This window comes from Agelaius tricolor, unplaced genomic scaffold, assembly GCF_023055355.1.
Source record: "Agelaius tricolor isolate 1412-34295 unplaced genomic scaffold, bAgeTri1.0.p SCAF_33, whole genome shotgun sequence".
NCBI lineage: Eukaryota > Metazoa > Chordata > Aves > Passeriformes > Icteridae > Agelaius > Agelaius tricolor.
The window spans coordinates 3,693,505-3,809,522 of record NW_027269293.1 but is presented as its reverse complement, the minus strand read 5'-3'; the positions used below and the strand labels follow the sequence as shown (position 1 = coordinate 3,809,522).

Here is a 116,018-nt window from a genome sequence, read left to right as displayed (position 1 = left end):
CCTGGAATTGTTGGGTACAGGGACAAGGCTGTGGCACCACGGGATCATGGAATGCTTTGGGTTGGAAAGGAACCTTAAATCCCATCTTTCCAACCCCCCCATGGGCAGGGAAACCTCCCTCTGGATCGGCCCCATCCATGACTGATTCCTGCTGAATGCAAAGAGGTGTCCCAAGGAGATGGGCGGACAATCCCAAAGTTTCTTAACTTTTGCTGGCAGAAAATTGTACTGTAGAAGTCAGGACTAAGGCCCTGATTAAACAGGATGAGTTTAATGATGTTCAGGACTGATTGGAATTAAAAAAAATTGGGAATAGGTTGGATTGGCAGAGTACAAGGTGCCCCTGAGCATCCCTCAGCCCCTTGAATGTTCCCCCAGGAGCCCTTTGTTTTAAATTTCGCATGGAATTCTTCATGGTGTTTACCCAAAAATCCACAGCAAAGTTGTTCCAAGGACAAGGTGAGATCCTGAGGTGAAAATGCAGCACCCCACTGCAGTGCCCTCAACAAAACCCACCTGAATATTTATCCTTTGCCCCAAAATCCCCCCAGAATTCTGGGATCAAGCACAAGGATCTCAATAATCCCTTCTGATGGCTCTGCTCTCAAAGCCTGCGCCTCCTTCAAGCCAGAGTTACACTTTTGGGAAACACCAACCCTATTTTATTTAACACCTGGGACTAATTAAGCCTGGCTTTACTGTTGGGCAATTAGTTTACATGTCTGTGCCCCGGTGGAAAAACAAACCCATTTGTTTCCAGCTTGTTTCACTTGCAGGTTCTCAACCTGCAGCCTCTGGGCTGCAAACAAAGCCCAGCACTTTGTTTATTGCTGCAGTAGCTGAAGGGCTGAATGGAGCTTTGTTGTGTTGGGTGCTGAACAGCCATAAAAAGGGTGAGTCTGTGGCCAAGGAGCTTGTCCCAGCACGGACTTGGGGCCAGGCTGTGATGTAGAGCCAGAGCTGGGAACTCTGCCCAGGCCCTGCAGTTCAGACATAGCAAGGCAGGGAGAATATTTCATTTTATGTACAAAATGCTTACACAGAATTACCCCGTCAGGCCTCAGCAGCATTCCATGTGTGTCCTAATGGCAACCAGGACAGAGTCTGCAGCCTTTTCAAGCCTTCAGACGAGCCCTGGCCTTGGTGTGGTGCAGGTTGGACACGTTGGGCACCATCCAGCACTGCCAGGAAGTGCCAAATCAGCCAGGAAGTGTCGGCTTTTGTGCTTCTCTGGGGTTCAGGCCACCATCCTGGGGCATTTCCAGCATCCTGGGGGGGTTCCATCATCCTGAGGGGTTCAGTCCATCATTCCAGTGGGGTTTCCATGATCCTGAGGGCGTTTCCATCATCCTGGAAATGTTTCCATCACCCTGGAAGTGTTTCCATCATTCTCCCGGGGTTTCCATCATCCCAGTAGGGTCTGCAGCATCCCACCGGGGTTTCCATCATCCTGAGGTGTTCAATCCATCATTCCAGTAGGGTATCCACGATCCTGAGGGGGTTTCCATCACCCTGGAAGTGTTTCCATCATCCTCCTGGGGTTTCCATTATCCCGTCAGGGTTTGCAGCATCCCAATGGAGTTTCCATCATCCTGGGAGGGTTCAGTCCCTCATCCTGAGGGAGCTTTCATCACCCCAGAAGTGTTTCCAGCATCACACTGGGATTTCCATCACCCCAAGGAGTTCCATCATCCCATGGGTTTTCAGGATCCTGGCAGGGTTTCCATCATCCCAGCAGGGTTTGCAGCATCCTGGAAGTGTTCCCATCACCCCACTGTTGTTTCCATCATCCCAACGGGTTTCAGGATCCTGTGGGGATGATGGAGCTGTGGGGCTTCCATCATCCTGGGTGGTTTTCATCATCTCGAGGTGTTTCCATCATCCTGGGGTGTTTCCAATCATCTTGAGGTGTTTCTATCATCCGGAGGGGTTTCCATCATCCCAAGGTGTTTCCATCATCCTGGAAGTGTTTCCATCATCCCAAGAGGTTTCCATCATCCCAAGGTGTTTCCATCACCCCAAGGGGTTTCAGGATCCTGGCCAGGTTTCCATCATCCTGGAAGTGTTCCCATCACCCCACTGTTGTTTCCATCAATCCAAGGGGTTTCAGGATCCTGTAGGGATGATGGAGCTGCGAGGCTTCCATCATCCCGGGTGGTTTCCATCATCCCAAGGCATTTCCATCATCCTGGAAGTGTTTCCATCATCCCACCAAGGTTTCATCATCCCAAGGAGTTTCAGGATCCTGTGGGGCTTCCATCTTTCCCTGGGGTTTCCATCATCCTGAGGTGTTTCCATCATCCTGAGGGGTTTCCATCATCCCGAGGGGTTTTCCATCACCCCAAGGGGTTCCAGGATCCTGGCCGGGTTTCCATCATCCTGGAAGTGTTTCCATCATCCCGAGGTGTTTCTGTCATCCTGAGTGGTTTCCATCACCCCAAGGGGTTTCAGGATCCTGGCAGGGTTTCCATCATCCTGGAAGTGTTTCCATCATCCTGAGGTGTTTCCGTCATCCTGAGGGGTTTCGGTTTCCATCACCCCAAGGGGTTTCAGGATCCTAGCAGGGTTCCCATCATCCTGGAAGTGTTTCCATCATCCTGGAAGTGTTTCTATCATCCTGAGGGGTTTCCATCACCCCAAGTGGTTTCAGGATCCTAGCAGGGTTTCCATCATCCTGGAAGTGTTTCCATCACCCTGGAAGTGTTTCTATCATCCCGAGGGGTTTCGGTTTCCATCACCCCAAGGGGTTCCAGGATCCTACTGTTGTTTCCATCATCCCGTGGTGTTCCCATCCTCCCGCCGCTGTTTCATCCTCCGGGCGGCCCCGGCCGCTCCGTGCAGCCACAGGAGGGTGCAGTGGCACCGGGCTGCTCCCGGCTCCTCTCCATCTCTCCATCCCCTGCACGGCGAGGATTTCCGACCTCTGCTGCAAATTCAGCCTCGTCTCCTCTTCCTAGGGAGAGGAAGCAACCGGCTGATTTTGGAGATTTAATGGGGGGGTTGTTGGTTGCCCCATGAAACCATTTTTTCAGGCAGATTTTCAGATTTTTCAGGTATCAGATATTTCTACCCAACTAATCTGAAAAATAAACTTTCTAGCAACATCAGGGACTGAAAGTTTCTTTAGAATAGAAATATTCTTTTAGAATAGAAACTTTTAGGAGGTTTATCACCCCCTCCTCTTTGCTGTGAGCCTCTGGTTGTTTTAGCATTCCCTGTTTTCCAGGATTTGTGCAGGGGATGGAGGTCTTGGCTTGACAGGGTTTTGCTGCTCCATCCCCTCCTCAGAGACAGGTCAGAACTGGAGTGAAGCCCATTTGTGGAGCTGGTCTGGTAAAAATCTGAGGGTGCTCAGAGCACTGCTGCCTTGGGGTATAGAGCTGGGGGAATTTGCCTTGTAAATCAGGAGTGTCTGACTCTGTATTTACCACCCAGGAGGGACTGGAAACTCTGTGAATCAGGGAAAAACAAGTTTTCCAAAGGGTCTGGCAGAACAGAGCCACTCTCTGGGGAAGGAAATCTGCCCCTCCATCCCTGTTTATTCCACACTGAGTGTGTTTGAGACAAGCCCCAGCAGACAGAACACCCCTGGAATGGCACCAGGCCACACTTGCAGCAATTAATTTTTCCTTGGCCAGCAGCAGCACCATTCAATTAAACCCCAAATATTTTGTTCAGTTGCTCTTTTCTGGGTGTGCTCTGGGGGCTCAGACAATGGCCAGCGTGGCCTGGGGAGGAAGGAAACCACTCTGTCCACCCAGCCAGGGAACTGGCCCAAAATCCAGCCCAGCAATCAATCCCAGTCCCTTTTGAACTCTTTTTTTTTCCAGTGCAGAGCCAGCCCTTTCCAGTCTGCACAGGGAGAGTGGCTGGAGTGGAGCTGGGGGCTGTGATCTCCAGCCTCAGCCAGCTCCTCCTGGGAGCAAAGGATGTTTTCCCTGGTTTTTCTGGGCTATTTGGATCAGCAAACCTTCCAGGCAGCTCAGGGGGACTCAGGAGGTCCCTCCTGGGCATCTCCTGCTGCTGCTCCATCCCTGGAGGGGAGATCAGAGGGCTCCAAAAAACAAATTTATGGCAGAACATGAATTAGGGCTGGTCCAGCTCCAGGTCAGGTTCATCCTGCTTTGCTTACAGCAGAGGATTTAGGGGCATCCACCACAAAAATACCACAGCTTCTTGCTTTTTCTTTTATCCCTTTTGGTTTTTTTGGGCCAGCATCCCATCAGGACACGGGGCTGGCCAGGCCTTTGGGGCTTTTTTCTTTCTCCATGCCCATCTCACGGTCTGGTGGCAGCTGGGGCAGCCTGGGTGGCACCAGGGACCGTGGCCAGGAGCTCTGGCTGCCCAGGGCTGTGTCCCGTGGCTTTGGCACCGGCTGTGCCCGCAAGGGTCAGGGCAGGACACGAGGCTGCCGGGGCTGTCCTGCACTTGGCATCCACACCAACTGCCCAGGGATGCAAATCCTGTCCTGCTATCCCAGAGCTTCCCTTTGATCCCCTCCTGGAGCCTCAGGTTCAGGGAGTTTGCTTTAATACATATATAATATTTTATTCTATATTTAATATAATATTTAATACATTTATTTACTATAGATTTAATGTTTAATTTAATTTATTTCATATTTAATCTACAAATTTAATTTCTATGTTAGTATATTTTAATATAATCGTTAATATATATTTACTATATGTTTAAATTTTTATTTTATTTTATATTCAATATATATTTGATTTATATTTTGGTATATATTTTAATATATGTGTGTGTACATATGGGTATATATATAATATTTAGTATCTATGTGATTCATTTTTAATATATATTTTAATATATATGTATATATAATTTTTTTTAAATATATATCTTTTAAGATATATGTGTGTGTGTGTGTGTGTATATATATATATATATATATATATATATATATGTATATATGTGTGTGTATATATATATTATATTTTTTTATATGTTACGTGTTCCCCTGCCAACTTTTCACCTCTTTACTCTTCATTCAAATCCTCCTGGAGGAAAAGGCACTGCCAGGGTGGTTTTGGGGTTGCTCTGTCCCCACCAAGGGCTCAGGCTGGGGGTCCATCCTCACCCTGGTGCTTCCATCCTTCCCCTGTGCCCTTCCCCAGGGCCCCTCTCTCTTCCCAGGGAAGGGCAGCTCGGAAAAGGCTCATTTTTCCAGCGTTTGCAGCACTGCCAGGTAATTCTCTCTCCACCAAGGCTCACGAATTCAGCTTTGAAATCCCAGAGCCGCCTTCAGAAGGAAGGAGGAAATGAGCTCCTGCCTTTTATTGTTGAGGTGTCCTGCCAGGGGCTTGTTTGGAAACGAGCAGAGTTTGGTTGTTTTGGTTATTCCCAGGGGCTCTTCTTTGCTCTGGAGGGGGATTTGTCCCTCAGTGGGACCCTCCACGGTGGCAGAGGGCAGGAGAGCAGCGCAATCCCCGCAGCCAGCGGGGCAGGAATGATGTAACTGCAGAGGGAAGGGACTTCTGAAAACACTGGCGAGTTCTTGAGGGCTTTCTGTCGATTCCCAGCCAGTCCCTGCCATTGCTGTGGAGCCTTTCAGGCCCTTTCCTCACGCTCTCCCTGAGTTTTTAACAGCACTGGGAAAGCTCTGGTTAAAATGCACGATGGGGGTGTTGTTTGTTGTTTGGGGGGGGAAAAATACCAAACCAAAACCAAGGCAGGCTTTGCTTTGTCTGCTCTGTGTGGCACTGCCAGCACGGCCTCTGTCCTTTCTGGCTGTTCCTGGGGTGTTTTATCCACAGGGGAGCCCCAGCATCGCCTCCAGGGCTGCCCCAAGCTCCCTCCCTGCTCCTCCACAGAAAGGCTGAGAAGTTTTATACCGCTTCAGCCAAGACCTGCCTTCTGCACTGATGTCAGCAGCCAGGGCGGGACTTTTCCAGCCTTGTGGGTTTGGGGATTTTCTTTTTTTTTTATTTTCTTTTTTTTTTTTTTTTTCTCTTTTGGATAATCCTGGCAAAATTCCTGAGCAAAGTTGTTTTTTTTTTTCTTCTTCTCCTTTCTTCTTCTTTTTTTTTTTTTTTTTTTCTCTCGAGCAGCTCCTATCCATGTGCTGCCTCCGAGCTGCTCTCTTATTACTCCTCACTTCCTGAAAGGAGACTTTTTAGCAAAGCCTCCAACTCCAGCTCTGCCTGGGTCTGACAGAAGAAGTTTCTTAAGGAAGGCGACACAAACCCTCAGCCTGGAAACTTTCTGACACACGCAGGGCTGAGGGGGAGAGAGGAGCTTTTGGCTGCTGCTGGGAAAAAGAAGAGGAAAAAAAAAAAAAAGAGAGAGAAGCTGAAGGAATTAAAAGGGGGGAAAAAAAAAGAAGAAAGAAGGGAAAGCACTCGAAAAGGTAAAACACTCTTTAAAATAATTTTTCCAGAGGAGGCTCTTTGAGGTTGGAGTGGGGTGGTCTGGGGTGGAGGGAATGCGAATGTTCTTTGAAATCAGAACCATCTCCCTGGAGAAGGAATGAGCCCAGAGAGCCTTGCACGCTGGAAAAACATTTATGAGAATGAAAACCATGTTCACCCTTCTCCAACATTCAGAGTTTCCATAAAAACGCAGGCTTGTGTTTCAAAGTGGCTGCAGGCAGCGGGAGCTGGGCTCTGCTGCTGCCTCCCTCGCCTCCCCCAGCCCTTCTTTTTAATTGAATTAACCCCAGGATCGAATGTTTGCCTCTCTAAACCCCAAATCTGCTCTGCTGAGCTGCCCGGGGCCAAGCTCTCAATTACAGAGAGCAGCAGCTCCAAGCCCTGCTGCAGAATGAAACGTTCCTTGCTGCCTTCATTCCTGAGAATAAACACAGCCCGCGCTCCCTCTCCCTCCTTCCCTGTCTCTCTCTCCATCTTCAGGAGCTGCCAATGCCTCTCTCCCTCCTGATGTGCTCAGAGGATTATAAAGAGTCTGCCCTGAAAAAGTTGCAGTGTCACAGACTCCATGTGCATCCCCAGGAGCTCGGCCCCACTGCTCTTCTCAGTTCTTTCTTTGCTTTGATTATGTTTTAAAGGTGGTTTTTTATTGGTTTTTTTTTTTTTAAATCAATCCCTCAGAAGATGTTATTTTAAACATCAAAGTAAATATTAGTGGTGGTGAGATGCCAGAAGATTATCTCATTAGAGCTGAAGGAGCTGGGCTATAAATAGAAAGGAGTTTATAAAATAACCTTGGCAAATATCTTCCAGAGGGGAAGAACCAACCAAGAGGGAAGTGTGGAGCTGTGCTGGGGGCAGGTAAATTTACAATTTCACAGCGAGGCCCATTTCTGGGGACTTCTTTTGTGGCAGAGATGCAAACCTCAGGGGACATTTGTGTTCCTGCTGCGATCCCTGCCAACATCCCCAGTGCTGGAGACCAGCAGAGCTCTGGTTCTGGTCGTGCTCGGTTTTATCCTCCCTAGCAGCACCCAGTGGTGCCAGGGTGGGATGCTGGGCATGGCAGGGAGGCTTTGGGGAGTTCCCTAAGGTGGAAGGGGAATCGTTCTGTGGGACATCCAGGTGATTCCCAGCTCTGGGATGTTCCCTGAGCTGGGACCAGCCTTGCAGGGACTGCTCCAAAATGCCTCCATCAGTGAGGCTCCCCGCAGTCCTGGGGAGGTTGTTCCCGAAGTTTCTCCATATATGGAACGTGCTGAGTGCTCCAGTTGCTCCATCCTCAGCCTCCCACCGCTCCTGCTTCGCCCCAGGGCAGCACCCTCTGCTCCTCTCCTCCTCCTCCTCCTCCTCCTCCTCCTCCTCCTCCTCCTCCTCCCGACATCCCAAAAACCTCCCGGCGCCTCTCTGGGGCGGCTCCAGCTGCATTCCCCACGCGGGGAATGGGAAAGGTGCTGTCATCTCCTGCAAATCAGCTCTGCCCGGATGAGGCTGGGGGGGCCGAGCTGTTTCCTTTGGCACCGGGAGGCCCCGATAAGCCGGGCCTGAGCAGCCGCCGAGAGGCTGAAGAGGAGCCCCCGAGGGGAGGAAGGTGGTGCTGCTCAACATAAACAGTGTCTGTTCCTCCAACCTGAAACATGAGAGGCTCTCTTATCACCCATGGCTCCAGGCCACCCAGGGATGAGTGGGGAGGAGCTGCTGTTCTCACCCTTCCATGGAATCCTGGTGCAGGGACAGCCCGGGCTCTTCTTCCCCAAGGAGCAGCTCCATGGAGGGTCCTCAGCCCAGGATCGTTCCATGATTCCCTTATCTCCAGCTTATCTGAAACCCCCGACTCCAAACCCCACTTTTCTTGCCAAGTTTCCAGCAATGAGTTCCTCCTGAGCTGGGAGCAGTGCAGGATGTGTTTGTCACGTCCTGCCCTGCCTCGATCTTGGGTTAACACAAGATGAGCTTAGAACAAACAGGATTGGGACAAAACCCATCACGTTTTCAGAAGCAGCTGGCTGGGGGATGTCAGCTCAGATGTGCTGAAGGCACCCAAGGCAGAGAGGTCTTTGCCTGACCCCACCACTGTAGGAAATGTTTGCAGGGCGAGGAGTTACAAACATTTCCCAGGAATCTGTGAGCAGGTCGGACCCCATGGAGGACACAGGCACATGGAAAACCACCAGCCTGGATGCAGCCCTGCTTTCCAGCACTGAGGGAGGTTTAAAGGGACACCATCCAAGCCAACTTTCCCATCTTGGTTACTGTGAGGACCTTCAGTGAAGTCTGCAGGCAGCTGAAGGGTTGGGAGAGTCTCCACTGGGAAACTGCTGGAATGTTTTAGCTCCGTCTGACCTCAGTGGAGCAACATCAGTGCAGGGTGTCCATCCAGCTGCTCCATTGCTCCTCCTCTCTCACCTTCTGCATCCTCCCAGGCTGGGAAATGCTTGGGATATTCCATGTCTGACTACTCAGAGTCTTTCATGGAATCATGGAATGGTTTGGGTTGGAAGGAACCTTAAAGCTCATCCAGTCCCACCCCTGCCTTGGGCAGGGACACCTTCCACTGCACCAGATTCCTCCAAGCCCTGTCCAACCTGGCCTTGGACACTTCCAGGGATGGGACACCCTCAGCTTTACACTTCTGTTTATCACAATTATCAATATTGTGTTTCCTACTCTTATATTATTGCTTAATTTAAAAGGAAAAATTACTTACAATTAATCTATTCCTGTGCTGTCCTGCAAATCTTTCTGAACTCAAACACTCCTAAATGTTGGTCCCAAATGAGCTAAACTGGCAGGTGAAGTCCTGGCCTCCTCCTGTGGGATTTGTGACCTCACTGGGAAGTGGCTTTGACCAAAATGTAAATGCAGAGGATGAGCTCAGTCCTGTCAGGGTTAGGAACTCTTCATTCCCTGGTCGTGGAGGAAGGAACTGCATCTGGGCCACATTTCCCTCAGTAAAGAACCTGCAGGGAGGGGAAAAGGGCCCAAAATCTCTACCCAGCAGATCTCCTGGAGCTCCCAAGGGGCCAGGACAAAATCTGCAGGTCTGCAAGGGCTGGAGGGATCCCAAAGCTGAAGAGTTCTGCAAGGCTTCATCCCACAGGAGGCATCCCTGCTCCTGCAGGGCTCCCCTTGCATGGGGGTGATGCCTTGAGGAGCTGGAACAGAGACTAGAGGGAGTTCAGAGGGATAAAATGGATATTTTATTGAAAGCCTTCCAAGGCCACACCCTGGCAGTGCCACAGCCACAGTCGTGGCTCTGCCCAGATGGCTCCAAAATGGAAACAAAAAGGGCTTGGCCACAAGATCTCACATTTTTATAAGTTTTAGTCCATTTGCATATAGGAGTTAACTATTGTTCAATTGTTCATTGTCCAGTTAACAACAATTGTATTGTTAATTGTCCAATTAACAGCTTCAAATTATGAAGTTTCATCCTCCTTGCTTGCTTGCCCACCCTCCTCTTTTCACGTTGTTTGTCCTTTGGGCCTGAGTTTGAAGGGATTGTCCTTGAGTCTCCTGCTGGAATAGGATTGTTTTGTCTTCACTCAGCCTGTGAAGAGATCCTAGTATAAATCCTATATCCTACATATATCCTATATATATCCTATATATATATATATATATAGGATATATATAGGATATAAGACATATACGTATATATTTATAGGACATATATAGGATATAGGACATATATATATATTTATAGGATATTTATAGGATATAGGACATATATATATTTATGGGATATATATAGGATATATATATATGGTGATAAATATAGGATATAGGACATATATGTATATAGTTATAGGATATATATAGGATATAGGATTATATATAGGATTATATATATATAGGATTATATATATATAGGATATATATAGGATATAGGACATAGAGATATTTATAGGATATATATAGAGGATGTGGGATATATATAGGATATAGGATATATATAGGTTATAGGATATAGAGATATATATATATATATATATATATATAGCCTTAATATAAAGCTAAAAGCTGCAGACCAAAACAGAACAGAAAAGCCTAAACCCCAGGGTATCAGGGTGAGCTGTCCTGGGGGCTGTGGGTGTCTCTGCCATGGTCACTGCCCTGCACTGAGGGGACCCTGGGGGTGATCCCATGGCCTTGTTACCTTGGCTGTCACCAAATCCCTCCTTGGTTTTTCCTGCTCTTGAAGGACACTTTCTCTGTGCCATCCCTTCTCTGACTGGTTCTGCTTTCCTGGGAGGACAGGCAGGTCCAAATTGGCTTTGCTGCTTTAGGGTCCCACTCCACAGCCCCCTGCATTTCCTCCTGTGCCCCTCTGGGACAGGCTGGGCTCTGAGGTCCTGATGTGACACAAAGGGAACTCAGTTCTGTGAGTGGGATGGGACCAGACACCTCCTCATGACCCTTCCAACATCTCTTATTCTTTAATTCAGCCTGGCAGGATCAGCTCAGCCCCAGGGGAGCTGGAGCTGGGCCATGCTGTGGATCCACCCCCCTGGGCAGGGCTGGGCCATTGCTGGGGCAGTGCTGGATGAGGCTGTGCTGTGACAGTGACAGAAAAAGCTGCTGACCCCTTCAGGTCCCTCAGTGCTTCTCCCAGCTCTGCTGGGCAGCAGGAGTCACCTCAGAGGCTTTTCTTGGGAAGCTCAGCAGAGTTCTCCTGTCTCTCCAGCTCCAGCCTGAGCTGTGGGTGCACAAGATGTGGCACCTGGTGACAGGGGCTCTAGGGGACTGTGCCCTCCCCTGAGGCACGTCCAGCCTGATAACCAGACATGTCTTTGTTCCCTGGCAGGGTGGGCAGGCCCTGGCACAGGGTGCCCAGAGCAGCTGGGGCTGCCCCTGCATCCCTGGCAGTGCCCAAGGCCAGGCTGGACAGGGCTGGGAGCAGCCTGGGACAGTGGGAGGTGTCCCTGCCATGGCAGGGGAATGGAACTAAATGAGCTTTAGGATCCCTTTTAACCCAAACCATTCTGTGACTGGGGTATGGATGGCCCTGTCCTACAGCCTGGCTGACAAAGAGCCAAATTTTGGGTGTGACACTCAGTGTGAGAGCTGCAACAGCTGCTTGGGAGCTGGAGCTGCACCAACCACATAACTCTGCCTCAGCTGGGGCTCACAGCATGAGCAGCTCCCTCCTGGAGTGGGCCGGGCTGGTTGTGCAGGTGAGCCCAGCTCGCTGCTGGCACACGAGGCTGTTTGTCTTTATGCAAGCCCAGGGCTCGGTGCCCCGCGGGGATGGGTTGTGTAAGCACGGCACGGCTGGAGGGGAGCTGCGGGAGCCAGCGCTGCCGGGATGGGGATGAGAACCAGCCCTGCCAGGATGGAGAGGAGCCAGCAGTGCCGGGATGGGGATGAGCCAGCAGTGCCGGGATGGAGATGAGAGCAGAGCCAGCAGTGCCGGGATGGAGAGGAGCCAGCAGTGCCGGGATGGGGATGAGAACCAGCCCTGCCAGGATGGAGATGAGAGCAGAGCCAGTAGTGCCGGGATGGGGATGAGCCAGCCCTGTCGGGATGGGGATGAGAGCAGAGCCAGCAGTGCCAGGGTGGAAAGAGAAACCAGCAGTGCCGGCATGGAGAGAGGAGCCAGCCCTGCTGGGATGGAGAGAGGAGCCAGCAGTACCAGGATGGAGACAGGAACCATCCCTGACGAGAAGGGGATGAACCAGCCCTGCCAGGATGGAGAGAGAAGCCAGCAGTCCCTGCGTGGGGATGTACCAGCAGGGCCGGGATAGAGATAAGAACCAGCCATGCCGGGATGGGGATGAGCCAGCCATACTGGGATGGAGAGATGAGAACCAGCCCTGCTGGGATGGAGGGAGGAGCCAGGTCTGCAGGGATGGAGAGGAACCAGCCATGCCAGGATGGAGGGAGGAGCCAGCAGTGCCAGGATGGAGACAGGAACCAGCCCTGCCAGGATGGAGAGAGAAGCCAGCAGTGCCAGGATGGAGAGAGGAACCAGCAGTCCCGGGATGGGGATGAACCAGCCCTGCCGGGATGGAGATGAGAGCCAGCCCTGCCAGGATGGGGATGAGCCAGCAGGGCCAGGATAGAGATAAGAACCAGCCCTGCCAGGATGGGATGAGCCAGCCATACTGGGATGGAGAGATGAGAACCAGCCCTGCTGGGATGGAGGGAGGAGCCAGCAGTGCCAGGATGGAGAGAGGAACCAGCAGTCCCGGGATGGGGATGAACCAGCCCTGCTGGGATGGAGGGAGGAGCCAGCAGTCCCGGGATGGGGATGAACCAGCCCTGCTGGGATGGAGGGAGGAGCCAGCAGTCCCGGGATGGGGATGAACCAGCCCTGCCAGGGCGGAGGTGGCCGGGTCTGCCTCTCTTCCCTGCCCGCTCCGAGGTGTGAGCGCTCCCGGCCTTTCCCGGACCCCCTTCCTGGCAGAGCCCTGGTGCTGCTCCGTGCCGGGAGGAGCAGCAGGAGCACGGGGAGAGCTGCCTCTGCACAGGCCCAGGAGGTCTGGATTCTCTCCTGGCTGCGCTGAACCCCGCACAGAAGGAGTATTTCATGGGGGCAGAGGTGACCACAGAGATGCAGGGTAGAAAAATGGCATTTGTGCATGGAATATCTGTATTCCATGGATGGCAGGGCACAGGGGGGTGGGCACCAGACCTGTCTGCAGGTAGTGTGTGCAGACAAAGAGTTATCAACGTGTATCCATGTGCAGATAACATCTATCCCCATGCAGATAATGTGTATTCCCATGCAGATAGCCTGTATCTTCATGCTGATAACACATTATCACATGCAGATAACGTGTATCCATGCACAGATAATGTCTGTGCCCCTGCAGATAAGATCTATTCCATGCAGACAGCATGTATCCTCATGCTGATAACAAGTTATCACATGAAGATAATGAGTATCCATGCCCAGATAATGTCTGTGCACATGCAGATAAGATCTGTTCAATGATCTATGCCATAAGATCTATTCCATTATCTATTCCATAAGATCTATTCCATGATCTATTCCATAAGATCTATTCCATCATCATGCAGGTGATGTGCTATCCATGTGCAGATAACATCTATGCCTATGTAGATAACATGTATTCCCATGCAGATAATGTGTATCCTCATGCTGATAATGTCAGCATCACATGCGGATAATGTGTATCCATGCCCAGATAATATCTATCCCCATGTAGATAACATGTATTCCCATGCAGATAGCATGTATCCTCATGCAGATAACATGTTATCACATGTAGATAACATGTATCCATGTGCAAATAGCCTTTAATCCACATTAAAACTCCATCTACCCCCATCCCCTTGCACCCAAGCAGCTGCAGCTGTGCCCTGGGTGCATGTGGGTGGCACGAGTGTCCCTTCACTCATGGGACATTTGTGTCCCTGTGTGGTGGGGGATGCACCGTTAATGACTGGCACTCCGTTAATGACTGGCACTCGGTTAATGACTGGCACTCCGTTAATGACTAACGTGCCGTTGCTAATGCCTGGCAGTGGGTTAATGCCGTTGTTAATGACTGGCACCGGGTTAATGCCGTTAATGACTGCCCAGCCCGGCCTCTCTCTAATCCCGCCGCTCTGTGCCTGGCTGCAGCCAGCGAGGAGAGCGGTGGCAGAGCGCCAGCAAGTCTGGGTCACATGGAGAGGCTCCAAACTATTGCATAAGTCCCGTCTGAGAGTGGACCTGCCTGGTGGAGTCCTCTCCCGAGAGCAGGAGCAGTCCCAGGATGGGAGTGCTGGGACTCTCATGCCCGGCTTCCCCCAGGCTGCAGTTGTGGCACTGCCCTGGCAGCTCCAGCCCTGTCCCGGGCCCAGCTCCCGTCCCAAGGATCAGAGCTGGCACTTCCCTCCCGCTTTCCTGCTGAGGACCTCCGAGCATTTTACCACACTTGGAGAAGTGCAGTGACCCCGGCGTTCCAGATAGGGCCAGGTCCTTATGTAACACAGGGATAGGATTTCCAGAGAGCCAAGCAGGCGGTGTCAGAGCGAGGTCGCTGCTCCCAGCTCTCCTCCCCCTGCCCTGGCTTTGCCACAAGCTCCTTTTGCCCCTTTGCTGGCAAAACTAAAGATTTTGGAGAGGAGCAAGGCGGGGGGTTCAGCTCTTTCCTCACCAGGATTGCACTGAATAGATTTGACTGTAAAATAATTATTGTGTTTTTTGGAAAAAAAAAAAAATCAAAAACCAACCCTCCTCCCACACAGTGCTGGAGTGAGCCCAAAGCCCCGTGAAGCTGCTGTACAAAGGGATGCAGGGTGTGCCCGGCCAGGGCCGGCTGTGGAGCACCACAGAGAGCCTGGAAGAGGGAGCTGGTGCTCCAAAGGCAGGGAGAGCGTGCCCCTGGCACCCAGGCTGGCACTGGGGTGCTGGCAGGGGGACAGAGATATTGGAATATTACCAATACTGCAGACAGGATGTGCCTGAGCTTGTCTGGCTCTTGCTGCTGAACCAAATAGTGGCACCTGTGGTGTTTCACCCCACGGACACTTTTGGCTGGCTGGGTGTGTGGTGTTTCACCCCAGAGACACTTTTGGCTGGCTGGGTGTGGTGTTTCACCCCACAGACACTTTTGCCTGCCTGGGTGTGTGGTGTTTCACCCACAGACACTTTGGAATGCCTGGGTGCTGCAGCTGGGCACTGGGGACAAGTCCAGGCCTGCAGGAGCTCTGGTGGTGCTGGGATGGAGCTTCCCCCCATAACAGGGGCTGCTCCTCAGGTTTCCCTCTGGCAGAGAAGCTTTAAGGTGATGGTGAAGGAAAGGAGTCGGTTCTGCTGGAGGCTTTGGATCCAGAGCTTTATTCTGGCCTCTGAATGCAGCACCAGCTCCAACAGAACTCCCTGAGCCCGTGGCTGCTGCTCCTTTAACCCTGGGGAGAGGGGCAGGGAAGGGGCAGGGAGGCACCAAGCAGGGACAGGAGGGGAGGGACAAAGGGACAAAGGACACCTGGATGGCCCAATGCCCCCCAGGGGTAGAGGGCATCCTTTGGATCTGCCAATCCCTTCTGGAATGCCAGGAGTGACAGACAGTGCTGGGAGGGGAAAGGAGAGGTGACTGACACACCTGGCAGGGATTATCAGGGGAGGGACCCGAGGTTCTGAGGTAAACCCTGAAATCACAACACAACACAGAGACCCCAGAGCCCTCAGCTCTCAGGGTCACACTGGCAGTGCCGGTCTGCATTTCCCTCATTGCTGGGGAGCACCTTTGGATGGGGCTGGATCTGATTTTAACGGTGTGAAAATGGCACTTCCCTTCCTGGGAAGCTGAAATGGGAGCCACAGTCACTGGGGTGTGCAAAGAAAGCTATCGAGGGGAGGTGAATCAGCCCTCAAAAGGAGAGGGGGGCTGCACTGAGCATCCTGGGGGTCAGCAGGGAAGGGACAGCAGAGGTGGCATTGCCCCAGCTGGGATTGGTGGCAGGGGCCAGCAGAGGGGGTGCAGGGCAGCCCAAGGGTGGCTGTGCAGGCAGGAGCCACCCCGGGGCTGGAGGCTGCAGTGTTCTGGGAACAGGGATAACTCCATGTTTGTAATTCCTCACTCGCCCTGGCCTCAGAGAGGCCACACTTGGAGCAGCAAAGCAGATTATGGCTCAAGTTCTTATTTTGTGTCCTGCAGACCTGTAACTTTAACCCTTTTCTCGCAGCTTGCAGATGCTCCTGGCAGCAAAAAAAATACTGATTTCTGTGGGTTTAACCCCTGGTGCTGCCCTAGAGCTGAGAAATGACTTCCCAGTGGAAGTCCTGTTGTGCTGGCAAGATGACTGCAGGGAAGACTTCTGCTATCTGCAGCTCAGCATGTTTTCCACTTGGCAGCCCGGCCAAATATTTTGTCGGGACTATCAGGACGTTCTCCTGCTGGAAGCCGGGGAGGTCTCTGGGACAGTTTTGCATCCCCCACGTGCTCTGCCCTGCAGGGGGAGCGGGGCTGTGTGCTCCATCCCCGGGAACATGCAGGGACCTGCCCGGAGCTGCCAGCTGGGAGCTGGGAGGTGCCTGAGCATGCAGGGAACACCCAGAGCCCCGGGGATGCAGAGGCTGAGACCGCCCCGGAAAACACAGAAATGCAGCAGGACCTGCCCCTGCCAGGCTCTGGGGTGTGCAGAGAGAGGGGTGAGGAGGAGAGGGATGGAGAGATGATGAGAAGGGTTTGAACATCACTGGTTGGGCCAGGGAGGGATTGTCCCACTCTGCTCTGCCTGGGGCAGCCTCACCTCCAGTGCTGGGGGCACTTTGGGCACCACGAGATCAGAAGGAGCCAAAGCTGTTGGAGAGTGGCCAAAGGAGGGACACGGAGCTGGGGAAGGGCTGAGGAGCAGCTGAGGGCACTTGGCTGGTTCAGCTGGAGCCCAGGAGACTGAGGGGAGGCTCCTGGGGGCTGCAGCTCCTGCCCAGGGCAGGCACAGGGGCAGGGGCTGAGCTCTGCTCTGGGACAGGGACAGGAGCCCAGCAAGGGCTGGAGCTGGGCCAGGCCTTGGCATGGAGCTCAGGGCAAGGTTCTGCCCCCCGAGGCTGCTGGGCACTGCCCAGGCTCCCCAGGGAATGGTGCCAAGGCTGCCAGAGCTCCAGGAGCTCCCAGGGCTGCTCAGGGTGGGGTTCTTGGGGTGCCTGTGCAGGGATGGGGCTGCACTGATCATCCTTGAGGGTCCCTCCCAGCTCAGGATGTTCCATAATCTTTGATTTGATAATTCTAGAGCACCAGGAGCAGCTGAGGGAGCTGGAAAGGGGCTCAGCTTGGAGAAAAGGAGGTTCAGACAGGACCTTCTGGCTCTGCACAGCTCTCTGACAGGAGGGGACAGCTGGGGGGTTGGGCTCTGCTCCCAGGGAACAAGCAATGGGACACAGCCTCAAATTGCCCCAGGAGATGTTCAGATTGGATATGAGGAAAAATGTCTTCACTGGAAGGGTGAAAGTTGATTCCAGCTGAGGTTTTACAGCCAAAACCTGTGGCCTTCTGATGCCTTGGGAAGGCTGACCTAGAACAGAGACTAGATGGAGTTGAAGAATAAAGCAGGGATTTATTAGGAGGCCTCAATGGATCCACCCTGGGCAGCACAAGAGCCCAGCCAGGGCTGCACCCAAGATGAACCAAAATGGTCCCAAAATGCACAACAGGTCACAGGGTCTCTCCCTTTGATCAGTTCTGCTCCATTTGCATATTGGAGTTCATTGTCCAATTCCAGCCCCAGCCCATCCAGTCCCATCCTTGTTTTTCTCTCTTCAGCCCATGTTGTTTGTGCTCTTGGGCTGAGATTTGGATCATTTGTCCTTGGTCCCCAGCTGGAGCAGGAATTGTTTTGTCTCCCTGTTCTGTGCACAGAGCTCACCATCCCCTCATATGAACCCAGACCCACACACTAAAGCAGCACAGAACCTGAAAAATAGAAAAGCTCCAACCTGAGGCATCACCTGCACAGAGCAGTGATGGCAGGTGACAGGGGCACTGTTCTTCTGGTGACTTTAAGAGCAGCACCCAGGAGCTACAGGCACTCAGGGGCTGCTGTGTGTCCTGGAGGGCAGCAGGAGTGAGCCCACCATGGGTAGCAGGGGACCCATGTGGGTCCTTTTTTCAGGAAAGCCTGAAAACCCTGCTGCTGCTGCTGCTGCCAAGTGCCCTGGCTGCCCTGGCACAGCCCCTGAGCCCAAATGCCAATCCCCTGCAATCCCTGCTGTGTTTAAGTTGGATTCCATAGAAAATGAGGCCCGTGGGGCCAGCCTGGGGCTCAGAGCTCTTCCCCCAGAGATAAACTTTGACCTGGTGGAACAACTCCCAGGCTGGAGCAGCTGGAGGAGCAGAAACCCCTGTGGTGCTGTTTGTAGGGGCTGCCAGGGCTGCTGTGGGGCTGAGCAGCCCCTTGGGAGGGTCAGGGGGCACCTGGGGCCAAAAAGGGACCAAGCTGTGAGATGTGGCACTAAGATAATCCCAATATGGTTATAGGGTGGTATCAATTCCCCGTTTTACACAAGAATAAAAGAACCTTGAGGCTTTCATTCCTTAAAATAACACAGCCCAGAAATGCTGTTGGGGTGGTGCAGCTGTGGGGTCCTGCTCCCACTGTTTTCCCACTGCTTTCTCACTCTTCCCACTGTTCCCAGTGCTCCCACTGGGGTGCTGCTCTCATTTCTCCCATCTGCTCCCAGAGCTCTCAATTCTCCCACGTCTGAAAGATGTCAGTGGAAGGCCTGGCAGGGGGTGCACTAAAAGTATTTCCTCCCCCCGGGGCAAGCTGGAAGCAGAAATCTGTGTTTGTATTTATTTCTCCCTCAGAAAAAAAAAAAAAGGGAAAAAAAAATAAGGGAAAGGGACACCTGAGCTCATAATTTGCAAAAGTTGGATGAGAAACCTGGAAGCCGCCGGGTCCTGCATCTTTAAAAGCAGTTAAATTCCTCTTCCCTGCACTAGGAGGCACCTTGAACCTTCCTCTTGGCCCCGAGCATCGCCCATCTGCTTCCTATTACCTTCCCCTGCGCTGCTGGAGCCGGCCCAGCAGCCGGGGAGTTCTGTCTGCAGCTGGGAGCAGCTCTCATCTGCCCGGCTCCTTCTCCTCTCTTCTCTCTCTCCTTGCTCCATCCCAGCTGGAATTTCACCCCTTTCCCAGCCCCTTCCTTGCCGGCGGTGTTTGGGGTGGCAGGAGCTGAGCTGCCCGCTGTGGTGGCCTTGTCCCCCGCTGTGGTGGCGTTGTCCCCTTGGTGTCATTCGGGTTCACTGGGCCAAAGCCACCCTTGGCACCGGGAGCCGGGAGCGTCAGCCCGAGCCGAGGCTGCCAAGGACAGCGAATTCCTTGGGAAGGAGCAGATCGGAAGCGGCCCAAGCGAGGGAGGCACGAGACTGGAGAGGTCACGCCGTGTCCCCAAGCTGTCCCCAAGTGTAGGAGTGTCAGGGGTAGGACGGTTGGGACAGACAGAGATGAGAGATCTCTGCAGCCAGGTCATGGAACTCGGGGTTTATTGCAAAGGGCCTGGGTGCAGGGCCCTGCTGGGAGCTGCCAGGCACAGCTCAGAGCAGGCCCCAAAGAGGGAGAGAGAGATAAAGAGAGTGGTAAAGAGAGAATGAGAGAGTAAAAGAGAGTAAAAGAGGACAAGATTCCTGTTACAATACAATAAATCTTCTTCTGGTCTTGGAACTTGGGTTCATTGCAAAGGGCCTGGGTGCAGGGCCCTGCTGGGAGCTGCCAGGCACAGCTCAGAGCAGGACTGAGAGAAGAGAGGGGGAGAGAGGATGAGAGGGTGAGAGAGTAAAAGGGTAAGAGAGTAAAAGGGGTAAGAGAGCGAGGTTCCCGTTCCAATACAATAAATCTTCTTCTGTGTTGAATATTCTGATTCTCACTAACCAATCTAGTACAAGATACAAATCCTACAGCATTTACATACAGCCTATAAGAATCACTACATTACCATACTGTGTTACATTTTAAACCCTAAAAACTCCTCTTTGGGCCCCTTCTGCCAGGCTAGCAGGGTCTGCTCTGACCCTTGGACCTGCCTGCAAGCAGAGGGTGTTGCTCCATCAAAAGGGGATCACCTTCAGCTGGCCATGCCATTGTTTTCCTGTTGTTCAGTAACTGAGGGATCTCAAAGCTTGCTTTCATTTCAATCTCGTTTATAGTTTCTATATTCTCAAAATCTTTTGCCAGACAATCATATTTATAAGGCTTTCCTGTTTCATCTTCCCCAACACCCAAGCTGTCCCCAAGCTGTCCAGCCCGGCCCATGGCACCCCCATGTCCCACCGGGGCTCCGCGATCCTCGGGATCGTCCTGCGAGCTGCACAGTGAGGTTATGGAAATCTTGGTAGGGATGGAAGCACCAGAGTTCCTCAGGCTCCTGGGCCTTCCTTTGGGTGCTCCTCCTGCTCCTGCGAGCTGGATCCGCTCGTGGGGAGAGGAGCAGGATTCACCCGTGAGGAGAACACCTTCCTTCTGATGCTCCTCAGAGCCTGATCCACCTGTGGGGAAAGGGGCAGGAATCATCTGTGAGGAGAACACCATCCCCTGGGTGCTCCTTGGAGCCTGATCTGCCCATGGGGAGAGGAGCAGGATCCCCCCGTGGGGAGAACATGTTCCTTCTGCTCCTCAGAACTGGATCCACCCATGGGGAGAGGAGCAAGGATTCGCCTGTCTGGAGAACACCTTCCTCCAGGTGCTCCTCCTGCTCCTTAGAGCCTGATCCACCCATAGGAGCAGGACTCACCTGGGAGGAGAACACCTTCCTCCAGGTGCTCCTCAGAGCTGGATCTACCCATGGGGAGAGGAACAAGGATTCACCTATGGGAAGAACACCTTCCTCCAGGTGCTCCTCAGAGCTGGATCTTCCCATGGGGAGAGGTACAAGGATCCACCTGTGAGGAGAATACCTTCCCTCAGGTGCTCCTCCTGCTCCTCGGGCTCTGGGAATGAAGCCCCGCTGGGCAGGGGCCGTGTTTTCCCCACTGGGAGGGATTGCAGCTGGCCCTTCCCCCAGCCCATCCTGCAGGAATTTTTTGCAGTTGTAATTCCTGCCTTGCGCTGCTCCCAACGCGTCTCCTTCCCCCAGGGTCAAGGCTGCGGGCTCCTGGCGCCGGGGCTCCTTCCCGGCCACGGTTCCGGGAGATGCTGAGCGGCCGGGAAGGGCAGGGGGGACATGGGGAGGGTCATGGAGAGGAGGGGGGAGGACGGGAAGCCTGGAGGAAAAGGGTTTGACAGCTGGAAAACAGGGGAAATCAGTCGTGTGAAGCCCAGGAGAAAATACACTTGTCTTGGTTTGGAAAGACAGGAGTCTGCTAAGGAAGGCAAGAGCTTCCCCTGAAATGGGGAATGGAAATCCTCCCCACTTCTCCAAATTGCTATGAATTTTAAATTAAGGGGGCTCTCAGGCAAAAATATGGGAGCAGGAAATAACAGTTCTTTAATAGGAAAAGGGAAAAAAAAAAGGATAAAATAAACAATGCAGTAAACCAAAACAACACTGACAGAGTCAGAACCCAACCTGACACCCTGTGGGTCAGGCTGTTGGCAGCAGAACCATTGGAATTGTGGCTCAGCCCTCCTGCAGTGTCAGGGCTGGTTCTGCTGGAGCAGGGATCCTGTAGAGAAGGATGGATTCTGCCTCTGAAGATCCAGTGGAAGAAGAGGCAGCTGCTGCTCCTCTGGGGAATCCCGTGGAGAAGCCGTGCTGGTGTCTCAAAACCTCTGGATTATATCCAGGCAGGAATGCTTGGCTCCTCCCTCTGGGCTCACATCTTCCAGTGGGATGCTGTAGTTCTTATCAGCCATGCAGGGACATTCAATGGCTGTTATCAGCAGGTGTCCCCTCCCCAGGGAGGAGTGAATGTGGTCACTCAAAGAGAGAGATCAGGCAAACTGCCCACTTGACAAAGGTAATCTGCCATACTGATGGCAATGGAAAACATCTTGCCTTGCAATCTTTGACAACACTTTAGCTGGGCTCCATGGGTTTTGGAGCCATGACAGGATTGAAAAGCTGGAATCTCGAGCTTTGGGAGATTTTTCATGTTGAAAAATGCCTTAGGAGAGAGCTTTGCTTGCAACTTCTCCCTTTTCCAGCCCAATTCCCACAGCCCCCATGTGCTTTGCCTGGCCCTGGCTCTGCCCTCACTGTGGCACCACAGGGGATGCTGTCACCGGATCTCAGCATCCTCTTTTTGGGGTGGAACAGGGCAGAATTCCTGCCCCAACCCTCTTCCCGCCATCTCAGGTTGCTGTTGATATTTGCTGCCCCGAGGTGTGCAGGATGTCTCTGCTTTGGCCTGCGCAACTGAAGAACGAGTCTGGACTCTTCACTCTTTGGTCCTGAGGTTGTTTATTAATTCTTATCTATAAAATTTTCTTTCTGGACTGGGGAGTCCAGGCCGAGGACTCACTGAGGATCTTTGGCCATTCTTAACTGTAAATAAGCAGTGAAAAATCTTAATCTATTCTAATCTTTAAATTGTGCAACTCTGAATTGTGTTTAAAGCTGCGTGTTTCATCTCCCACTCTTTCTGACTAGTAGGGAAAAAAACCCATTAATTTAGGTTAATGGCTTTAAGCTGAAGGAGGGGAGATTCAGATGAGATTTTAGGAAGAAATCCTTCCCTGTGAGGTTGCCTAGAGCACCTGTGGCTGCCCCTGGATCCCTGGAAGTGTCCCAGGCCAGGCTGGATGGGGCTTGGAGCACCCTGGGACAGTGGAAGGTGTCCCTGCCTCTGTGGAATGAGTTGAGCTGTAAGGTCCTTCCCAACCCAAACCAGTCTGCAATTTCCATGGTAAATTTGGGGCAGGAATCATCTCCTGGACTTCCCCTTGTACTTCCCGTACACCACCTCTGGGCTGTGCTGGGTGTCATTCCTGCTGCACAAATACCATTCATGGCACAGTAAAGATGGGAAAACAGGAGCAGAAATTCACTTTCAGGGATTCAGATTCCCATAAGGACACGGAGAGGAGCAGGGCAGATCCCAGGAGGACCCAGCTTCCCTGCCCTGGGCTGTTTAAACCAGCCCAGAGCACAGCAAGGCAGGGGTTAAGCGTTTCCCTACTGGATGAGGACCACACACAGGCCCTGGCTGTGCTGACACCTTTGCAAAGGGCACCCTCCTCCCATCTCCAGCCTCTTCCCATGCTCGGGAGCTCATCCCACATTCCTAGGGAGCTCGTCCTGCCTTTCATGGGGAGCTCATCCTGCCATCCCTGGGAAATCATCCTGCCATTGCTGGGGAGCTCATTCTGCCTTTCCCAAGGAGATCATCCTGGGGAGTTCATCCTGCTTTTCCTGGGAGCTCATCCCACCTTTCACGGGAAGCTCATCCCACTTTTCCAGGAGCTCTTCCTGCCTTTCCTGGGAATCTCATAATCTCATCCTGCCTTTCCCGGGGAGCTCATCTGGCTGTTCCTGGGGAGCTCATCCCACCTTTCCCGAGGTGCTCATCCCACCTTTCCCGGGGTGCTCATCCCTCCTTTCATGGGGAGCTCATCCCATCTTTTCCAGGGATCTTGTCCTGCCTTTCCAGGGAGCTCATCCCGCCATTCCCAAGGATCTCATCCTGCCGTTCCCGGGAGCTCATCCCGGGGAGCTCATCCTGCCTTTCCCAGCCCTACTCCAGCCCGTGGGATCTGCCACCCCTGCAGGGAGGTTTGGGTTTGGCTGCTGGGTCATGCCCTGCAGCGTCACCGCTGGGATATTCGGGATTCTCTGGGTTGTGCTGCACTCATCCCGTACTCATGGAGTGGGTGGGCAAGAAGAAAACCCCACAGGCTTTGTGCAAGTCCCCAGCACGATTCGAGTTTGTTGTAATCGCCTCAGACTCAGTGGAAATTCTCTGCGAGCCAGGAATCTTTCACCGGAGCAATTAGCAGAGCGTTTTAAAGAACAAATGTGATTGGAATCTCGGGATCCATTTGTGGATGGGGTTGAGGGTGAGTTTCCTGAATGGGTTCTTTGTTTTCCATCACTTTTTTAGGTTCAGCCAGTACACTTTGAGAGCGAGTGCTCTTCCTTCAGTGCGGTGATAGTCCTTAAAGTGTGTTTGAAATCGAAGGAAGCCCCAGAGAGGATTTCTGGGTGGCTGCTCACCACGCCCCTGCCAGTGCTGTTATTTCCTGCTCTCTTTAAGGGATCAGGTGACCCAGGGCACTCTTTGGGCTGCTTTTCCCAGAGGGTGCTGCCACAGGATAAAGGATTCCCATTGATCCTGAGCTCCTTTCCGCAGGTACCAACTGGGAGAATTCTGGGAGTGCAGTACAGAGCTGATGGGGATAATCCATCCTCAAACCCTTCCCATCCTTTTCTCCTCTTTTCCTCTCCTTCCATCCCACTCCTGCCTTCTCCAGGATCCTGCTTTCCTCATTCCCCTGCCTGCCTTGAGTCCTTCTCCTCCATCCCTTCACTCATGCCCCTCTTCCCTGTGACAGCGTTCACAGGGGTCTGAGGATGAGGGAAGAGACAAGGAGCTGACTCCATGTTTCAGAAGGCTTGATTTATTATTTTATGATATATATTATATTAAAACTATACTAAAAGAATAGAAGAAAGGATTTCATCAGAAGGCTGGCTAAGAATAGAATAGGAAGGAATGATAACAAAGGCTTGTGTCTGGGACAGAGAGTCTGAGCCAGCTGGGCTGTGATTGGCCATTAATTAGAAACAATCACATGAGACCAATCCCAGATGCACCTGTTGCATTCCACAGCAGCAGATAACAGTTGTTTACATTTTGTTCCTGAGGCCTCTCAGCTTCTCAGGAGAAAAAATCTTAAGGAAAGGATTTTCCATAAAAGATGCCTGTGACACTCTCCCACAGGGGCGATGCCGGGGCTGGGGACGAGCCCGTGCTGACCCCGCGGTGCTGGCCTGGCACTGCCACCCCCCGCCAGCCTCAGGAGAGCACGGAGCAGCCAAGGATGCCTGCGGAGGGACCCGGGACTCCTCTCTGGACATAAGGGGTGGCCGAGGGAGAGACATGTGGGGACAGCGCCCTCCCAGCCGGCACAGATCTCCCTGCTCCGACACGAGCGGCGCTGACCATGGCCACAGCTTGGAGGCTCCTCACCTGGACCCTCACCCTCGGCCTGGCTGGGGGCACCTTCCCCGGCTTCCCCTTCCAGTCACAAGGTAGGGATGGGGTGGGATGGGATGGGATCCATGGGATGGGATCCATGGGATGGGATGGGATGGGATCCATGGGATGGGATCCATGAGATGGGATGGGATGGGATGGGATGGGATGGGATGGGATGGGATGGGATGGGATCCATGGGATGGGATCCATGAGATGGGATGGGATGGGATCCATGGGATGGGATCCGTGGAATGGGATCCATGGGATGGGATCCATGGAATGGGATGGGATGGGACAGGATGGTGTCGTTATAGAGCACGACACAACACAAAGTACCACGACTCCATCAGAAGGGTGCAAGAGAGTTTTATTACAGCAACATGTTGCTTTTATACGTTTTCAAGATATTTACATTCACTTAACATACACATTGTGCATTGGTTATAGGAAAGAAACAAAGTTCTCAGTAGGTGATCAGGGAGCCACGTCATCCTGTGAGCCACTTCTTCCTCCTGGAAGTGCTTTTCAGGTTAGGATCAGAGCCTCCAGCCCCCAGTCCCAGGTGCTTTGTAGCCACAGTGAGCACAAAACACCCTCTGATTCACTCTTTTTCAAGCCCACGTGGATTGCAAAGAGGCAAAAAGGAAAACAAAACACTTCCAACAGCAAATTTTTCCAAGCCTGAAGTAATTTCTGAGTGCAAAAAGTCACCCTTGTTTGCCCAGCCCCATCACAGGGAGGTGCTGGGATGGAGGAAAAGCTGGAGCATGGGAATTTAGAACCCTAATAATTAATTCTGGCAACTCAGAGGTGCCAGGAGTATTTATGGTTGGGAAGGATGGGAGCTCAGCCCTAATCCCAGAGGGTGGAAAGGCTGTCCCATTCCTGGTGGCCAAGGAAACCACTCTGTCAGGCTCCCACACTGGAAAACAGAGGAAAAGGAAACTTTCCAGTGCTGCCCTGTGGTGAGAGTGCAGTTTGGAGCTGGCTGAGTTTCTGATGGCTGGGAAAACTCTGAAGGTGGGGGCTGGCAAAATTCAGCCACCCTGGAGCAGCCAGGCCCCTCCTGCTTGCTTAGGAAACAACAACAAGTGGGATGCAAAAAGCACAGAAAGACTTTTCCAGAGGGAGCAGAGGGAAAATCTCCTCCCATGAAAGCTCAGGAGGCTCAAACCCTCCAGGCACGAGGGGTTCAAGAGGACACTCAGTGAGGAGGAGCTGTCCTGGTCCAGCACATGGATATTTCCCATTTTCAGCCCCAGCCTCTGGGGCTGAGGGCTGTCAAACAGAGCCAGATTGTCAGTTCCTTTGCTTCTTTTCTGCCTCTGTCAGAGTCAAGATTGAAAGCACTCAAGACAGTGTTTCTTGTTCAGACTCAGATGTTTATCAGTTTTTATCTCTGTCACAGTCTCACAAACCCTGAGTTCTACAGCACTTCACTCTAACAAACTAAAAATGGAGCCTCATCTCTCTCTCTACAAGGCCTTTTAAGGATAAACTGTCCAATTAAGAAATGACACCTAAATTATTTTTACTTTTAACCCAATAACCAACCACCCATGGCTCATAATGTGGACTTTTTTATCCAATTACACAAAACCACCCAAACCCATGGAGGAGAAGGTGAAGGAGGAGTAGGAGAAGAAGCTGAAGAAGAAGAAGAAGAAAGAAGAAGGAGGAGGAGGAAGAAGACGAGGAGGAGGTGAAGAAGAAGGTGAAGAAGAGGGAGAAGGAGGAGTAGCCTTCACCCCAAAAACTCCATCTTGCTTTATCTATATTACTACATTCTAAAAGCTTCCACTCTAAGTTTCCCACCCTGTGATATCACACACTTCTATTCAAACTCCACACCCACAATCCCAGTTCTGTCATTCCATTTTGGAAGCTTCTCCACGGCCTCAGGTCAATGCAGTGTTCTCTTGGGGGTCAGTGCCTGGCAGCACAGAAAGTCTGAAATTCTCAGCAGCCAGGGCTCCAAATCAGATCTCTTCTCAGATCCAATCTCGCGGTCCCTGGGACATTTTCCTTTGAAAAGGAGGAGTTTCTGCTGAAGTTGCAGGGTGCCAGTTTGTTTGGCAGCCTGCAGAGCTGTGCCAGCACAGGTGGAGGGGCTGGGGACAGTGACCTTGTCACAGCACAGCCTGGGTGCCACCACACAGGCTCAGCTCAAGGGCCCCAAGAGGAGCTGCTAAGCCAGGCTGAGGTGATAAAAACCAATCCAGGGAGCTGGGAAGGCAGGCTGGGGTCACAGGCAGAGACCTGGCTGGGGAATTGGGACGTCTGACTTCTCCTCCTGCTCATTTTCAGCACCACTGGAGGACACTGGAGGAATTCTGGTTTCCCTCTCTCTTATTTTTTTTTTTTTTATGTCAAGATTGGCATTTCAAGGACTCCGTGCCCCTGCAGCTCTGCCTGCAGGGGTGGCTGGGGCAGTGCTGTTGTTTTGTGTTCTCAGAGCCAGCAGCTCCCTGTGGCAGCTGCAGATGTCCTGAGGAATCCACAGGGAGAAAATTAAATAAAATTTTCCCCTGAGTCATTGTCACCCCAAGGCTCCTTCGGCCGCCTTTTGAAGAGACCTCATTGCTGAGTCTGTCCCTGGAAAGATCCAGGTTAAAATAACCCTCCAAAGCTCAGAGCTGGACTCTGCAAAACTGGGATTCCCTCTGCCCAGTGGAGATGAAAGGATTTGGGATACTCCAGGTCCAGAGCCACTACTGGGGTGTCCTGAAGAGCCCTTTGGGTCAGGCTCTTCCTCTCCATCACCTGCAGAGGAAAAAGTTACATTCCAAAAACTGCTATCCCAAGGCTCTGCAAGCTGAAGCATTTGGGGAATTTCCCAGGATCCTGCAGGCTGGGCAGAGCCTTGGGATCCCAGTTCTTGGAATGCTGTGGCAGGACCATGACCCTCCACCTGCACTGCACTCAGGCTGGCATTGCTGGGTGGCCAACTCCCTTTGGAGGGTGTGTCTTGGTTTGGAAAGCCAGGTGTATGCTAAGGAAGGCAGGAGCCTCCCCTGAAATGGGAAATGTAAACTCCCTCCCTCCAAATTCCTATAAATTTTAAATTAAGGTGTTCTCAGGCAAAGATATGGGAACAGGAAATAACAGTTCTTTAATAGGGAAGAAAATAAAAGGATAAAATAAACAATGCAGTAAACCAAACAACACTGCCAGAGTCAGAACCCAACCTGACACCCTGTGGGTCAGGCTGTTGGCAGCAGTGCCATTGGAATTGTGGCTCAGCCCTCCTGCAGTGTCAGGGCTGGTTCTGCTGGAGCAGGGATCCTGGAGAAGGGTGGAATCTTCCTCTGAAGATCCAGTGGCAGAGGCAGCTGCTGTTCCTCTGGGGAATCCAGTGCAGAAGCTGTGCTGGTGTTCCAGAAGCTCCAGATTATATCCAGGCAGGAATGCTTGGCTGGTGTTCCAGAATCTCCAGATTATATCCAGGCAGGAATGCTTGGCTGGTGTTCCAGAATCTCCAGATTATATCCAGGCAGGAATGCTTGGCTCCTCCCTCTGGGCTCACATCTCCCAATGGGATGCTGTAGTTCTTATCAGCCATGCAGGGACATTCAATAGCTGTTATCAGCAGGTGTCTGCCCTGAGGGAGGAGTGGGTGTGGAAGAGATAAGGGAAACTGCCCACTGAACAGAGACAACTGCCATCCAGATGGCAAATAGAAGACAATTTCCTTGACAATCCAGGACACCCAGGATCCTGCAGGCTTGGCAGAGCCTTGGGATCCCAATTTTCGGAATGCCGTGGCAGGACCACGACCCTCCACCTGCACTGCACTCGGGCTGGCATTGCTGGGTGTCCAACTCCCTTTGCAGGCTGCCATTCCCATGCGTGTCCTTCCCTCCCCAGAGGAATTCCTCTCCAGCTTGGATCACTATGAGATCGCCTTCCCCATCCAAGTGGACCAGAACGGCGATTTCCTCACCTTCGACATGCGCCGCCAGCTGAAGCCGCGGCCGCGGCGCTCGCTGCCCTACGAGCCCTCAGAGCAGCAGGTCTTCTACAAAGTCTCTGCCCACCACACCCAGTTCCTGCTCAACCTCACCCTGCACTCCAACCTGCTGGCCGAGCACTTCACCGTGGAGTACTGGAAGCGGGATGGAATGGACTGGCAGCACGATTTCCACGAGGACTGCCACTACGCCGGGCACCTGCAGGACCAGTACCTCAGCTCCAAGGTGGCCATCAGCAACTGCAACGGGCTGGTGAGTCTGCCTTGGCTTGGCTTGATGGGGGCACTGCCAGCTGCTTTGGTCCTCCAGCAGGTGGATCCATGCGGTGGGAAAAGCTTGGGGTTGGTGGCAAGCTTTATATTTAATATATTTTTTAAAAATCCACTTATTTCTATATTTCTATATTTCTATATTTCTATATTTCTGTATTTCTATGTTTCTATATTTCTATGTTTCTATATTTCTATATGTCTATGTTTCTATATTTCTGTATTATATTTTATTAGTATATATTATATATTTATATATATTTATATATATATACATTACATTTGTATGTTATTTAAATTGTATATTATATATTATATACTTTATATATGATATATAATATCCAAATTTTATATTATATATTTATTATATATTATTTATTATATTATACTATATTTATATATTTATCATATATTATATTATACTTTATTTTATATATTTATATATATAAATATATTTTATATTATTTTTATATATATTTTATATTATTTTATATATTATATATAATATAAGTTTAAAATATTATATATAATATTCTAGATGTATAAAGTATACCAAACATATGTATAAATTTTATAAATAGTATAATAGTAATATGTCAATATAAATAGATTTTTATATAAATTATATATTAATACAATATATTATATAAAATATAATATATTTTATATATAGAATACATATAAACATTTATATTATATATATTATATGTTTTATACATATTTATTTTATATTTAATATAATTTATATTTAATATTTATCTTTTATATTTAATATTCCACATTGGCATTGTGATCAGCAGAGGTGCAGACATCCCTCAAACATCCATGGGGGTTCCTGATCTCTGCTGATCTCTGTGTCACTTCCAGTCCAGTTTCTGAGCATTTTCCCATTGATTTTGGTTGGAATGGGACAATCCTTGCTCTCTGGGGATACCCAAACCTGGCTCTCACCAGGTTTTTCCAACAGCAGCAACAAAGAATGTTTTGCTGTGCTGGTGAGGAAGAAGTGAGGGAGGGCAGGGATTTCACAGGGCTACAAGTGCATCCAGATCTTTCCAGCTAGAGATGCACTCCTGGGGATCCCAGGTGTTCTGTCCATGTTTCAGGAGCTAAAAAATGCTGCTTCTGAGGGAGAAAAAACTCTGAAAAAATCAGTTTTTCAATAGGAAAAATGGAACATCAAGAAGGGGGCATGGTGGCATTTCCTCAAAACCAGTAAGGCTGCAGGAAGGAGGGTGGGAATGTTGATTTTCCAATTCCTGACAGCTCAAATTGAACATCCCAGTCCTAAATTTCAGCAAGGAATCTTAGTGGTGGACATCAGTGCAAGAACAGCTGAGCTCTGGACTAGATTGCTTGGAGAGAGCGAGACCTTGGAAGATCTTTAGGAACAGGCCAGACAAATGCCTCTCAAAAACCCTTCAGGTATGATTCATTAGCTCTCCCAGCCCTGGGAATAGACTGAGGGCTTCCATCCCTATTTTGCTGTGATTTTCTGATATTTCTGGCTCACACAGCACATTCCCTGAGCTGCCAGATGGAGGGATGGAGCAAACATACCCCGTGAGTGGATCCCAAGCCTGATGGCTCCCTTGGAGGGGTAGAAAAAGCCTCTTTGGGCCAGGTTCATATTTCTGGTTCATATTCCAGGTTCATATTCCAGCCCCACCTCCTTGCAGCATTCTGGCAGGGTGGAAGAGCTTCCAAAGGGGAATGAATTCCGATTTGATTTATTGCTGGGTGACCCTGCCAGAACAGTGCTGTGGGTTATTAACAGAAAATGAGAATCTGACTCATTATATCACAGAGTCTAAAGTTTCCAGCTCACAGCCAACAACCCGAGCTGCACAAAACTCCTGAGCTGCACAAACTCCTGAGCTGCACAAAAGCTTCCAGAGCCCTTTGTTTGGACATGGGAGCTCTGCTCCAGTCCCAGGGAATTTTGTGGTGCTCACAAAGGCTGAACTGGCCCAGCAGCCCTTGGAACTGGGAGAATTCCATCCCCAGGCCATGTTTAGCTCTGGAGAGGCACCAAGGGCTGTCAGGAGGAGAATGCAGCCAGGCACAGAGAGGGACAGAGGGTCATCCAACAATTTCTCCTCTGCCTGAACTCTGTCCTTCTGCCCTCCAGAGTGATGGACACAGTGAGGATGGGGGAGGAAGGCTTCAGGGTCAGTGAGGACAGTGGGGCTGCGGATAGGAGCAAGAGGAGTCAGGAATGTTTTCAGCTGGATTTGGGCAGGAGGAGTCTGGAATGTTTTTAGCTAGAGGTAGAGGTTTTTAGGAAGAGAGGAATGTTTTTAGCTAGGGCTGGAATGTTTATAGCTGGAGGTTTTTAGGTGGAGAGGGGGCTGGATTTGCCATGAGAGATGTTTTGCAGTGCCCTGGGTGACCAGGAGCTGCTGATGCACTCGTGCTATCCCTCATCCCCAGCAGGTTCTGCTCCAGGAGGGCATCACCCATCCTGGAAGGGACAGGAGAGGGCCCCAGGTGCAGGTTCCTGCTGGGGGGGCACTGCACTGCCCCACCTTTGCACAGGTGATGCTGCACGGGCACCTGGGAGCTGTGGTGGTGACTGGGCACAAACTGGGACCTGAGCTGGGCACAAACTGGGACCTGAGCTGAGCACGAGGAGGAGGGAAAGGGGTGACTGTGAACACAGTAATGAGCTCCAGGCCATCCTCCGGCTCTCCAACTCCCACATCCTCAGGAATTCCCACGCCTGCAAGGTTTGGTTTTGAACCACTTTGTGTCAGAGGAACAGCCAAAAGGCCAAATCTTCATCAGATAATCCCAGAATGGTTTGGGTTGGGAAGGACCCTAAAATTCATCTCATTACACCCCCTGCCATGGGCAGGGACACCTCCCACTGTCCCAGAGTGCTCCAAGCTCTGTCCAGCCTGGCCTTGGACACTCCCAGGGATTCAGGGGCAGCTTTCCTGGGGAGCCCCCTGAGCCCAGCATGAGCAGGAGTGCCTGGAGGGACCCAGGCACCACATTCCTTGGAGAAACTCAGTGCCAGGAGCTGGTGCTGGGCTCCCAGAAACTTCTGGTGTTGCTCAGACCTTTCAGACAGAGGGAATGTTGCTGTGAGGGTAGAGAGGAGGGACCCTGCAAGAACCTGGTGGGTTTGGTGATCGCCCCACGGGGATCTGCTCCTCCTGGCTGTCACTGCCTCACAGGGCAGGTGAGGAGGCGAGGAGGAGGAGGATGGACCCAGATGGGGAGGATGGACTCAGGTGAGGAGGATGGACACAGGTGAGGAGGATGGACCCAGATGGGGAGGATGGATCCAGATGAGGAGAAACAGATCCAGATGGGGAGGAACAGATCCAGATGGGAAGGAACAGATCCAGATGGCAAGGAATGGACCCAGATGGGGAGAATGGATCCAGATGAGGGGGATGGACCCAGATGGGGAGGAACAGATCCAGATGAGGAGAAACAGATCCAGATGAGGAGGAATGGGCCCAGATAGGAAGGAATGGACCCAGATGAAGAGGATAGACCCAGATGAGGATGACGGACACAAATGAGGAGGATGGACCTCATTTGGGGAGAATGGAACCAGATGAGGAGGATGGACCTAGATGGAGAGGAACAGACCCAGGTGAGGAGGGATGGACCCAGATGAGGAGGATAGACCCAGATGGAGAGGAACAGACCCAGATGAGGAGGAATGGACCCAGATGACCCCTCAGTCACACAGCTCTGGCCCAGATCCAGATGAGGAGGAATGGGCCCAGATAGGAAGGAATGGACCCAGATGAAGAGGATAGACCCAGATGAGGATGACGGACACAAATGAGGAGGATGGACCTCATATGGGGAGAATGGAACCAGATGAGGAGGATGGACCTAGATGGAGAGGAACAGACCCAGGTGAGGAGGGATGGACCCAGATGAGGAGGATAGACCCAGATGGAGAGGAACAGACCCAGATGAGGAGGAATGGACCCAGATGACCCCTCAGTCACACAGCTCTGGCCCCAGGCTGTGGCTATGCCTCTGCCAAGTGTGGTATGAGCTGACAGTGCAGACCCTCGTCGCTCTGCAGCTGACCTGTGTGAATCACACACAGGATATCCAGCTCCCCCACAAACCACAGAGCTCTCTCAGGACCTCTCACCACCCCCTTCACCAGCCCTGAGTCATGTCCATGTCCAGCCCTCACAGCTCAATCCTTGGGGTCAGAGGTGGGACAATTCCCAGGCTCCTGTGACATCCAAGCCTCGCTGCTGGAAGGTGAGACAGAGTAGAAATTCTCTAAAGTAGAAATCCATTTTGATTTAGGTGAAATGTACATCTTTGAGTCTGTGGCTAGAAAACATAGCTATGTAGCCTGACTGCAAAGCCTGGGCTCAGAGAAACTGCTTCAGTGAAGGACAGAGATAAGGGGGGAGAGACAAAGGGTGATAGAGAGAGGCAGAGACTGCTGTGAGAGCAGCTCAACCTGACCTAGGAATTCTTTCTGATAAAGAAGAACTAGCAGCAAATATCACATGAAATTCATAAAAATGAATATGTATGAACCTATTGTGAAATTGTATGCATATGTATTTGAGAGGGGCATAAAAAGAGACCTGAATTTCCAGAAGTACGCATGTCTTTTAAGGAGAGTGATCTCCACATGCGTCCAGCACTGTAATAAACATACCGGCTTCACAACTTTCACAAAGTTGTAGAGTTTTTGGTTATCTCTGCAAAACAAAGGTGCCAGGCAGGCATGGAGCCTCTGTAGAGGCTGGAGTGAGGGCATCCCTTTGGCAGCAGGATGGATTTGGCAGCAGGATGGATTTGGGGCAGGACTCGCTCTGCCCCCGGGCTGGGGGTGACCTCCTTCCCCAAATCCCACAAAGCTTTTCCAGCTGGCTCTGCCGGGCTCCCCTGGCCTCGGGAACATCACAGTACCTCACTTGTGCTTGGAAAGGTGGAGCCGAGCCAAGAGCAGCAGAGCCTGGGGCAGGAGGAAATCCCCCGGCACTCGGGGACTGCTGACACAGTGAGCCATTGAGCTCGGACAGAGAGGGGACAGGGACAGCCTGGCAGGGGAGGGGACAGGGACAGCCTGGCAGGGACAGTCCCAGGAGAGGGGACAGGGACAATCGAGGGAGTGACAGTCCCTGGGAAGGGGACAGGGACAGCCTGGCAGGGAGTGACATGTGACCGTGTTCACAGGGGTCTCAGGATGAGGGAAGAGATGAGGATCTGACTCCATGTTTCAGAAGGCTTGATTTATTATTTTATGATATATATTACATTAAAACTATACTAAAAGAATAGAAGAAAGGATTTCATCAGAAGGCTAGCTAAGAATAGAATAAGAAAGAATGATAACAAAAGTTTTTGGCTCAGACTCTCTGTCTGAGCCAGCTGGGCTGTGATTAGCTATTAATTAGAAACAACTAACATAAGTCAATCCCAGATGCACCTGTTGCATTCCACAGCAGCAGATAATCATTGTTTACATTTTGTTCCTGAGGCCTCTCAGCTTCTCAGGAGGAAAAATCCTAAGGAAAGGATTTTCCATAAAAGATGTCTGTGACAGTGACAGTCCCCAGGGAGGGGACAGTGACAGCCTGGCAGGGAGTGACATTCCCCCAGAGAGGTTCTTGCACCCACAGCCAGCACAGAAGCTGTTCCAGGGGGTACCTCCATGGGGACAGAATTCCCTGCTGCCCACCCTGGCAGGGCAGGACTCCTGTCCCTGGGGCACAGAGGGAGCTGGATGAGTGTGGGATTTTCTGGGACCCCCATCATAGGGAGGAAATGATGAATCTGACTCCATGTCCTTGAAGGTTAATTTATTATTTTATGATCTATATTATATAAAAGAGTATTAAAGTAAACTATGTATATATATACTATAAATATATGAATATAGTTTATATATATAAACTATATATTTATAAATATATATATTGTTTATATACATATAAACTAAACTATACTAAAGAATAGAGAAAGGATACTTACAGAAGGCTAAAAGATAATAATGAAAAACTCGTGTTCTCTCCAGAGCCCTGACACAGTTGGATGGTGATTGGCCATTAAGTAAAAACAATTCTCATGAAACCAATGAAACAATCACCTGTTGGTAAACAATGTCCAAACCACATTCCAAAGCAGCAAAACACAGGAGAAGCAAATCAGATGATATTGTTTTCATTTTTCTCTGAGACTTCTCAGCTTCCCAGGAGCAAAATCCTGGGCAAAGAAATTTTTCAGAAAATGTGACGGTGACAGACAAGCCCTGTCACATCCAAAGGACACCACTGGTGGCAGGGCAGGGGTGTGTCTGCACCCAGAGCTGTGTTGGACTTTTGGGGTCATGTTTGAGCCATGCCAGGCACATTTCTGCTTGCTGGTGGAGTTCAGCTGATGGGACACCACATTCCTTGATGTGGCCACCACATTCCTTGGAAAAACTCAGTGCCAGGAGCTGGGATGGAGCTGGTGCTGGGCTCCCAGAAACTTCTGGTGCTGCTCAGACCTTTCAGGCAGAGGGAATGTTGCTGTGAGGGTGGAGAGGGGGCACCCTGCAAGAACCTGGTGGGTTTGGTGATGACCAGCAAAGCCTGGGCTCACAGCTGAGACTCAATCAATCAAAGAATAAAAAACTAAAGCAAATCAGGGAGCAAACCCGAGATGATCTCACTCGAGTGGCCAATCTGAGGTGTACAAGGGGCTGGGATGCCCCATCCAGGCTCCAGAGAAGGGGTTTGGCTCTGCTGGTGGCCTCTGCTTAAGCAGCCTTTGGATTTTAAATATTTGGGGTGTTTCCCAAAGCCTCTGGGGATTTACCCCTCTCTGCAGCTCCGAGTTCCCAGCTGCTGGGGATGGTCCTGAGCTGCTTTTTGTTTTTTTGGGGGAGGCTGAGCTCAGAGCTGAGTGCTGCTGTGTTTGAAGGGGGTTTTGGGATCCCACAGGGATCCCACTGAGACCAAGTGGGTGGAATAGGAAACAGCTCATTCATAACTCAGCAAGGCAAGGCTGTGATTTCCAGAGGACTTTAGTGAACACAGATGTCCCAAGGCATCCACCACCATCTGGCTGGGTTTTCCTCTGCTCTGTGGCTTCCTGTAGTTCAGTGTTTGTGCAGGATTCCTCCTCAGCTTCTGCCAGTCCCCAGAAATTTGGGGTTAATCAGCAAAAACCTCACCGTGAGAAGCCACCAGGTTCTCTGTGCACCTCTGGTACTGCCTCCCCTCTTGTCATAACTGAGATGGAGACAATACAAAGCAACACATTCCATTTTCAGAGGGCTTCAAACCTCTTTTTATTATAGCATGCATGCTTTTTATACATTCTTACAAAGCTCATTCGGGGTTAAACAGCAAAAACCTCACTGTGAGAAGCCACCAGGTTCTTTGTGCACCTCTGCTATTGCCTCCCCTCTTGTCGTAGTTGAGACAGAAACAATACAAAGCAGCACATTCCATTTTCAGAAGGCTTCAAACATGTTTTTATTAAGGCATGAATGCTTTTTATACATTTTTACAAAGCTCATCCGGGGTCAATCAGCAAAAACCTCACCATGAGAAGCCACCAGGTTTTCTGTGCACCTCTGGTATTGCCTCCCCTCTTGTCACAGTTGAGACAGAGGCAATACAATGCAGCACTGCATTTTCAGAAGGCTTCAAACCTGTTTTTATTCTAGAATTTATGCTTTTTATACATTCTTACAAAGCTCATAACTTTACACTTATTAGTGATAAGAGACAAAGCGTTTCTTGGAATAATTGCAGGTTTCTCCTATTTATCCTTCTTTCTTTCTTGGTTTCTATGTCAGCAACCTTGGTAGGAAATTCTTTCAGTGGTAAACATGGACCCTCTGATCAAACTCCTCTCTGGCTCCCAGAAGTGGCTGTAGTAAAACCTCTTGCACACGCTCTGTTCCCTCCTGCAGCACGGGGTGATCGTGGCAGATGAGGAGGAATATTTCATCGAGCCCCTGAGCCCTGGAGCCAACGTCAGCACGGGGGCAGAGGGCAAGGGCAGCCCCCACGTGGTGTACAAGCGCTCGTCCCTGCAGTACCCTCACATGGATGCAGCCTGTGGAGTGATGGGTAGGTGCCCCCACCTCCTCCTCCTCCTCCAATCCAGCCCAAAACCCCCTGGGAAAATCCTGGCAGAATAGACCCACTCTGCTCCAGCTGGCAAAGAACCAAATTTACCTCCTGAATTTGAGATTTTCTTGGGTTTGCTTTCACCCTTTTTCTGGTGGCCTGGGCTTTGGGAAGCTCCAGTCCTCTTCTTGCAGCAGGGCTTGACAATTTGTAAATAGAGCATGGAATAGGAGAGGAAAAAAAAACAAAACCTCTTGTTTTTCTTCAGAAGAATCCTCCCAGATTTGGCCAATTTGCAGAGGATTGGGAAATCACAGCTCACGTGTGCTCAGCACAGCCTTGGCTTTGGGGTTTGTGTCCATGTTGGGATAACTCTGCTGCTGATGGGGACCAGGTGGAAAAGGCCCTTGGAGGGGGGGATGTGGGGCCTGGCTCATCACAGGGGGCTCTGGGGGATGTTTAGGGGCAATGGTGACAGCACATCAGCCCCATTGCTGCACCTACAGGGCTTTGACCTCCAAAAGGACCCACAAATACCAGCCCATGAGATCTCCAGGTCCTTGCCCTTCCCACCAGTCTGGCCCAGAGCCTGGCTGGAATTCCTTGTGAGCAGGCAGAGTTTCACCATCTCCCCAAAATGCTGCAGGATGGCCCTCCCTCAGTTCAGAGAGGCTCTGTAGGGCTGAGGGGAGATGCCATCCCTGCACTTTTCATGGATCAGTTTGTGGGAGCGGAGCAGAGCTGGCCCTGACTGCTCCTGGCTTCTCTCCAGGCTCAGAGCAAGGTTTTGGGGTCAAAAATCCTGCCAGGGACTGGGAGGGACTGTGGGGGACTGGGAGGGACTGACACCCTGTTTGAGTGTCACTTCAGGGTGTCCATCCCTCACTGCCCCAGCAGTGACACTTGGCCAGATGAGGAGGCACTATCACCTTCTGTGCGTGTCCCCAGAGCCACCAACACCTCTGGAGCCACCCTGTGCTTCCCTGCCCCTGCCCACCCATCTCCCAAAGCCACTCTGGATGCAGACTCCCCTCCTGCTGACTCTTTGCCACATTCCCCAGCTTCCAGAAATAATTCAGCCCTCTCCTAATTGCTTCTTGGAAAGCAGAGATGTGCAGGGGGAGCCAAAGTTTAGAACAACCACAGCACAACAGCTCCAGCAAGGCCACCCTGTGGCTGGACATGTCCTGTCCTGCCCTGCCCAGCATTCCTGGCACTGAACACCCCCAGGAGCTGCCCTGGATCCCTGCAGGAGCTGGAGCTGGGAGGTTTTGGGGCTGCCTGAGGTCTGCCCCGTGACTGGATGTGATGAACCTCAGAGCAGGGGAAAGGATCCAGCTGGATCTGCTGGATCTGCAGGCAGGATCCAAAGGATCTCCCAGGACCTCCCCTGTCCTCTGGTGGTCTCCAGGTGGGGAATTTGGAGCTGATGGCTCTGCTGGGGACACCCCCAGGCTCAGCTCAGCAGCACTTGAAGCAAAATCCTACAAAGCTGCTGCTGCTGCTGCTGCAGAGATTGCAGCTCTTTCTGTGGTGGAAAAGCCAAATCCTAAATCCAGGTCCTGGCAGGGAAAAGGAAAGAGGAATTTCCAGGAAAAGGAAGGAGGAAAGGGTCTGCAAGGGCTTCATTTTCAGGTTATGGCTAAAACCTAAAAAAAAAAAAAAAAAAAAAAGGGCAGGGCTGTGCAGCCCAGAGGGGTTTGGGGCTGGAGTGGGCTGGGCACCCAGTTATTCTGTTTTCATAGAAATGTTCATTACAGAAACTACCCACCTGGTTGAATAATTGTAATTAAAAATTGGTAATCTCCTTTACATTTTTAACTTGATCTTCAGGATGTGTGTGCATAGCTAAAGGAGCCTTGTTTGGTCATCTTGCTTCTTTTGGGTTTTGATTTAAATTGTCAAGCGGATTTAAAATACGCGTTTTGGAACTGTGCACCCTATAGAATGATTTATGGAAAGATAGGTTATTTAAAAAAAAAAAAGGGGGGTAGGAGGGGACAGGAGGGGACAGGAGGGCAGGGGAGAGGCCAGCAGGAGCCTGGGGACAGTCCAGGACTGCATTTGGCTCCACCCAGAAATCACAGAGTGAATGAGGTTGGAGAAGCCCTTTAGGGTCACCCAGTCCAAGCTGAGCCCTGGCACTGGGTGCCACCTCCAGGCTGGGGACAGGAGGGCAGGGGAGAGGCCAGCAGGGCCTGGGGACAGCCCTGTTCTGCCTTTGGGGCATTTTCTGGCTCCACGAGGTTGGAGAAGCCCTTTAGGGTCACCCAGTCCAAGCTGAGCCCTGGCACTGGGTGCCACCTCCAGGCCTCTCCAAACCCCTCCAGGGTGGGTGACCCCACCCCTCCCTGGGCACACAGCTCCACTGCCCAGTGACTCCTCCAGTGAAGAATCTTCTCTGGCCTCCTGCCTGAACTGCCCCTGGGGCAGCTTGAGAGCTCCTCCATGGCCTCCCCCTCTGGGACGGACTGGGACAGACTGGGAGGGACTGGGACAGAGGGGCTTTGTACTGGGAGGGACTGGGAATGACTGAGGGGGACTGAGGGGGACTGGGAGGGACTGGGACAGAATGGCTTTGTACTGGGAGGAACTGGGAGCGTCTGGGGGGGACTGGGAGCGACTGGGAGGACTGGTAGTGACTGGAGGAGACTGGGAGGGACTGGGAGCGACTGGGGGGCACTAGGAGGGACTGGGACAGAGCAGCTTTGTACTGGGAACCAGCAGCTGTGCCCGAGGTCATCCCAACCATCCCAAGGGCATCCCAACCATCCCGAGGGCATCCCCACCATCCTGGTGTCATCCCAATCATCCCGAGGGCATCACAACCATCCCAAGGGCATCCCAACCATCCCGAGGGCATCACAACCATCCTGGGGTCATCACAACCATCCTGGGGTCATCACAACCATCCCGAGGTCATCCCAGCCATCCCGAGGGCATCCCAACCATCCTGGGGTCATCCCAACCATCCTGGGGTCATCACAACCATCCCGAGGTCATCCCAACCATCCCAGGGGCATCCCAACCATCCTGGGGTCATCCCAACCATCCTGGGATCATCACAACCATCCCGAGATCATCCCAACCATCCCAAGGGCATCACAACCATCCCAAGGGCATCCCAGCCATCCTGAGGGCATCACAACCATCCCAAGGGCATCACAACCATCCCGAGGTCATCCCAGCCATCCTGAGGGCATCCCAGCCATCCCAAGGTCATCCCAGCCATCCCAAGGGCATCCCAACCATCCTGGGGTCACCACAACCATCCCATTCCCTCCCCAGACGAGAAGCCCTGGAAGGGGAGGCACTGGTGGCTCCGGACACTGAAACCCTCCCCGCTGAAGCCCTCGGGCAACCACAGCCAGCGGGGCCAGCTGCCCCTGAAGAGGTCGGTGAGCACCGAGCGCTACGTGGAGACCCTGGTGGTGGCTGACAAGATGATGGTGGGCTACCACGGCCGCAGGGACATCGAGCAGTACATCCTGGCCATCATGAATATTGTAAGTGTTACACCCACACCAGGAGCCTCGAGGGCTGGGGGAGAATTCCTGTTCATCACCCTGTCAGGAAAATGATCCCACAAATGGAAAATTAATCCACAAACGTCAGGTTTGTGTCCAAAAAGGAGACAGAAGAGTCCTTTTTGCTTTATTTGATTAAAGGGAGAGGCCATGGGGCCTCTCAAAGCTTTAGAGGATGCAACCACCTTTTTATCCCAATTTCCCTTCTCTCTTTCCCCATTTCTGAGGTATTTGAGAGGTTCAGACTTCCCAGAACACCTTATACCAAACATTCCCCTCTAATGTATAACCTTCCTTTTAAATTCTAAATTCTTATGGAATTTAGGGGTTTTTCCCAATTGGCTGAGGTACATGAGAGGTTCAGACTTCCCAATACACCTGATACCAAAGATTCCCCTCTAATCTATAACCCTCCTTTTAATTCTTAATTCTTATGGAATTTAGGGGGTTTTCCCCATTTCTGAGGTACTTGAGAGGTTCAGACTTCCCAGAACACCTTATACTAAACATTCCCCTCTAATGTATAACCTTCCTTTTAAATTTTAAATTCTTATGGAATTTAGGGGTTTTTCCCAATTGGCTGAGGTACATGAGAGGTTCAGACTTCCCAATACACCTGATACCAAAGATTCCCCTCTAATCTATAACCCTCCTTTTAATTCTTAATTCTTATGGAATTTAGGGGGTTTTCCCCATTTCTGAGGTACTTGAGAGGTTCAGACTTCCCAGAACACCTTATACTAAACATTCCCCTCTAATGTATAACCTTCCTTTTAAATTTTAAATTCTTATGGAATTTAGGGGTTTTTCCCCATTGGCTGAGGTACTTGAGAGGTTCAGACTCCCCAATATACCCGATACCAAAGATTCCCCCATAATGTATAACCTTCCTTTTAAATTTTTAATTCTTGTGGAATTTAGGGGTTTTTCCCCATTTCTGAGGTACTTGAGAGGTTCAGACTTCCCAGAGCACCTGATACCAAACATTCCCCTCTAATGTATAGCCCTCCCTTTTATTTTTTTAATTCTTGTGGAATTTAGGTGTTTTCCCCATTGTTTCTTTCATCTTTCAATATCCAATTTCATTTATCAGCAAATCTACAGTTTGTTTGTGAAGGTAAGTATTTTTTTCCATTCATCAATCAGTGGAATCCTTCCCATTGTTTCTTTTACCTCTCAGTGCTGGTTTCATCTACCAGCAGCACCACAGTTTGTTTGTAAAGACAAATCTGTCATTCCTCTCAACCTCAAAATCCATGCTGGGAAAAGGAGATTTTCCTGCATGAAGCAGGATGGGGAAATGGGATCTGTTCCAGGCTGGCAGTGACTTCTCCCCTGGCTCAGAGCAAGGTGTGAAAAATGCCAATCACTTGTTTTTAAAATTTTAATAGTAATACAATGGTTATAAAAAAATAGTAATACAATTAGAGTAATAACAATTTGGACAAATTGAATTTGGACAATATGAGACAATAAACACAAAGAGTTACGGACGTCCAGGTACCTTCTTCTGGGCAGCATGAGCCTGAAAAAGGACACAGTTAACAGAGGATTAACCCTTAAAAACAACAGCCTGTTGCATATTCCTACACCTCACACATGATGCATAAATTCCATTCAAACACAGGATTCTCTCTGGTCATCATCAACTTCTTCCTCCAAATCCTAACAGTGCCTTCAAGGTGGGAAGAAGTTCATTTCTTCTGATAATGGGGCAATAAATTCTCTTTGTCTTAAAGATTCAGGTGTCCTGGGGCTGCTATCTCGCTGCAAGTCCTTTCTTTTAAAAAAGTATCCTACATAGCATCGTTTCTATTTTAACATTTTGTTATAACCTACAACTATATTTACCACACTACTTAAGAGAATTAATACAGCATCATTTTCTAACACAACACATATAATATTCATTTGAATATTTGCGAAAAGCCAATCATAAAATACATGCATTTTTCACAAAGGCTTTGGGGTCCAAAATCCTGACAGGCTGCTGGCAGTGGATTCTGCTTAAGCTCAGAGCAAGGTTTTGGGGTCCAAAATCCTGCCAGGCTGCTGCTGCTGAGCAGAGGGACCCCGGTGGGACCCCGGACCTGCAGAGGTAAACCCTGGCCTGTCTGACCCCGGGCTGGGAGAACAAAAGCCTTTCTTAGAGCAGCATCTCTCCGCTGAAATTAGCATTGCAAATGCGGCCGGGCAAGCTGAGAACCACATGGGAAAGCAGAAGGACGGGCAGCTCTCACGCTTGGGGGCTGAGCAGAGAGAGGGGCTCAGCAATCCCCCCTGAGCTCTGGTTGTGGTGTGGGGCTCTGCTGGCAGCAGGGTACCGGGCTGGATGCATTAACAGCCTGAATTGGCCGTGCTGGATCCTCCTGTGAGGTGAGATGGGTTTGGAAGTCATCCATCAACCCTCTGAAAGCCCCTCTGTGACGGCTCTTTGTCCCGTCCTCCGCAGGATCGCTTTCCACGCTTTGCATTTCTAAAGCCCCGACGCCAGATTTTCCAAACAATCCCGGTTTCATCTGCTCCGAACCTTTCCTGGGGGATGCTGCGGCCTTCCCGATCCCCCCCGAGGGATGCTGTGCCCTGCCCTCAGCAAAGCTCCAGCCCCGGGTCTGCGGTGGTGATTTTTGGGGATTTTGGAAACGCCAGCAGTGGGGGCTGCCCTGATACAAACAGAGCAGGAGACTTTTTCTCCTTTTTCATGCCTTTATGAAAGGTGATCTGCGCAAGGTTGGGAGGCCCGACGGATGCTCAGTCTCTGTCGTTGCTCCAAGAGGGACTCAGACGAGGAGGAATGTGCAGCTTTGCCCGCTAAAGGACAGAGCTGGGGATCCCGTCCTCATCAGAGCAATGCATTTCTATCCCATATTTTTCACCTTGATGAGTTTTCCAGGCTCGGGTCTTGGGTCCAGGTGAGGTCTTAGCTCAGGGTGAGGGGCAACAAAGGTTTTCAGCATCTCTGCACACTCAGTACTTTGTTCCTCACGTCCAGACATCACTCTGATCTCTTAATTCTGTACTGGCTCGTTGTTTTTGGGGTCTTTTCGGTAAGTTTGGTGGGTATCTTCCCATGGCATGCTGGTCTCGAGGCTGTTTTGCATTCTCTCGGATGCCCCCATGTCCCCTCCTCTCACCATCGGGGAGAAGGACAACTTAGCCCCAGGCAGGGCTATACCGATACAAAAGGAGCAATTAACAAGAACGACCCGTGATTACAATAGCAAACAGGTAGAACTTCACTTTGGCAGCACCTTGGTTTAACTGGTTCTGCAACCCTTTTTTTTCCCCCAAAAAAATTGGCAGATTTTTTTATTTATAACAGCGATTTTGGAAATGCCAGCAATGGGGGCTGCCCCACCTGAGCTGAGGGATTTTGGCTTCCCTGCTCTGGGACAGAGAGCCCTGATTGTGGTCTAGGGGATTCTGATACTCAGGTGGTGGTGTGGGGTCCCATTCCCATCCCTGCTTCCCAAAAATATTGGGTTCAGACCCCCCCACAGCAGTGCCCAGCCCTCCCCAGCTCGCCTGGCCACAGAGCTCATTTTTAAGACTCCTCTTTTCTTGTTTCTTGGAGGTCAGGTTGCCAAACTTTTCCAGGACTCGAGTCTGGGCAATATTGTCAATATCCTGGTCACCAGGCTGATCCTGCTCACCGAGGATCAGGTAAGCTGGGCTTTGCTGAGCCTGTCCTGGCTCTGCACTTCCCTTCAGGAGCTCTGTGTCCCCACTGGATGTCAGTCCCAGGAATTGCCCCCAGTGCACATCCTCCCAATGCCTCCTGAGGACTGGGCTGAGCAGACCTCTGGGAATCTGAATTTTTCCATTATAAAGTCACTTTAGGGAGGTTTAAGCAGCTTTGGTTCTCCTAAAGTGATGTTGGACCCCTGGCTGCTGAGAATTTCAGACTTTCTGTGCTGCCAGGCATTGACCCCCAAGAGAACACTGCATTGACCTGAGGCCGTGGAGAAGCTTCCAAAATGGAATGACAGAGCTGGGATTGTGGGTGTGGAGTTTGAATAGAAGTGTGTGATATCACAGGGTGGGAAACTTAGAGTGGAAGGTTTTAGAATGTAGTAATATAGATAAAGCAAGATGGAGGTTTTAGGGTGAAGGCTGCTCCTCCTTCTTCTTCACCTTCTCCTTCTCCACCTTTTTCTCCACCTTCTTCTTCTCCTTCTCCTTCTCCTTCTCCTTCTTCTTCTTCTCCTTCTTCTTCTTCTTCTTCTTCTTCTTCTTCTTCTTCTTCACCTTCTCCTTCTTCATCTACACCTTCTTCTCCTTCTTCTTCTTCACCTTCTCCTCCATGGGTTTGGGTGGTTTTGTGTAATTGGATAAAAAAGTCCACATTATGAGCCATGGGTGGTTGGTTATTGGGTGAAAAGTAAAAATATTTTAAGTGTCATTTCTTAATCGGGCAGTTTATCCTTAAAAGGCCTTGTACAGAGAGAGATGGGGCTCCATTTTTAGTTTGTTAGAGTGAAGTGCTGTAGAGCTCAGGGTTTGTGAGACTGTGACATAGTCTAATACACTAAACTAATAAACATCTGAATCTAAACAAGAAATACCATCCCATGATTTAATCCCAACCCTGGCAAAAAGAAGTTAAGACTGACAAAGTCCCACTTTTCCTGCTTTCCCATGGCTTCCATGAGGAATTGGGGCTCTCTGCAGTGGTGTCAGTGCTCTGCTGGCACGGAATGGGCAGTGCCTTCCCCCCAGAGCTTCCCTGGGAACAAACTCTGCCATTGCTTCCATTCCAGCCCACGCTGGAGATCAACCACCATGCCGGGAAATCCCTGGACAGCTTCTGCAAGTGGCAGAAATCCATCGTGAACAGGAACGGCAACGGGAACGCCATCCCAGAGAACGGCATCGCCAACCACGACACCGCCGTGCTGATCACCCGGTGAGCCCTGTGCCCTGGGGTGGCACTGTCCCCTGGGGGTGGCAGCTGTCCTGGGCTCCAAGGTCATCCAAGGCTTCCTGAGTCTCCATGGGTGCAGTTTATTGCAGTTCAGATTGTTATCGCCCTCCAGTTCAGCTTATCAATCTCCACTCCAGTTTGTTATCAATTTCCACTCCAGTTTATCACCCTGCATTCCAGTTTGTTATCAATCTCCAGCCCAGTTTGTTGTCACCCTCCAGTCTTCCCTTGGTCTTTGCTCGCATGGATGGATGGATGGATGGATGGATGGATGGATGGATGGATAGATGGATGGATGATGGATGAATGGATGGATGGATGAGGGATGGATGAATGGATGAATGGATGGATGGATGATGGATGGATGGATGGATGATGGATGGATGGATGGATGGATGGATGGATGGATGGGTGGATGGATGGATGATGGATGGATGGATGGATGGATGGATGGATGATGGATGGATGGATGGATGGATGGATGATGGATGGATGATGGATGGATGGATGGATGGATGGATGGATGGATGGAAGGAAGGAGGACACAGAGGATGACAGGGACAGTGGAAGGAATGGCAGAGCAGCTGGAAGGCCACAGGATTCTGCAGGGATGAAGGGCACAGGGAGTGCTGAGCTCCCCAAGTGCTGCCAGCTATGTCCAGGATTGTCCCTCCAGTCCCCACAAATCCCTCCTTGGACAAAGACAAAACACCCTGGGAGAGGCCAAAGGCAAATCCAACATTATTTTGTGCTTTTCCCCCTCTCCTTCAGAGAAAGAAATTCAGGAAATGAAAGTGCTGGAGAGGGGAGCCTCCAGGTGGGAGCTGCTTCCTTTATCCATGTGCTGCTCTCCTGCTCCAGCGTGAGCCTGGAATCCCCCACTGATGAGACCCCACAGAGGAGCGACAAAAGGGCCCCTCAGCCCCAGATTTTCCCCCTCCCGAGGGGGCTGCAGCTTTTTCCTGCCCTCCCTCCACACATTTGGGATGCAAACGCCGGCTCCGGGCTCTCCGTCCTCCCTCCAGATGTTCGAGCCAGCCCGGAGCCGCTGCTGAGCCTGGACAGCGCCCGGCCCGGCGCATCCGGCCCCGGCCCCAATAAATTCCCGGTGTCCCGATAAGATCTTGCTGAGCTCGGGGCTTTTTTTCCTCCTGCAGGGACGTGTCAAAGCAGAGCCTCAAAAGGGTTTAAAGGCATTCGCTCAAAACAAAGCAACAAATGTTTTGCACTCTGCTCGGTTTCCTGCCGAGAGGAGGGGAGAGGTTTGGGCACTTCCAGGGGCCAAAGGGACAGGAGCCATCCCCGGGAATGTGTCGCACTTAACCCTTTGTGTGCTGCCGCTCCTCACCGCCGACCCTCATCCCTGAGGGGTCAGTGGGGGGAGCGGTGCCGGGGGATCCTGCCCGGTGTCCCCAAACCCGCTCTGGGGTCACAATCCTCAACCTTCACCCCATGGGTGTCCCTAAACCTTCTCTGGGGTCACAATCCTCAACCTTCACCCCATGGGTGTCCCTAAACCTGCTCTGGGGTCACAATCCTCAGTCCTACCCACCCTGTTGGTGTCCCCAGACCCACTCTGGGGTCACAATCCTCAGCCTTCACCCCGTGGGTGTCCCCAAATCTGCTCTGGGCTCACAATCCTCGGTCCTGCCCACACCATGGATGTCCCCAAACCCACACTGGGGTCACAATCCTCGGTGCCACCCCAACCTGCCTCCAGGGTGGCACAGCCCAGCCCAGTTGCCCCCTGGTCCCCCAGCTGACCCCACCCTACCCCGCTCTCAGCCTGGCCCCTTTCAGCCAAGACTGACAAACCCCAAATGTTGACCTTTGCAAGGAAATGAGAATATTCCCTCTCTAACCCAAACTGGTCTCATTTGGAGCTGCCACCTCCTCCCATTTTGAGGTTGCTGTGTTTCCATCTGGAGGAGGTTTTTTGCTCTTCTTGTTTTACCTTTCCTGGTACAAACAGAGGATTCCTTCATGCAATGGCTGGAAGTTGAGGTCAGGAGCAGAGGAAAGAGTTACCTTGAATCAACCCAGATTGGATTTGTTTGGAAAATTCTCAGTAAAGAACTGAACTAGAGAAAAAATAGATATAAAAAAAATCACTTCAGCATTTTCATGAAATCGCAGTGAGATTTGAAATGGAACATGTTTTCAAACTGAAATGTTTTCTTTATTTTTATTTTGTTTTTAATCAGAATTTCATATGCCCCATCCCTGGCAGTGCCCAAGGCCAGCCTGGACAGGGCTTGGAGCACCCTGGGGTAGTGGAAGGTGTCCCTGCCATGGCAGAGGGTGGAGTGAAATTATTTTTAAAGTCTTTTCCTACTCAAACCATGCTGGGATTCTGTGTTTCTCTGGTTGATTGATGCAATTTCCTGCAATAGACCCGAGCTGACAGAGCAGAGGTTGGCCCTGTCCTCTTCCCCCTGTGCCCAGGAGTTCTGGGGAGCAGAGCTGGACCCACCCAAACCCAAAGAGCTCCAGGTCTGGAATAACCTTGTCCCTGCTGATTTATGGAATCATTAAGGTTGGAAAAGGCCTCCAAGATCATCAAGTCCAACCATTGACCAAATCCTCTTGCCCACTAACCACATCCTGAAGTGCCACATCTGCTCATGTTTTTAACTCCTCCAGGAGTGGAGACTCCACCACTGCCCTGAGCAGCCCATTCCAATGCCTGATAATCCTTTCCATGAAGAAATTTTCCCTAAAATCTGATCTAAACCTCCCCTGGCACAGCTTGATGCTGTTTTCTCTCTTGTCCCTGTTCCCTGGAGCAGAGCCCGACTGTCCCCTCCTGGCAGGAGCTGTGCAGAGCCACAGGGTCCCCCTGAGCCTCCTTTGCTCCAGGCTGAGCCCCTTCCCAGCTCTCTCAGCCCCTCCTGGAGCTCCAGACCCTTTTCCAGCTCCGTTCTCTTCCCTGCTCATGCTCTACCACCACATTTCATCAAAACCCAACCTCTGACCTGGCTCAGCTCTGTCATTAAAACCCTCAGTGAATCTCAGCCTGGGCAAAGTGAGGTTTGTCCTATCTGTCACCATTGGTATTTCCATCCCAGAAATGTTCCAGGGGCTGGTTTGGAGTGCTTTGGATGTGAGCACATGGGCAAAATGACAACCCCCAAAATCAGAAGTGTCCTTAACAGCTTCCTTCTCTCCTTCACAGCTACGACATTTGCATCTACAAGAACAAGCCCTGTGGCACCCTGGGTGAGTGGAAATCTGGCACCCCCTCAGCAGCCCCCAGCAGCACACAGAACTTTGGGAATGTGATGAGGGTGGGCTGTGCCAGTGCCATCCCCATCCCAGCTCTTCCATTCTCCTTTCTCACCTGTTCCATTCCCTTTCCACCTGTGCCATCCCCATCCCACCTGTGCCAGCCCTTTCCACCTCTTCCATTTACCTTTCCCACCTGTTCCATTCCCCTTTCCCACCTGTTCCATCCATTCCTACCTGTTCCATTCCCCTTTCCAGCTGTGCCATTCCCTTTCCCACCTGTGCTATCCCCTTTCCAGCTGTGCCATCCCCATCCCAGCTGTTCCATCCCCATGCCACCTGTGTCACCCCCTTTCCCACCTGTGCCACCCCCTTTCCCAACTGTTTCATTCCCTTTCCCACCTGTGCCATCCCTTTCCACCTGTTCCATTCCCCTTTCCAGCTGTGCCATCCTCATCCCACCAGTGCCATCCCTTTCCCACCTGTCCCATCCTTTCCCACCTGTTCCATCCCTTCCCAGTGAAGGTGCAGCTCCTGCCCCAGCACCAGACCAGTTCTTTCCAGCCCCCTGTCCCTTCTGTGAGCACTAAACCAGCAGCCCTGAGCTCTGCTGGGCCCTGGAACTCCTCCAGCTCCAGCTCCAGCTCCAGCCTGCTGATTAAGAATCACTCACATTTTTAGGCTTATCCGTGGCCTGCTGGAGTTCCTGGCTGAGCAGGGAGAAATCCAACAGTTTTGTGATGACTGCAAAGGGAGTTTTTATTGTCACAGCCAGACCCTGCAGCCCTGTCTGGCTGCAGCTCCTCCCTTGTCTCATCCTGGTCTAGATTGGGCAGGCAGGGAGGGATTTCTGCTCTGCATCACCATGGGGAGAGCTGGTGGATCTCTGACCTGAGGCTGGAGGTGCTGGGGTGGCTCAAATCATTCCCCTGGCACAGCCAGGCCCTCCCCTGGCCCGGGGCACAGTTTGTGCTGAGGGAATTTGCTGTCACAATTCAGGGGGAATTTCAGCATCACCCAGTCCTCCAAATGAGCCATGCTGGATTCCTGGTGGGTGCCAGGCAGAACCAAGGTTGGATCCTGGCTGGCTCAGCTATCCCTGGCCAGGTTTGGATGCCCCAGAGCTGGTTCAGCCCATCTGAGATTCCCCCACCAGGGCTGTGCCAAGGACTGCTCCCCTTTGCACCATTTGGATACCAAATTCAGAGGATTTTTAGCATTTCTGAGCCTGTCACTGTTAATTCACCATCAGTGCTGAGTGACCATGTCCTGCAAGAGCCACGAGTTCATCCCAAAGTGCAATGGTGAGAAGGAACATCTGCTTTTAGTAGAAATAGGTGATCCCCCAGCTGGGAAATAATGTCCATTTACTTCAATGATTTGAAGTAAATGGACATTATTTTATTTATTACTAAATGGACGTATTCACAGAAAGCTGAACATTGCCTTACTAAGCTATAGTGTATTACACCAATACTATACTGAATTACATACTAAAGAGATGTACACTGATAATATACTAAATTACACACTAAAGAGATACTATACCAAAGAATACTAAAGAAAAACCTGTGACTGTCTCCAGGCAGTGGATCCAATTGGTCAAGGAATAAAACAACCTTCACTGGTGTCCAATTAACAAATCACTTTGGGTGAACAATCTCCATAACACATTCCACATGTGCCAAACAACAGGAGCAGCAAGTAGAGATAAGAATTGTTTTCTTTTCTTTCTCTGAGCTTCTCACTGCCTTCCCCAGGGGAAAATCCTTGGGAAAGTTGTGCCTGCTGCAGTGAAGAGAGAGCTGTGGCCACAACTGCTCAGTGCTACAGAGCATGAAGCACATCAGGCAGCCCCCAAACACCCCCAGGTCCCCTCAGCCACCCTGAGGTGGCCCTGTGTGACAGCTCTGTCCCCTCCCCAGGCCTGGCCCCCGTGGGGGGGATGTGTGAGCGGGAGAGGAGCTGCAGCATCAACGAGGACATCGGGCTGGCCACGGCCTTCACCATCGCCCACGAGATCGGCCACACGTGAGTGCAGCACCCAGCAGCTCCTGCTGCTCTGGCCCTGCCACCAGGGCCTTGTTATAAATACATATAATCTATAATCTATTATGGATTATATTATATAGACATACAATATTATATATCTAATATTATATAATACATTGTATGATCATTAATTATATATGATATATTATATAATATTTCCATATTATACATTGTATTATATATATCTTATACATTATTATATTATATTATATTATATTATATTATATTATGTTATATTATTATATCTAATATGTAAATTAAATATATAATTATATATTTAATTATAATGTATTATAGATTATATTATATATTACTATATTACGTAATATATTATTATATATGTATTATGTAATGTGTTATATAATATATTCAATATTATATAATATATAATTATTAATTATTATATATTATATAACATATCCATATAATATATGTAATATGTTATGTAATATTTCCAATAATATATTATATATTATATATTATATATTATATATTATATATTATATATTATATATTATATATTATATATTACTGGCTTTTCACAAATATTAAAATGGCTTCTATATGTGTGATGTTAAAGTAACTTTGTTATAAAGATGTAGTTTTGATTTCTGTTGTTAATTAAGCTCAGTGAAATAGCTGATGTAAGCGTGCTTGTGTTAAAATGCCTGCTTGGATGGGACAACATCCAATAAAAATATAATGAAGACACCTGTACAGATCTGCCAACCATCAGCACTCACTGACTGAAGGCAGTGAGGGCCAAAAACTGGAGGTGATAACAAAGGACTAAAATCACAACCAAGGAATCTTCATGCTCTAAAAGGTGGACCCAAGGAGGAGCCATGCTAATCAGTTCTTGGACCATGTAAACTCGTTTGGGGAAAAGTTTACTATGCATAAAGGTCTATGAATATGCAAAGGGCTGATATAATGGAAAAGGTATTTAAGGGGTGTCCCCAAAGTTGACAGGGTGCTCTTGGCTGAGTAATAACTTTATAATAACTCAAGTAATAACCATTGCTCTATGGTCCTTGTCTCCTATTGTCCTTTATTAAACTTAACTTTTCACAGCTAGGTGAACACATTTTTCACAGGCTGAAAACCCTTCCTTTATTAAACTTTTTAGATTTTCACAGGAGAGTGAAGGTGTTTTTCACAGGCTGAAAACCCTTCCTGTGGACCATCCAGATGTGTCCAACCCCAGCTGGATGAATTTTCCCAATAACTGGGGCTTAGGGGAAAAAAATTCTGCAAACTTTATTTCCTTATTGAGAAACACCTATTTCATAAAGGAAGTTGAGTTTGTCACTAGACTATCAGTCATAAGATACATAAAAGATCCAACACGAGGAATTTAAACAATTGAAAAAAATCACTTTTTTTACTCGAAACAGTTTGAGTGTCCTTGAGAGCTGTCATTAAATTGTATAGAACATTAGTTTGAGTAGCTTTTTTAATAAATGGAGGAAGTAATTTTGCCCCGGTGTGTGCTGTGGTGCTCTCCAGGTTTGGCATGAACCACGACGGGGTCGGCAACAGCTGCGGCTCGCGGGGGCAGGAGACGGCCAAGCTGATGGCTGCCCACATCACCATGAAGACCAACCCCTTCGTGTGGTCCACCTGCAGCAGGGATTACATCACCAGCTTCCTGGAGTAAGGAATCCACCCCTCCCTGCCCTCCCTCCAGCCTCCCCCAGTCTCTTGTGAGGAGGGGGTAAAGCCAAAGCCAAGCCCCAAACCCCTCCCAGAACCTTCTGTCTTTTCTCCCACAGTCACATTCTTTCCTTCCTTTAGACTTCCCCATGTTTTTCCTGCCTGTTGAACATCTAAGCACATTTATGATGTGGCTGGGAGAGCTTTGTTTATTTATTCTATTATTTATTATGTATTGTATATATATATATAATATATTATTATTTATTTATTTATTATTCCCACGTCCAGAAACTTCACCAATAGATCAGTCCCCCCCCCCCCGGAGGCATTTGGCTGGTTCTGAAATCCAGCAGGAATTGTTGTGGTGGGGACAGGATTGGGTCTGTGTGGTGCAGGTGATTTCTCCAGGCAGTGAGGAGGAGTTTTCAGTGTGAATGAGCAAAGCAGGGCAAAGATTTTGGTTTTCTTTTTCTGACAAAGCACTTTTAGGATTCAGGAGAAGGGACAGGGAAAAGGGGATGGATGGAAACTGCAAGAGAGCAGTTTAGATTGGATATTAGGAGGAATTTCTTTGTTGGGAGGGTGGGCAGGCTTTGGCTTTTAAGGTTGTTTATTTTTTTTTATCTTATACATTCTTTTTTGGACTTGCAGAGATCTGTTCAGCAGGTTGGGTTGAGGCACCCTGACTGCCCTTGGAGCAGTGTTATGTTTTTATACTAAAACTTAATTGTACTTTATTTACAATAATTTTCTAATATTTATCACTTATGTAAGACAGTTTGCTTCTACTCTAAACTAATTTAAAAGTGTTATTAATTCAGCAGAAGATGGAGGACAAGAAGAAGAAGGAGAAAGACAGGACACACTTAGATTCTTAGATTCTTCTATTTTGCCTTTTGAACTTTTTACTTTACAAACTTTAAAATTTTACTTTTTCACTTTGTGATAAACTCACTATCATTTTATTCAAACTTTTGTGGCTTGTAACTTTTTGTACAAAGTTGGTAATTGTTTTTTATGAGTTAAAATCAAAGGCACGGGTGTCTTTAACTTTGTGCTAAAGTTTTTGAGCTTTTTCCTAGAGTCTCGAGTCCTCCAGGGTAGTTAGAGGAATATTTGGGGTTTTGACACCCTCTGTCCAGCAAAATTCACGGCTCAGCAGCAAATCCCAGATTGGGAAGGTCTGTCCCCCACTCTGGTGCCCACTGGCCATGCAGGGCACAGCCCCATCCTCTGCTGACCCCAATCTCCTGCAGGAGAATGGAGAGCTCATCCCTAAGGTGACTTTTGCTGGGTTTTGGGTTGTCCCCAGCTGGTTGCAGAGTCCTGGAGAGCACAGTGCTGTTCAGGACAGAGCTCCCAAGCAGTTCTCAGCTGTAGGCAACCTTAGCAAGCTTAAGTGAGATCAGCTTTTCAGTGATTATCAGCTCTTTAGTGATTATCAGCTCACTGCGATTTCAGCCCTTTGCAAGGTGCCACAGGCAGGCAGACATGGAGAGAGGGGAGAAGGCTGTGTGGGGTTCCACAGCGATGTCTTTATTGATTCTTCTGTGAAGGGTCCTAGTGACAGCTCTTCTGTCAGAGCTGGGCTAAACCAGCTCTTTATATAGGGTACAGGGGGATCAGAAATTGTCCAATGGCAAGGGTTAAAGGAAAGTGACCTATAGGGTTAGGGAGAGATAAGTAAGGGTTAAAGGAAAGTGATCCATGGGGTTACAGAGAGATAAAGAAGGGTCTGAAGGTGGGAGAGGGGCTTCTAGCCCAGTCACCATGGCCTGGCATCTCCTCTCTTAGGCTGCTGAATGCCAGGGGCCTTTGCCTGCTCCACATCCCCACTCCTCGTGCTCCCCCAGCTCCAGGAGCCTCCAGTGGGACCTGGTGTGAGCAGGATTTGGGGCTGGGGGTGGTGACAGCGGCTTTGATTTAGGGGCAGCTCAGAGAGCAGTGAGGAAAGGGGAGGGAAAGGCATTTCTGGACAAATTTGGATGTTCCTACAAAGCTCTGGCAAGCAGGAGCTCAGGCTTGGAGAAGGGGGCTGGGGCTTCACAGCTGGGTGGGGGAGCAGCCCCTCTGCCCACCCAGTGCCCACCTGAGGGTGCTGGGCACACCTGCCTGGGCACACCTGCCTGGGCACACCTGCCTGCACTCACCACAGGGACAACCAGGGACTGGCAACAGCCTGCAGAATGGCTGGAGCTGGGCCAGGCCTTGGCATGGAGCTCAGGGCAAGGTTCTGCCCCCCGAGGCTGCTGGGCACTGCCCAGGCTCCCCAGGGAATGGTGCCAAGGCTGCCAGAGCTCCAGGAGCTCCCAGGGCTGCTCAGGGTGGGGTTCTTGGGGTGGCTGGGCAGGGATGGGGCTGCACTGATCATCCCTGAGGGCCCCTCCCAGCTCAGGATATTCAGTTGGGCTCCTCTGTCCACCTCTGCCCAGTGATGATGCCATCTGGGAATTTTAAGAGCTCTGATCATTTTCTGTAAGTGGAGATGATCCCTGCAGGTGCCTTCCAGCTCAGGATATTCCAGGTTTCTATGAACCCTCAGATCAACACTTCCAGAGTTACCTCAGAACCAGGATGTGCTTCCCAGCCTGGGAAGGATTTCAGAGCACTTTCCCCACCCAGAACAGACCCAGATTTATCCCCTCAAGCAGCCAAGCCCTGTGACCGTGTTTACAGGGGTCTTAGGATGAGGGAAGAGATGAGGATCTGACTCCATGTTTCTGCTTGATTTATTATTTTATGATATATATTACATTAAAACTATACTAAAAGAGTAGAAGAAAAGGTTTCATCAGAAGGCTGGCTAAGAATAGAATAGCAAGGAATGATAACAAAGTTTTGTGGCTCTGCTCTCTGTCTGAGCCAGCTGGGCTGTGATTGGCCATTAATTAGAAACAACTGAATGAGACCAATCCCAGATGCACCTGTTGCATTCCACAGCAGCAGATAATCAATGTTTACATTTTGTTCCTGAGGCCTCTCAGCTTAAAATCCTAAGGAAAGGATTTTCCATAGAAGATGTCTGCGACAAAGCTCAGCCTAGCAAAGCCGGGAGTAACACCTGCTGATCCCCCACCTCAGCTTCTCTCTCTCCCCTCACCCTTTCTCAGCTCTGATTGTCCCTCTGTGTTTCCAGCTCGGGGATGGGATTGTGCCTGAACAACGCTCCTCCCAAGCAGGATTTCATCTACCCCACGGTGGCCCCGGGCCAGGCCTACGATGCCGACGAGCAGTGCCGCTTCCAGTACGGAGTCAAATCCCGCCAGTGTAAATACGGGGTAGAGAGCCTTCCTGCTTTACTATCGGTTCCAGGGCTGGAGGAGGGGGCATGGGGCAAGGAGAGCTCTGTGGGGCTGTCCCTACTGCCCACATCTGTCATTGGCACCCTTAGAAATGAAGGGATGAGGATATTTTCAAGCCAAGAATGATTTATTGCTCAGATGAACATCAGGCTCAGAGGCTGTGAGATTTTAGAGCAGCAAGCAGTCTGCCACAGCTCTAAGTAGTTTCATTACAGGACAATATATAACTTTTTAAACCAATAGACAGTTGCCACAGAACTTATTTTGCTTTTCTAACCTATCACCTTTCTTCTACTGCACTGTGGATACTTTTGTCCAATGGCTTCTATCTCATTTGCACACATTTGCTTCTATTATCACTTCTGAACTCTTAACATATTCTATACAACCACACCCCTATAAACCCTTCACCATTTTATCAATACAGTTTCCTACATTATAAACCCTTCACCACTTTATCAATACAGTTTCCTACATTATAAACCCTTCACCATCTTACCAATAGTTTCTCACTTACTTGAAGCATATTCTTACTTGCAACTATAGGAACATAAGTTTATGATTTTTCTGCTTAATATCTGTGTATTGTATTTTTACATCAATGCAAGTTTCTTCCAAGGCTGCAGATCAAATCCTTCCATGTCTGTGGAAGTTTCATTATAAACCCTTCACCATATTATGAATACAATTTTCTACATTATAAATCCTTCACCATATAATCAATACATTTTCCTACATTATAAACCCTTCACCATCTTACCAATAGTTTCTCACTTACTTAAAGCTAATTCTTACTTGCGACTCTTATTTATTTCTGCTTAATGTCTGTGTATTGTATTTTTACATCAATGCAGTCTTTTTCCAAGGCTGCAGATCAAATCCTCCTGTGTTTGTGGAAATTTCATTATAAACCCTTCACCCTATTATCAATACAGTTTCCTACATTATAAACCCTTCACCATATTATCAATACAATTTCTCACTTAAAGCATATTCTTACTTACAACTATAAGAACATAAGTTTATGATTTTTCTCCTTAATGCCTGTGTATTGTATTTTTATATCAATCCAAGCTTCTTCCAAGGCTGCAGATCAAACCCTCCTGTGTCTGTGGAAGTTTCATTATAAACCCTTCACCATCTCATCTTACACCACAATAAAACTCCAGGAAATTTTATTTATTTATTTTATCCCAGCAGTCCCATCCTGTTTGTGAAAAACCCCAGCACAGACAAGGACAGTGGGATTGGCTCAGGTGACACCAAGGTGACACCAAGGAGAGGTGGCATGGGCTGGCTGGAGTCAGCTCTGCCACCTGAGCCCAGGGAACCTCCACTGCCAGGAGGGTTTTTTGAGTTTTAAATGTTAAAGTTTTAGGAGATTTGATGTTACAGCCCCCTCTTAATCAGTTAAAAAGTGGAGTAAGTTCATTATTTGTAATTTTTAGAACAGATGTGATTTAATTGATTTCTCTTAAAAGCTGTTGTAAATCTTGTAAGGTGTTGATATTGGTTTGAAGCTGTGTTTTCTGTGGTTTGATTGTTCTGTTGGATTAGGGGGTTTTTTTGACTTAGAGATGGGATAAGTTACTGGCATTTAAAAAACTTTTATTCTATTTTTAGTCTCGTGAAGGGTGAGATGATATAGATAATTTATATTTAATATAAATATATTAATAATATAAAAATAAATATTATATTATAGTATAGTATAATATATCATGGTATATTATAGTATATTAATAATCTGTTATATTTAATATATAACATATAAATTAATATATATTCTAGATAAATAAATCATATATAAACTATATAATCTATATTATATTATATATAATATATAACTTAATATAGCATGTTATATTATAATTTATTATATTATAATTTATATATTATATTATAATTTATATTATATTATAATTTATGCTATTACTATCAGAAGCTAACTATTTCTTAATTACAATATATTATAATCATTTCTTGGCTTATCAGTTTTTGCTACACTATATTGTAAATACTTTAAAGCTAATTATTTTAAATTACTCTCTGTGGGTCTTACTACAATGTATTTTTTTAGTTCTATTTTTCTGAAGTATTTAGTCTTTTCTGTAAGCTCATCCTTTGAAATTCGTTTCTAGCTTAATTTTTTCCTCCACATTGTTTGCTTAGGTGCTTGTGCTTAGTTTGCAAGTGCAGAGCAGGGGACAGGGGACAGCTCTCAGTGGCCCTGGGGTGGCTGCAGCTGGCAGGGTTTGATCTCATGCTGTCCCCACCATGCTGAAGACACTCAGTGTCCCCATGTCCCACCCAGCTGGTGCCTCCCTGGCACGAGCCAATCCTAATCTGGGTTTTGTTTCTCTGTCTCTCCCCTTCTCCCTGTGTGCCCTCCAATCTCCCCCTCTGCAGGAAGTCTGCAGCGAGCTGTGGTGCCTGAGCAAAAGCAACCGCTGCATCACCAACAGCATCCCCGCAGCTGAGGGCACCATCTGCCAAACCAACACCATCGACAAGGGGGTAAGGCAGCCCTGGGCACTGCAGCAGCTGGCAGGGAAGGGATGGGGTCCTTTTCCAGCAAAAACGGGATTATTGTTCATGCTGGGGGCGTGGGGTTGGTTTAGGAGCGCCCAGCAGCCCACCCAGCCCTGACCCCAGAGGGCAGAGCTGCCCTGGAGGGAGGCTGGGATGGGCCAAGGAGCCCAGAAATCGCCCCAGGGTCCAGCTCAGAGCTCAGCTTGTGCAGGGCTGGAATGTGGAAAGTGGAATGTGGAATGTGATATGTGGAATATAGAAAGTGGAATGTGGAATGTGATATGTGGAAAGTGGAATATGGAAAGTGGAATATGGAATGTGGAAGTGGAATGTGGAATATGGAATAGGGAAAGTGGAATGTGGAGTATGAAATATGGAATGTGGAAAGTGGAATGTGGAATGTGATATATGGAATGTGGGAAGTGGAATGTGGAAATTGGAAAGTGGAACATGGAAAGTGGAATATGGAATATAGAAAGTGGAATGTGGAATGTGATATGTGAAGTATGGAATATGGAATATGGAATATGGAAAGTGATATATGGAATGTGGAATGTGAAAAGTGGAATGTGGAACATGGAAAGTGGAATATGGAATGTGATATATGGAACGTGGAATGTGGGAAGTGGAATGTGGAAATTGGAAAGTGGAACATGGAAAGTGGAATATGGAATATGGAATATAGAAAGTGGAATGTGGAATGTGATATGTGAAGTATGGAATATGGAATATGGAAAGTGATATATGGAATGTGGAATGTGAAAAGTGGAATGTGGAACATGGAAAGTGGAATATGGAATGTGATATATGGAACGTGGAATGTGGGAAGTGGAATGTGGAAATTGGAAAGTGGAACATGGAAAGTGGAATATGGAATGTGATACATGGAATGTGGAATGTGGGAAGCGGAATGTGGAACATGGAAAGTGGAATATGGAATGTGATATATGGAATATGGAATATAGAAAGTGGAATGTGGAATGTGATATGTGAAGTATGGAATATGGAAAGTGATATATGGAATGTGGAATGTGAAAAGTGAAATGTGGAATATGGAATGGGAAATCCCTGCTCCAGCAAAGTCCTCCTTGGTGCCACCCCTGAGGCACAGCAAGGTGACCTCAAGCAGCTGTGGCAGCTCAGGCCCTGCTGCCCATCCCAGGACAGTTTCTGTCACTGACACTGTGAACCTGTTTAACATTTCCTGGAAAACCTCTGACAGGGCACGCTGCCCCTGAAAAGCAGCAAGTTTTCCATGGATTGTTTCAGGAGGAGTAGGATCTCATGGAATGCCATGTCCTTAAATGAACACCTTGTCCTCAGGTCTCCTGGGATCTCCTGGCTGGTCTGAGAAAAGGGATTTTTTGGTTTTTTCCCCCAGTTTCCCCAGATTTTTTTCTTTCAGAGGAACTTGGGAAAAACTGGCTATGATGAAACCTTGGATTTTTACCCTCAGCTGGGAGGGGAGGGCAGGATTTTCCCTGACCATGAATTTTGCCTTGATTGCTTCACTCCCTGCTCCTCCTACACCCATTTTCCCCAGTACAAAGTGAATGCACGCTCAGACAAAGAGCCTTTGCACACTGGGACAATGGAGAATCAGGGCTGGGACATCCCCCATTCCACCAGAAGAAAAGTAATTCCCAAGAAACATTTCAAATCCTTAGGAAGCTGGAGGAGCTGGGGTGCAGGGGAGACCATGGCTCTGACAAATCCACGATTATTTTCATTTTAGTTCTGCAGGGAACTGGGGCAGAGAGCAGCAGACAGCTCCTGGGGCTGCTTATCCCTCCTGCTGCACACTCACAGGGACTATGGCATTTTTTTCCCTCTTAGTCATGGCTTTTTCACAGCTTTTCCCATTTTTCAATATCTCTTTTCCCCCACTTTGTGGCTGCTTTTTCATGAGGCTTTTTCAAAAGCCTTGAGGGAAGGGAAATGAAGCAGTCACAGCCCCCAGGATTTGTGGGAGCTGCTCCCTGTGAGGATTCTGGCTCCCTGTGAGGATTCTGGCTCCCTTTGAACCCCCAGTTACCTCCCTGTGCTTATCCTTTTGGATCCATTCATTATTTGGAAGTGATTTGATGACCTTGGGTGGAAGAATACATTTTTATATTAAGAAGAATACGCTTTTATATTAAGTTTCTGTATTGTTCCCAGCTGGAGCTGCTGGGGTGAGCCCCAGACCTCAGCCCTTGGCTGGAGCAGCTCTCCAAGGTCTTCCCTGGCTTCTCCCTTTGCCCTGGGGAGAGCAGACAGAAAGATCAGGGAATTTAAAGCATGAAATATTAAAGGAGAGAGAAAATTCCTGTGCTCTGCCAGCCAGTGTGGGGGAAGGCTGAGCCAAACTCTGCTGTGCCCACATCCCAAACCTCTGGGTATTTCCTCCTGCCAGATCCTTCTTTTTTAAATTAATCCATCTCCTGTGGTTGTTATGGCTTCACCTGTCTTACCCCAAGGACCCACAGTGGCATTTTTTCCTCCTTTTTCCCAGTTTTTCCCACTTTTAATCATCCCTTTCCCCCAGCTTCGTAACTGCTTTTTAACCAGGGCTCTTCAGAGGGAAGGGAAGGGAAGGGAAGGGAAGGGAAGGGAAGGGAAGGGAAGGGAAGGGAAGGGAAGGGAAGGGAAGGGAAGGGAAGGGAAGGGAAGGGAAGGGAAGGGAAGGGAAGGGAAGGGAAGGGAAGGGAAGGGAAGGGAAGGGAAGGGAAGGGAAGGGCCCCCAGGGTTTATTAGAGCTATTCCCAGGCTGTGGGAATATTGTGGAGTATCTCCTCCACATGGGATCCCCCTTTGGAGAGGCTCTGGTGCTCCCAGGGATCGTGAGTTGGGATTCCTGGGAAGCCTCCGTGCATTTTTCCCAGCTGCCCATGCAGAGCTGGCTCGGGAGGAGCAGGGAGAGGCTGTGCCAGCAGCTCCAGGGTGGGTTCCCAGCCCCTGGAAGGAGCACTCAGAGCTTTCTTCCTTCCTGGGATTATCTCAGCCCCCAGGGCTCCGTGTCCGGCACCGCGCCCGGGCGGCTCTGGCACCGTCCCACCCTCCCGTGGCTGGGGACTCCAGGGGCTGTGGGACACGTGCCAGGCCTGAGGGAAATATTTCATAGGCAAATTTCCATGAGCATCTGTCTCCCAGTAGGACAGGGACGGGATTCTTTAAGGATCTTCAGCAGAATGATGACACAACAATGCTGATATTACAATTTAAACTTTATTTGAACTCAAGTTCTTTGCTGATCTGGACATTTTGGACGCACAAACCACAACCTGAGCTCTCAGTACAAACAAAACTCACTCTGTCCTGGCAGTGGTTGTGGCCATGTCCCCCAGGGATCCTGGCCCTGCCCAGCAGCAGCAGCTCCAGTCCAAGATCACCTGGAACTCTGCCGAGGGCTTTTATAAGATGTGAGATGGGAACCCAGGACCTCTTTAGAGGAGAATCCCAGACTGGTTTGGGTTGGGAGGGACCTTAAACCTCACCCATGGGCAGAGACACCTTCCATAGCCCAGGGTGCTCCAAGCCCCAGTGTCCAACCTGGCCTTGGGCACTTCCAGGGATCCAGGGGCAGCCACAGCTGCTCTGGGCAACGTTTGGGATGTGACCCCTTGCCAGTGCCTGCCTGGATGGTGCCACAGGGGCTGATCCCACTGACCCCAAGGAGAGGCGAGCACCCTTTGCCTTGGAGAATTTGGCTCTGAGGCTGCTGCAGCTCCCAGCTCAGATTCCTCAGGGCCAAAGCAGATCCCAGCCCTGTGCTGGCTCCATGGAGGCTCTGGCAGGAGGATTCCCCCCAAGATGTGCAGGATGTCTCTGTTTCAGCCCCATGTCTGAAGAACGAGTCAGAGCTCTTCAGTTTTTGGTCTTGAAGTTGTTTATTAATTCTTATCTATAAAATTTTCTTTCTGCCCAGCTGAGATCTGCTCAGCAGGGCAGCCACAGGCACTCTGACCACCCCTGAGGGGGTGTTGTCTTTTTATACCACAAACTACGTATAACATATTTACACTTAATTCCCAATACCTATCACCTATGTTAGACAGTGCACTTCTACTCTAAACCAATCCCAAAGTGCCAACATCACTGCAGAAAATGGAGAACAAGAAGAAGAAGAAGAAAGGCTGGACACACCCAAGTTCCTCCATCTTGTCCCCATAACCCCCATACCAAAAATCCTAAAATCTACATTTTCACCCTGTGATCATTTTATTATTATACTATTTAAACTTCTGTGGCTTTCATGTCCTCATACAAAGCTGGCAACTTGCTCCAGGGGTCACAATCAAATCCCCAGGTGCTCTGGGCTGTGCCAGGGTCTCCAAGGCCCCCGTCAGGGTTCTCGGCAGCTCTGGACACCCGGAGGGATGTGCTGAGTTCTGACAGCCCCCATTGCCGAGGTGTCCCAAGCTCTGTGTCCCCACAGTGGTGCTACAAGAGGGAGTGTGTGCCCTTCGGGACGCGGCCGGAGGGCGTGGACGGAGCCTGGGGCTCGTGGTCATCGTGGGGCGAGTGCAGCCGGACGTGCGGCGGCGGCGTCTCCTCGTCCGTGCGCCACTGCGACAGCCCCAGGTACGTGGGGGTCACTCGTGCGCCAGGGTTGGGGCAGGAACAGGAGAGAGGCAGGATGGTAGAAAGGGCAAAGAAGGGTTTATTCAAAAGAACCACGTGGTTTTTATAGAGTGGTACGATAGATTCTACTCTATTGGATAACTTACAGAAACATCTTTTTCTCGCGCTGTCCTTGAGTGTTGGGGAAGATGAAACAGGAAAGCCTTATAAATATGATTGCCTGGCAAAAGATTTTGAGAATATAGAAACTATAAGCGAGATTGAAATGAAAGCAAGCTTTGAGATCCCTCAGTCACTGAACAACTGGAAAACAATGGCATGGCCAGCTGAAGGTGATCCCCTTTTGATGGAACAACACCCTCTGCTTGCAGGCAGCTCCAGGGGTCAGAGCAGACCCTGCCAGCTTGGCAGAACGGGCCCAAAGAGGAGTTTTTAGGGTTTAAAATGTAACACAGTATGGTAATGTAGTGATTCTTATAGGCTGTATGTAAATGCTGTAGGATTTGTACATTGTACTAGATTAGTGAGAATTAGAATATTCAACACAGAAGAAGATTTATTGTATTGTAACGGGAACCTCACTCTCTTACTCTCTTACCCTTTTACTCTCTTACCCTCTCATCCTCACTACCCCTCTCTTCTCTCAGTCCTGCTCTGAGCTGTGCCTGGCAGCTCCCAGCAGGGCCCTGCACCCAGGCCCTTTGCAATAAACCCCAAATTCCACGACCTGGCTGCAGAGATCTCTGGTCTCCGTCTGTCCTGACCGTGCTACCCCCCAATGCTCCTACACTTGAGAGGAACAGAAAAATAAAGTAGAAAAACAGCACCTGCAAATTGTCTAGAGTCAACAGGTTATCACATCTTTCCAGCTCCCTAAAACTTCTCCCAAGCCACTGTGAGAAACGCTCGCCATTTCTCTCTCTCTGTCCCATGGCATCCACACGTGGGGGTGGCCCTGTCACTGCAGCCCTGCCGTGTCCCCAACCCTTGGTGTCCATGGGGAGGCACATCCAGGTGCCTGTGATGCCTTGGGAAGGCTGAGCTAGAGCAGAGGCTGCATGGATGGAGAGTTGTAACTTCTTTTTGCCAAGGTCGGGATTAAATCATGGGATGGTATTTCTTCTTGGGACTCAGATGTTTGTTAGTTCTTATCTGTGTCACAGTCTCACAAACCATGTGAGAGTCTTCTTATCTATCTATGTCACAGTCTCACAAACCTCCTTCCTCTTTGGCAGGCCCACCATCGGAGGGAAGTACTGCCTGGGAGAGAGGAAACGCTACCGCTCCTGCAACACTGATGTGAGTGGGGGCAGAGGGGCTGGGAGGGATGGAGGAGGGGGATCAGCCCTGTCCAGGGTGGGATCAGCCCTGTCTGGGGGGATCTGCCCTCTCCAAATGGGATGAGCCCTGTCTGATTGGGATGAGCCCTGTCCAGGTTGAATGAGCCCTGTCGGGATTGGGTTGAGCCCTCTCCAAATGGGATCAGCCCTGTCCAGTTGGGATGAGCCCTGTCGGGGTTGAATGAGCCCTCTCCAGTTGGGATGAGCTCTGTCCAGGGTGGATGAGCCCTCTCTGATTGGGATCAGCCCTTTCCAAGTTGAATGAGCCCTGTCTGGGTTGGGATGAACCATGTCCACATGGAATCAGCCCTGTCCAGACTGGCTTGAGCCCTCTCTGGGTTGAATGAGCCCTGTCGGGATTGGGTTGAGCCCTCTCCAAATGGGATCAGCCCTGTGCAGGTGGGATGAGCCCTTTCCAGTTAGGATGAACCCTGTTGGGATTCAATGTGCCCTGTCTCAGTGGGATGAGCCCTGTCTGGGTTGAATGAGCCCTGTCCAGATGGGATGAACCTTCTCCAACTGGGATCAGCCCTCTCTGGCTGGGATGAGCCCTCTGTAGTTGGGATCAGCCCTCTCTGGGTCGGATGAGCCCTGTCCAGGTGAAATGAACCCTCTCCAGTTGGGATGAGCTGTGTCTCAGTGGGATGAGCCTTCTCCCAGTAGGATGAGCCCTGTCCGGATTGGGTTGAGCCCTCTCCAAATGGGATGAGCCCTGTCCAGATTGGGATGAGCTCTGTCCAGGTGGGATGAGCCCTGTCCGGATTGGGTTGAGCCCTCTCCAAATGGGATGAGCCCTGTCCAGATTGGGATGAGCTCTGTCCAGGTGGGATGAGCCTTCTCCAACTGGGAATAGCCCTCCCCGGGTGGGATCAGCCCTCTCCAAATGGGATGAGCCCTGTCCAGACTGGGAGAGCTCTGTCCAGGTGGGATGAGCCCTGCCGGGATTGGGTTGAGCCCTCTCCAAATGGGATGAGCCCTCTCTAGTTTGGGTTGAGCCCTCTCCGGGTTGAATGAGCTCTATCCAGGTGGGATGAGGCCTCTCCTCCCAGGTGCGGGGTGCTCTGTGCAGCCGTGGGAGGAAGAGGAGGAGGAGGCAGGGCAGGGGCAGGGCGGGGTGAGCCGGCAGCGATCCCGCAATGGGGAATTCCAGGCAGGACCAGGCAGGTGTGGGAGCCGGCTCCGGGGGCGGGGGGGCTGCACGGACCTGCGGGGCTCCGGCATCCAGAGGGGCCCAAAGATAAGGAGGGAATGGGGGGGAGAGAGAGAATTCCAGCTCTGCTTCTCCCAGGCTGCTCCTGCACAGCTGCTCAGGTGAGGCTGGGTCAGACTCTGCTTCCCGGGGCTGGGGGTTAAACCTCAAAGATTTACAGGGAAAACTGTGCCGAGGGGATGCTCAGAGGAGCTTGGGACCTGGGGATTGCAGCTTTAACACCCACGGGCTGCTGGAGAGGGAAGCAGACGGGTCCTGTTGCTTCCCCGGGTTTGGGGGATTGCTCCCCAGGGTCACAAATCAGGCAGAGCTCCTGGGGCCCCTCCTCGTGCTCTTGGTCTTCAAATCGTGCCTGGCTTTGCAGGAGGGACTGTCCTGCCACCAGTGTCAGGGCTGATGTCCCTGTCCCCGTCCCCAAGGGGCTGGTGGCAGTGCCCTGTTGTCAGAGCTGGTGGCAGTGCCCCATTGTCAGGACTGATGTCCCTGTCCCTGAGGGCTGGTGGCAGTGCCCAGTTGCCAGAGCTGATGTCCCTGTCTCTGGGGAGCTGATGGCAGTGCCCTGTATCAGAGCTGGTCTCCCTGTCCCCAGGGGGCTGATATCCCTGTCCCCAAGGTGGCAGTGCCCCATTTTTAGGGCTGATGTCCCTGTCACCAAGGGGCTGGTGTCCCTGAGGAGCTGGTGGCCATGCCCCATTGTCTAGAACTGGTGGCAGTGCCCCATTTTTAGAGCTGATGTCCCTGTCCAAGGGGCTGGTGGCAGTGCCCTGATGTCAGTGCTGATGTCCCTGTCCAAGGGGCTGGTGGCAGTGCCCTGATGTCAGAGCTGATGTCCCTGTCCCCAGGGGCTGGTGGCAGTGCCCCAGTGTCAGAGCTGGTGTCCCTGAGGAGCTGGTGGCAGTGCTCCATTGCCTAGAACTGGTGGCAGTGCCCCATTTTTAGGGCTGATGTTCCTGTCCCTGAGGGCTGGTGGCAGTGCCCCAGCGTCAGAGCTGATGTCCCTGTCCCTGAGGGCTGGTGGCAGTGCCCCATTGCCTAGAACTGGTGGCAGTGCCCTGATGTCAGAGTTGGTGTCCCTGTCCAAGGGGCTGGTGGCAGTGCCCCAGTGTCAGAGCTGGTGTCCCTGTCCAAGGGGCTGGTGGCCATGCCCCAGTGTCAGAACTGATGTCCCTGTCCCTGAGGGCTGGTGGCCATGCCCAGCTGTGCCCCCCAGCCCCACGCTGACCGTGGCTGTGTGCCCACAGGACTGCCCGCCGGGCTCGCAGGATTTCCGAGAGCTGCAGTGCGCCGAGTTCGACGGCGTGCCCTTCCGAGGGAAGTACTACACCTGGAAAACCTACCGGGGAGGTGAGCTGGGGCTGCTGGGGCTGACATCCTCTGCTGCCACCGGGCAGGGCGGCAGAAATGCTGAAACCCCCTCAAAGGGGCTCCTTCAGAAACCTGAAGGCTTCCAAAGCTCCGTACTGGGAGTCAGGCAGGGTGTGGTGGTGTTTGCAGGGAGGTGAGGGAAGAGAGGAGAATCTTGACTCCATGATTCAGAGGGCTGATTGATTGTTTTATGATATATGTTATATTAAAAGAAAATTATATATTAAAATGATACTAAAGAATAGAAGAAAAGGATTTCATAGGAAATTCCAGGAAAGGAAATTCCAGGAAAGGAAATTTCAAGGAAAGGAAAGGAAGTTTATAGGAAATTTCAGAGAAGGAAAGGAAATTTCAAGGAAAGGAAATTTCAGGAAAGGAAATTTCAAGGAAAGGAAAGGAAATTTAAAGGAAATTTCAGGAAAGGAAATTTCAGGAAAGGAAAGGAAATTCCAGGAAAGGAAATTCCAGGAAAGGAAAGGAAATTCCAGGAAAGGAAATTCCAGGAAAGGAAATTCCAGGAAAGGAAAGGAAATTCCAGGAAAGGAAAGGAAATTCCAGGAAAGGAAAGGAAATTCCAGGAAAGGAAAGGAAATTCCAGGAAAGGAAAGGAAAGGAAAGGAAAGGAAAGGAAAGGAAAGGAAAGGAAAGGAAAGGAAAGGAAAGGAAATCTTGTGACTGCTCACAGCCTCGACACAGGTGGCTGTCATTGGTCATCAAGTAAAAACAATTCACATGCTGGGTAAACAATTCTCCAAATCACATTCCAAACCAGCAAAACGTGGAGAAGCTGAAACTTCCCAGCTTCTCAGGAGAAAAGATCCTAATGAAAGGATTTTTCAGAAGATGTGTCTGTGACAGCAGTGCTGTAGGCTGGGGATGGTGTGGCTGGACAGTGCCCTGGCTAAAACATCCAGTGCCCTGGCAGCACTGGTCAACAACATGAGCCAGCAGAGTGCCCTGGTGGCCAAGAAGGCCAATGGCTCCTGGCCTGGGTCAGGAATGGTGTGGCCAGCAGGAGCAGGGAGGTCACTGTGCCCCTGTACCAGGCACTGGCGAGGGCACACCTGGAGTGCTGTGTCCAGTTCTGGCCCCTCAGTTTAGGAAGGACCTTGAGATTCTTAAATGTGTCCAAAGGAGGGCTACAAGGCTGGAGAGGGGCTGGGAACACAAACCCTGTGAGGAACAACTGAGGGAGCTGGGGGTGCTCAGCCTGGAGAAAAGGAGACTCAGGGGTGCCCTCATCACTCTCTGCAGCTCCTGAAAGGTGCCTGTGCTCAGCTGGGGCTGGGCTCTTTCTCCAGGCACTGACAGAACCAGAGCACACAGCCTCAACTGTGCCAAGGGAAATACAGGTTGGATATCAGGAAAAAAATATAGGTTGGATATTAGGAAAAGGTTTTTTACAGAAAGGGTGATAAAGTTCTGCAATGGCTGCCCAGGAGGTGGTGGAGTCCCCATCCCTGGGTGTGTTTAACAAAGCCTGGATGTGGCACTGGGTGCCAGGGTTCAGTTGAGGTGCTGGGGCTGGGTTGGACTCGATGATCTTGGAGGTCTCTTCCAACCCAGTGATTCCAAAATTCTGTGATTCTGTCAGAGCAGCCATTTCAGGTCCATGCACACACACAACACAAAGAGCTCAGCAGAGGAAGAGCAGGAAGGGTTTTTATGATGTATTCCAGCAAAGGTTTATGGCACCCACCATGCCAAAGGAATCAGGGACAAAGACCTGGCCAGGTGCTCTGCACAAGGTTAAGTAGGGATCAGTGCCCAATGGTCTGAGGGCACAGGGATGGCACAAAGGGCAGGAAAAGGGCATTGGCCTACAGGGAAGATGGGGCTGGACACCAGGGATAGCACAACCAATGAGGAAACGGGGAAGGGAGAAACCACAAGAATTTGGGATATATGGGGAAAGTGTCTGGGTTTGAACAGACAGGAGTCTGTTAAGGAAGGCAGGAGCCTCCACTGAAATGGAAAATGCAAACCCCCTCCCTCTGAATTATTATAATTTTGAAATTAAGGGGCTCTCAGGCAAAGATATGGGAATAGGAATAACAGTTCTTTACTAGGAAAATTAAAAATACAAATGCAATAGCACAAAAAAGCAAACAAACCCTGCCAGAGTCAGCCCATGCCCTGTCCCCTGTGTGTCAGGGGGTGGCACAGCCCCATCCCATGGGGGCTCAGCCCTCCTGCAGTGCCAGCTGTGGCTCTGCTGGAGCAGGGATCCTGCACAAGGGGGGAGTTTTCCTCTGCAGCTCCAGTGGAAAAGGCAGCTGCTCCTCTGGCAATGCAGAGGAAAGGCTGTTCTGGTGTCCCAAACCTCAGATTGGATCCAGGTAGGAATGTTTGAAACCTCAGATTGGATCCAGGTAGGAATGCTTGGCTCCTGCCCTGGGCAATGCAGCATCTCCCCATGGGATGCTGGAATTGGATCAGCCCTGCAGGGACACTCAGTGGCCATGGACAGCAGAGATCTCCTGCAGGGAGGGTTGGTGTGGGAGAGATAAAGAAAAAACTGCCCCAAGAACAGCAGAGAACTGCCCCAGCTCTGACAGGTGGAAATAGAACACACATCCCCATTTCCAACCTAAAATAGGTACTCAATGGGGAGGAGACAGAGCAGGCAGGGAAAGCTTCCTGAGCAGGAGAAGGGATGGGATCTGGTGGATCCTCCAAAAAGCAGCACTTCCCTTTCCTGAGGTCAGCCCTGGGTCCTGCAGAAGGCTCTGGAGGAGGCTCTGTGGCACAAATCTCTCAATAATGAGGAGGAACAGCTCATCTCCTCGGTGGAGGTAATGAACTGGGCTGGGGAAATCCTTCCCAGCTGTGCAAACAAGCCCAGCTCCTGCAGCTGGAGCAGCTGTGCTGAGGCTGCAGGGCATGGATCAATAAAAATGTAATAAAATTGGGAGGCTGTGAAGTCACCCCGAGACCCCAGTGGGTGCCAAGGTGGAAAACAACCCTGGCTCAGGCCTCTCTCCTCCCCAGGCATGGCCCAGGGCTGGGCTGGCCAGCTGAACATCACCCTTGAGGTGTCCTCTGACCCTGACAGGGATTTCTGGCTTTCATAAAGAGCCCCTTCCTCTCTCTGTGCTGCAGCTTCCTCTGCCACAAAATGAGTGGTGAGACCTCTGCCCTGGGGGGAGGCTGGCAGGGCTGACCTTGATTTGAAGGGATTTGGGAGCTTCATCTCCTCTTCCCACAGTGGCTGTGGGTCATGAGGGGCATTTTCATTTTGTTTATTCAGAGTCAAAGAGTGGGAGAGGAAAGGAGAGGAGAGGAGAGGAGAGGAGAGGAGAGGAAAGGAAAGGAAAGGAAAGGAAAGGAAAAAAGAAAAGATGAAAGAGAAAAGAAAAGAAAAGAAAAGAAAAGAAAAGAAAAGAAAAGAAAAGAAAAGAAAAGGAGAAAAGAAAGTGGCCCAGGGAGGAACCATGGAGGGGGGAAAGTCAAGGAACAACTTTGGACAAGTTTGGGCTCTCTCTCAGAATTGGGGAGACCTGGTTTGTGTCCAGTGCCTAAAGGGGGCTGGAAATAAAGAGAATTTTAGCAAGGCCTTGAAGGACAGGACACAGGGAATGGCTTCCTCTTACAGAAGGCAGGGATAGATGGGATTTTGGGAAGGAATTGTTCCCTCTGAGGGAACTTCCTCTGGATATTTGGGTCCATTTGCATATTGGGAGTTAATCTCCCAATTACAGCTTCAGGTAATGGAGTCATTTACCCCAAGTTTGCTATCCCCAGCTCATTTTTGTTTCCATTTCTGGGCCCTGAGGCAGTGAGGTGTCCTTGATTGCCAGGCCTGGAGAGGAATTGTTGTGTCTGCCCAAAATGGGAAAGCAGCAGCTCACACTGTACATGGAGTTTGGGGTTACACACTAAAGAACTGCAGGGTTACAAATAGATGAAAAATAGAAAAGCCAACATCCTAAGATGAGGTTGAGCAAAGCTTTACATGTCTTTCTTTAATGGCTCATTTGCAGACCCTAACCCTCCAATTTTTAGGCACTTTCCAAACAGCACACAGGCAAAATTGAACAAAAATGCTCCAGTTTTAATGAGAAACCCCGAGACAGGACAAACTGCAGGGCCATTTTCACTCATCCCAGTGGAGCAGCTTGGCACAGCAGTTTTGCTGAGCTCCCCCCGCTCAGCAGCTGCTTCTCCAGGGGCTTGCCCAGGCATCCTGCTCCAGAAAATGCCTCCAAGCTGCTGAATTCCCCTCTCGTGTCTCCTCCTGCTCCTCCCTCTCCCAGCTTTGCTCTTCCTTCCCTCCAGCTGCTCTGGCACAGCTGGGCCCCCTCCCCTCCCCTCCTCTCACCCCTCTGATGTTCTGTATTGAGTTTCCCTTTTGCACATTCCCATTCCTGCCATCCAAGGTGCTTCCCCAGCTCTGGCACAGGGATCAGGAGCTGGGTGCTGCCTCCAGGAGGGAGCTGGCACAGCTCAGGCACCTCTGCCAGGCTCCTGGGATGCTCAATAAAGGCAGCAAACGCCACAAGCCACACCAGGGGCTGAGAAAATCCCGTGGCAGCAGGCAGGGAATGCTCTGCTGGAGCCACATCCTGCTCCAGGCACTTCATCTGGATATCTGGGTGAAAATATAGGAAAATACAGAAATTTCAGCTCTAACTTGAAGATCCTTCTCCTTCATCCTCAAGCCACAACAGGGGCTGAGAAAATCCAGTGGCAGCAGGCAGGGAATGCTCGGCTGGAGCCACATCCTGCTCCAGGCACTTCATATTCATATAACCCTAATATCACTGGATATCTGGGTGAAAATATAGGGAAATACAGAAATTTCAGCTGTGGCTTCTCCTTCATCCACAAGTCACACCAGGGGTTGAGAAAATACAGTGGCAGTAGCCAGGAAATGCTCTGCTGGAGGCACATCCTGCTCCAGGTACTTCATATAACCCAAATATCACTGGATATTTGGGTGAAAATATAGGAAAATACAGAAATTTCAGCTCTAACTTGAAGATCCTTCTCTTTCATCCTCAAGCCACACCAGGGTTTGAGAAAATCCCATGGCAGCAGGCAGGGAATGCCCTGCTGGAGCCACATCCTGCTCCAGGCACTTCATCCACAGATATTTGGGTGCTGTTCCTGAGGTGATACTTTGGAAAACGTTGTTGGGAAATACAGAAAATACAGAAATTTCAGCTGTAACTTGAAGATTCTTCTCATCCATCCTCAAGCCACACCAGTGGCAGCAGGCAAGGAATGCTTGGCTGGAGCCACATCCTGCTCCAGGCACTTCATCCACAGATATCTGGGTGAAAATATAGGAAAATACAGAAATTTTAGCTGTAACTTTAAGATCCTTCTCCTTCATCCTCAAGCCACACCCAGAGCTGAGAAAATCCCATGGCAGCAGGCAGGGAATGCCCTGCTGGAGCCACATCCTGCTCCAGGCACTTCATCCACAGATATTTGGGTGAAAATATAGGGAAATACAGAAATTTCAGCTGTGGCTTGAAGATCCTTCTAACCAGGGGTTGAGAAAATCCCATGGCAGCAGGCAGGGAATGCCCTGCTGGAGGCACATCCTGCTCCAGGCACTTCATATTCATATAACCCTAATATCACTGGATATCTGGGTGAAAATATAGGGAAATACAGAAATTTCAGCTGTAACTTTAAGATCCTTCTCCTTCACCCTCAAGCCACACCAGGGCTTAGAAAATCCCATGGCAGCAGGCAGGGAATGCCCTGCTGGAGCCACATCCTGCTCCAGGCACTTCATATTCATATAACCGTAATATCACTGGATATTTGGGTGAAAATATAGGGAAATACAGAAATTTCAGCTGTAACTTTAAGATCCTTCTCCTTCATCCTCATCACCTTTGCTGGGAAGGATTCCCCTAGGGCAGGAAGGAAGGGTTTCTCTGCCTCAGTAACTTTGTTCTTCTGCTCTGGCAGCTGAAAAGAAAACCTTGGAAAGGTTCCTCAGGAGCTGCTGCCTCAGTTTCCCTGTTGGTAAAGCAGGCAGAAGGGTTTTACAGCCTGTAAGTGCCAGGAGTGACCCAGATAAGAACAAATCACTTTGTTCCCTTCCCTGTCACATCCAGGGCCTGTGTCCAGCTCAAGGGCCTGGCTCCCTCCTCCAGGGGCATCCCCCTGGTTTTCCAAATCCTCTTATGGGAATAAACCCCACAGAGCCCATTTTCTTCAGGGTGGAAAAAACCCCATTCTTTATTCACAAAAGGATAAATTCTTTATTCTCCTTTTTATACCATTTTACAGACCTCCTGTGTGACCCCAATTAGTCAGTAGCTTTCTTGCCAATTTATTGATTAGTAATAAGTTATTTTACATTGATTGGTCACTCAAACCCTGGTGTGTACCTGCAGGAAAAGTTGTTTGTGAGGGATAGTTTTCATTTTTCTGTCTAAAAACAGTTTATACAGGTTCTGGTTGTTTGTCACCCAGGAATAGATTTTTATATTAACAAAATGCTCACACCAGGATTGCTTTCACATGGGAACTTGCAAAGTGCTGGCTTTGCCACTGATTCCAGGAGAGCAGGTTTGGTTTGATGATTTTATGAAGATTTTATATTTCTACGGATCCCAGGAGAGCAGGCTTGATTTGATGAACATTTTATGAAGCTTTTTTGCTATTTCTACTGATTCCAGGAGAGCAGGCTTGATTTGATGAAGATTTTGTGAAGATTTTGTGATATTTCTACTGATTTCAGGAGAGCAGGTTTCATTTTATGAACATTTTATGATATTTCTGCTGATTCCAGGAGAGCAGATTTAATTTTATGAAGATTTTAGGATGCCTTTATGCTCTTTCTACTGATTCCAGGAGAGCAGGCTTGATTTGATGAAGATTTTTTGAAGCCTTTATGCTATTTCTACTGATTCTGGGAGAGCAGGTTTGATTTGATAAAGATTTTATGGTATTTCTACTGATTCCAGTAGAGTAGGCTTGATTTGATGAACATTTTATGATATTTCTACTGATTCCAGGAGAGCAGGTTTGGTTTGATGATTTTATGAAGCCTTTATGATATTTCTACTGATTCCAGGAGAGCAGGTTTGATTTTGTAAAGATTTTATGAGCATTTTATTATATTTCTACTGATTCCAGGAGTGTAGGTTTCATTTTATGAAGCCTTTATGCTCTTTCTACTGATTCCAGGAGAGCAGGTTTGATTTGATGAACATTTTATGATATTTCTGCTGATTCCAGGAGAGCAGCTTGATTTTATGATGATTTTAGGAAGCCTCTGTGATTTTTCTCCCTGACTGCAACACTTTTGGACCCGTTTGAAGCTGTGCTCCTTCCCCAGGGGGTGTCAAGGCGTGCTCCCTCAACTGCCTGGCCGAGGGCTTCAACTTCTACACGGAGAGAGCGGCGGCCGTGGTGGATGGAACCCCCTGCAGGCAGGACTCCAATGACATCTGCGTCAATGGGGAGTGCAAGGTGGGACAGGGACAGGGCCCGGGGATGGGGGGACAGGGGCAGACTCGGGAATGGGGGACAGGGACAGACCCAAAACAGGGGGGACAGGGGCAGACTCGGGAATGGGGGACAGGGACAGAGCCCTGGGATGGGGGGACAGGGACAGACTCGGGAATGGGGGACAGGGACAGAGCCCTGGGATGGGGGGACAGGGACAGACTCGGGAATGGGGGACAAGGACAGACCCAAAACAGGGGGGACAGGGGCAGACCCCCAAGCAGAGGGGACAAGGACAGAGCCTGGGGCAGGGGGGACAAGGACAGACTCGGGAATGGGGGACAGGGACAGAGCCCTGGGATGGGGGGATAGGGACAGACTCGGGAATGGGGGACAAGGACAGACCCAAAACAGGGGGGACAGGGACAGACTCGGGAATGGGGGACAGGGACAGAGGCAAAACAGGGGGGACAGGGGCAGAGCCCCAAGCAGAGGGGATAAGAACAGATCTCTGGGCAGGGGGGACAAGGACAGACCTGAAGCAGGGGGGACAAGGACAGACCCCAGGATGGGGGACAGGGACAGAGCCCTGGGATGGGGGGGACAGGGACAGACTCGGGAAATGGGGACAAGGACAGACCCAAAACAGGGGGGACAGGGGCAGACCCCCAAGCAGAGGGGACAAGGACAGAGACTGGGGCAGGGGGGACAAGGACAGAGCCCTGGGACGGGGGACATGGACAGAGCCCTGGGATGGGGGGACAGGAACAGACCCCCAGGCAGAGGGGACAAGGACAGAGCTCTGGAAATGGGGGACAGGGACAAAACCCCAGGCAGGGTGACAAGGACAGAACTCTGGGCAGAGGGGACAGGGACAGACCCCAGGATGGGGGACATGGACAGAGCCCGGGGCAGGGGGGACATGGACAGACCTGAAGCAGGGGGGACAAGGACAGACCCCGGGATGGGGGACATGGACAGAGCCTGGGGCAGATGGAACAGGGACAGAGCCCTGGGAATGAGGGACAAGGACAGAGCTCTGGAAATGGGGGACAAGGACAAAACCCCAGGCAGGGTGACAAGGACAGAGCCCTGGGATGGGGGGACAGGAACAGACCCCCAGGCAGAGGGGACAAGGACAGAACTCTGGGCAGAGGGGACAGAAACAGACCCCAAGAAAGGGAAGCAAACACAGACCCAAAGCAGAGGGGACAAGGGCAGACTCCTGGGATAGGGGACAGGGACAGAGCCCTGGGAATGGGGGGATAAGGACAGACCCCCAGAGCACAGGGGACCGGGACAGAGCCCCTAGGGTAGGGGGGACAAGGACAGACCCCTGGAACGGGGGACAATGACAGAACCCCTGGGCAGAGGGGACAAGGACAGACACCCAGGAATGGGGGACAGGGACAGAGACCCCTGGGCAGGGGGGTAAGGACAGATCTCTGGGCAGAGGGGACAGGGACAGACCCCAGGGCAGGCAAGCGCTGCCCTCAAACTGCTCACACAGACCTGGGATGGGTGGAGGGTTAAGAGAGCTGGGGGTGCTCACCTGGACAAGAGAAGGCTCCAGGGACACCTCAGGGCCCCTGGCAGGGCCTGAAGGGGCTCCAGGAGAGCTGCAGAGGGACTGGGGACAAGGCCTGCAGGGACAGGAGCCAGGCAATGGCTCCCAGTGCCAGAGGGCAGGGCTGGATGGGATCTTGGCAATCAGGAATTGTTCCCTGGCAGGGTGGGCAGGCCCTGGCACAGGGTGCCCAGAGCAGCTGGGGCTGCCCCTGCATCCCTGGCAGTGCCCAAGGCCAGGCTGGACAGGGCTGGGAGCACCTGGGACGGTGGGAGGTGTCCCTGCCATGGTTCTGGATGAGCTTTGAGGTCCCTTCCAGCCCAAACCATCCCCTAATTCCATGGTTTCTCTGCCTGGAGACTCAGTGGGAGCAGGAACATTCCCATCCTCTCTGCACTCCCTGCCTCACAGATGGATCCCTGCACTCCCAGCCCCTGCCCCTTTGATGTTTCCCTTGCAATGGGGTCTGGGGGGAGCTGTAAAAGTTCATTATAAGAAAGCTCTGTGGGAGTGGCCAACATCCCCCAGCAGGCAGACAGACAGACAGACAGGCTGTATGTCTGTCTGCCTCCCTTCCTGCATCTCTGGGATCTGTTTTTCTCCACGGGGCAGTGGAACAAAGGGGAATTGTGTGACCGTGTTCACAGGGGTTTCTGGATTGGGGAAGAGACGAGGATCTGACTCCATGTTTCAGAAGGCTGATTTATTATTTTATGATATATATTATATTACAACTATACTAGAAGAATAGAAGAAAGGATTTCATCAGAAGGCTGGCTAAGAATAGAATAGCAAAGAATGAATAACAAAGGCTTGTGGCTCGGACTCTCTGTCTGAGCCAGCTGGGCTGTGATTGGCCATTAATTAGACACAACCACATGAGACCAATCCCAGATGCACCTGTTGCATTCCACAGCAGCAGATAACCATTGTTTGCATTGTGTTCCTGAGGCCTCTCAGCTTCTCAGGAGGAAAAATCCTAAGGAAAGGCTTTTCCATAAAAGCTGTCTGTGACACTGAGGGGACAGCAGGGTCCCTCATTGCTGCTGCTCCTCCCCACAGCACGTGGGCTGTGACCGGGTGCTGGGCTCCGACTCCAAGGAGGACAAGTGCCGCGTGTGCGGGGGCGACGGCAGCTCCTGCGAGACCATCGAGGGCGTCTTCAACCACTCCCTGCCCGAGGGAGGTAGGGAACAAACAGCCTGCTCACCCTCCAGCCCCTCCTCCTCCTCACCTGCCCCTGGGGACAGGCAGGGACAAACCCCAGAGCTCAGTCCCAAGGGGTGGCACCAGGCAGCAAATCCCTCCCGTCCACCAGCCAAGCTGTGCTGGGAAACAGGAGACACTTTGAGCCAGGTCTCATCAGCTTTTGGAGATCTATTTCACACCCAGGATAGCTCAGCTACCTTAGAAGGTGTAAAGTCAGTAGGATGGCTTCTGTGGTAGTGTTGGAAACAAAAAGTGTTGCTTTAGAGAGTGGTTGCTGTTCCCTGTTCCCTGAAATAGGGGTCTCCTCGAGTCTCATAAGCTCTTGGAGATCTATATCACACCCAAGATAGCTCAGCTACTTTAGAAGGCATAAAATCAACAGGATTTGTGGTAGTGTTGGAAACAAAAAGTGTTTAGAGGGTGGTGGCTGTTACCTGTTCCCTGAAATATGGGATATCCCTGAAATATCTCCTTGAGCCAGGTCTCATCAGCTCTTGGAGATCTATATCACACCCAAGATAGCTCAGCTACCTTAGAAGGCATAAAATCAACAGGTTTCTGTGGTAGGGTTGGAAACTAAAAGTGTTTAGAGGGTGGTTGCTGTTCCCTGTTCCTTGAAATGTGGGATATCCCTGAAAAATAGCTCAGCTACCTTAGAAGGCATAAAATCAGTAGGATGGCTTCTGTGGTAGTGTTGGAAACAGAAAAGTTTTAATAAAAGGCAAAATAACAAAACTCTTTACAGAGAAAAGCCCAGCCAGGTGCAAGAGGCCCTTTGCCCTTGGTAAAACACCTCACAAAAGCCATTGGTTTATTTGTTCTCTTCTTTTTCTAGTAAGTTACTCAGGTGAGACTTTTTGGCTTCTGTCCAATTGGCTGTCCTTAAATTTGAAGTGAAGTCCCCCAAATCCTATGAGATGGCTTTTCACCTTATCCAGGAGAGAAACTTCTGGGCTTTTTTCCTTTTTAAGGGGACAAAGAATAGTTCTGTCACTCCCTCAACAAGGGGCACATCCCTACAGTGCCCCAGCCTCCAGTGGTGCCCAAATCTCTGACACAGAGCTCCAAGCCCCTTCCCTGCTCCCCAGGGTTGATCCCAGTCCCACCACAAGAGCCCCCAGTGCAAACCCGCTCCATTCTGGTGCCCCAAATGCTTTTTCCATCATTTCCCCATGGGTAAGGGGTTGGCTCACACTCCCATCCAGCCCAGGGCAGCTCTGGCTCTGGGATTGGAGGCTGAAAATGCTGCTCACCTGCTTGTCCCACAGGTTATGAGGAGGTGATCCAGATCCCCAAGGGTTCTGTGCACATCGACATCCGGGAGCTGAACCTCTCCATCAACTACCTGGGTGAGCTGGGGCTGGGGCTGGGTCCCCAGCCTGGGATTAACAGGGAAATGCAGGGAGAACTTCCCACTGCAGCTGGGAATGGGGATTTGGGGTTCCCAGGCTGGGATTTGGGGCAGGAGAAGGCAGCAGGGCTGTGTGTGTCCCCCAGTGTCCCTGTCCTGTGTTAGCACCACAACCCTGAGCAAACCCCGCCTCCCTCAGCTCCTGCCATCTCCCCTCTGCCATCCTGGGCATTAAAAACACTCACATTTTCCTCGAGCTTGGTTTCCCAGCCTTGCTCAGCCCTGCTTTCACCACGAGGATTTTCTTTCCCCTTTTTTCCTCCCTGTCCCCCGAGCGGTGTGGGGCAGGGCAGGCTGCTCTCCCTGGATGCTGCCGGGTGCCAGCAGGATTCTCCTGGCTCCATCCCTCCCTGCCCGGTGTGTGGGGGCTCCTTTCTGCATTCCTGCGCTCTCAGGACAGTGTTTGACACTCTGGCATCCCTCCGAGCATCCCCGATGGAGGGAGCATCCTCCAGCCCCCGCAGCGCGCAGCGTCCCCCGCGTCCCGGGCAGGGCAGCGGTGCCCGGAGCTCGGGGGAGCGGAGGGAAGGCAGGAGCAGGAGTGAACGCTCCTATCCCCCTCTAGCGACTCTGCCGGGCAACCACAGCCCTGCTCCGGGCCCCAGCAGCTCCAGCAGCCCCGACCATCGCCGGCCAGGATCCATGAACAAATCACCAACGGGATGGGACTGCTGGGGAACTGCCCTGAGCTGTTTTATTTTTCAGCATCAGTCTCATTACGTGGTTATGACAATGGAAGATGCCACCAGCAGACCAAAAACTTAATGTTACAACTTACTTTATAAGTTTTTTGACCAATCTCATAAAGCAAAAGCACATTGACAGTAGTTCTATCCAAGCACTATAAGCACACGTACCTTTGGTCAAACAATGCTTGCTTATTTTGAATACAACACCTGCTTGTGAGCCTTAAAACACAGAGCTCCATTATTAAGCTTCAAACTTCCTAATATCTCACTACATAAACTTTTCTGTAGCTTAGGGAGTTATACCAGACAAGTGTTAATACACAGACCATTGTTCTATTTGTCCTTACTTTTGTATTTTTACATAATTTTTCTGCCGATCTATCTCATGGCTACTCCGTGACCATGTTCTCAGGGATTCTTGGATGAGGGAAGAGACGAGGATCTGACTCCGTGTTTTAGAAAGCTTGATTTAATATTTTATGATATATATTACATTAAAACTTTACTAAAAGAATAGAAGAAAAGGTTTCACCAGAAAGCTGGCTAAGAATAGAATAGAAAGGAATGATAACAAAGGCAGCTGTCCTGGACTCTCTCTCTGAGCCAGCTGGGCTGTGATTGGCCATTAATTAGAAACATCTAAGATGGGCCAATCCCAGATGCACCTGTTGCATTCCACAGCAGCAGATAATCATTGTTTACATTTTGTTCCTGAGGCCTCTCAGCTTCTCAGGAGGAAAAATCCTAAGGAAAGGATTTTCATGAAAAGATGTCTGTGACAGTACTGCTTGGCTCTAATCACAAAGGCTGCCTCTGAGGCCTGCCTTTTGCAGCTTTCCCAAAACCCTCTGATTTTGTGGATTCCCACACTGACCCAGCGTGCACAGCTGGGTTTGAGCCTGGCTGCGTGGGCCAGGGAGGTGCTGGGGAGGCACCGCGGGCCCATCGGTGCCCCTGTGCCCTCCCTGGTGCCCTTTAGCGATGCTCTGAGCCCTGCAGGTGAGCAGCACCTGGCTGAGGCTGGCCCAGGTGCCCTGAGCTCTGTGCTGAGCCCCCTCCCCTGTGCTGGCAGCGCTGCGAGGGGACAGTGGGGAATATTTCATCAACGGGAAGCTCTCCATCGATCCCCCCCGGCGCTTCGACATCGCCGGCACCACCTTCCACTACAGGAGGTCCCCTGAGGAGCCCGAGTCGCTGGAGGCTTTGGGACCCACCAACATCACCCTCTTTGTCATGGTTGGTACCTTCATACCCCTCCTGGTGTGGGCCTATGTTGGGCTGGAAGGATCAGTGTGACGGTGTTCACAGGGGTCTGAGGATGAGGGAACATGGATCTGACTCCATGTTTCAGAAGGCTGATTTATTATTTTATGATATATATTATATTAAAACTATACTAAAAGTATAGAGGAAAGGATTTCATCAGAAGGCTGGCTAAAAATAGAAAAAGAAAGAATGAATAACAAAGGCTTGTATCTCAGACAGAGTCTGAGCCAGCTGGGCTGTGATTGGCCATTAATTAGAAACAACCACATGAGACCAATCCCAGATGCACCTGTTGCATTCCACAGCAGCAGATAACCATTGGTTACATTTTATTCCTGAGGCCTCTCAGCTTCTCAGGAGGAAAAATCCTAAGGAAAGGATTTTCCATAAAAGATGTCTGTGACAGATCTTGCTGTGGCTGCCTGGGGGTTGGAGCTGATCAGCCCCTGGTGTGGCTGTTGGGGGTAAAGGGACACAGGGGGCAGAGGTAAATTGGGCTGAATTCACACAGTACATCACAGAATTAGCTTGGAAAAGCCCCTTGAGACCAAGCTGTGACCTGACACCACCTTGTCAGCCAGACTGTGTCACTGAGTGCCACATCCAGCCTTGAAAGAGTCACCCCAGGTGGGACAGGAGCCCACAGTCCCTGCCTTGGGGGGCCAGTCCTTTATCCACTGGGCACTCCCAGACCTCCCTCCCTAATTCTCAGGTCTGCTGCCCTAATCTGTCAGGTTTTGGGATGATTCCACCCTTGAGTGCCTGGGAGCTCATTCTCTGATCGAGCGTCACTGTCAGCACTGGAGGCTGCCCTGCCAGCACTGGGAGGGGCTGAAGGGGACAGGGGAATATTCCAGCCTGCTGGAGAGGCTGTGGGATGCCAGCTGGGTGGTCACTGTGGTGGCACTGATGTCCTGGGGGTGCCTTTCCTGCAGGTGCTGGTGAGGACAGAGCTGCAGGGGATCCGCTACAAGTTCAACGCTCCCGTGGGCAGGGACGGCTCCAGCCTCTACTCCTGGCACTACACCCCATGGACCAAGTGCTCTGTGCTGTGTGCAGGGGGTGAGCTCTGGTGCTGGGCACCTTTGGGGGGACATGTGGGACCCCCCCTGTGCTGTGTCTGGACCTCTGAGGCCTTTACACAGCCCCACCTCAGACACAGGCATGTGGGAGTTGTGCCAGGGCAAAGAACCTGGGTGCCATCTTCAGCTGGGCCACAGGTATGGGTGGAAGGACCTTAAATATTGAATTTTCCCACCCCCTGCCATGGCAGGGACACCTCCCACTGTCCCAGGCTGCTCCCAGCCCTGTCCAGCCTGGCCTTGGGCACTGCCAGGGATGCAGGGGCAGCCCCAGCTCCTCTGGGCACCCTGTGCCAGGGCCTGCCCACCCTGCCAGGGAACAATTCCTGATGGCCAAGATCCCACTCTCACTTTTATAAATGTTGGTCTATTAGCATATTGGAGTTCATTGTCCAGTTCCAGCCCCAGCCCATCCAGTCCCATCCTTGTTTTTTTCTCTTTAGCCCATGTTGTTTGTGCTCTTGGGGCCTGAGACTTAGACCATTTGTCCTTGGTGCCCAGCTGGAGCAGGAATTGTTTTGTCTCCCTGCTCTGTGCACAGAGCTCACCATCCCCTGATATAAGGCTCAGACCCACCCACTAAAGCAGCACAGAACCTGAAAAATAGAAAAGCTCAAAGCTGAGGCATCACAGCCTCAGCCTCCCTTTCCCCCTTCCCTCTTCTCCCTGGGCAGGCAGCCAGATCCAGTCTGTGGTGTGCAGGAAGCTCTCTGATGGCTCAACTGTCCCCAACCACTTCTGCAGCGCTGACACCAAAGTGCCCGAGCGACAGAGGAGCTGCAACACCGAGCCCTGTCCCCCTGCGTGAGTAACAACGTGGGAAATGAGGAATTGTTATTATTGTTGTTGTTGTTATGTTGTTGTTATTTATTTTTTTCTGTTGAACTTTAACGGAAAGTTAATATAGTACGGATTTGTACGTAAACTTTGAGATAAGAAATGTTGATTTAGGAGATCAACATTTCTTTGGAGAAATAGAACTATGAAAGATAGACCCACGGAGAGTAATGTTAGATCATAATTGCTCTAGATAATTTTAGATAATAATATTAGTATTATTAAATATTTTTATAATAGTATTAGTATTATTATTAGAAAATAATATTTCTATTTTTTAATTATCTAATATTATTAGATAATAATAATATACTATGATACTAATAGTATACTAATTATACTAATATACTAATATAATACTAATTATACTAATATTATTATCTAATATTATTAGTATAATAATAGTATATTTATTATTATTAATGATATTAAATACATTTTAGATAATAGCTTTAAAGCATTTACAACATAGTCTAGAAAAACTGATAAGCCAAGAAACACTTATAACATATTATAATTAAGAAATAGTTCACTTCTAATTATAATAGCATAAATTATAGCATCTATATTGTCTCACCCTTCACATGACACTAAAAATAGAAAAAAAAATTACAATTAAATTAATTTAAAATTAGATTTTTAAATTTAAAATTTATATTAAATATATAGCATTTAGTTTTTTAAATTAAATTTTAAAATTAAAATTTTAATATTAAAAATTTAAATATAAATTTTAAAATTAATTTTTTAAATTTAAAATTTAAAATGAAAATTTTAAATTTAAATTTTTAAATTTAATTTTTAAGTTTAATTTTTTAAAACACCTCTCAGTTACCCCATCTCTAAGTAAAAAAAAAAATACTTAATCCAAAATACCTGGAGCACAGGGAGGAAGACATGGGTAGCAGAGAGTGAAATTCCCCCCTGGCTGCCATCCCCAAGTCACAGTCCCCACTGGTGACACTGCAGCTCTGCTGAGGAATGGGGTGGGGGTTTCTCCTCTGTGCCCCAGATATTCAGTGAGGAATTGTGCCAGCCCTTCCCTGGCTCCTGTCCTGAAGGGGAAGATGTGCAGGGACTCAGTGCTTCAGCCAGAGCTGCCTGGGAGGCTGTGGCTGCAGAAGGGCCAGGGCCAAGTGCAGGGCTCCGGGGACCAGCCCAGCCCAGCCCAGCTCTGCTGTTCCCCATCCCCAGCTGGGCCATTGGGAACTGGTCCGAGTGCAGCCGCAGCTGCAACGAGGGCGTCCGGACCCGCAGCGTCTTCTGCAAGAGGAAGATCTCTGCCAGCGAGGAGAAAACCCTGGATGATGCCTCCTGCAGCCAGCCACGGCCCAAGATGCTGGAGCCCTGCAACAACCAAACGTGTCCTCCCGAGTGGGTGGCCCTGGACTGGTCGGAGGTGAGTGCCCAAAGGAGAGACACGGAGCTGGGGAAGGGCTGAGGAGCAGCTGGGGGCACTTGGCTCATCCAGCTGAGGGCACTTGGCATTCCTGTAGTTAAATTTTGTAACAATGGTTTTTCAGGCCATAGATCTTGGAGAGAGGCCGAGTAGGAATTTATGATAGAATTTGTTTTATTTTTAGGGTTGTGCTTTGTTTTAGGGGGGTTGGCAGTTGCATCTAAGCCCTCCCCTTATTACGGGGTGCTGGGGCTGGTTGTAGCAGCAGTTGCAGGGGGCTCCTCAGAGGCTGCAGCTCCTGCCCAGGGCAGGCACAGGGGCAGGGGCTGAGCTCTGCTCTGGGACAGGGACAGGAGCCCAGCAAGGGCTGGAGCTGGGCCAGGCCTTGGCATGGAGCTCAGGGCAAGGTTCTTCCCCCTGAGGCTGCTGGGCACTGCCCAGGCTCCCCAGGGAATGGTGCCAAGGCTGCCAGAGCTCCAGGAGCTCCCAGGGCTGCTCAGGGTGGGGTTCTTGGGGTGCCTGTGCAGGGACAGGGGCTGGATTTGATGATCCCTGTGGGATCCAGCTCAGGATGTTCTGATTCTGTGATTGACACAGTCTCTCCCCTCCCTGAGGGCGCTGCTCCAGGAGCACAGTGCCAATCACTGTGACACTATGGAGTGTGACAATGTGGTATCTCAGGAGCCAGGAGAGGTGGGAGCAGCAGGGGGAGGAACCAGAGCTGCCTCTGTCCCCTCCCTGACCGTGTCCCCTGTCCCTGCAGTGCACCCCGAGCTGCGGGCCCGGCTTCCGCCACCGCATCGTGCTGTGCAAGAGCGGCGACCACAGCGTCACCCTGCCCACCTCCCAGTGCCACGAGGCCACCAAGCCCCCCACCAGCATGAGGTGCAACCTGCGGCGCTGCCCCCCACCCCGCTGGGTCACCGGCGAGTGGGGAGAGGTAGGGACAGCCCTCCCCACGGGGGGATGGCAGGAGGAGCCTCCCCAGCCCTTCAGATCCTGACCTTCATGGGCCAGCAGGAGCCTGGGTGGCCACCACAATTATCCAGGGACCCATGGCAGTGTTTTTTCCCCCTTTTTGGCTCGTTTGTGGTGACCCTGGGGGTGTCCCAGGCCTGGCAGGACCCCACAGAAGTCATTGAAGGGTCCCCATGGGTGGCTGGGGGTCAGCAGGGGTGGGCTGGTCCTATTGCCAAGCAGGGCCACTGCTGGTCCCCCCATAGCCCAGTGGGGTGACCCTGGCAGTTCTCCCAGTATCAAATTCAGGGAGCCCCTGATGCAGAGAATGATTGGCATCTGACTCTATGATTCAGAAAAAATTGTATTATTAAAACTATACTATATTACAGTAATACTATATTAAAACTATACAATTGTTTTATTAAAACTATATATATACTATATATACTATATATATACTTACTTGTATATATATACGTATATATATTCTTACTTGTATATTAAAACTATACAATTGTTTTATTAAAACTATACTATATTGCAGTAATACTATATTAAAACTATACTAAACAGATACTATACCAAAGAAAAACCCATGACTGTCTGAGACAGCCAGGACACAGCTTTGGGTGATTGGCTAATCACTCAGAACAACTTTTACTATTGTCCAATTAACTAAATCACTTTTGGTAAACAATCCCCATAACACATTCCACATGTGCAAAAACAGGAGCAGCAAGTGGAGATAAGAATTGTTTTCTATTCTTCTCTGAGGTTTCTCTCTGCGTTTCCCAGGAGAAATCTTTGGGAAATTGTGTCTGCTGCTCTCTGTGAAGGGAGCTGAGGCCACACTCCCTGCCCTGAGCACCCCTCAAGCTGCAGGGTGATGTTGGGGTGCAGGAGGTTTGGGAAAGGCCAGGGATTTAGGGCTGGATGTAGGATCCTCCCTGAGCCCTGCAGAATCAAACCAAGTTTTTTTGGGATGCAGGGCCACATCACTCACTCATGCCAAGAAGGGAAGGAACAACCCCCTCCAGCACCCTTTGCACCCCCTAACCCCCGTCTGTCCCTGCTCCTGTCACCTTGCTGGTGGCCCTGGCAGTTCCCTTGTGCTGTCCCCACAGTGCTCTGCCCAGTGTGGCCTGGGCCAGCAGAGGAGATCCGTCCAGTGCCTGGCCCACACCGGGCAGCCGTCCATGGAGTGCGTGGAGGCCCTGCAGCCCCCTGGGATGCAGCAGTGCGAGACCAAGTGCGAGTCGGGGCCCACAGACAACCCTGAAGGTGAGGGGCGATGCAGAGGGGACACATGTCCCACTGGGGACAGGGACATTGGAGCCAGCACAGCACCAGCTGGGCTCTGGGGTGGGGAGATGCCATCCCTGGAAGTGTCCAAGACCAGGCTGCTCCAGCTGGGGACCAAGGACAAATGATCCAAGTCTCAGACCCAAGAGCACAAACAACATGGGCTAAAGAGAGAAAAATAAGAAGCTTGGGACTCTTTGGGCTGGGGCTGGAATTGGAGAATTAACTCCAATATGCTAATAGACCAACATTTATAAAATTTAGGGAGAATGGGATATTGGGCAGGAATCCTTCTCCATAACCCATTCCACAGGTGCCAAACAACAGGAGCAGTGAATAGGGATAAGAATTGTTTTCTCCTCTTCTCTCTGTGCTTCTCACTGCCTTCCCAGGAAAAATTCTGGGAGAGAGAATTATGTCTCTGTGCTCAGAGAATGTGAGTGCCACATTCAGGAACTGCACCCTGGCAAAGACAGATTTTCATTAGGTGAGGTCCTCAGCAGTTTCTTCATCACAGCTGCATCTTCAGCTCCCTGACAAAGCCCCCCCCAGGATCTTCTCAGCCTGGCTCTATCGAATTTTCAGGGAACCTCCAACAAAGGGACAGAAAATGATGCATCTGACTCCAGAGCAGAAGGCTGCATGTTCTCATCACGTCGGGGTCACCACTTATCAAACTTGCAGGGAACCCACGACAAAGGGGAGAGAAATGATGCATCTGACTCCACCTTATCAGAAGGCTAATTAATTACTTTATTATACCACATTATTCTATAGTATATTACATTACATCTAAACTGAATTTGACAAGCACTCAACTCTGCACACAACTGCACAGAATCTCATGACTTGTCATGACACACACACACACACACACACTTGGCCCTGACAGGCCAAGGAACCAAAACACCACCACTTTGGGTAAACCATCTCCATATTACATTCTGCTTTGGTGTGACAGTGTTCACAAGGGGTCTCAGGTTGAGGGAAGAGACGAGAATTTGACTCCATGTTTCAGAAGGCTGATTTATTATTTTATGATATATATGACATTAAAACTATACTAAAAGAATAGAAGAAAGGATTTCATCAGAAGGCTGGCTAAGAATAGAATAGAAAAGAATGATAACAAAGGCTCTGTCTTGGACTCTGTCTGAGCTAGCTAGGCTGTGATTGGCCATTAACTAGAAACATCTAACATGGGCCAATCCCAGATGCACCTGTTGCATTCCACAGCAGCAGATAACCACGGTTTACATTTTGTTCCTGAGGCTCTCAGCTTCTCAAGAGGAAAAATCTTAAAAAAAAGATTTTTCATAAAAGATGTCTACAACACTTTGGCACAAACACGGGCACAGCAAATGATAAGAATTGTTTTTCCTTTCTCTGAGGTTCAGAGAATGTGAAACCCAGAAATGTTCTTGGGCAGAACTGTGCCTTGCTTTTCTCTGTGAAGAGAAATGTGACTGCATGTCTGTGACCCTGCTCCCCCTCTGTGTCCCCTGCAGAGTGCAAGGATGTGAACAAGGTGGCCTACTGCCCGCTGGTCCTCAAGTTCAAGTTCTGCAGCCGGACCTACTTCCGACAGATGTGCTGTAAAACTTGCCAGGGCCACTAGGACACAGCGGGACACAGCGGGACCCCCGTGGCAAAACTGGAAGGCCAAAGCTTCACTGGAGGGCCCTGCCCTCCCCGGGAACCTCTCCTGGCTCCCGCACAGACTCCGGTCATGCTCCCACGGGCGTCACCCAAACCCGTCCCCCACAGATCCCCTTGGCCCCCCGAGCTTGACAGAGGCAGGATCCCAGTTCAACCACTGCAGCCCCAGCTGGATGAGCGCTGGGAGAGGGGGGAGCTGGGCAGAGCAGGGACTTTACTTGAAATTCTGATGTTGTTATTTATTAGTAGCGGAGCCAGGTCCCGCTGGGGGAGGCGGCACCGCTCTCCCCGCTCCTGTCTCATCCTGCTCCGTGTCCCCAGGGCACCATCGCGGGGCTTGGGCACTCCAGGGGCTCCTGCCCTTCCCTCGGGACCCCAGGGGAGCCAGGGAGGAGGGTTCAGGTGCCTGGGGTGGCCAGCGTGGCTTGTGGCTCCTGGGTGATGGGTGAAGAGGAGCTGCTGTGGGGAGTGGGGCTGGAGCAGGGATTTTGTCCCTTGGTTTGCACCCTGTCACCTCAGGACTGGGATCAGGCCACCCCGTGAGCTGAGGGTGACACCCTCAGTTCAACTGGGAGAGGGTTCTCTAAACTCCCATAAACACCAGCTTGGATTGGGCTGTTCCCCTGTTTGCCCTTGTCACTTTTAGGACCAGATTTTACCCCTGAGCTGGGGGCAGAGGCATGCTGGGGGCTGCAGTCCCTGCATGGGCATCGAGGCTGTGCCAGGCTCAGGGAGAGCAGCACAGGAGGGTGCAGGACAAGAATGGGCCTGGCACAGTGTCCCCAGGGCCTGGCACCCCAGAGACAGCCTCAGCCTCTCTTCCAAAGGTGCTTGACTTCCAAAGGTGCTTTGCCTCCAAAAGGTGCTTTGCCTCCAAAGGCAGCCTGGCCACGTGTGGCCGTGGCCTCGAGGTGCCAGTCCCAGTGCCACCTACCCCTCTGCCCACAGGAGGCCTCCAGAGATGGGAAAAGAGCAGGTTTGAAATTCCTCCAGGTCACCTGGTGGCCAAACATGGGCCAACTCCTCCATGGGCAGCCTGTGGAGGAGACCTGACTTCAACTCTCCAAAGCTTTTTGTTGGCATTGTAATTGTAATGATGACGATTATTTTCAGGACTTTCCACATCACAGCGATGGGAAAGCTTTGTCCAGAGCCGTGTTTTGTTCCCTTGGGGCCATCCCTGTGGTGCAGGGAGGGGACAGTCCCCTTCTCCCCCAGAAAAGCCCCCGTGTGTTCCTCTCCCAGCTCCGTTTTTGTGTCCACCTGCTCCTCGGCCGATCGCAGCTTCTCTGGTGCTCAGCAAACCTCGTTTCTCTTCCTTCCTGGTGCCATGCTCCAGTTCTGATGGTTTTGGGTGAGGGGAGGGGGTGTTTTCACCATTTTTATATCGATATATATCCTACTGACCAATGTTTAACATACTAACTCTGAGGAGGAGCGACGTAAGGCATGAATTATAATAAAGGAGTAGCTACGATCCGGGGCACAGCCTCTGCTCCCACTTGTGTTCCTCCAGCCTGGGGTTGGGGTTGTGGGACCGTGTTCACAGGGGTTTTTGGACTGGGGAAGAGATGAAGATCTGACTCCGTGTTTCAGAAGGCTGATTTATTATTTTATGATATATATTACATTAAAGCTATACTAAAAGAATAGAAGAAAGGATTTCATCAGAAGGCTGGCTAAGAATAGAATAGCAAAGAATGATAACAAAGGTTTGTGGCTCTGCCCTCTGTCCGAGCCAGCTGGGCTGTGATTGGCCATTAATTCTAAACATCTAACATGGGCCAATCCCAGATGCACCTGTTGCATTCCACAGCAGCAGATAACCATTGTTTACACTTTGTTCCTGAGGCCTCTCAGCTTCTCAGGAGGAAAAATCCTAAGGAAAGAATTTTTCATAAAAGATGTCTGCGACAGGGTTGGGCACCCTCAGCACCACAACCCACCCCAAATAGAGGGGTTTGGAAGCAGGGGAGGGTTTTCCTTGGGAAGCAGAGCAGTGGGAGAGGTGGGGACTCACCCAGAACTGCTTTAGGATGTGGAGGAAGAATTTCCCCCATGGCACAGAGACCCCCCCCCATGTTGGTGATGCTGGACTGGGCCAGCAGGGGAGGGGGGGATTCTGCCCCTCTGCCCCTGTGCTCAGGTGAGACCCTACCTGCAGAGCTGCCCCAGCCCTGGGCAACAGCAGCAGGAGGACGTGGAGCTGCTGGAGCCAGGCCAGAGGAGGCACGGAGATGCTGCAAGGGCTGGAGCCCCTCTGCTCTGGAGCCAGCCTGGCACAGCTGGGGGTGCTCACCTGGACAAGAGAAGGCTCCAGGGACACCTGAGAGCCCCTGGCAGGGCCTGAAGGGGCTCCAGGAGAGCTGCAGAGGGACTGGGGACAAGGCCTGCAGGGACAGGAGCCAGGCAATGGCTCCCAGTGCCAGAGGGCAGGGCTGGATGGGATCTTGGCAATCAGGAATTGTGGAATCCATCCTTGGAATGGATTTCTCAGAGCAGGTGTGGCTGCCCCTGCATCCCTGGCAGTGCCCAAGGCCAGGCTGGACAGGGCTGGGAGCAGCCTGGGACAGTGGGAGGTGTCCCTGCCATGGCAGAGGTGGCTCTGGATGGGCTTCAAGGTCCCTTTTAACCCAAACCATCCTGTAACTCTGCCAGGGACAGGGTGGCCAAAAACTGTCTCAGGACCTCAGTTTCCTGTAGTAACCTCACTTTTCTCTGGATCTCAAGTGGAGGGGGGGAAAAAAAGCCCCAAAAAAACAACAACGAAAAATATGCAACCGAAAGCATCTCATTCCTAAAACCACCTCCAAGAACTGACTGGCCACCGCTGAACAGGTGACATCCAGCAGGGTGAGGGGAGAGGTCACCGAGGCTCTGAGCATCCCTGCTGGGCTCTGTCCTGCATCCTGTCTCACCCAGCAGCAGCTGCAGAGCTGGGGACACCCCGGGCAGGGCCACCCCCAAGTCCCTGGTAGCAAAGCTGCTGCTGTCCTCCCCACCCCCCACGAGCAAAGGGTGCAAAATGAGGAAGTGGGAGGGAAGACTGCTTGTGACAATCTTGGTAACAGCAGAAAGACAAAATCCGAGTGCTCCGGGATGGCCCCGGGCTGTTGGTGACAGGAGCCAAGAGCATCTGTCTGGGAGGGACACAGGGACATCATGGTGAGTGCCAGCAGGGCCCCACCCTGCTCCCCTCGGGCCCTTCAGGCTGTCACCTCCGACTGCTGCCACCTCAGCCCTGCCCTCCCCACAGCCTGGAGCTGCCCCATGTCCCTGCCGGGGAGGGGACAGTGCTCCCCGGCTTGGGGACAGGGCTCAGAGAGGCCATGGGTGGGATACAGGGGTTGGTGACCCCCAGGACAGGGCGGGGAGCAGCAGGGGATGGGTGTGTGCTGCCACACAGAGGTTTGGGTGCTGCTGTCGCTGCTGTGGTACCCACGGGATGAATTTGTGTCCCCACTGGGGCAGGGGGTGGGGTGGGGGTGGCAGCCACATCCCCCAGGCTAAGAGGGACCCTCTGGGTGCTGGTGCCCATGGTCAGGGGACAGGGGCTGCAGGGAGGGCAGCAGCCACTTGTGGAAGTTGCTGTGGAGGCAGAAGAGGAAGGTGAAAGGGCTCAGAATTAGGAAGATGCTCAGAACTGGGGGTGAGGAGCTCTCAGCTCTGCTTCCTGCATCCTCGGGCAGATGTGTCCCAGCTATTTCCACCCAGACAGGAAGGGGACAATGACCAGGCTGAAACTGAACCTCCTGCCACCCACGCTTGTGGCTGTCACCTCTGAGAGGCTGCTCAGATGCTGTGCCCAAGGACGCTTCCACCGTCCCCCCCTCCACAGAACCTGAAGATGTTCTGTGGCTTCCTGGAGGACCAAGGGACTCTGCAGCCATAGCCCTGACCCCTGCCAGCCCCATCCCCACCCCAGCCCTGCCTGTGACAGTGGTGTGACAAACCTGCCCCTCCGGTGGTTTTGGAGGTTTTTGACAAATGCTCCTGGGCTTGGGCTGTCTTGACTCAAAAGGCGCCACCTTGGGCTTCATCTGCTCCTCGCTCAGGCTTGCAGAGTTGTTCTGTGGTTTAACCCACAGCTTTGAAGAAAACATGATGTTTTCAAAGTGCTGCCACAGAAAGAGCTGCTCCCCTCCCTGCCCAGAGATCCTATCTGAGTGCCAGGAGCATCCTGGCCCCGGGCACAGGGGTGGGGACAGTGCCCATCCCACAGCTGGGGGTGCTGAGGGGCTCCTCATGTGTCACCTGCCCCCTTTGGAGCACTGAGGGGCTCCTCATGTGTCACCTGCCACCTTTGGAGCTCTGAGGGGCTCCTCATGTGTCACCTGCCCCCTTTGGAGCACTGAGGGGCTCTTCATGTGTCACCTGCCCCCTTTGGAGCACCGAGGGGCTCCTCGTGTGTCACCTGCCCCCTTTGGAGCACTGAGGGGCTCCTCGTGTGTCACCTGCCCCCTTTGGAGCACTGAGGGGCTCCTCATGTGTCACCTGCCCCCTTTGGAGCAAAGTCCCTCGAGCACAGGGGCTGCAAAGGGCACCTGGAAGGTGGAGGGGGGACAAAAGCTTCTCCTGCTTGGCAGGAGGATGGAATGGCTTGGGGCAGGTCCCCTTCCCTAGAGCAGAGGACTGGACAGAGCAGGGGATGGAGAAACTGCTGCCCCAAACCTCTGGAAGCAAATTAACTGGTGCTCCCACTCCCCACAGGGATGTCACCTGCAGCTGCAAATGTCACCTCTGTCCCATGGCAGCTCTCTGGGTACCGAGCTGGGGCAACACCAGAGCTTTAAGGGATCCTAATTCCCCTTCATCCTGACTTTACTCTGATTTTTTAGTGAGCCCTGGCCCTGCAAACCCCGAGAGAGGCTCAGGGAATGCAGGCAGGAACACCCAGAGCTCTGCAGGTCATGGCAAACCCCTCATTTACCAGCTCTGAGTTGGTGCTTTCCTCCCAGCTGGGCTGCACCAGGTGCCCCAGAAGAGCCAGAAAAGCCTCAGAGGAAGAGGAGGTGAAGACACGCTCACCACCGACACCTCTGAGCAGCTGACAGCGAATCTCTGGGTGTCAGCTCAAAACCTGCGAGCTCTCGGTGCAGGAAATTCTCCTTTTGCCTTCATTTGGCCTCGAGCAGCAGCCCTGGGTGCCTGTGCCAGCAGCTTTGGGGTGCTGGGGACAGGGCACTGAGTGCTTTGGCTGCCCAGGGGCTCTTGGCACTCTTCTCCTGCTGAAGCCCAGGGTTTGGGGTGAAGCTGGGCAGCTCCTGGGGTCCCTGCAGCTCCCTGGGTGACACCACAGTGACCTGGAGAGGCTGCCTGAGCCTGCCTGTGCTTTTCCAGCTGCATTTCCTAGGGGATATTAGGATGAAGGCAAGAAAAAGGCCTTGAAAAGGAAGAGGAGAAGCTCCCTGGGTGATTTCAGGCTGCAAGAGCAGCCCTGGACCCCCTGAGCCCCTTGAGATGACCCCAAAAAAGGTGGTGGGACAACACCACAAAGCCCCTTCAGCAGCTACATGGGCTTGGCTGGAATTTGGGGTTTGGAGAGGGGCCACAGGGGATGTTTGGGGCTGCAGAGCCCAGTGACAGACACCCCAGGGTGGCTGAGGGGGGCTGGGGACACCTGGTGACAATCAGAGACTGCAAAGGTGTGGGGATGCAGGGCCTTGAAATCTTGAGAGCCTGCAGGGAAATCAAGCAAAAGGGGAAGGGCAGAAGAAAAGGGAAATGGAGAGAGCAAGAGGCCAGGGCTGACGGGGGAGAAGTGAAATCAGTGACAGGAGCCTGGGGGCTGAAAGAGGAACCGTGGGGGTGGGGAAGGAGGGGCTCAGCCTGGTCCCTGTCCCTCCTGCAGGGGCCACCACAGCTGTGCCCAGCCGGTCTGTGGGGACATCGAGGCCAAGGGGAGCCCTCGGGGTGGTTTTGCACGATGAATTCCCCCTCTCACAGCTCCCTTGTTTACCCCACGAGGCTGAAATCACAGCCCAGCCCCCGGGGGACAGAGCTGGGGACAGAGCTGGGGACAGAGCTGGTGTGAGAGTGTTCACGGGCTCTGAGGATGAGGGAAGAGATGAGGATCTGACTCCATGTTTCAGGAGGCTTGATTCATTATTTTATTATATATATTACATTAAAACTATACTGAAATAATAGAAGAAAGGATTTCTTCAGAAGGCTGGCTAAGAATAGAGTAAGAAAGAATGATAACAAAAGTTTGTGGCTCAGACAGAGAGTCTGAGCCAGCTGACTGTGATTGGCCATTAATTAGAAACAACCACATGAGACCAATCCCAGATGCACCTGTTGCATTCCACAGCAGCAGATAATCATTGTGCACATTTTGTTCCTGAGGCCTCTCAGCTTCTCAGGAGGAAAAACCCTAAGGAAAGGATTTTCCATCAAAGATGTCTGTGACAAGCTGGGGACAGAGCTGGGGACAGAGCTGGGCAGAGGCTGCTGGCATCTCCCAGGGCAGGAGGAAGAGGAACACAGGCTGCAAGGAGGATGTGGGGGTGCAGAGGATGCCACCACCACCCTTCCCCTGCCTTGCTCTGTCTCATAATCAGTCTGTGCCTCAACAAATTCCTTCATTACCCTGGTGAGGAGCAGGGGCTGGGGCAGGTCCTGTCTGCTCCTCTGAGGGTGCCAGCAGGTGAGGAGGGCTCCAGGGGGCTGGGACAAGCCCCAGTGCTCTGAATTTTGGGATCTGCTTGGTCAAACCCCAGTTTGGGGTGAGGGCTGAGCCAGGCAGGGCTGGGGGCAGCTCGGGGGGGTCAGAGCCAGCCCTGGTGGCCCGAGGTGGCCCCGGCACAGCCGCTGTGTCCCCGTTGTCCCCTCAGGGCAGCAAGGAGCGCTTCCACTGGCAGAGCCACAATGTCAAGCAGAGCGGCGTGGATGACATGGTGCTGCTGTCCAAGATCTCCGAGGAGGCCATCGTGGAGAACCTCAAGAAGCGTTTCATGGACGATTTCATCTTTGTATCCTTCCCCAGGCGGCGGGGCCAGGCACAGGGAGCGGCAGGGATGGGCTCCAAGGCTTTGTCAGGACATGGGACAGCGTGTCCGTGCCCTGTGGGGACAGATCTGTGGGAATGTCACAGTTCCCAAGCTGAGCTGTGCCTGGCACAGACACAACAACCAAACCCCCCCTCCTGCCATGCTGCAGGACCCACTTTGCTCCTTCCTTTGTAGCCACAAAGCCCCTCAGCATCACCTCCCCCTGCTCCTGGTGTGTTCCTGCCACCCAAGCAGTGACATTGTCCCTTGCTGCTGTCACCCACCCCCAGCGACGCCCCCAGCGTGTCCTGGCTGCTCTGAACCCCCCAAATCCAGGCAAACCCTGGATGGAGCAGGGTTGGATCCTCCAGGGGAGGAGGTGCCACCCCTGGTCCCCAGTGATGCCAGCACAGGGGACACTGAGCTGCTGCAGCCCAGCTGGCACTGCCGGGCACCACAGCTCTGCAGGAGGACAGGGATGTGTCCCCAAGCCCTGCTCACCCCACACCTGCCTGGGGACGTGTCCAGCTCGGTGCCCTGGGGTGGCTGTCACTGCTGGGGACAAGGAGCAGAGCCCGAGGGGCACACAGGGCATAGCAGGGCCCCGAGGGGCACACAGGGCACAGCAGGGCACACAGGGCACAGCAGGGCACACAGGGCACAGCAGAGCCTGAGGGGCACACAGGGCCCCAAGGGGCACACAGGGCACAGCAGAGCCCCGAGGGGCACACAGGGCACACAGGGCACAGCAGGGCACAGCAGGGTCCCAAGGGGCACACAGGGCATAGCAGGGCCCCGAGGGGCTCACAGGGCACAGCAGGGCACACAGGGCACACAGGGCACAGCAGAGCCCTGAGGGGCACACAGGGCACAGCAGGGCACACAGGGCACAGCAGGGCCCTGAGGGGCACACAGGGCACAGCAGGGCACACAGGGCACAGCAGGGCCCCAAGGGGCACACAGGACACAGCAGAGCCCCGAGGGGCACACAGGGCACAGCAGAGCCCCAACGGGCACACAGGGCACACAGGGCCCCAAGGGGCACACAGGGCACACAGGGCACAGCAGAGCCCTGAGGGGCACACAGGGCACAGCAGGGCACAGCAGGGTCCCAAGGGGCACACAGGGCACAGCAGGGCTGGCAGCAGGGCTGAGGCTGTGCCCACGCCCCTGGATGTGGGGATGTGGCCCTGTCCTTACAAGGCGATGCTGTCCCAGCTGTGACTCAGCCACCTCCCCCCGCAGCCCTGGGGCTTTGCATGCGTGTGGGGTTGGCTTTTTTTGGGGTTTTTGATTTGGTTTTTTTGGAGGGGAACAATACCCCACGCAGCCTCTCCCTTCCTTTTTTGCTGTGCTGCTGCACGCAGGACTCTGTCCAGTCGTGACTCAACATCCCAAGCTTTTGCATTTCCCAGAAAAGCTCCCTCCTCCTGCCCTCTGGCCGCCCTCCCCCTGTTTGGGACACAAATAGGATATGAAAGGCTTGGATAACCCCACCTGCTCCATCCCCACCCTCCATCTCCTCACCCAGCCAGGGGCTCATCCCCATCCTGCTGCAATTCCCTGGTTTTCCATGCACTCAGTGACTCGGGGATGCTGAAGGAAAGGCAGCAGGGTGGGCAGGGAAAAGCAGGAGCTGTGATTCCTCTCCTCTCCGTGCCTCAGTTTCCCTGGATGTAAAATCAGATGGGTTCCTGCTGGAAAAGCCACAGATGGAGAAGCAAGCAGAGGGCGAATTCCAGAAGTGCTGGAGAGGTTTTAGAGCCGATCCCCAAGTCAGAGCAGGGAGCTGAGGGGATGCTCCTGCACCCATCACACTGCAAGGGACTGAGGGATGCCCCAAGTCAGGGCAGCTCTGCCTGTGCCAGGCTGGAAATGCCCCCCTTGTGCCATCCCTGGACATGCCAGGGACCCCATAACCACCTTCCTGCCCCCGGGGTGGGACTGGGCACTGGGAAGAGGGGACACAGGAAGGGACACACGGCCCTTGACCTCTGCAATTCCCTGTTTTTCCATGCTCTGCCCACACTCAGTGACTCGGGGATGCTGCAGGAAAGGCAGGGAAAAGCAGGAGCTGTGATTCCTCTCCTCTCCGTGCCTCAGTTTCCCTGGATGTAAAATCAGGATGGGTTCCTGCTGGAAGAGCCGCAGATGGAGAAGCGAGCAGAGGGTGAATTCCAGGGATGCTGGAGAGGTTTTAGAGCCGATCCCCAGCCAGAGCAGGGAGCTGAGGGGATGCTCCTGCACCCATCACAGTGCAGGGGCTGAGGGATGCCCCAAGTCAGGGCAGCTCTGCCTGTGCCAGGCTGGAAATGCCCCCCTTGTGCCATCCCTGGATGTGCCAGGGACCCCATAACCACCTTCCTGCCCCCGGGGTGGGACTGGGCACTGGGAATGGGGGACACAGGAAGGGACACATGGCCCTTGACCTGCTGCCCAGACCTACATCGGGCCCGTGCTGATCTCTGTGAACCCCTTCAAGCAGATGCCGTATTTCACCGACCGCGAGATCGAGCTGTACCAGGGCGCGGTGAGGCTGCCCCGCGGGCAATCGGGGGTTAAATCTGTGCAAAACATCCCCCAGGGGCGTCCCCTGAGGGTCCCCATGCTGCACAGCCCCTCGGCTGCTGCAGGGGTCAGTGCTCCCTGCAGCAAATCCTGGGGAATTCAGCTCAGAAATGCACAGAAAGAAACCCAAAGATGGTAAAATGCAGCTGGAGTGGCCCTGCCCCAGCCCTTCCCAAGGAGGAGGGGGGGTTAAAAATCACCAGACTCGCTGCTGATGAGCTGGTGTTTGTGGGAAGAGGCTGATCCCCACGTGGGCAGAGTGAGAAGGATTTGGGGATTTGGGGAGCTCTGTGCCCAGCACTGCTGTCCTTGTCCCTTGTCCCTTGTCCCTTGTCCCTTGTTTAGGGTCACTGTGAAGAGGCTGATCCCCACATGGGCTGAGTGAGGGGGATTTGGGGATCTGTGTGCCCAACACTGCTGTCCTTGTCCCTTGTCCCTTGTTTAGGGTCAGTTTGAAGAGGCTGATCCCCACATGGATTTGGGGAGCTCTGTGCCCAGCACTGCTGTCCTTGTCCCTTTTTTAGGGTCACCGTGAAGGGGCTGATCCCCACGTGGGCAGAGTGAGGGGGATTTGGAGATTTGGGCAGCTCTGTGCCCAGCACTGCTGTCCTTTTCTCTTGTTTAGAGTCACTGTGAAGGGCTGATCCTACATGGGCAGAGTGAGGGGGATTTGGGGATTTGGGGAGCTCTGTGCCCAGCACTGCTGTCCTTGTCCCTTGTCCCTTGTCCCTTGTCTCTTGTTTAGGGTCAGTTCGAAGAGGCTGATCCCCACATGGACTGAGTGAGGGGGATTTGGGGGTTGTTCTGTGCCCAACACTGCTGTCCTTGTCCCTTGTCCCTTGTTTAGGGTCACTGTGAAGGGGCTGATCCTATATGGGCAGAGTGAGGGGGTTTTGGGGAGCTCTGTGCTCAGCCCTGCTGTCCTTATCCCTTGTTTAGGGTCAGTGTGAAGAGTGGCTCCCACATGGGCAGAGTGAGGGGAAAATGGGGATTTGGGGGCTGCTGTGTGCCCAGCACTGCTCTCCTTATCCCTTGTTTAGGGTCAGTGTGAAGAGTGGCTCCCACATGGGCAGCGTGAGGGGGATTTGGGGGTTGCTCTGAGCCCAGCCCTGCTGTCCTTGTCCCTTGTTTAGGGTCACTGTGAAGGGGCTGGTTCCCCTGTGGGCAGTGAAGGGGATTTGGGGAGGGGAGCTGGGGGCTGCCCTGTGCTCAGCCCTGCTGTCCCTGTCCCCTGGCTAGGCCCAGTATGAAAATCCCCCCCACATCTACGCCCTGACTGACAACATGTACCGGAACATGCTGATCGACGGGGAGAACCAGTGTGTCATCATCAGGTACTGGGGGACACTGGGCCACACCCGGGCTGGCACTGCCCCTGGGGACACCTGTCCCCACCAGCCCTTCTCCCCAGCCCGGGGCTTCCCAGCTGGAGAGTTGGCTCCTGGGCTCTGGGGTGTCTGGAGGGACCCTCTGGGCCACAAGCACCAGGCAAGGCTGTGACCAGGGGTGTCCCAGGCAGGGACAGAGCCCCAGAGCCTTGTGCAATGCAGCTCTGCAGGGCAGTGTTGCAAGGGAAATGGTCAGGATGTGGGGCAAGGCTGGAGACTTCCCTCTGAGGCTCCCAAGTCCCCTTCCTCCACTTCTAAACCCGGTGACAACAAATTCAACATCTCCTCGCTGAGCCACGCTCTGCTCACACTGATCCCCCCGGGCAGCCCCATCCCAGATTCCCCACAGACCCACTGTGGGGATGGCACAGTCCCCAGAATTCACTGTCATCCTCTGGTCCTGCTCCAGGACCCACCCCAAAGCCCCCCTGAGGGATGGGTGGCTCTGGTGGGTTTCACATCTGCTCTGCTTTGCCCTTTGCACAGCGGAGAAAGCGGAGCTGGAAAAACGGTGGCAGCAAAATACATCATGGGCTACATCTCCAAAGTGTCTGGTGGTGGGGAGAAAGTCCAGGTGGGTCTGTTGTCCCCCCTGCCACTCATCATTTCACCCCCCAACTGATCCCCACCACCCTGGTCCCCAACATCCCCCTGATGGGGGCCCATGGTGGCACACGGAGCAGCCGCTCCAGGACTGGGGACACACAAACGCTCAGGTGTGTCCCCAGGCCTGGAGTGGGACACAGCAGGGCTGAGCCCTGCCCTCCTCTGTCCCCAGCATGTGAAGGACATCATCCTGCAGTCCAACCCGCTGCTGGAAGCCTTTGGAAATGCCAAAACTGTCCGGAACAACAATTCCAGCCGCTTCGTAAGTGCCGGGGTGTGACAGCGTTCACAGGGGTCTGAGGATGAGGGAAGAGACGAGGATCTGACTCCATGTGTCAGAAGGCTTGATTTATTATTTGATGATATATATTATATTAAAACTATACTAAAAGAATAGAAGAAAGGTTTCATCAGAAGGCTGGCTAAGAATAGAATAAGAAAGAATGAATAACAAAGGTTTGTGGCTCAGACAGAGTCTGAGCCAGCTGGGCTGTGATTGGCCATTAATTAGAAACAACCACATGAGCCCAATCCCAGATGCACCTGTTGCATTCCACAGCAGCAGATAATCAATGTTTACATTTTGTTCCTGAGGTCTCTCAGCTTCTCAGGAGGAAAAATCCTAAGGAAAGGATTTTCCATAAAAGATATCTGTGACACCGGGGCAGGTGCAGGGGCAGCGCTGCAGCAGAATCACTGAACCAGCTGGGTTCAAGGCTGACCTTTAGATCAACTCCAGCCATTCCCCCAACACTGCCTTGAGTGTCCCCAAGTGCCACATCCAGCTTTTCAATCCCTCCAGGGATGGTGACTCCAGCACAGCCTGTTCCAGTGCCTGACCACCCTTTCAGTGGAGGAATTTTTCCCCATATCCAATCTAAACCTCCACTGGGGCAATGTGAGGCCATTTCCTCTGGCCCTGTTTCCTGTTACCTGGGAAAAGAGACCGACCCCATGGGGCTCCAACCTCCTTCTGGGCAGTTGAGGGGGCAGTGAGGTCTCCACATAAACCATGAAGCCTTCAGCCAGGGTTTGCACACCCCACAAAGCTCCTGGTGTGGTGGGGAAGGGCTTGGGGGGAATGAGGAACCCCTGAGGCAGGGCCACAGCTCTGAGCAGGATCTGTGCTGGAGCAGGGGAAATACTTTGAGATCCAGTTCAGCCGGGGCGGAGAACCTGATGGGGGCAAGATCTCCAACTTCCTGCTGGAGAAGTCGCGCGTGGTGAGCCAGAACGAGTGCGAGCGGAATTTCCACATCTACTACCAGGTATGGGGTGGAATTTTTCTTCACTCGGGGTCACCAAATGTGGAATTTTTCTTCACTTGGGGTCACCAAATGTGGTGGTGGTCTCAGGGGTCCCAGGATGAGGGAAGAGATGAGAATCTTGACTCCATGTTTCAGAAGGCTGATTTATTATTTTATGATATATATGATATTAAAAGAAAATTATATATTAAAACTATACTACAGAATAGAAGAAAGGATTTCATCAGAAGGCTAGCAAGGAATAGAAAGGAATGGAATGATAATAAAATCTTGTAACTGGCCAGAGAGTCCGAGGCAGCTGGACTGTGATTGGCCATTAATTAAAAATATCCAACATGAGACCAATCACAGATGCACCTGTTGCATTCCACAGCAGCAGATAAATATTGTTTACATTTCATTTCTGAGGCCTCTCAGCTTCTCAAGAGAAAAATCCTGGCGAAAGGACTATTCAGAAAATATCATGGTGACAGTATGGGGGTGGCCTGGAGCCACCAGGGCTGCAGGGGGGGACCAGGAGCTGGCTGACCACAGCCCCCTGTCCCCTCCCAGCTCATCCAAGGCGCATCCCAAGAGCAGAGGCAGAATTTGGGCATCATGAGCCCAGATTATTACTTCTACCTGAACCAGACAGACACCTACCAGGTGGAGGGCACAGATGACCGCAGCGACTTCCATGAGACCATGGTGAGTGCCTGGGAGGGAGGGGAGTCCCCAAAACCTCGGGGGCCGGGTGGGGGCTCACGGGGTCTGTGCACCCCCAGAATGCCATGCAGGTCATCGGCATCCGTGGTGAGGACCAGCAGCTGGTGCTGCAGATCGTGGCAGGGATCCTGCACCTGGGCAACATCAGCTTCAGGGAGGAGGGCAACTACGCCCGGGTGGAGAATGCTGACTGTGAGTAGCCACGGGGCTGCAGGGGACAGCTGGGGGAGTCTCGGGAATGAGTGGCAAGCTGGCTGTGTCACAAATCCCCCTGGCACAGGAGGGAAGCAGCACCAGCACCAGGCATTGTCATTGCTATCTTAACCACCATGTCCATCATCCTCCTTCCTGTCTCCCCTATAATCCTTACCATTATCTATGAAACTTAGGATGACCTAAACCAAAGGCCTTAAACAAGAGTTAAACCCTCTTCTGCTAAAGTCCATAGGCCATTACCCTGCATCCCCTAAATGCAACTCAGGTGCTTTAATTAAGCTAGGACCTTCCAATTTACAAGACAGATGGGCTTTGATCCCATGATACTGTAGTTAACAGCTATATGCCCTAACCAAGAGGCCTCTGCCTAAGGCTCCGGTACATAACCAATGCACATCAATGAGCTTGCAACTCACTATGAACTTTACTTGAGGCAGCAAGTAAATGGCTCAGCCAGAGCTTGATTAGCCAGGGGACAGATGCCAGATGTTGCTTTGGGACAGGTGTCACTTTTCCCTGTCATTGTCCCACTGCTGTCCTTCACACTTGGATGGGGCCGAGGGTTTCGACCATGGCCAGAGCCAGGTGGGGACAACATAGCCCTGACCAGCCCCACTCTGCCCAGCCCTGGCCTTCCCTGCCTACCTGCTGGGGGTCGACCAGGAGCGCCTCAACGAGAAGGTCACCAGCAGGAAAATGGACAGCAAGTGGGGCGGCCGCTCCGAGTCCATCACCGTCACCCTCAACGTGGAGCAGGCGGCCTACACGCGGGACGCGCTGGCCAAGGGGCTCTACGCCCGTGTCTTCGACTTCCTGGTGGAGGTGTGTGGGCCTCAGAGGGGATGGTGATCCCCTGCCCCAGGAATGGCCAATCCCACTGCCCTGCAGCCAGTTTGTCCCCTCTGTCCCCGCAGTCCATCAACAGGGCCATGCAGAAGCCGAATGAGGAGTACAGCGTCGGGGTGCTGGATATCTACGGCTTTGAGATATTCCAGGTGTGTGTGGCTGGGAATGTCCTGCCCTGCTCCCACAGCAGGGACAGCCCCTGGGTCAGGTGGCCCTGAGAAGGGTCCCTGGAGTAGCACCCAAGCACTGCTGGTTGGGGTACCTATGATGAGGCAGAGGAGCTGAAGGAGCTGGGGTTGTTTAGCCTGGAGAAGAGGAGGCTCAGAGGTGACCTTATTGCTCTCTACACCTTCCTGAAGGGAGGTTGGAGATAGGTGGGGTTGGTCTCTTCCACTGGGCAGCACTGACAGAACCAGAGGACACAGCCTCAAGCTACGTCAGGGAAGGTGTAGGTTGGATATTAGGAAGAAATTTTTCTGGAATGCTCTTCCCAGGGAGGTGGTGGAATCACCATCTCTGGATGTGTTTAAAAATAAAGACTGGACATGGCACTTGGTGCTATAGTCTGGTTGAGGTGTTAGGGCATAGATTGGACTCCATGATCTTAGAGGTCTCTTCCAACCTCATTATTCCGTGATTCTGTGTTTCTGTGAGCAAAGGACAACTCAGCACCATTTTCTCTTCCATCTTTCATGCAGAAAAATGGCTTTGAGCAATTCTGCATTAACTTTGTGAACGAGAAGCTGCAGCAGATCTTCATCGAGCTGACCCTGAAGGCAGAGCAGGTATGGGGGTCTGGGCTGGGGGCTGTGGGGCTGTGCCAGCACCCCAATTCCTGCACCCCCCTCCTTCCCAGCACCACAGCTGGAACAGGGAGTCTGCAGCACATCCCAGGGGCTCGGGGACCACCCAGCTCTCCCTGTGCTTCCCCAGGAGGAATATGTGCAGGAGGGGATCAAGTGGACGCAGATCCAGTACTTCAACAACAAGGTGGTGTGTGACCTGATAGAGAACAAGCTGGTGAGTGGGGTCCCCTCTGCTGGGGTGGCTTTTTGGGGAGCAGAGGCACCCAGGGACAGGGGCTGCATGGGTTGTTGAGGTGCCAAGCAGCAAAGAATCCCAGACTGGTTTGGGTTAGGAGGAACCATAAAGATCATCTTGTCCCACCATCCCAGCGTGTTCCAAGCCCTGTCCAGCCTGGTCTTGGACACTTCCAGCACCCATGTGAGGGCACCAGCACTAAGCTGTGACTCAGCATGAAGCAGCTGTGACCAGGTGCAGGATTGGGCCCTGCCACACCCATGGCTCCCCTTTCCTTGTGGCAGAACCCTCCTGGGATCATGAGTGTGCTGGATGATGTGTGTGCCACCATGCACGCCACGGGCGAGGGCGCCGACCAGACCCTGCTGCAGAAGCTGCAGGCAGCCGTGGGCACCCACGAGCACTTCAACAGCTGGAGCTCGGGCTTTGTCATCCACCACTATGCTGGCAAGGTGGGTAGGGCACCCCAAAGCCCCCACCCTGCACCCCACAGCCCCACCCACCGCAGCTGAGGTCCCCTCCTGTCCCCAGGTATCCTACGATGTGAACGGCTTCTGCGAGCGCAACCGGGACGTGCTTTTCACCGACCTGATTGAGCTCATGCAGAGCAGTGAATAGTGAGTCTGGCAGTGCTGGGGCACCCCAAAAGGGCTGGGGAAGAGGGCAGAGTCCTCAACATGCAGATCTGAAAGGCTGGTCCTGTCTTTGTGGGTTGGGGTGCTCAGTCCTGCATGGCCCCATGGGCACCAGGGACATCCCAGGGTTGCAGGGTTGGCAGAGCGGGGTCATCCACCAGCTCTGCCCCTGCTCCTGCTCCTGCCCCTGCTCCTGCCCCTGCTCCTGCTGCTGCCCCTGCTCCTGCCCCTGCCCCTGCTCCTGCTTTTGCCCCTGCCCCTACCCCTGCCCCTGCCCCTGCTCCTGCCCCTGCCCCTGCTCCTGCTCTTGCCCCTGCCCCTGCTCCTGCCCCTGCTCCTGCCCCTGCCCCTGCTCCTGGGGGTGGTTAGGAACATGGCACTCAGCCCTCCTGTAAAGGATTTCCCAGCTGGCCTCAGCCCAGGCCATGCTGGCAGCTCTCACCTGGGGACTGTCCCCTCCCTTCCAGTGGTTTCATCCGGATGCTTTTCCCAGAAAAACTTGATTCTGACAAAAAGGGACGGCCAACCACAGCAGGCTCCAAAATCAAGGTGTGTCCTGTGGGCTGCAGAGCAGCAGTTGCCTTTGGGGAGGTGGCAGGGGCAGTGCTCCCACCACCCCCTTTGATGCTACAGAGGTCAATCCTTGCACCAGAAACAGGCCAATGACCTGGTGAACACGCTCATGAAGTGCACCCCACACTACATCCGCTGCATCAAACCCAACGAGACCAAGAAACCCCGGGACTGGGAGGAGAGCAGGTAACAGGGAGCCCACAGAGCCCAGGAATGGGACCCAGCCATGGAGATGTGGCCAGGACCAGCCTTCCTCCAAAAACTGCAGCCCTGGGCTGGTTCTTCTGAGCTGTCCACTAACCCAGGGAGCACAAGTGGGGACACATTGTCCTCTTTAGGTGCACCTTTAGGTGCCCTCCTAACCTGTCATCACCCCACATTGTCCCTCCCTGCTGCACAGGGTGAAGCACCAGGTTGAGTACCTGGGGCTGAAGGAGAACATCCGGGTGCGCCGGGCAGGGTTCGCCTACCGCCGCCTTTTCCACAAGTTCCTCCAACGGTGAGTGGCCACTGGCACGGGGCTGGCAGAGCCCACAGCACCTCCTCAGGAGGAGAGGAGGGTGTGGGAGGCCCTGGCACAGCTTTGCAGGTGAAGAGAGTTGGGGGTGTTCAACCTGGAGAAGAGAAGGCTTGGGCAAGACCTTAGACCCCTTTTCAGGGACTAAAAGGAGCAGCAGAGGGTTTTGGGACAAGGCATGGAGGGACAGGACATAGGGAATGGCTTCCACTGCCAGAGGGCAGGGATGGATGGGATATTGGGAAGGGATTGTTCCCTGGGAGGGTGGGGAAGGCCTGGCACAGGATGCCCACAGCAGGGCAGTGTCCAAGGCCAGGTTGGACAGGGCTTGGAGCACCCTGGGACAGTGGAAGGTGTCCCTGCCATGGCAAGACTGGATGGGCTTTAAGGTCCCTCCCAACCTGAACTATTGTAGGACTCTGTGAGCCTGCTCTGTCCCCACAAGACTGGATGGGCTTTAAAGTCCCTCCCAACCTGAACTATTGTAGGACTCTGTGAGCCTGCTCTGTCCCCACAGCTATGCCATCCTCACCCCCGAGACGTGGCCGTCGTGGCGCGGGGACGAGCGCCAAGGGGTGCAGCACCTCCTGCGCTCGGTCAACATGGACCCAGACCAGTACCAGATGGGCAGGAGCAAGGTGTTCGTCAAGAACCCCGAGTCGGTGGGTGGCCCTGACTCCTGGGGGGCACTGCCCGTGGCTGGGCATCACTGGGGAGGGGTTTTTGGGGTGTCCTGGCTCAGCACTGCCTGTCCCTCGCAGCTCTTCCTGCTCGAGGAGATGCGGGAGAGGAAATTTGACAGCTTCGCCCGGGTGATCCAGAAGGCCTGGCGCCGGCACGTGGCCATCCGCAAATACGAGCAGATGAGAGAGGAGGGTAAGGCTGGACAAGGACAGGGACAGTGCCACCCCAGCAGCCCTTTTAGGGTGCTTTTACACTAGGACAGCCCAGCTGTGAGAGCAGCAGCCTGGCTCCTAATCATGGCACTAACATGATTAGGTGATGGAGGAACCAGCCTGTGAGTTGTTGGGAATTTTTTCCCAGACTGAAAGGAGAGCACGGATTTCCTGCTCCTATTTCGAGCCCTGGGAGCCTTGTGCTGTCTCACTCTGCATTTCATGGCCTGCACAGGGATGGAGGGGAGTAGCTGGGGTGAGCTGGTGTTTGTGGGAAGGGGCTGATTCCCACAATGGCAAAAGGATGGGACAAGTCACTGACCCCATCTTAAGTTTTCCTACCCTCCCAAGCAAGCAGGAAAAATCAAGGAGGAAAACCCAGAAAACAGCAGGGTCCATCCCTCCCTCCCACAGCACGAGGGTTTTTGAAGGCAGTTGATGGGTTTCAAAACCAGCCAAGCTCAAGCAGCTGGGATTCCTCCCGTGGCATAAAACAAGCCCCATTTCTTGCTGCCATGACCCGTGTGACATTTTGGGGGGGCTCTGAGCTACCAGCACAGAGCCACATCAGACCTGCACCTCTTTGGGGTCCCTCCCAGCTGCCAGCATCCTCTACAACTTCAAAGAGAGGCGCAGGAACAGCATCAACAGGAATTTCGTGGGGGATTACCTGGGCATGGAGGAGCGGCCCGAGCTGCGGCAGTTCCTGGCCAAGCGGGAGCGCATCGACTTCGCCGACTCCGTCACCAAATACGACCGGAGGTTCAAGGTGCAGGGACACACCTGGGGCTGCTGCAGCTCTTGGTGGCTTCCCTCAGGTGGGATGTGTGTTTGTGGGGTTTGTGCCCCGCCAGCAAAGCCCCCTCACCCCCTTTCTCCCGCCCTTTCCCAGCCCATCAAGCGGGATTTCATTCTCACCCCCAAGTACTTCTACCTGATCGGGCGGGAGAAGGTGAAGAAGGGGCCTGAGAAGGGGCAGATCAAGGAGGTGCTCAAGAAGAAGGTGGAGCTGCAGGCAGTGAGCGGCGTCTCGCTGAGGTGTGTCCCTCACCAGGGGCTCTCCCCATGGCTGGCCTTCCCCTCTCTCCATGCCCTGCTGCTCCCCAGTCCCTCATCCAGCCCTGAGGAGGAGGCTCCCCATGGGTGCTTTGGGAAGCCAGGGAGTTTTCCAAATCGCCCTTCAAATTTCCTTGGGGTGGACCCAAGCCCTGTGGGGTCTCCAAATCCCCCCCAGCCCAGCTGGAACCAGCCTTGGTGCGGTTGACACCCCTGGTTGCTCCCCCAGCACCAGGCAGGACGACTTCTTCATCCTCCATGAGAATGATGCCGACAACTTCTTGGAGTCCATCTTCAAGACGGAGCTGATCAGCCTCCTGTGCAAACGCTTCGAGGAGATCACCCGCTCCAAGCTGCCCCTCTCCTTCAAGGACACGTAAGGACAGAGGCCAGGAGAGGTGACAAAGCAGGACAGGGTCCTGTCACCGCAGCCTCATGGCTTGTCTTGCCCCCAGACTACAGTTTCGGGTGAAGAAGGAGGGCTGGGGCGGCGGTGGCACCCGCAACGTCACCTTCGTCAGAGGACAGGGCGACGTGGCCGCCCTCAAAGCTGGAGGCAAAACCCTTACGGTCAGCATCGGGGATGGGCTCCCCAGGAATGCCAGTGAGTGCCAGGGCACTGGGGGGTGGCAGAGGGGGGACACAGGAGCACTGGGGTCACAGGGCCCAGCTGGAGGCCTGGGAGCATTGGGGTGAGCTGGGTGTACCCTGTGGGGTTTGTGTCTCCCCCATTTCTGCTCTGGTGATAGGACCTTCGGGGGAACAGGGTTCAAATGGGGGGACAGCCCCTACAGCTGGCTGTGAGGACTGTCACGTAACGGGGGGCTTGTGTCCCCCCAGAGCCCACAAGGAAGGGAGCAGCACAGGGCAGAGGTGGCAGCAGGTGTCCCGCACCTTCCCGAAGTGCCCCATCAGCATCCAGAGGTGAGGAGGGGGTACGGGGTGGGGGATACAGGGGGTGCAGGCTGTGCATGGCCCCCCTGTAATGCACCCTCCTGGGATGGGCTGTTCCAGGAGCCTGCAGGAACGGGGGTCCCCAGATCCCTCGCGGGGATGGCCGGGCACAGAGGGACACCTACAGGATGCCCCAGAAGCAGACGCGGGGCCCCCCGGCCGCGGCGCTTCCCGCCCGCAGCGCCGGCCACCAGCCCAAGGCACGGCCCCCATCCGAGCACAACATGGACTTCCTCAACGTGCCCGACCAGGGCGTGGCCGGGTAGGTCCTGTCCCACGTCCCTGTCCCTGCCCCATCCTCCTCTCCCACTGCTACCAGCACTGCAAGATTCTTTCCCTCTAAGGAGGGGACCAGATGTGTCCCCTCCTCGGTGACAGGGGATGCGCCCTGGCTTTGCTCGCAGGACACATCTCCCAGGCTCTTGTGCATCCCAATCCTCCCAGTCCCTGCACTGGGAGAGCAGGCACAGAGCATCCCATGGGTGGGGGACAGCAGGGTGGGCAGCTCATCCTGCCCCAGTCCTCCCAGTCCCTGAACTGGGACCAACCAGCTGTGCTGCAAGCATGGAGCATCCCATGGATAAGAGGAGGAGAGCAGGAGGGTGCAGCTCATCCTGCCCCAGTTCTCCCAGTCTGTGCACTGGGAGTACCCAGCTGCAGGCAGAGAGCACCTGAGGATGGGCAAGAGGGTGCAGCTCATCCTGCCCCAGTTCCCCCAATCCCTGAACTGGGAGAATCCACCTGCAGGCATGGAGCATCCCACTGGTGTGGGGCAGCAGGGTGGGCAGCTCAGCCTGCCCCAGCACATGCCATCCCACGGGTGTGTGGGTGCAGGGGGCAGCAGCACATGCCATCCCACGGGTGTGAGGACAGCAGGGTGGGCAGGGGCAGCAGCACATGCCATCCCACGGGTGTGTGGGTGCAGGGTGGGCAGGGGCAGCAGCACATGCCATCCCACGGGTGTGTGGGTGCAGGGGGCAGCAGCACATGCCATCCCAGGGTGTGTGGGTGCAGGGTGGGCAGGGGGCAGCAGCACATGCCATCCCAGGGTGTGTGGGTGCAGGGTGGGCAGGGGGCAGCAGCACATGCCATCCCACGGGTGTGTGGGTGCAGGGGGCAGCAGCACATGCCATCCCACGGGTGTGTGGGTGCAGGGTGGGCAGGGGCAGCAGCACATGCCATCCCAGGGTGTGTGGGTGCAGGGGGCAGCAGCACATGCCATCCCAGGGTGTGTGGGTGCAGGGTGGGCAGCTCAGCCTGCCCCAGCACATGCCATCCCACAGGTGTGTGGGTGCAGGGGGCAGCAGCACATGCCATCCCACGGGTGTGTGGGTGCAGGGTGGGCAGGGGGCAGCAGCACATGCCATCCCAGGGTGTGTGGGTGCAGGGGGCAGCAGCACATGCCATCCCACGGGTGTGTGGGTGCAGGGGGCAGCAGCACATGCCATCCCACGGGCGTGTGGGTGCAGGGGGCAGCAGCACATGCCATCCCACGGGTGTGTGGGTGCAGGGGGCAGCAGCACATGCCATCCCACGGGTGTGTGGGTGCAGGGTGGGCAGGGGCAGCAGCACATGCCATCCCACGGGTGTGTGGGTGCAGGGGGCAGCAGCACATGCCATCCCACGGGTGTGAGGGTGCAGGGGGCAGCAGCACATGCCATCCCACGGGTGTGAGGGTGCAGGGGGCAGCAGCACATGCCATCCCACGGGTGTGTGGGTGCAGGGGGCAGCAGCACATGCCATCCCGGTGCCCTGCCAGTGCAGACCCCATCCCTCCCGCCCACAGGGTGCAGCGCCGCCGCAGCGTGGGCCAGCGGCCGCCCCCAGCCCGGCGCCCCAAGCCGCAGCCCAGGGCGGAGGGGCCGCGCTGCCGGGCCCTGTACCAGTACATCGGGCAGGACGTGGACGAGCTCAGCTTCAACGTGGGGGATGTCATTGACATCCTGATGGAAGGTACCAGGTTCCTGCCCTGCCCGCCTCCTCTCCCTGCCCTGCTGGCAGCACGGCTGATTGATTGATTGTCTTCTCCCTCCCCAGATGCTTCTGGCTGGTGGAAAGGCCACCTGCACGGCAAAGAAGGGCTTTTCCCTGGGAATTATGTGCAGAGGATCTGAGCTGGAGGAAAACGAGGAGGTCACCATCCTCCCACCGCACCTCCAGAGGCTGGGCCCAAGGTGCCAGGGCACCTGAAGTTTTCCTGCCAAGTTCAAAACGTCACAAAATCTTCCAAACCATGACGTTTTCCTACCAAGTTCAAAACTTTACAAAAACTTCCAAACAGTGAAGTTTTCCCACCGATACTGGCATAGAATGAGCGTTTCCTCAGAGCCCCCCAGACTGTTGCCGGTGCCAGGGGATGGATCCCACAGCCCCTTCAGTGGGGGTACCCTGCAGCAAGGACGGGCTCTTGGCTGCTTGTTAGTACCCAGGGACTTTAAAACTTCTCTGTGATATCAGTAGAATTGTTCATAATTTTTTTGTCCATAAATAAGAAGACTCAGCAAAGCTGACTCACATGTTGAGTTTGGGGGTTGTATTTCACCCACTGTGGCTGTGTGACAAAAGCTGTGACGTGGGCAGGCACAGATCAGAGGCGGCCCCGTTCCTCCCACCATGAACCCTCCAGAAAATGCTGAATACATCAACCAGCTCTGCCAGGCTCCAGTTTAGGCATTTCCAGGCTCCGCTGTGGCTCTGGATCCCTCACACAGCCGGCAAAGCAGGTGCAGGGCGGTGCTGCCGTGCCTGGCTCGGCACAGGAACAGCTCCGAGGATCCCTCAGGCAAAGCCCTCAGAGCTGTCACTGCCTTTCCTGGCGGTGCTCGGGGGCAGCTTGTGGGGTCTCATCCCTGAGGGACGCTCGGTGTGGCAGCCACGACCCTCTGTGGCAGGGGCACAGCCGGGCTGGGCTGTGGGCTGGGGGCTGCCCCAGGAGGGTTCAGCCGGGAGGAGGAACAGGGCTGGAATGTCCGGCCCATGTCCGCCTCATGTCCGGCCCCATGTCCGGCCCCAATGTCCGCCCTCATGTCCGCCTCATGTCCGGCCCCCTGTCCGCCCCATGTCCACCCCATGTCCGGCCCATGTCCGGCCTCCCCGCCAGGCCTGCGCCAGAGGAAGTGACGGCAGACTGATCCCACAGAGCCAAGCCCTCCTCTTCCTCTCTCCCTGATCCCACAGCCCGGCCCTCCTCTTCCTCCCTGATCCCACAGAGCCCAGCCTGATCCTACAGAGCCCAGCCCTCCTCTTCCTCCTGATCCTACAGAGCCCAGCCTGATCCTACAGAGCCCAGCACTCCTTTTCCTCCCTGATCCCACAGCCCAGCCCTCCTCTTCCTCCTTTCTGATCCTACGGAGCCCAGCCTAATCCCGCAGAGCCCGGCCTGATCCCACAGCCTAGCCCTCCTCTTCCTCCCTGATTCCACAGCCCAGCCCTCCTCTTCCTCCCTGATCCCAGAGCCCAGCCCTCCTCTTCCTCCTGATCCCACAGAGCCTGGCCTGATCCCACAGCCCAGCCTTCCTCTTCCTCCCTCCCTCCCTCCCAAGCACTGGAGCTGCTCCCCTGTCACACAGACCTTCCTCCCCAACCCATTGGGGTCCAGCGGTGTTGAGGACACCCTGTGTCCTTCAGGGAGGGATTAACAGCGGGCAGATCCCCACTGGGGTGGGAAGTTCCCCATGGAATTGCAAACTCCTCGCAGCCCCATCTGGAAATTGTGGGTCCCCCCTCCCCGCATTATGGGTTTTCCAGCCCCTGTACTCCTCGGGATAATTTTCCCTTTAAATCACAGCTTTTTAGGAGTCCTTGCACTGCAGAGTGCAAGAGGGAGGTGTCTGATTTTATTTTAATGAAAAATATTGGCTTTGGGAAATCTGGGGATTTGGGGAGCTCCTTCCTGCCCTTCCTGGGGCTGGGGAATGGGGGGCGGTGGGTGCTGTCAGGGGGGTGTCCCTGCTCAGCCCTGCAGGAATGTGGGAGCTGGGCCAGCTCAGGCACCCCTGGGCTGCTCCAGAGGGCTCCAGGTGCTCCAAAGACATTCCCGGGGGTTTGGGAACTTCTCAGGGGTTTCTGTTTCTGTGAGGATCCTGGAGGGGCCTGGGCTGCTCCTTGGGGCACACATGAGCTGGAGGGGTGCTCCCAAAAATCCGGGATGTTCTCAAAAATCAAGGGTGTTCCCAAGAGTCCAGGGTGTTCCCAGGAGTCCAGGGTGCTCCCAAAAATCCAGGGTGATCACAGGAGTCTGGGGTGCTCCCAAAAATGCAGGGTGTCCCCAGGAGCTTGGGGTGTTACCAGGAGCCCAGGGTGCTCCCAAAAATCCAGGGTGCTCCCAAAAATCAGGGGTGCTCCTAAATATCTGGGGTGTTCCCAAGAGCCCGGGGTGCTCAGAGGGCCCTGGGATGCTCCAAGAGCTCCAGCACTCCCCCAGGACTCAGGGTCTGAGCAGCCCAGGATGCTCTGGAGCCCCCCGGACTCTGCAAAGCCCCAGGAGGCTCTGAGGAGTCCCAGATGCTCCAAAGCCCCCCCCCAAAATCTCCCAAGGCCTCAGGATGCTCCATCAGCCCTGGAATGTTCCAGAGCTCCTGGGGTACTCAGCAGACTCCCTGGAGGCTCCAGGATGTTCCAAAAGCCCTGGGATGCTTCAAGGCCTTCAGGAGGCTCAAGGCCCTGGGATGCTCTGAGCCCCTGACATGATCCCAGACCCCAGGATGCTCCAAGGGCCCTGGGATTCTCCAAAAACCCTGGAATGCTCCAAAACCTCCATAATGCTCCAAAACCCCAGGATGCTCCAAAAAACCCTGGGATACTCCAAAACCCTGGGATGCTCCAAAAGCCCAGGATGTGCTCCAAAACCCCTGGAATCTCCAAAACTCCCAGGATGCTCCGAAATGCCAGAATCCTCCAAAACCCCTGAAATCCTCCAAACCCCCTGGAATCCTCCAAAAACCCCGGGATGCTCCAAATACCCCAGGATGCTCCAAAACCCCCAGGATGCTCCAAAAACCCTGGGATGCTCCAAAAATCCCAGAATGATCCAACACCATCAGGATACTCCAAAATCCCCAGGATGTTACAAAACTCCTGGAATCCTCCAAAACTCTGGGATAATCCAAAACCCCCGGGATCCTCCCAAACCCCTGGAATCCTCCAAAACCCCCAGGATCCTCCAAAACCTCCAGGATGCTCCAAAACTCCGGGATGTGCTCCAAAAGCCCTGGGATGCTCCAGCACTCTGGGATGCTCCAAAACCCCTGGAATCCTCCAAACCCCCTGGAATCCTCCAAAAACCCCGGGATGCTCCAAAAACCCCGGGATGCTCCAAAACCCTCGGGATGCTCCAAAATACCCTGGAATCCTCCAAACCCCCTGGAATCCTCCAAAAACCCCGGGATGCTCCAAAACCCCCAGGATGCTCCAACACCCTGGGATGCTCCAAAACCCCTGGAATGCTCCAAAACCCCGGGATGCTCCAAAACCCCTGGAATGCTCCAAAACCCCGGGACGCTCCAAAACCCCTGGGATGCTCCAACACTCTGGGATGCTCCAAAACCCCTGGAATGCTCCAAAACCTCGGGATGCTCCAAAACCCCTGGAATCCTCCAAAACCCCCGGGATGCTCCAAAACCCCCGGGATGCTGGAGCTGCCCGCAGACGCTGGGATGCGGGGTGCGGAGAATCTCCCGGGAAAAGCAGCCGGGGAAGCGGGGGGGGAACCGGGCGGGGCGGAGCCGGGTCCCCCCCCCGAGGCCCCCGCCCGCCCTTCCGCACGTTCCTTCCTCCCCCCCGTCATCCTCCTCCTCCTCCTCCTCCCCCCGCTCTCGCGACAGCTCCGCACAGAAAATGGCCCCGCGGCCGCCCCGCCGCTGATGCGCGACCCGGACGGCGCCGGCCCCGCCGCAGCCCCGGTACGGCCGGGAGGGACCGGGAGGGACCGGGGGAGGACCGGGATCGGGGAATGGACCGGCACCGGGGATGGACTGGCACAGGGGGTGCGGGGACAGCGGGAGCTTTACCGGCACCGGGGCTGTACCGGCACCGTATCGGCACCGGCGAGGTACCGGTATCGGGGATGTACCGGCACCGGGACTGTATTGGCACCGGAGAGGTGCCGGTAGCGGGGATGTACCCGTATCGAGGCTGTACCGGTATCGGGGATATACCGGTATCGAGGGTACCCCGGCACCGGTGGGGTGCTGACACCGGGAAGGGAGCACTGGCACCGGGGGATGTACCGGGCCAGGGGTGTGCTGGCACCGGAGCTCGATCGGTACCGGGGATGAACCAGCACCGGGGCTGGATCGGTACCGGGGATGAACCAGCACCGGGGCTGTACCGGTTCCGGGGCTGTAGCGGTACCGGGGCTGTACCGGTAACGGGGCTGTAGCGGTACCGGGGCTGTAGCGGTACCAGATGATGGACCGGCCCCGGAGCTGGAGCTGCACCGGGGACAGCAGCGGTACCGGAGCAGGGCCCGGGGTACGGGGGCTTTGCAGGGAGCCGGGACCTGCCCCAGCCCCGGGGCCGCTGCTCGCAGGGGCTCCGGATCACGGTGCCACTGCCCATGGGGTGGTGGCCGTGGGTGTCACTGTCCCCTGGGTTGTAGCCATGGGTGTGTGGCCCGTGGGGGGCTACCAGCCCCAAAACCAGTGGCCGTGGGGGCTACCCTGGGGTTGCCCCTTGTGGGGCTGACAGGGAGCCGCTAGCCCTGGGTCCTGACAGGTGTGTGGCCTGTGGGAGCAGCAGGACCTTCTCACATCCCGGGATGCACCTGCCGGGACCTGGCCGTGCTCCCTCCATCCTCCCACAGCTCCTGGAGCCGCTCTGTGGCTGTCAGAGCCCGGGCTCCTGGCCTTGGCCATGGGGTGAGCTCGCCTGGAGCTGGGCTCAGCTTTGTCCAGGCTCAGGGAGGGAGCTCCAACATCCCCCGGTGGCTCCTGAAGGCAAAGTGGGGTTTTTCCCGCGGGCAGGTAAAGGTGGGCACCGGGGTGGTGTGGGGATGTGGGGAGATGGCAGCAGGGCTTGGAGTGATCTGGGGGTCAGTGGGGACCCTCTCCTTGGAGGGAAGAGAGGCCTGGGCTGAGCTGCCCGTGGATGTGACACCAAGGCCAGCATGGGGCTCAGCACTCACCCCTCTGGATGCCCACCCGGGGTTTGGGGTGGACTCCTCAGGCTCTGCAGGCAGATCCTGATTGGAAAGCAGGGAACCCCCCCAGGGAGGGGTGGCACCCCGACAGCAGCTCTGCCCCAGCCCGGATCGGGGCACCCACCTTGCCTGGGACACCCGGAGCATCCCCCCCATCACCCCCAGCTCTGTGAGGGCTCCCCGCGCTATCTGAAGCTCCAGGAGAACCCTCAGGGTGTGTTTTAGTCGGGGCTGGTGGCCCTGGCAGGAGCGGAGCCTCCCCCGGCGCTCGCCGGCTGCGCGATCACATGAGCCCCTTGTTCCGAGCCTTTGTCTCATCTCCTGCGCCGAGGAGCCGCGTTTGGGGGCAGCCTCCTCATCCTCGGGCCTCAGAGATGCTCAAATCCGATTATTTGTCCCATTTATCCTCGCGGGGTGGGATGAGCAAAGCCTCGGGGTATGGATAAAGCCCCCGGGTGGTTTGAGGGGGATGAGCTGTGTTAATTATTCACTGAATCAGCAGCACAGCCTGCTCGGGGTGATGGGCAGCTGCAAACATCCTGCCCACCCTCATGGCTGGCAGCCCCTGGAAGGATTTTTGGGGACCCTGTTCACCCCACAGGGGTTGGGATGAGGGAGTTTTGTGCCAGCAGCTTTTTGGGGTGGCAGGAAATAATAATAATAATGGGGATAATGACAGCAACAGTGGTGGCTGGATTTGGGGTTCCAGGGCAGCTTTGCACTGGTGGTCACATCTTGGGGGGAGCCATATTTCTGGGAGGGGGCTGTCTCTGGAGGAATTGTGTCACCAGGGGGGTGACACCTCTGGGACAGTCACATTTCTGGGGCAGTCACATCTCTAGGACAGTCAGTCTCTGGGGCAGTCACACCTGTGGGGCAGTCACATTTTTGGGAC

At 52.5% G+C, this 116,018-nt stretch overlaps 3 protein-coding genes across 5 annotated transcripts in view; all 3 read left to right on the top strand.

The window, feature by feature from the left end:
* Window positions 1–5,817: 5,817 nt before the first annotated feature.
* Window positions 5,818–89,200, top strand: ADAMTS10 (ADAM metallopeptidase with thrombospondin type 1 motif 10). The gene is made up of 25 exons (XM_071451830.1): window positions 5,818–6,370; window positions 24,662–24,972; window positions 28,787–29,142; window positions 37,069–37,228; window positions 40,517–40,734; window positions 44,335–44,418; window positions 45,516–45,661; window positions 48,855–48,898; window positions 50,830–50,935; window positions 52,466–52,612; window positions 55,752–55,893; window positions 58,327–58,434; window positions 62,867–63,012; window positions 64,248–64,311; window positions 66,804–66,906; window positions 74,234–74,367; window positions 76,973–77,096; window positions 78,388–78,468; window positions 80,292–80,455; window positions 81,421–81,547; window positions 82,242–82,371; window positions 83,599–83,803; window positions 84,567–84,743; window positions 85,888–86,044; window positions 87,574–89,200. Exons 2-25 carry the CDS (start codon window positions 24,885–24,887, stop codon window positions 87,681–87,683), a joined length of 3,321 nt encoding a protein of 1,106 aa, XP_071307931.1. The 5' UTR covers window positions 5,818–6,370; window positions 24,662–24,884; the 3' UTR covers window positions 87,684–89,200.
* A 1,563-nt stretch (window positions 89,201–90,763) lies between these two features.
* MYO1F (myosin IF) lies at window positions 90,764–110,499 on the top strand. 2 transcript variants are annotated; one of them, XM_071451876.1, is made up of 28 exons: window positions 90,764–90,889; window positions 94,561–94,698; window positions 97,157–97,246; window positions 98,524–98,618; window positions 99,159–99,246; window positions 99,451–99,540; window positions 100,415–100,546; window positions 101,099–101,233; window positions 101,311–101,443; window positions 102,093–102,289; window positions 102,382–102,462; window positions 103,012–103,098; window positions 103,247–103,333; window positions 103,639–103,806; window positions 103,886–103,971; window positions 104,457–104,538; window positions 104,642–104,748; window positions 104,963–105,061; window positions 105,597–105,741; window positions 105,841–105,955; window positions 106,575–106,744; window positions 106,868–107,013; window positions 107,261–107,407; window positions 107,487–107,601; window positions 107,872–107,955; window positions 108,046–108,247; window positions 109,772–109,938; window positions 110,023–110,499. In XM_071451876.1, the coding sequence occupies exons 1-27, from the start codon at window positions 90,887–90,889 to the stop codon at window positions 109,930–109,932; spliced, it is 3,183 nt and encodes a 1,060-aa protein (XP_071307977.1). In that variant the 5' UTR covers window positions 90,764–90,886; the 3' UTR covers window positions 109,933–109,938; window positions 110,023–110,499. The 2 variants fall into 2 exon arrangements, with proteins under 2 accessions (XP_071307977.1, XP_071307976.1); XM_071451875.1 differs by having other exon boundaries at window positions 107,487–107,635.
* A 3,236-nt stretch (window positions 110,500–113,735) lies between these two features.
* ZNF414 (zinc finger protein 414) overlaps window positions 113,736–116,018 on the top strand; it is a 12,355-nt gene continuing 10,072 nt past the window's right edge. For both annotated transcript variants that reach the window (XM_071452174.1, XM_071452173.1), the window contains exon 1: window positions 113,736–113,885. The gene's annotated coding sequence lies outside the window, so the exon portion shown is untranslated. The remainder of the gene's footprint in view (window positions 113,886–116,018) is intronic.

What these genes read in the sequence shown, in the direction of transcription:
- ADAMTS10 (XM_071451830.1), top strand. Translation starts at nt 24,885, where the DNA reads ATGGCCACAGCTTGGAGGCTCCTCACCTGGACCCTCACCCTCGGCCTG. An exon ending in GCGTCAATGGGGAGTGCAAG is followed by an intron (nt 74,368 to 76,972) that starts GTGGGACAGGGA and finishes TCCTCCCCACAG; the next exon opens with CACGTGGGCTGTGACCGGGT. An exon ending in GCCCACAGACAACCCTGAAG is followed by an intron (nt 86,045 to 87,573) that starts GTGAGGGGCGAT and finishes TGTCCCCTGCAG; the next exon opens with AGTGCAAGGATGTGAACAAG.
- MYO1F (XM_071451875.1), top strand. An exon ending in TCATGGACGATTTCATCTTT is followed by an intron (nt 94,699 to 97,156) that starts GTATCCTTCCCC and finishes CCTGCTGCCCAG; the next exon opens with ACCTACATCGGGCCCGTGCT. An exon ending in ATTTCCACATCTACTACCAG is followed by an intron (nt 100,547 to 101,098) that starts GTATGGGGTGGA and finishes GTCCCCTCCCAG; the next exon opens with CTCATCCAAGGCGCATCCCA.